This window comes from Athene noctua, chromosome 1 (genome assembly GCF_965140245.1).
Source record: "Athene noctua chromosome 1, bAthNoc1.hap1.1, whole genome shotgun sequence".
NCBI classification, from domain to species: domain Eukaryota; kingdom Metazoa; phylum Chordata; class Aves; order Strigiformes; family Strigidae; genus Athene; species Athene noctua.
In genome coordinates this window covers 40,963,880-41,103,911 of record NC_134037.1, presented here as the reverse complement: position 1 = coordinate 41,103,911, position 140,032 = coordinate 40,963,880, and the positions used below count along the sequence as shown (strand labels likewise).

At 39.9% G+C, this 140,032-nt stretch overlaps 3 protein-coding genes across 9 annotated transcripts in view; 2 read left to right on the top strand and 1 right to left on the bottom strand.

The window, feature by feature from the left end:
* The window catches only part of SYNCRIP (synaptotagmin binding cytoplasmic RNA interacting protein), a 26,367-nt gene extending 23,483 nt beyond the window's left edge, over nucleotides 1–2,884 (top strand). For 2 of the 4 annotated variants that reach the window (XM_074895987.1, XM_074895986.1), the window contains exon 12: nucleotides 151–2,884. In XM_074895987.1, coding sequence (XP_074752088.1) covers nucleotides 151–192 — 42 coding nt within the window. In that variant the 3' untranslated portion in view covers nucleotides 193–2,884. The other 2 variants (XM_074895988.1, XM_074895989.1) reach the window with 2 other exon arrangements.
* Nucleotides 2,885–18,566: 15,682 nt separating this feature from the next.
* SNX14 (sorting nexin 14) lies at nucleotides 18,567–75,532 on the top strand. 4 transcript variants are annotated; one of them, XM_074895983.1, is made up of 29 exons: nucleotides 18,567–18,757; nucleotides 18,870–18,990; nucleotides 19,848–19,921; nucleotides 20,034–20,112; nucleotides 27,111–27,154; nucleotides 32,164–32,251; nucleotides 36,304–36,388; nucleotides 38,669–38,825; nucleotides 39,113–39,188; nucleotides 40,028–40,072; nucleotides 40,165–40,245; nucleotides 40,350–40,464; nucleotides 42,390–42,545; nucleotides 42,814–42,938; nucleotides 43,991–44,049; nucleotides 47,448–47,474; nucleotides 50,825–50,957; nucleotides 56,280–56,481; nucleotides 57,422–57,505; nucleotides 57,631–57,731; nucleotides 57,989–58,100; nucleotides 59,854–59,894; nucleotides 60,050–60,169; nucleotides 67,654–67,777; nucleotides 68,265–68,429; nucleotides 69,493–69,588; nucleotides 70,263–70,354; nucleotides 70,511–70,567; nucleotides 74,688–75,532. In XM_074895983.1, exons 1-29 carry the CDS (start codon nucleotides 18,618–18,620, stop codon nucleotides 74,724–74,726), a joined length of 2,838 nt encoding a protein of 945 aa, XP_074752084.1. In that variant the 5' UTR covers nucleotides 18,567–18,617; the 3' UTR covers nucleotides 74,727–75,532. The 4 variants fall into 4 exon arrangements, with proteins under 4 accessions (XP_074752084.1, XP_074752083.1, XP_074752086.1 ...); XM_074895982.1 differs by having other exon boundaries at nucleotides 19,845–19,921; nucleotides 74,688–75,531; XM_074895985.1 differs by lacking the exon at nucleotides 47,448–47,474 and having other exon boundaries at nucleotides 74,688–75,531.
* Nucleotides 75,533–76,155: 623 nt separating this feature from the next.
* NT5E (5'-nucleotidase ecto) lies at nucleotides 76,156–101,130 on the bottom strand. The gene is made up of 9 exons (XM_074922825.1): nucleotides 100,798–101,130; nucleotides 96,000–96,222; nucleotides 90,468–90,656; nucleotides 86,119–86,316; nucleotides 84,468–84,619; nucleotides 81,821–81,929; nucleotides 80,895–81,044; nucleotides 79,145–79,345; nucleotides 76,156–77,517 (listed from the first exon to the last, which is right to left on the bottom strand). Exons 1-9 carry the CDS (start codon nucleotides 101,128–101,130, stop codon nucleotides 77,360–77,362), a joined length of 1,713 nt encoding a protein of 570 aa, XP_074778926.1. The 3' UTR covers nucleotides 76,156–77,359.
* Nucleotides 101,131–140,032: the final 38,902 nt, after the last annotated feature.

The following is a 140,032-nucleotide window of genomic DNA, read 5'->3' as shown; positions in this document are numbered from 1 at the left end:
CCAAAGTTAGTGGCAATCAGAAGGCAAAACATTCTTGTCTAGTAGTTTTATTTTAAAATAATTCATTTTGCTAAGATTTTATGTTAACAAAATGTACAGACCAGAGTTTAAAATGATTTATCTAATTGATTCCTTTTGTTACCTGGCTAGCAGGGAAAAGGGGTCGAGGCCGGTCCTGACCTGTTACAATGAAGACTGACTTGCTATGTGGGATTACACCAGAAGCTTGCAGTGGAGTAATGGTAAGGATATCAAGCAACCTTAAGTATCTCAGCTGTATAGGAGCATATTCTGTTGCAAAAGACCTTCCTGCGAAGATCATGGATTCAAATATGGGACATTTGAACTAATACTTGGACTTTGAAATGAATTTCTTTAACAGTTTTCTCTGCAGTGCAAGTTATTAAACTAAAGCTACTCTATTTCCCCAATGTGTTCAACAAAATCCTTAACGTCTAGCATGGTATCTTAATAAAGAATAAAGTCGTTCTTTAAAAAATCTGCTTTAAGTAGATTTTTCCCCCAAGTTTTCTTAGTTAAGGATTCCAAAAATGGTATTCACAAATTCTTGCATTTAAATTTTTATTGCAGTGGTATAGATGAATGCCATCATTGGTATCCTTAAATTTTATTTCTGCTCATGAAGGTTAATCATGATTGTCTATATAGTAATCACTTATGAATTGTGTTCAGATACAGCAGTTTCAGGTGTAATCATCAGAGCTGGTTAGTCAGGCATTCCAGATAGTGGTTCTTTTCAGAACCTTTTTTAAAGGGTTGGTTAACTACCTCAGTAGCAGAGGATTGAACTATACCCTGTCTGTACTGTACATAGAAAATCTTTGTAGATAAAAGCAAGGCTTGTTTAATATGATATGAGGGTAAGATTATAATATACCAAATGTAACATTCTTAGTTGCCTTTAGTTCCAGAGGCTTTGTAAGACTTCCTCATGACCATCATAACAGGCCTTGCTTTTGTCGTATTTTGTGGCTGAAAAAGCAGCCTTGCTTCTTCAGATATTGTAGTTATTTGGATGTATAATAGTTTAGCAAGATGTTACTTTTGTAAGACATCAGATGTTCAAAAAAAGTGCATCAGCAACTTGTACTAAATACTGCAGTGTCCCTTTATAAAAGGTCAGACTAAAACTGACAACTGTACAGTGAAGCCTGACATTTGGATATTTTGAAGTTTTTCATAAATCATAGAATAGTATATGGCTGTAGTTTAGCTTTTTAGGTAAAAGGTATGTTTTCATTAGTGCATTTCTTATTGCTGATCACTGTAAAAACACGTGGATCAGCTTTCCATTTCTCTTACGCAGATCATGATAACCTGTAGAGTAGAGTAGAGTACAATCATTTGTGCTATGTTTTTAATTTTCTAAAGCACCTTGATGACAGTGAGTGTTCAGTGGTGAAGCATCCTCTATTGAACCACCCTTAAAAAAGACAAAAACAAAAGAACCTTGCCAAGTCCAACTTCATATAGGTAAAAGATAAAATTATGACTTACTTTGGACTTGGCATAAAGAGCTTCCCTTAACCCCCTGCCCAAAGGGATACTGCAGTTATACTACATACCCATAGGCACCACAATGAAAATTGAAGCTTATACCTAATTAAGGTTTTATACACACCAGTTCCCCCAGTAAATGCAAATTTAAACAAAATTAGACATGTCATATGTTGAAAATGCTCATGGCAAACAATCATTTTGCATTCCTGCAAATAAAATTGTTTTATACTGTAAGCTGGAGGCGAGTGTAACTTATTTTTGTAATAAAGTTTTTATTTTTTTTATGTGTCATTAATATAAATGTGTGTTAGTACAGAGATCTTCTGGTTAAAAACTTAGAATCGCACACATTTCAGTATGTTTACTTGTATTTACATGATTTTTAGAATAGTGGTTGCCAATAGCCTGTATGTTTCACATTAATTGATTTTTTTTTTTTTTGTTATCTTAATAAACCATTTTAGTATGTTGTATGTCAATTACTGGGATAGCTGGGACATGAAGTGTAATTTAAAATTGTCAAGTATTCATTGGAATATGTAAATGTGCCTTGCCAGTTTTGAACTTTTAAGACAAAGTAAGTGAATGATGGTGAAATGCGTAAGAGACATTTGCTACCACAGTTTCATATACTGCCCTTGCTAAAGAAAAGTAACTTTTTCCTCAGATTTGAGCATAAAAGTATGCAGTTGCGTTAGCTTCCGAATTTTCAAATCTAGTGATAGAATATTAGGCTTATGGAAAGTGGGTTTGCTAATTGTAGCCTTAAGTATAATTTTGAATTTCAATGTAATCCTTGGTGCTGGCATCCCCAGTGCCAAGGAGTTTAAATGCTCCCTTCAAAGAGGTTGCCATGCCTACTGGCACTTTTACTGTCATACGGTTTTATAAGGAACACTGTCAAGATGTGGAAACCAATTTTGAACTTGCTATAAAATGAAAACACTGGGGGCTGTAGGAGAGGGGAAGTCCTCAGATTCTTAATCTTGAAATCTCTCCATTGCTGAAAAACTTAAAACACTTGTGGGATCACAAGTGCTAGTGACTAGCTCTTAGTCTGGAAATGTGTTGGGGCGGGGGGGATAATACATTAATGGAATTATAACAGTTGATGGAAGTGCATGAAAACATTGCTATTAAGGCACTACATGTGTTGAAATTGTGGATCATATCCTTAATTTCAGCTCTGATAAAAGCATGGGGGACTATAAAAAAAAAAGACAAAAATGACAGGAAAGTGTTTGTTTTTAATGGAATGCAAGCAATGGTGAGTAAGCAAAATACCGAGATCTTGACAGTGTTCCCTCTAATTATGAACTCAAGCCATTATAACTTTTAAAATTAAATATGATTTGCACTGTTCTGATATTGGTGCAGTTTTTTAGCAAAATGATCAGAAAACTAAATTGCATGTGGTGATTAATATTGTGGAAAAAAAAAAAAAACGAAAATCAAAAAATTGTTATTTTCAAAGCTTTAAATTTGATTGTGTAAAGAAAAAACATTATTAAGTGGAAATACTGGTGAGAATGGGCAAGTGCATATATACAACATCAGTTTGGTTGCACTTGGGTGTTGGTAAACTTGAAATGTTCTACAGCAATAATGCATCTCTTATGGGGTGCTTTGGTGACAAATGGTCACATAACACACAGTTCTTTTTGGCATGTTGAAGGCGAGTGTTGACTTATGTATTATGCTGCCTCTGGGTATTCTCATAGGAGGCTTATTTTACTGAAACACCTGCAAAGGTCTGAGTATAAGCTAGCATAGTTCCTTCCATATTGGTTTGTAATGTGTTTCTAAATTTGAAGTCTAGTTGAATTTAATAAGAAATCAGAAACTACTGCTGCTGCTTAACACTTCTGGTTTATAAACACTCCAATACACAGCTTTTTAAATTATACTCTTGTTTTAATACTTATTTTTGATTGAAGGGATTCATATAGAACATACAACTGTACTTTTTTTCTTTTTGTTTTTAAAGAGGAGATTTGTTATAACCCAGAACTTAAGATTGTGTTTTCAGTGTTGGAGGAAGTCTGTTATTACAGATCCTAAGACCAGTTTCTGAATTTCTGCATTGTACAACTCTTGCCTAAATACTGTCTTAAAATCTAAAATGAGGAATACTCATTCTGTTCTTGTGGGGGCGAGGGATGTGACACAGTCCAAGATAAGATTAGCTTTCTCTGAAGGTAGGATTCCCAACTTAATATTTCAGGATAGAAATGTTATATATGGCTGCAACTTTTTTCCTTGTGCCTTTGGTAATTCTTCAGAGGCTTAACTTTTATGTTCAGCCTAGCAGTTATTTTAATGCTCTCATACATCAGTGAGAGGAGACTTTTTTTTTAAAGACATAAAACTGAAAGGCAACATGGACATAAACACATGTAAGATTTTTCTGAAAAAGAGTGTGTTCAGATTGATACATTCCACAAAATTAAGACTGTTATTCCCTCACTTGAGTTAGTGAAAACTTAGTGGAAAATGTTTAAAATGGAATAGCAAGTTTTGGAAGTAGGCAATAAACTTCACAATGTGTAGCATTCTGAGAACTAGAATTGTTGAAGTTAGAACTTGAATTTGTGTTCATAGCCTGAAGCTTATGAATCCCAACTTTATGACCGGTTATGATGGACTTAAAAGTTTGGCTTTGCTGAGTGTCTTGCTGAACTAACTCCAGCACCAGCACATGACATGTCTTGGCTGGGTCGAGCTAGTTGCATTAGTTGGGCAGACGAAACACGAGATTGTATTTTGTCATTTGCTCTGTCAGATAAAAATGGTATGTGGCAACAGGAGAGGAAGGCGAGCTGAAGATTCCTTGATCCTTAATATGGGTAGTGGTGGGAGAAGGAATAAATTATTGTTACTTTACAGCCATCTAGTGTGAACAAACATAAAGCTTCTGAGAAGCTCTGATGTTAAACTTTTTTGTGGGAGACCGATTTTTTTCACACAGTCATGTGGTCAACTCTTCGCAAGTGTTTAATTATACTTGTGCTATAAAATCCACAGGAGGAAAGAGTGACTTCGGTGCTTCTTTGCTTTGACTGTTACAATAGAGAGATTTCTTGAAAAGCGCCACTAGGACTAGCCTGTTAGTTTCCTTGGAATTTGGAGAGAGGGGTGATTGTGTCATGTAATGATACATTTTTCTTGCCAGTATATAACTGGTTACTAGTTTTTTCCACAAACATACGTATTTTTAAACAGCCAGCTCCTGAGTGGCTGTTACACAGCTGAGCTCATCTGGAAACATTGGGTTACACTGATTAACTTAATGAAAGCTTCTTTAGATGTCAGACTTCCAGGTACCTGGTAAAGGTGGTGGGTTTTTTTTTTTAAAAAGAAAAAGCATCTGTGACAGTCTAGAAAATACAGTCATAGTATGTAGATAATCGGTAATTAAATACAGTTTGAATGTTTAAAGTTTGAATCACAGGATACGTTTCAGTTCCAAGAATTGTGTCATTCCTGAATGTTCATGAAGCTTAGTGTCTGCTCCAAAGCCAACACTTTTTGACAGTCATTTAGGTAAAACTTGCAGTGTCAGAAATCTGGATTCCCTCTAGTCTGAGTGTGTTACATTTGGCTGATTCATGGTGTCAGTTCACTGTCTGTTTGCACAGTTAGTGTGACAGTACAGTTTTACTTGTTTTGGTCGCTAATATGTAGAAAAGACATTGAATCTTACTGCTTACTTTCTTTGCACTAAGGAAGCTATGAAATGAATTCTTAGTTCTGCTACACAGCCAGTAGAATAGCCTATGCAATTTGACTGCACAGAAGATAATGGTAAGTAAAAACAGACATTCTAGTACTTCAATGATTTGTAATTCCCCAGAATCCAACCTCAGTAGACTGTTTAATTGACTCCTTATCTGCAGTTATTAGGGAGGTTGTGGGTTTTAACTCTTTAATTTTAGTGTGTCCACTTCAATGCTAAGTGAATGTAGAGTGTAATCTGATACTGTTTAATGTTAAATACTTTAGATCTAAAAATCTCCAGAATGCTTCATGGGTAATTCAGTATGTATTTTTAAACTGATGGATTAGCAGTCATAGTAGTTCAAGGGATTTTCCATTAACATGGTCAGTCATTGAAAGCCAGGGACTGAATATATCGGGTCCCTGAGTTCCTCGTTCCAAGTGTATCATTTCCAGTATTGTTCTGCTATCTAAAGTAACATTTTTCAGATTTCGTTTTTCTCTTTAGTGGAGTGAAGAATGCACCTAATTCTGTCAGTAGTAGTGGTTATTTGAAAATTGTATTACTAAAGATAGCTAATTTGGGATTAAAAAAAATCTTCCTCTGTGAGAATTCAACAAAGGCAATTTTATAGATATCCCATTAGTAAATTAAGGCTTTTCTTAAGGTGCAGTTTCAGCATACTTAAGAATGAAGCTCTGTATTATAAAGCACTGGTGAGAGCTAGCCTAAAAAAATTATAATTAATCTTTTAATATTGCAGATATATCACAGTTGGAGGATGATTTTAATCTTTAATATAGCAGCATTTGAGATGACAGATAAAATTACCTAGTCCCTGGATCTTGAAAAGCTGAAGTTGCTATTAAAGGACTGTTCCTGTTCAGATTGTGGTCAAAGGCTTCCTTTGGATAGTGCAATGAAACTTTTTTTCTCCCAGTGCAAACAGTTGTTCTAACAAGCTAACCTGTTCCTGATCAGTTTTCAAACAGAATTTTTGACTTCTGTATGTGTATTTAAATTGATATTTTCAGCAGAAGACAAACCTCCAGTGACAAGCACTGGTGTACATGTGAGTAGTACTTTCACCAAGAAGTGACCAATATGTAACTTTGACTTGAACTAATCTAGTGAAACTGTCCTTTATTCTTATTACCTACACTTTTACAAAAGTATGTTTGTTTACACTTGCTTTTGAATTAGTGGGATGCTTAAAAGCTACTTTGAAGAAAACCACAGCATGTATGTTAAAATTTGTCAGAATTAGCAAGTTAAGAAATATGCTGCAGGTTTCATGCTAATGGAAGACTAGACTTGAATATTAAGGGGGGGGGGGGGGGGAAATGTCCTGTCTTTTAGTGGAAGTCCTGAAGGTACAACAAGCTTTAGGTGGCTTTAAGCTTCAGCAGTGAGCACAGTGGAAGCTGGATTCATGTAGCTGAGTAATCTCTGCTTCCTTGCTCCACTGTGTTTTCAAACGCTAACACAACCTCAGAAAATACTTTAAGAAGAGGCCCACTATGGGGTTAACTTCAGTGAGATTGATTTTATAGCTAAAATTAAGAAGGATCTGGAAGGTCTTTAATCCATTGGATTTAAAGTAATTTTGTGTGTGTGTGTTGCTTGCAACGTGGTTTTATACAGAAATGATTGGACAGTGGCAATAGTGTAATAAATGGCACTTTGCATTTTTTAAAAGGGTATACTAATCTGATACAGAGTTTGGTTTATTGATGTTCTGAGCCGTTCAGGTGGTCAAGTTTCTTTCTGACCAAGAAAATGATCTTAATTATTTGTCTCAGACCTAGTAGTTGCTTCATTGAGGTAGTTGGTCTTTTCTTAGGTTAACTGTTGAAATCAATACAGATTTCTAATAGGAAGTAGAGTTTTGTTTTCTTAATAGCAGTATTAAAACTTCCACAGTTTTATTGCCTTCGGTGTAACTGCTTTCATTGAGGAATGAGTGAGGAGGAGTATACAGATCAATGGTGAAAAAGCATTCCAGACTAAGCTTTTGAAAAGTGAAGCCTCCCGGTTTGTAATGCACTTTGAGGTGCATTAAGGTGTACTTGCCACATTGGGTACAAATGGCACTGAGGTGAATCAGGTAGTGGTCACATCTCAGCAAGGTCAACTCAAACTACCTTCAGTGATGGCCTATGCTAAAACAGATTATTTGGTACTGAAGTGTGCCAACATGGTTTTGTAGTTTTACTGTGGAGTTAGTAAAGAACAGCTAGGATAGTAACTCTAGTACAGCTGCAGGTAGATGATGATCCACTCCAATTTTTGAAGTCTTTGGAAGAACAAAAGACAGTCATGCATAATGTGTTCTAAGCATCTTAATTTTCAAAGTCCTTTTGAAGAAAGCTTTTTCTGCTTTAATACACAGAAGATGAAAACATGTAAGATTCAAATTCTGTATGTCGTTTAAAGATAGAAAGACACATTAATTTAGCAATTCTGGTTTTAAGATCAGAGGGCTGGTTGTAGTTAGAGCCCAGTAATCAAGACGTGGTTTAGAATCATGGTCATTTTTGTATTCTGTGAAGAAAGGTCCTGCTATTAAACAGAATCCCTGTATGTAGCAAAAATGCATATATTGGAAAAAAACCCTACGCAACATCCCCCGTTTCTGAAAGGTGTTTAGGAGAGGACTTGAACATACAACACTTTCTAAGGGTATGTAGGCTAAATAGGTGATAGGTGTTGAATTCTTAGATACAGGGCAAGTGAGATGAATGCAGTAATCTTGGAACTTCTGCCTCTCGGTTGCATGTTAAAAATTATGTAGACAGATCTCAGCTTTCACAAATAGACCAGATTGTGTTTAATGTTCAGTTCAAAAAAGAACACACATGTCTTGATTTAGAGATCTTTAAGGTGAAAAAGTGTCCCTGTGAAAATTAAAACTTAAAAGGATCTTCTGTAAATACCTTTGTTTTTTTCTAAAGCAGCGACCAGGGAAGTTCTTCCTCAGAGGAATACAAAGGAGTGTATTTGTCTTGTATTTAAAAGGTTCACCTAGGAGTGATAGAATCACAAACACTCCCCACTTGGGAAAGCTCGTAACAAAGCATATTCTTGTTTGCTCCTTAAGAAAACATAAAGTGTCGAACAGCTGGGAAAAGAAATTGTTTACCTGTTGGGCACAAGATGGTCATTAAATGTGCCTGAACTACACTACTGGCAAGTCTGTAGTCTGGGGTTAAAGACAAAATAGGTAGGAAAACAACCTGGTAAACCACAAGGTAGAACAGCTTCGTTTAGCTGTGTTACAGCTTTGTAGGGTCTTTCCTGCTATTAATCAGTCTATCCTTTTCCTGTGAAAGGTAGGTAACTCTAAGCCAGGCACCATCTATCAGCCACAGCGTGATGTGAAGGGAATGTCAGATCTTGCCCAGATTCAGACATCAGGTCGAAAGCAGACACAGGGTCCTTGGATTATGTGTCAAAAGGTAAGATCCTGTCCTGGCTGTCAAGGGCTGCTTTATCTTGGTAGAAATTTCAGAATAAAATTTTCTGGAAGTACCCCTGTAAGGGAGGAAGTTTTGAACATGGCAAAATATAAAAATGGTGGAAAAAAACCCCATTGCTATGCCTAATGATGATATTTCAGATGTCTTGTTCTGAGATACGAGCGATACCCTAGAGCTGCTGTTTGTAAACCTGCTGTTTTGAAGTGATGAACTAACAGTCAGACCTGGGAAAGCAAGAGCCAGTGTTGAATATCTGATACACATGTTCCAAAGATGGGCCATTTTTCAGTATGGGAGAGGAGTTCTGTCTCTTACTGGTATTAACATTTGCCATTCATTGCCCTTAATCCCTTACAGGATGGACAAAAGTAGGGTAATTGAGAAAACTTTTTAATGGGGCCTGATGATGCCTCCTAACTGAGTGATGTTTGAGGGAATGTAGTGTTCATAGCAAAGCTTGCATGTAGTCTTGAGTCGAATGTCTCTTAATGCAGGGGACAAAGTGAGAATAGGTGTTTGACTTGTAAATGAATCAATGTGAACTCAGCAGCCCCTTCGCAGATTCTAAATTCAGGATGGGCCCAAAGAACTCCCAGGTACACCAGCTTGTATAGAGTTGCATTTCTTCCTGGAAAGCGTGCAAGACAAGCCCAGCATTCTGAGAGTGAAGTGGCTGATCATTTCTTGGGACTAGGCCGGGCTTTTCATTAAAACACCTAGTGGTGCAGGTTGCCTACATAGGTGTATCCCATACTGGAGGTGATCTTCATGTGCTCAGAAATTAAGGTACTTAAAATGACCAGTATGTGCTTGGAAACACATCTGGGACCTCAAGAGAGAAAAAGACTTAAAAGCCAGTATGAAGGTTGCTGAACTTCATCTGAAGATGTTAAGTTTCCTCAAGTCTAGGCTAGAGCTTTTGTGTCTTAGTACAAGATAATACACTTCCTTAATGAACAAAAGGAATCTTCTTCTAAGACTGTTAAAAGCAAAAGCTTGCAGCGCATCTTAAGGTAAAAAGCTGAAGAAGGGAAGTGGTAAGGTAATACACTTGACAAATTTTAGTTTGCCAGGGTGGCCTCTGCTTTCTAAGTTGAAAGAGTATCAAGTGTAAGTAAGGATTTGTGTCTTGTTCATCAGCACTTGGGATATACAGAAGCATTTCTTTTCATAGACAGCTTTCAGTGGGGAAAAGTTGTCATTTTCTCTGCAGGTGAGCATGGTGAACAGCATCTCTGAAGACTCAGTGGGAGATGGGAGCGTTCCTGACCATAGAAGTAATGTGAAGTGAGCATCCAATGGAGATCGGTGCTTGTTCTAAGTTCTTGGTGAAACTCAGGTGAGCAGCTTTGAACTAAGACACCTTGGACTAAATGCACTAACTCCATGTCTTCTCACTGTCAAAAGTGCTCCTCCAGATAACCCATGACTTCAGCTGTGTTCTTTGGCTGGATTTCAGCTTTGCTCTTGGGCTTCAGGGAAGGAGACTCACTACTGTACAGGTAGCTTGGCTTCCTCTCCAGACCTAACAACCAACTGAAGGGGGGAATGGAAGCGGGGGTACAGCTGGGCATTTGTCCCCACCATTGTGGTCCAGGAGAACAGCAGATACCTGGGCTTTTCAGAATTGAGACTGACTGGTATTCCAAGCTTTCTGACCATAACACATCCCAGAAACACACTGGATGTAGACAACAGACCACAGTATGGTGATAGGTTAGTACTCAATCTACAGTTTACTGTATCCAGAAGCTGAAAGGTGATCAGTGGAGAATTTACTACTTGTCCTAGATAAATAATGGGCCACTAGGAGCCTGGATGATATTAGAGAATCCTTTATACATTTTGATACCTTCTGAAGCAAGATCTACTTTCCTTTCACATCTGAACTGCACTGACCCCAACTTGAGGTCTGTCTGGGCCCTCCCTGTCTGTGTGTTGTGTTAATGCGCTATCTTAAGTGCATTGGCTGAAATGCCAGTGACCTCAATCTTCACTTGTAACTTCTGGGCAGAGAGGAAGTAATACTAACAACCTACAGAGAATACCCCAAACTCGAGATTAGACAACTTCTTAAGGGGAAGAAGATGTTATTCCTTAGTTTGATATGAAAGATGGTATGCACGTTTTCATATTAATAAAGGGGCATTTTAATATTTACTTTAAAATACATATGTATATGAGAGGAAAAACTTCATGCCTAGCATTTTAAAACACTTCTTCTGTAGAACAACAAAGATAAGCCAGGTAGCTTACAGAGTAGCAAGTCATTCAGTCATAAATCAAATAGTAATTTAGAAAGTTTTAGAATAATACTGAGTGTTAATAATAGTCCCCCATACAGTATCAGACTTCAGTAGCTCCAGTGCCTTTCCTAGCTAGAACACTAGTTACTTAAAACAGAAAATTTAAAAAAACCCAAAACATTAAGTAATGGAGTCTCACAGAAATTAGTTGTCTACCAAATAGTCCTTACTTCTTGAATTCATGACCTGTGCCTTTTCCAAACAGTTCAAAGTCCTCTTAATGTGCTTAAGCATGCACTCTCCCTCCCCAAAGGAAACTTTAGGGAAAACCACTGTGCAAGTGGCAAGTGTGCTCCATAACAAGGAACTGCATTTGCAGAACATCCGGAAGAATTGCAAGTAACTGTTCTTCACTACTCTGGAAGAGGGACCGTGGCTTTCTGTCCTGCCAAGGTATGTCTGCTGATAGGCCCATGGAGGAATCATCTGCTTCTTCGGAAGCACCATTAATGCCAGTGCTAGAGGTGAAGTGGTATATAATAATATTTTTCTATTAAATATGCCGGCATTTTTTCTGAATAAAGCTTTGCCATACCTTCAGGAAGTTGGGCAGCTATCTAACAAAGATAGCATTGATCAGCTATGAGCTGTAAAGAGCTTGGTACTGAGCCTCACTTCTTAAACTCTCATTAAATTCCTCTTCTAGTGGAGCTTTATCCTGGAGCTGTATGTTCCAGTTATACCACAAAATAAGTAATACAGGCAAGCTGCCCATGTGCTTCAAAAAGTTTTCAAAAAGCCTCAAAATTCATCCTACATAGGAGGAGGAATAGCCCCCTGTTCAGGCTCTCCTAGTATCATCTTGTGCATTCTGCCTGTTAGCATAAATCAGAATTTTTGTGCTTTTGTCATATAGTCAGTATTCTTGCTAGGGAAATATATGGTTATTATTCTTTAACCATTCTGAAAATGCCTCAGTTTTTGCTGTACATCATATAAATGGAGGAAAATATCAAATTGATTCCATACATCCTCAGCCAACAAATGGTAAAGAAAACAATATCCTGGTTATACAACTGGTTCTGTAACAATTCCTGTGAAGTGTCTGATGAAAGACTTAACTGAAGCATAAATAACATTTTGAGGGTGATAATTAGTGTTTGACTCTTACCCTGTACTGCATTTACATACTTCATGTTGTCGGGAGACACTGGTTGCTTGAGCTAAAAATATCTCTATGGAATTTTGACCTGACAAAAACACTCAAGGCATTTACTGCTGTATCCACAGAAGCTAAAGCAATGGGCTTTGAGATACCAGCTTACCAGTCACTAAAACAGATCTTGTCACTTTGGCTGGGTTTATATGATGATTACCAGCACATGCAGTGGACATGTTAGTAGAAAACTTCCTCTGATACAAGCTGGCCTAAAACAGCAGCCTTTAGTTATAATTAGTCTTCTTCCCACTTTTGCTGAGTTCTGCATGTTGAGGATCTGTGTGTTGGTTAGAACTTCCTGAGTATGTATGACTTTGTCGTGCCTTTTTTTCAGTTTTTCTTCCAAGGTGGAAAAAATGAATCCATCAAAAACTAGAGTTGTGTCCAAGTGAAGAAAAAAGCATCATAAATCTTCACATGCTAAAATGTGAAAATACACTGAGATAGGGCAAAAAATAGTTAAGGAACAATTTAAGAAGGCACTAGTTCTACTAATAAAAATAATTTTGAATGCTATTTTGTTGAAAAGTTTTGTTCCCCCTGTTGCAGCCTGTCCCCATCCTAGCACTACAAACCAGAGGATATAATAAAATTGGAAAACAATAGGGATAACATCAAAGGTGATAAAAGGTACAAAAGTGCTCTCATATGAAGAACAATGCACTGGAGCAGGAATCTTCATTTTGGAAAAGGTAGTTTGGTCAGGTGACCAGAGTATTTTGATAAAATAAGCAGCAATTGTGCTGAGTAAGGAGCGTTTTTTCACCATCTCTTATATTAAATGAAACACAGGAATGTTCAGAGGGCTGTATCTTCACTCACACAAGCTTAAATAAGTGTGGAATTCCTTGCTGCATGATTTTTGTTAAAGTTCATGGCTGTTCAAAAAGCAACTTGAAATTTTGGGAAAAAAATTCTTCCTCAGGATATCCCAAGATGGCGAATCAAGAGTAAGAGAGTGTTGTCTTGCTGTGTTTTTACAACTTTTTCCTAGGTCGGTATCCCCTGTTGGCCATCATCACAAACAGGATACTCACCTAGTTGAACCTTTGCTGATCCAATACAGCTGTTCTGCAAATCCATCAAGTATGTATGATGAAAAACTTACACTAGCTTTAAATTCTCCGGATCTCATCATAGTTGAGGCATAGGTGCTGTAACACTTTGCAATCATTTAATAGAAATACATGTCATCTTATACGAGGATTTTCTTGACACTTTTTAATTCAGCTGAAACAAGGGAACATGGCTTAAGTTCCTCCTCAAACTCCCTACTTGAAGATTTCCCCCATTGGCTTGAGAGTTGGTCAGTGGAAATTTCTTTCAGGACCCGACGTAGCTGTTTTCACAAAGTGTGTATCCAGGGCAGGGTTTTCTTTATCCCCATAGTAAGTAAACAGTTTAGTTTTCATTTAGTCTCTTTAAGTATGTGCTATGGCATTAACTGTTCTCACTTTTACAGCTCCTTCTTTCACGAACTTATTCTTACAAATTTGCCACATCTACCTACTTTCCCCCCCCCCCCCCCCCCATTCCTTCCTGATCAGCCTAGATTTTTGGAAGGAATTATGTTTTCCAGATCTTTCCCCTGCACTTACCAACTAATTCAGCTACCTCACTTAAGACTTGATTAAGGTGCATATCCAGAGAGCATATATTTTGCTCAGGTGAACTAATATAAAATTTCAGTCAATTCCTTTGCTAAATGTTGCCGCAAACTTAGTAATTTCTTTAACCATTTTTCCAATGTCTCCTGTATAGGTCTAGTGTCTTTCCTTATGCATATTCCTTAATGGTGTGTTTTGCTGGGTTTTTCTAGTTGTAAATTTTTTTTTTTCAATTTTGCAGGACTGTATTTCTTATTGTCTGTAGTCATCTTCTACACCCACCTCGCAACTTTCTGCTGCATATCCTCCTCTTTTAAAGTCCCATAAACTGTAGTTTACAACAGGACAAATTATTTTCATCTCCAATATCTAAATTCTCTCTAGTATCTAGTCTGTGAAAGAAAAGTCATTTTCATGTAAAAAATGTGAAGAAAAGCTCTGTATATATACTAGTGTTGGTCTGAGCCTTTTTTACTTTCTCCTTGAGAGCTACAAGTTCTTCAAGGCAAAACTTTCTCTAGCACATTGCCTTTATTTTTTATTTTTTTTCCTTCTTCCCAGTGGTACATGTTCCCCAAATGGATTTTGCTTGTCACTGAAATTCTAACACGTTCAGTGCTCCTCAGCAACTCTCTGGTTTGCTCAGCGTTGTTCCTGTTGGGCGCACTAAACTGGAAACTGTCTCACTTGAAGTGGGTTCTTTTTCTTGAATTTTCTTACCAGAACAGTCTCCCTCCTTTTTTTCCCTTGTGTTTTTATTTTGTCCGGTACCAGTCAGTGACTTCATGGCTTCACTCCTAAACACAGCCTGGTAGGTCTTCTAATTGGAATTTCAGGTCTTCTAATGGAAATGTATTTTACAGTGTCTTTAAAAAAAAAAAAAAAGTGATGATGAATTTCGAGGGGCCTGTTTTAATTGAAACCCAGTATCTCCTCCCCTTCAATTGTCTGCTGAATCTGTTTCGAACAAACGTTTTTAGATCTGTGTAATGTCAGTTGGTGATTCATTCCCTTGCAATTGTGGAGACCAGTGACCTTTGGAGAAATATGTTTCCCATCTTTTTTAAAATAATTTCTCCCTTCCACCTGCCATTTTGCTCCTTAGTATTCTGGATGAGCTAAACTTCCCTGGTTTTCTAGAAGACAATTTGTGTGGGATTTTATCCATGAATCCAAAGCCCCTATCGCTGTATCCAGCAGGTACTTTTCGCCCCAGGTTATAATTTTCTCATTCATTCTCATTATAATCTTATAATACTTAGGGTCAACGAATGGTTCATAATGTGGTGGTCCAGGAAGCAAATTCAAGAACCTACACCAACCACTGGCAGCACGCAGTCCTGTACAGCTGACAAGCACGGGTCTGTGTGGGTGGTACAGGAGCTGACTCCCAAATGCTATAAATCTATTAGCAGTTTATTAACTCATTAAGAAATGATTGTGACTGTTTATAACACTAAAGCTAATTTTGTTTACCTAGCATTAATAATTATCCTCCTACCCAAACCAAACCAGAAATATGTATGGTCAGCCTCTACGCTTTTCCCCAAAGCTTCTAGTGTTGCTTTAATACAGAAAGGCCCAAACCCACTAAATTGTCAATTTTCCCATTGTTTTTTGCATACAACTGAATTATTTCACAGACTGAAACCAGTAATGGTTGATGGATGCCCTTTTAAGTTTTGCACTTGTCTAAAGTGTCTGCGAATGCTTCATTTTCTCAGGATCTAAGTCACCAGTTTCAGTTTTTAGCTATTTGCTAAATACTTAAAATGAATGTTCTCCAAGGTTTTCTGCTAAATGGCTGAAGTTAGAAGTTAATATGAAGCTGCCTACTTAAACTTCTGGAAAATGAACAAAAATGAACAGGGACTTGTGGGCAGTAATTTATAAAGGAAAATTAATTCCTTGTTGGGTAATATTGAGGATTACATTATGTAAGTTAGGCTGGACAACAGTATCCTTGAAAAAATATGTAATGCCCTGAAGAGAGCAAAAGCAGACTTGCAGAGTAAATTAAATGCAATGCACTGGTGAGAAATGCTGTATTACAGTTCACTGCCTGGTTTATTAAAACAAGCACTTTTAAGGTAAAAAAAAAAAAAAAGCACTTTAGTAAATACAATCTCAGACTTAAAACTGATATTATTCAGCCAACAACTGTATTATACTTGATGTTGAAAATCTACACTAATATATTTTTGAATGCTAGAATATGCAATTTTCTGTAGCTATTTATAAAGAAATAAAAAATGGAGAACTGACTCCATAAGAAGACTTGGATGATCAGTGAAATCTCCTTTTACATTTTAAATATTAAAATAAAATCTAGCTTTCTAGAATAACCGTGTCCTGGCCACGTTACTTCAGAGCCCATCTCCAGATACTTTTCCCCTTCAGTTCCCCAGTTAACCAGAGAATCATCTTAGGTGAAGAGGGAAAGACTTGCTATTGCTGGGGAATGGCTAAAGTTCTTATTTCTCACATAAAATCAACAGAATTTTGAAAAAGCTTGGTCTTACCAATATTTCACTTTGTTCCATACTTTATTGTGTTGGAAAACAAACCAGCTATGTCTCTCAGTGTAGCAGAACAATCTGAACAGTCACAGAAACAAGAGTTGCAGAGTGTGACAGGCAATGCTAACACTGCTGTCTCCAGCAGAGCAGGATAGGATAAAGCAGGTTGTTATGTCTGTCCAGCAGATGTAAAGTCTGTGAATTGAAGGAAATCACACAGCTTCTTAGATTATAAGGTACAATTCGTGCAAAATGTGAATGTGGCACTCACTAAATAAAGATAACACTGAACAATGAAGTTAGAAATTAAAGCTTTACCCGGAGTAGCAAACACAACTGGAAGTAGAAGTTTGACTTCTGTTCCTGCTGTTTTGCTGCGCAAGTCACTTCCTATGGTACAGATATGTGATGCTGTGACATCTTTTATGAAATATTTTCAGAATTACAGATTTTAAAAGTTATTCCTTATTAAAAACATTGCAAAATAAATGACTAAAAATCACAAGCAGTAGAGCTGAGGATGAAGTAACCAGGTAACAAAAAAATGCATCTTCTGAGGAAAATTAATTTACTCATAGACTGTATGGAGATTTGCTGTGTATATGCACCTTGTTTGGGTTTTTTCCGAAGAGAAAACATGTGGACTGACATGAAATAATACTGTGCAGACGCTCTTAAAGAAATTCAAGCTTACCCTGGTCTTTTGCCAAGCTCTCTGAGAAAGGTCAACATACTGAAGTCAAACTGCAGCATTTCACCTGCTTTAGAGGTCAAGGGAAGTGTTGCATAAAATGACAAAACATCTGAGTAAAGATTCTGAAAGCTATTTCCAGCTTTTGATTTCTAGATACTGACTCACCTTCCAAATACTGACTTTTTCTTAATAGTGCTGTTGTGGGGTTTTCGCTGAAGATTTGTAAACATGACTTGTGAAGAGAAGGATTTCCTGTGTGCTCACATACCCTTTGCCCAAATATGCCTGTGTGGAGCTAGTGCAAATGAATATAAAAGGCAACAACTTCTCAAAACTCAGAAATAAAAGCAGGCATTTCTCCTTGAGCGGGTCTTTTTCATATTTGAAACTCTAAAGCTCCTCTATGAAGATTTCCCAGGAGAAGTTGTTTAAGCACTTTTGTCTACTGAACTGATCTCTCGTAACTAGTGGTGTCTTTAACTTTGAACTTCCTCAGGCTAACTACAGAGTTGCTGAAAGCATTCAGGCAGTTTGAAAGCTTGTGACTTACACTGTACCTGAAGGCAGTTATTCATGTGAAGTTAGCTTTAAATTGTTACTAGTAATGAACAGCTACATTGCATAATCAGTTTATTTTCAGTGTCTTAACCTTGTATAGTCACTGATGTTAAGGGGGAGTGTGTTATATTCCCTACCTTGTTCCTTTTCTTTGCAAGCGATTATGAAGTTTTGAGAAGTGATTATATGGTTTTAGTGTCCCAGTCACTAAATGGTTTAGTTCAGTCATCATCTAAATATAGAGCATTTAGTCAGACGTAGCAGTTTCTGGCTGCTCGGTGCTTGGAGCCCCTGTTGTCCAGAACCCATGTATTTATAACTAGGTAAGCTTTCTGTCATCCCAGATCTTCTATTTACAGGGCTTAGCACAGTATGTTACACAGCAGAGCTCGAAATGCCACCCGAGCGCGTTACCGGAGGGCTGCTGAAAGGCTCTCTCCGGGAGCCGAGTGCTCCCCCAGATCTGACCTAGCTCAACTCAGCTTGGGAGCTCGGCCCTTCTCCGCTCCCCTTCTCCCCTCGAACGAGCCCGAGCCGCAGCCGGCATTGCCGCCGCTTCTCCCCACCAGCGGTGGCCGTGCCCCGGGACGCTGCGACGGGGCCAGCAGCCGCCGGGGCCCGCAGCCGCTGGGCCGGCCCCACCGTCTCCCCGCAGCGAGGCTGAGGCTCCCGCAGGCCTCGGGGCGCTCCCGCGAGGCCGAGGCTCGTCGCGGCCCAGGGCCGCACCCCCGCCCCGCCCCGCTCTGGCCCGGCCGCCTCAGCGACGCCCGCCTTCCCCGAGCTGCGGTGCTGGCGTGCGGCGGCGGGGGGGGGGGGGGGGGGGCAGGCGGGACGGGAGCACCCGGCCCGGCAGCCGCGCCGCGCTCTGTGGCCGGGGCCGCCTCACCCACCTCCCACCGCCGCCGCCACGTCGGGCTGCCCCCCTCCAACAACATGGCGCCGAGGCCGCCGCCATCACGTGGCCGCCGTCACGTGTCCGGCGGGACCGGAAGCGGCGCGGCAGGGCCTCCCCTTGCGCCGGCAGCCGGGCCGGCCCCGCGCGGGGCAGCGGCGGCCATGGGCTGGGTGCGGGCGGCCGGGCAGCGGCTGCGGCAGCGGGCTCGGAGCGCCGAGGTGCTGCGGCAGATCTGCCGGCAGTACCCGCTCTTCTGCTGCCTCCTCCTGGGGCTGGGCGCCGCTACCCTACTCCTCAACCGGTAACCGGGCCCGGGAGGGCTGGCGCGGCGCGGGGGGACCGGGCCCAGCCCGGCCCAGGGTGGCAGTGGCACCTTGTCATGCAGTAAGCTTTCCTTCCTGTTTATTTATAAGGTATCTTCATGTTTTAATGATCTTCTGGTCGTTTGTGGCTGGTGTCGTCACCTTCTACTGTTCACTGGGACCGGACTCCCTCTTGCCCAATATTCTTTTTACAATAAAATATAAACCCAAGGTAAATATATTCGTTAACAGTCTTGTGGTTTGTTTTTTTTTTTTAAACTTGGTAAGAATTTATACTGGGCAGCAATACTTGTGTAATTCTAGCTGCTTTCAGAAATACTACACATCAGTGCAGCTCATATCTGCCAACTGATAGATGTTTTGTAGCAAACATACAGCGATTAAGACTTTAGATTCTTCATATGCTTGTGCATAGTTCTATCAAATTTATGTATGGCTGTAAAGCCACTTATTGGGAGTGTTCACAAATGTTATTTTCAGCTTCACTCTTTCGCTTTTTGCATTTGAGTAACGAGTAGTTGAGAAATTATCTAGCTGTGTTCCCTTGTATTGAGGCTTTTTCTTTTCTAAGGGTGCTCTTCCTTTGGCAAGCCAGTACCGATCTTTTTTGCTGATTGTAGACAAACTTCTTGAAGCAGTACAGCATTTCAAAGAAAAAAACGTTCCCAAAGAAAATTATTTTTTTCTAACTTAAAATTGTTTAATGTAGAATTTCATAGGGCTAAAAATGTTATAGTTAAAATAGTTTGAGGCTATGAGTAAGGCAAGTTTTGTAGAGAAACTTGCTGGTCTGTTATTAGACCAACTGATCTATGGGGAGGTGACTGGAGATGTGAAAGGTTGTTTCCTCAAACTTTGTTTTGGTGGAAGCAATTTTTCTGTTTGGTTTGGTTGTTTCTCATACTATGCCTTGTTATCTTGTTTTCCTGCTGGGAGAACAACTGCTGTATGTTCCCTGTAACTGTATACTCTAAAAGTATATAAAGGTATATATATGAATGTATCAGTATGTTAAGAGAGTCATCATTTTAAAGAGGGTAAACTTGTCAAACTATCTTTTCTTAGCAGTTAGAACTGCCAGAGCTATTTCCCGATGGTCACAGCTGTGCTGTATGTGGAAAGGTCAAATGCAAGAGGCACAGGTAAATTAAATACATGGCACTGGTAAGCTTAGTATTTCTTACATTTTGCACATAGCAGTAGAGGACTTTCAATTAAACATCGTTACATCAACTTTTCTATGCTCTTTTACAGACCTACTTTGCTTCTGGAAAACTATCAGCCCTGGCTGGATCTGAAAGTGCCTTCCAAGGTTGATGCATCGCTCTCGGAGGTAATTGCTGCTTCATTTTTTCACTACCTTGAATTTGAGCAAGTTTTTATTACATATCTCTTAGACCTATTACTTCTGGTTCAGTAGATAGTTCAGATATACTTGCCATGTGTGTTGTTTCTGTAATAGTCAAATCAAAAGGATATATGCCAGGAGCAGAAAGGCGAGATGGCGTACTTGTTAACACAGATGTGACTGTACCTGTAGGAGTGTGCCTAGAACATAGAAGAAACATCTGTGGGATGTTTCTAAATTGGGAAATATGTAGGAAAGAAGAGTTATAATTTAACATGTATGATTCTTGAAGATTTAAGGATTTCAGCCTGCTTAGTTTGTTGAAGTGGAGGTTAAAAAATGATTTGCTCCAGCTACCAAATTTCTGCAATTAAGATGATAATGTGATAGTAGCTATTTAAATCATCAGACAAAGCTGTAACAAAATCTGTCTAAAAAAAAAAATTAGTAGATTTACTCAAAGAAGAATAGCATAAATACCTGTTTTTTAATAAGGCTGTGAATCAGGAATTTTGTTTTGCTCTTTTGTCTTTAAAAAGAGCTATCTGAAGAGTGATTTTTTTTTTTTTCTTTGGATTTGGATTTTTTTTTTGATTGGTAATTGGTGAAATATATTGGCAGCTAAATAGATAACCTTTTGTCCTTTTCTAAAGCTAGCAAATTATGCAAGCACATATGTAACTTAATTTCTATTTATTTAGAATTCCAGCTTTGGAGAAATGAGAAGATTCTTGCATGTCAGCTCTCTCAATTAACAACATAGTGTATGGAGTCAAAGCTGTGTCTCTGTGGTATAAGCTAACACTTTAACTTAGCTGTGCATGATGGTGTTCCAGTCATGGCCTGTAGCAAAAGAATGAAAACCTAAAGGGGAGGGATGGACAGTTGAGGAATGTTTTAAAAAAACCCACAGATAACAACTTGTTGACTTCCTTTGGTTTAATATAGTGACTTCCTCTGCAATTTCAGAAGCAAACATTTATTGTTTGAAAATTATTTAACCTATTAATTTTTTTAAATAAGTTTGGGCTCAAATGTATTAAAATAACAATATTGCTGAATATAATTTCAGTAGGCTTATTTTTTTAAACCTTGTTTTAATAATAGAACATAAACACTTCTATGCATGTAATATTTTTAGAATTTTGGGTAGCAAATAGCTGTGACAGTTTACTGAAGGATGTGGTAAATGCTGAAGAACTGGAAATTTTCCTGTGCAGCTATAATGGGAATTTAATACTGAAAAAGTTCTTTGTAGTATGTTATTCATAAGACATATGAATAGGTACCATAGTTATTTTCTAAGACTGTTCTTTAAAGTGTGTTGCTACACACAGGCATTTTGTACTTGGTTGCTGTTGCTGTAGTTCTGCTTTTACCAAAGTGGTGTGGGCTTCTCTTTGCTGTTTGTTTTTACTTCAGTGGCATGTCCCTGGCCCTGCTTTGTTTAGCAGTGTAGACATGGCTTTTGTATATCTATGCCATGTTTCTCATTCTTTTGTTGCTTAACTAGAGGAAGTGCAAGACCTGAGATCTGTGCCTTCCTGGGGCATTGAACCAGAGTAATCATCTTTGATGGACCCAAACCAGCAGTCTGTCAGGGCCACCATTCTCACCTGTGTAGGATATTATTTGCAATGAGAAATCTCACTGCATTGTTCCCCACTGCAATTCTTCTATACTGGTTAAAAGGGTAACAGGGATTCTGCTTACATTGTATTCCCCTTGACCATCTGCTCTGGGGATGCAGCATGTAATGCATGCCTGGAATTGGATAGCCTGCTTTGGGTTGGAAGGAGAGACTGCTCTTATTTTCTTTTGTGGGTTTGTCATACATTAGAGGGAAGCTGATACAGTGAGAACTGAATTAAGATTAATGAGATTCTAAAGGAGTGCAGACTGCAGTCTGCTTCTGAAAAAGAGATTCTTCAAATACTTGGAATAATTTTGGGATTTTTAAAATTCTGGATTAGTTCTTCTTTGCAGGTTGAAAAATTTTGGCGATGTTCTCATTTCCAAATGTTTCTAATTTGAATCAGTTGTATAGTATTTAAGCTTGTGTTTTAAGTGCTTACGGAATAGTTTAATACACCCTTGAATCAGAAGAAATACAAGTTTTTCTCACAAGTATGGATTTTTCTCTCTTGGGTAGTGATGACAGTTTGTCTCAGTTCACAAATTCTTAATCTTTTGCAGCCTTGTTTTGGTTATCTAGCTGCTGTATGTGGTTTAGAACAATAAGAAAAACCTGTGTTTGGACTTTCCTCCCCCCTTCATTTATGTTTATTATTGTAGTTCAACTCTAAACCACCTCAACCATGCATCTATCAATATTTGATAGTTTGGGCTATATCCTGTGCAAAAATAGTGCAGTGACCTAAGTATAACTTTGTTTCCAGTTTCCAAGCCATTGTGCTTTGTTAGTTTTCCCTGATGTTTTCTTTCTTTTTTGAATTAGGATGTGATATCTGTTGGTCAGTTTTATGTTATATATAACTTCAGGTGTTACAGATTGTATAAAGGAGAACTTAATTCTATTATTCAGTTAATGAACTCGCCTTTTTCCCAACGATCTCATTTTTGCTATGTGAGGGATGGTTGCAAGTCAAATCTGCGAAAAGCTGCTCAGCTACTCTTGATGAGCATCAAGAAAGAAATCATGAAAGAAATGCCTTGGTGGATCAAGGTGCTCTCTGTTAATCTCACAGTTTTTCTTTAATTCTTAAATGCTCAGGTTCTTGACTTAAATATGGGACCAAAATTTTATCTCTTCTTTCTTTTCTAAAAGTAAGAAATGAACAAATCCATGCCAAGAAATCAGTTACTGTCTGAACATGCTTTTTGCCAGTTTTGAACTCTTGTTAGGAGCACAGTGGCCTGCGTGCTTTCTTAATGGGAATTGCTTTTTCTGACCTCAGGAAGTGGTTTCAGCTATCTAGTTGTACCATCTTTTAAGGCTTTTAAAATTGCCTTTTTGGCTTACTTATCAAATCCTTGCTCCTTTCCAATCTAACGTGACCTGGTAGTTCTGGCTCACTACTGAATCATTCATCACTCAGCTCTACAGTCCTCCTCCTGACAACTGGGGTCTGTTCTATGGCAGTCCACAGAAAGCTTGTCTCAGCAGCAAAGACTGACTATCTTGTAGCGTTGCAGTGCATACTGGAAAATAACTTCTCTTCGTTTTTTCTTCAGCTGCTGCTTTTATTGCTACCTGCTGCTTTTGGTTTTACATTTGTAATCTCTTTCCGATTCAAAACTGTTCACACATAGTAGAACCAAGTCATTTTGTAAAAAGCTTGAAAAAATGGGTAGGCTTTAAATGAAGTGACTCATCATTTGTATTTAAAACTGGTGAATAATACCTTACAGACAAGGAAATTGCTTATCATTAGCTGTCATTCTTTGAGATGTCCTATCTACTCTTTTGGCATGTGTGCGTAGTATGAGCAATAGAGCTCTAATAATATTGTTGGTGTTGCTAGAATGGAAGTGTGCACACATTTCCTGCTTTCCTGATGCTTTATGAAAGTGCAGTGGATGATGTGATAGTTTTTTTTCTGACTTAGAGAATCATACTGATACAGTCTAGAAGGCTCACAGGGTTCATGGGAAAACTGTATGGACTGTGTGCTTTGAACTCTAGTTACTGGTAGTCAGTTGCTTGTTATTCCTTGAGTGCTTTTATTTTGCAGTGTGGATGATTTCCCACTCTAGCTCTCCTGTAACTTCAGTATGGCACCTTGGTGCAATGGAGCATCATACATAACTGCCTCTGCCATGGCTATGTCTTTAGTAAATGTGCAAATAGTGACTGCCTTCTGTGTGTCCAGGATCAAGGTATTTTTTATTAAGGCCATATAGGTAGCTTGAGTTCTAGTAGAACGTGTCTTGACCTCCAATATCAGGATATGTTGACTTCAAGTGCGTTTTGAGTTAATTGTCTTGTCTGTGTGCATGCTGCCTCTGGGTCTTTGGCTAGAGGGATTATCTTCATGGCATTGTCCTGTGGAAGCATTACCATAAACCCCTTATGGTGTGACTATGGAAGCGGAACGTAACAAGAGAAACACTGGCAAGTCTGCAAAATGATTCAGCTGGAAGTCAGTTACTACAGACGGGATGAATCTCAAGGAGACCTTACGCAAAGTGCAATGGGTCATCAGGTCTTGCATCCTTCCTGCTTTCCTTGGTGATTAAATAACCACAGGAAGGTGTTTTTCAGAACCCTGTGTGTTTGGCTTAGCTAGCAGTAAGAAGGAGATCTCTCACTGTTGGAAACAATTCTTGTAGTGACTTTAGAATCCTCTGGACTGTAGGCGAAGAGAGTGCCAACATGTTCACATGTTAGCATCTGATGAACTGAAATTGCAGTGACACGTGCACTGACAGGCTTTCAATTCCAGGGTAGTAGTCATGGCTAAAGCTCTTTAAAGAGGAGTGCATTGTACTCCCTTTGAGTATGCTGTCTTGTGCTTGAAGACTGTCCAAGAGCACTTTCCACTCCAAGTGGAAGATGGTTTGCTGTCGTTGCTCTTGCTGGGGACACACATAGCAGAAGTGGAGAAAGAAAGAAAGGAAAGGTATCCTTTAATCGATAGATTCACAGTATGGATTTTTCTGCAGGCCTTTGCCTTTGAAAGGCACTTTTTTCAAAGAGTCTGCCGTTTGAGCCCTGAAAGAGGTTAATTTTGTTAGAAACTCTGCATAAACAAAAATAATGTTGCAATACATGTGAGACTGAGATTTCTATGGAGTAAATTAGTGGTTTATATACTGGCAATGCTATGGAAGGCATCAGGGAAATTGTTTTGAGTAGTCTGATCTATTGCTCTTAAGGCCAGTGGTCTGTGTTTGTGGACTAGAGCTAGATGTGATCTCCCTCCTGTTGTCTGAAGATCAACTTCTGAAGAAGATTCTCTGGAATTTCTTGATCTCTTCTGAGCTGGGAAGTAAAGCAACTGTTCTCATCTTCTCCCACCCTTCCATCCCACTTCTAATGGAAATATGAGCATTTTGAAGGGACAGATGACATTTAGCTTACCCATCCATCATCAACACATGATCATATTACAGTTTCAAGGTCTATTACTGCCTCAACATGTAGGTGTAGGAGAAAAGACATTGATGACTTTGGATGTCTGTGTTGTGGACCATACAAAGTTACCTCAAACTGGAAAGCATCCTATCAGAAAGAGGGTGAAGGAACAAAATTTATCCTTCACCCTTAAAAACAAAGGAAAGGAAATCACTGAAATGGAACAATTGCAAAAGAGAGAGTATCTTACCAAATTTGAGTAGGTGATATTCTTAGTAGTGAAGACAGAAAGAGTATTCATCAGCTGCTCATCTGAAGAATTAAGAGGAATTAAAAAGGCTGTGGTGTGCATTTTACTGTGTGCTTTTATAATCTTGAGTAGAGCAGAGGCATGTAGTGCCCTAAAGATAGTATAAATTTAGTAATCTTAAAGTCTTGTAGTGCATACAGTGTGAATGAGTGCAGCAGCAAGTCTTGTAAGAAGAGTAATACTTATTCTTCTAAATGGCACTTGTACATCAGCTGTTACATTCAGCTTTCCTTTCAAACAGATTTTACATTTTACTTCAAACACAGTGGCTTCTTTTGGAAAACCTTTCCTTTTATAGAATATGGCACAGCAGGCTCACGTAGCAACACACATACTCTGTTTTACTACCCTGATCAGCGTTGATGCTGTTGGGGACAAACTGATCTCTAAAGCAATGATTCAAAGGGATAGGTTGTAACAGGAGAAGGTAGTACAGAGTATATCTTGGGGTTATAGTGAAGGAGGAGAAATCTCAAAAAAACTTCATCCTTCCTTCTCCTTCATTATGCTTTTTTGGTTTGTTTTTTTCCTTGGCACTGTCTGATGTTTCCCCTTCCCTTCAGAAGTTTTATTTTTGATAATCGTGGTGCAAGGACTGTAGCAGTTACTTGAAACTTTTGTGTAGGTGTAAGGAGAGATGTCAGCTGCAGTCTGGCTAGCAGTACACCTTGTGTACATGGTGGTGGCAGCCCGTTGATTGCACAGGGACTGTCACCTCCTCTGCCTCCCTTTCTTCAGTGACATTGAAAGCCAAGCTGAACCAGGGCGTGCCTGTGATGTGGCTGCAACGGCACTTGTTCTTCCTGATTAGCCTGGGGTTTTTGGCATGGAAAAGGCAACCACAGGCTTGATCTGGGAGGAGCAGGTTTGATGGAAAGGATGGAAAAGATTCTCCTACAGAGATCCGTGTGGGTGGGATATACAGGGACGAGGAGTGGGAGGGAGGTAGCTGTAAGGATACATGCAAGACAAGGACTTTGGGAAGGGCTCTGATTGGGACTTCAGGAGATGACTGGACCCATAAGGCAAGCATTGTTGAAAGCTGTGGTGCAGGATCTGGAGAAAGGAGAATGGCTTTCCTAAGAATTGCTTTTTAGGATTCTTTTACTTTGTGCGTGGTAAGCATACAGGATTGACTGTCCCAGTTAGAGGGTGGTGGAGAGCTGGGAAAGGTAGAGGTTTGGGTGAAAAAGAATGGAGATGTCTGTAAGTATAGGATGAGTAGCTGTGCCTGTGGGATGCTCCACACTGTGTCAGAAAAGAGCAGGGACTGATCTGAAAAACTAGGGAAGGACTCTTTGAGATAAGATTACATTTTTCATAGCACTTGCCTAACAGAGTGGCCAGGGCACTGTGCTTCATTCGCGTTGTCAATAGTACTAGTGGCAGTTGTTTTATGTAAGTAGTTGATGAAATTATAACTTTGCTGTTTGCCCAAAGTGCTGATTATTATGCAAAATGATTGATCTCACAATAGGATTGCAACATACACATTTGTATGTTAAAATTTTATGATGTATGAATTATGTTCTATGAGTTCTGGAAGGTTTTTGTGATTTTTAACTCATCTAACAAGGATTTACAATAAACTTTAAACTGTTTATTTTGTAATGTGGTTGTCTTTGTTCTGCGCAGGTGCTTGAGTTGGTGCTGGAAAACTTTATTTATCCATGGTACAGGTATGAGCTTTACCCAAAAGTTATTATTTTTTAATATCATAAATATTTGTGAAGCTGTTTAAGAAATAGTCAACTGAAAATAAACTATTCTGTTTCTTTATAAAATATAAAGCATACTTCTAAGTACTACAGTTTCATAATTTTATTGTCTCTTAGCAGAGTGGAACAGATATTTTAATAATTTAGGCATGGTAGAGGTGGTTCTGAAACTTATATTTCATCCTAAAAACACTTTTAGGTTATTCATTTTTATATGCTTATTTTCTAATAATTCTCACTTGGAAGTACATATGGCTTGATTAAAACCTCTGTAAAAAAATCAAAACCCCCAGAAATTTATTTCCAGATTAGAAGCATACTGATCTTTTACATTGCTTAAAAAACATAAAATAACTTTATAGGTTTTTAAAAACAAATTCCACTTTTAATTAATATAGAAAAGGTATTTTGAATACATATTGTGGCCACCTTCTTGAAGAACGTCTGGTGACTTGCTGAGTTTTAAGGCTGGGTGGTTATGCTGAGCTGAATAGAATACAGTAGTGTATAGACTATGTCTAATTATTTTTTGTGGGTTTTTTGCCTTGTATCTTTATATATATTAATTAGTCCTTCAGAGTACTTTAATGCCAGCATGATCAGTTAAAAATATTTTAAATATCTTCTTAAAGTGATAAAACAACATTTTGCCTTAATTCTGAATTTGACTTTTTCATCATATGGATATGTTTAGTTTTGTGCTAAAATAAATTTATACTTTTTTTTGGTTTACTCTACGCTGGTTTTTGTTCTGATTCTTGGCGATCTAAAGTTTTCTTTTGAAACAGACTTCTTTGCCTGATTGGTTTTTAATTGAGACCGATACCTGCATGTCTCACATCTATCTTTGATGAATACGCTGAAGTGTAAAATTTAACTGCTTTATGCAAACAGCAGAGGGAGCTTTAGCACCATGTATTGTGAATAATCAAGTTGGAAAACTCAAGGTTTTTAACTTTCAAATACAGAAAACTAGAGCATGGAGTTTGATAAAGTAACAAATGTAAGGGAACCATCTTATGTATTTCATAGTGTGAAATTAGAAAGGATTTTTTTGGCTGGTGGAAGGTGTCTTCAATGTCTTTGCTTTGGACTGACAGGGAAACTTGGATTTCACTTACTACTTACATCCCTGATACCCAAGACAGTGGAAGTCTGGAATACATTGTATGGTGGGGATTGTAATATGCAAAGTTACAAGTGCAGTGCAAAATACGCTTGGTATGGAGTCTACCGGCCTTTGGTGACTTGTCCTTTGGTGAGCTGTGTAGATGTTTCTGCACTGTTTTTAGTTTTACATGGCTGCACCTCTGGATTTTGAACTAGGTCCGTAAATTCACACCATGCAGATCAGAGTTAATAAACTTTCCGTGAACCTGAAGTACTGGGAATTCAGTGAGCTGTAGTGCAGTGATAACTGTGTAATTCTGCATGGAACAACTTGGTCCCGAAAGTCTTGCTTGTTTCAGTTTAACAGTAGCAATGTCAGATCTGGTGTCACTCCCTCTAGACATTCAGGTGTTTTCTGTGCTTTCTTTATTTCCAGCAACAGTTGTGCAGGGAGACCTGAACTGTGTGTCTGTGTGCAACCATCTGTCTTGTAGAGCATATTAGTTATGACTTTTCCGTCTTAGGTGTATCTACACTGTTTGCATAGCTCAGCTTACTCTGGAGAAAGTACTCTTGCATTCATGAAATGCTTTTTCTGAGCTAACAAACTTCACTGTCTTTGGATAATTCTTCAGAGTCAGATCAGAAGCCTTTGCATGCAGACTATACTTACTTAGCAGAGTGGGTAACCACCAGCAGGTAATTCAGACTTGCCAGACTAGATTGGTAAAACAGTTTGCTGCTTTCCCTTGCAGAAAAGTCTGCACATAATTCCTTATGCTAGCTGTCCCTCTTTCAAGTGAATTGAATTTGTGCAGAAGTGTTCTCTTTTGCTCTTTTCATTTTTTTTTTTTTTTTTACTTTGTGCCCTGCCAGCTGATACTCTTTTGCAGCACCTTACACACTCTGGACATTAAAGAGGGAACGTGATGTATCCCACTCAGAAGCCTGGGAAGTGTCACTCTTAACCAGCAATGTATGTTGCAAGATAAAATCATCGTTTTATTGCTCAGGAAATAAAGTGCTCTAAGCAGGGAAGAGCTGTGCTTGATGTTTGTTTCATTAACAAACTGTAAGAATTTTTAATATTTTATTAGCATGTTAAAATTTAGAGGCAAACATCTCTAAATTTGGATCAGTTTAGGGGAATGAAGATTAGTACTTAAAAATACAGTGAACTCTACTGAAATAGGTAGTTATACCTATGTGCACTTCTTGTTTGGTATTTTTCAGAGTATTTATAGTGGTTATATTTAAATATTTGTGTGTTAAGACTTTTTTCAACTATGTGAGAAGAATAGAACAGAGTTGTAAGTAATCCAGGTTTGTAGAGCTACAAAACGCTGGTCTGAGTCTATTGCTTATGCTTTGCGCTGTACAGTAAAACCATGTATCTTGCTTATACCAATCTCACTTTAAATAGAAGAGTTTAAAGTTTGAATGAGTCACTCTATGCTTACTGAATTTTTTTTAGTCATTGATGCTACTGTAACTCCAGTTCTCTCAGATTAGAATTCAGTAATTACCACATTTTTGTAATACATTACTATGAAAACATTTTTCTTTGATAGTGACTACAACTAGTGTTTTCACTTATGGAGCTGCTTTTATTTTGAATATAAGTCATGCAAGAAAAATTCAGGATTTTTGTTGAGTTACAAACCATAGCTTTACAGTTTTATCAGCTTGCAACTTATTTTCTTCATCTTTTTGATAGGAGTTGACCAAATTTCATAACAATAATTGACACACAGAGGAAAAAAAAGTGTTTGTTATTTGTATATGGTTTTCATTTATCAGTAGATCCCATAAGACTTTGCTCACAACAGCAATTTGGGTGTATCTCTTTTGAGACACTGGACTCAGTAACTGTTTACAATTAACAGATTGAGCCTTTTTCTCTTAGCAAATCTCTCCATTACACTGGAGAAAGTTGTGGTTTTAGGTTTTTCATCAAATTCTGGGAAAATGCAGCCAATTTTTAAAATGTTTTCGAGCGAGTTATTTGGACCTTCCACCGTGTCACTAGAGTTTTGAGATTTTGCAGGTTTTTGTTGGTTTTTTTCACCAGTCTTGAGTCTGCTGGTGATTAATAGAATGTCTCTGCAAACCTACGCGGCGCATTGTGAAAGTACGTGGCATAAAGTCATGTCCAAGTAGAATTAGCCAAGATACTGGTTATCCAAGTGTCAATAAAATAACAACTTCTTGGTCCAAATTACTTCATGTATCTTGTTGGCTGTCAAATACTGGTAATATAGTTATTCAGTTTGTTTGCTAATCCCTTGGCTTCCTTTGACAGTGTGGGTATTTGCTAACCATATTGCTTCCAAAATGTCAGCTGCTGATCTTAAAACAAACCAAACATTCCCCTACAGTATTCTTATCTGCGTGTGATTAGCTGTTGGAGGATGGTTGTATTCCTTATGCCAGGCTGCTTGCTTTGAGGTGCTTTTTCATACAATTGGCTGCATACTTTTGACTGTTACTTCACCAATATCTGTACCTAGCAGTTCAACATGTGTTTGAATGCTATATAACCCAGGCTAACATTGCTTTAAAAAATTGGATGCTGAATAATGTAAAATGATGTTACAGGCATGAAATTTTTATTTTTCAAATGTATTGTTGTTGCTTGTACTGTTGGTTTTTTTTAATGCAAATAACATTTGCATTTACTACATATACAGACTCATTTATTACTGGAAAATGTGGTGGCTTTTACATATGGTCATTAGCTAAAGTAGGAGGTAACTTTCTTTGTTGTGTCATTACTCAGTTATTAGAATGCAGTTTTACCAATATCTTTAGTCATACTCTAATGTCCATATATGCTTAAATGCTGGTAGATTTTTATTCTTTCTGTTGCATTTTGTGGAATGCTGTTATCATGGTCTTTTTTCTGCTTAGTTGCTGTTTCTGCATCTAAGACTGTGTATTTCCCATTTTTATTCAGTTTCCTGAGACATGGAGTTAGACATTTTTCTTCCTGTATCAACTTTTAAGTATTTTAACCATGATTTTTCAGTGAACAAATTTTATTGCAGCAGATGGAAACTGGAAAGCCACATAAAAAGTTTAGATATTTTAACATAGTGATTTGGGAATCTGTTTAAATTCTTCTTTATTTCTTTGTTTCCAAGCAGAAACCATGTTATTTCAGTTCTGTTCCCTGTAGCTATAGGTTGAGGTTGTTCTTTTGTTTTCTTTGTAATTGATGGTTTCACATTTCATGCTACATCAAAATGAAATCAACTTTTTTAAAAGTATTTCATTAAAAGGTAGATGAGAAACTACCAAGTTGATAATAAAACTTAAACAGAAGAAGTTAACAAAGCCAGATTTGTAATAAACCAGAAGAAAATGATTTGAAATCTTGGAGTGTAGAAGGCCTTGTAGTATGCACTATGAAAAATCCAGTTTTGACTTGCTTTACTGGGGTATGTGCTTGCAGTACTCTTGTTCCAAAGGTTTTGCTGGTATTAATTTAGTTTTATTTCATGCCACTGAACTAGGAAGCATTCACATATGTGGAAATTTAAGTTAGATTTTGCTTGGTCAAAATCATACAGACAGTATATTAGAGCAGGAATTGCTATATAATTCTAATTTACTGACATATTTATTAAGCTGTTGCTGAGTACACAAACATAGTGGGAATGCTGTGTATTTTACTTGCCTAGAAGACCGCTTACTCTCTGCCCATGCTTGGTAGCTTTCATTTCACTTAATACCAGTTGAAGTATCACTTGTTGTATGTTCTTATTCCAGCTTTTAGTAGTGCCATATGTATTGTGGTTGGATTAATATAAATGCATTTTACTCTGTTTTCTTTCATGACATGCTTTACAACACTACAGAAATATTACTGATGATGAATCCTCTGTGGATGAACTGAGAGGCACTCTGCGTTTTTTTGCGTCTGTATTAGTTCGGAGAATTCACAAGGTAAGGTGACTTAAAGGTATTAACATTGGTTTTCCATCAGAAGTAACTGATCTCCATCTGCAGCAAGTTCTTTAATTTTTTAAAAAATGATGATTCCAAAATCAGTCTTACAGAGAGTATAGGCAGTTTCCATCTAAGTTTCTTCTTTGCATTATCTGTTTCCTCCTTCTGGAGCTCATCCCGTTCCTGGTTATAAACCATCTTTGATGATTCATCATTGGAAGTGTTCAACATCAGGTGGGATATGTCTTTGAGCAACCTGATCCTAGTGAAAGATGTCCCTGCCCACAGCACGGGGTTGGACTTAGGTGATCTTTGAAGGTCCCTTGCAACCCAAACCACTCCATTATACTTGCAAACAGATATATTTTTTACACTAGTGCAAGGCATTATTAAAACCTTGGGATGATCTTCTAGCTGTGTTTTAGTGACTTAATCCAAGTGGAAACAATTTTCAGAATTATTGAAAAAGGACTATTAGAAAATGGTGAACAGCGTACCTGTCTCAGCTTCTTGCTTGATTTCTTTAAATGCAGGCAAGGTCCTTAACAGTTGTCTATAAAGAATGGACTTCATTAAGTGAATAGCTTACTATAAGAACTAAAGCAGGTATGGTTCTTATATTAATGTAGTTCTTAAGAAATGTTCTGAAGACTAAAGATTCAAATTTTAATTTGCTGTGTTTAATATATTAGCACACATACTCTTTTTCCTGGTAAAGTGCTTCAAACTTCTACAGGAACTGCTTCTAACTTTCTGGCTGTATTAAGCAGGAAGAGTTGCTAACTCAGTTTCCAAATTTATTCAGTGCTGGCCCCCCTTTTGGAGCAACTACGAGAAATGTGTGTCTTTTTTTCCCCTCCTTAGTAACAGCAATATTTCCTGAACTAGAAGTTGTTCATGTACTCTGTCATGACTGATTAACAGCCTGATTTTGTCCTTGTTATATATCAAATCCAGATGACTTTGTTGTTTATTCTAACTCAAGCATGTTGCTTTTTAAAGTGAACATGGAGGAAGATTAGGAAATGTCTGTGTAGTGCAGACATTATATGGAGGGGTGAAAGTAGAGTAAATCTTTTGAAGTGCGAATCTAGAGCAAGATCTCAAAATTTAATTTGGAGTTGTAATACGTGCAGGTGTTAGCTGCATTGTTCACAGATCCGTGGTTGATTCAGAAAATGTCGTCTCCTCTGTTGATTGTGTAATAAGGTATTGACTGTTTTATCTCAGATCAACTATAGCATCTTTAAGTAGAGTGTTAATTTACCATGTCTGCCTGTACTAATGTAGTAAATGTAGCATCTTCAGTTCTGTGTATCTGGGTAGACAGTATGTGCAACAAAAACTCAAGACATTTACAAGTATTAAGCACTGTCAGGGGAACTACAAAATAAAGGTTATCCCAGAAATGCATTCCTCTTTACAAATGTTTAGATTTATTTGTATCCATCCTACAGTTTGTGTGAAGTGGTACAGGTATCTGAAGAAAAAAGATACTTGTAGTAACTTTGCATTTTGGAACAAAGTTGAAACTTGGCATGCTCAGCCATACATGGAAGCATGGTGTTTCATGCTATCCTATATTTTTCAGCTCCTACTTTTTTTTTCTGCTGAACAAGTGTTTCTGTGTGCACACACCTACATACAGATTCAGACAGCCTCAGTAGCTGTGATGCACATACTACTGAAAATGTGCGCAGAAATTGGAGTTGATGTGCAAGTTGCAAATAAAATACCAACTTTTTGTCATTTTAGGACTCCTTGTTTAAAGCTTCAGTAGTTAGCTGAAAAGGGTTATGACAGTGTTTTATAGCCTTTATAACCTCATTTGAGGATAAATTAATCACTGATTGCAAAATAAAATAGTCTTATACCTTTGCCAAACAGCTGTACTTCAATATTTGGATTTATTATTAAACACTTGAACGCAATAGTTCTAGCTAATAGTGATAAAATTTTTAAATTCAGGAACTACTATTATATGAAAACTGACTTTTTTTTTTCTTTTTTTTAGGTTATATCTTTATACTTTTTTTGCTAAAGATTGTCTACTTTTGAATTAAGATTTATAAATTCCTTCAGTGAAAGGAATTCCTTTGTTTTCTGTTCAAGGCTGCCTAAGTGGATTTTTGGAGGCATGGTTCTTGAACAAAGTAACAGGCACTTCAGGCCAGTCAGCTCTTAAGTATGTGCTGAAATACCTATCTCTATTTTTTTTTAGATCTGGATTTTCCTTATTGTGGCCGTTTCTGGGTTAGTTATGGGTTTTGAAGGGAAAGTGAAGGGTTTCCCTTTGTATGGCTTGGTGTAGGTAGTCCTGAGTCTCACTGAAATTTTTGTTACTAGTGTCTACTACAGTGTTAATAACAATTTCCTTGCTGTGCTATTTGACTAAACCTCTGCAGGAATAAACACTCCCCTATCCCCGTTCTGTAGGAAACTCTTGATTTATTGCAAATACTGTTGAAATGTGAGTCACAAAGGTTCTCCTACTTTCTTGCTTGTAAATAGGAGTTGTCCTTAATTTAGCTACTTTTAGGCAGTTCTAGTAAATTGTACTAGCTTGTCTGGGCTGGCCAGGTCAGGTCATATCTGTGCACCTCAAATATTACAGGGGACTGTGCAGGAATGCAGGCTTTTCTCTTTGTATGAATGAATAAACCCCCAACTTTTCTCTTGGCTCTGGTGGTCTTTGCAATTACACTGTCTCTTTCCTTGTCTGGCAAGAGGCACTTTTATGCTTCTGTTTCACTACTTAAGGTCTTTGACTTAGTATTGAGGAGGGACAAACTCCATTAGGAAAGAAACTTGTTCAGAAATCTTAAGTTTTGAATATTTGCAACTATGCTTTTGCTTCTCTGAGACTTCTTTTGCTCTTGCTTAAAGTAAAGGGCTTCCAAAGTGTAAACCTGTTTCTAGATTAGTTTCTGTGGAAAGTGCTGCAGCTTGTAAAGAAGAATCCCTTGAAACTGTACAGGCTGGGGACTGACTGTCTGTGGAGGCTCTGCTGCAAAGGACCTAGCCCTGTGACAGTAAGCTGACTATGAGCCAGCAGTGTGTGTTGGCAGCGAAGAAGGCCAAGAGCACCTTGGGCTGTATTAACAGGAGCAGAGCCAGTCGATTGAGGAAAGTGATTATCTGCCTTTACTTGGTGCTCTTTAGATGACATCTAGGGTACTGCATCCAGTTCTGGGTTCTCCATTACAAAAGAGACATTGATAGAGTAGAGCAAGTTCAACCAAGGGGGCCACCAAGATGGTTGGAACCAGACCATTTGACCTGTGAGGCCATGACTCTCAGTGTGTTCAACACCAGGATGGATACAACCCTGAGCACCCTAAGCTGAGCCTGCTTTGAGCAGTAGGTGGATTTAAGACATCCTGAGGGCCATTTGTGCCTGAATTGTTCTGTAATTCTCCTTTCATTTTCATAACTATCAAGGAGGGTATAAATGCAAGACTAATACAATCTTTGATTAAATCATAAGTGCTTTTTGTTTGGCTTACGTGCAGGATCCCATGATAACTGTTGCTGACACTAATGGTTATCTTGACTCAGTAACTCCGATTTTCTTTTGGTTCTGCCATCACCTGAGCTGTGACATTTTTTTCTGCATATACATAGAGGGGGGTTTTGCTTTGCTTTTTGTCCTTGTGGACATGATTGCAGAGGGTTAAGGTATGCAAGTACTAGAAGCAGAGCACAGTTAACTTGCAAATCTTCACGTAGAACTAGGCTTCATATACCATGACTTGGAAATAAAGCTGTGTTACTGTAGTTATTATTGCAGTGGAAGAATCATAATCGAAATGAGTTGAAAACAAATGTGTTAACAGTATTGTTTATGACATTTAGTTCTACATGATGTTGTATGCTTTGCCCAGAAGAATGAGCATACTGTCAGTTCATCTGCAGAATTCATGGGTTGTTTAAGGGTTCATTTTATGGTTAGAATGGGGACATACAAGCACATTAATATGTTTAATATTTGTCTGTAATAAATTTGAGGAAAAAAACTAGAACAATTTTATTTTAAAACTATTCTTTAGGTGGATATTCCAACTGTTGTAACAAAGAAAATGCTCAAGGCAGCAATGAAGCACATTGAAGTGATAGCCAAGGCCAGGCAGAAAGGTAATGTAAAGACTTAATATGTTGTCAGTTTCAAAGGGTAAGTATAAATGGTTTTTTATGCATGTTTGTTATTATAGTTGCTTCATCCTCACTTCCTTCTCTTAAAAAAACCCCAACAAACTAATCCTTTTGCATTTTTCTTTTTGAGGTTGCAAAGACAAGTAGGGAGAAAGTTGCAGTACAAATAATCTCTCGATTTTGGTTTTCATTTCCCCACATTGAAAATACTAAATTACTTTTTTGGTATGGTAAACAGGAATGTGTTTTTTGTCTATTCAGGGCAAAAAAGATAATTTAGCAATGCTTCTTGAAGTCTTTCCTCTGTATTCCAGATGAGCAGTTATAAATGAAAGGATTTGCATGTCTGTGCACTGTACTGTAACTGTAACTCTTATAACTATAATCTTCTAGAAAGATTTCACATCTGCATGCTAACATGAGCAGTTAGTGGAGTTGTTCAATATGTTGAAAAGTTAGATTTGTGTTTATAACCCATGGAGAGACTTTGAGCAGTAGTGTATTTAGTTATTATCCAAATGAAAATATCTTCACAAACCTAATGTAAAAATTATATTAAAACTACACATTGAAGGAATATTTGGAAAATAGAGCACTTGTTGGAAAAGAACTTTTTTTCACTGGCTGTGTTCCCCAATATCTACTAAATGTGGTTTCATTCAGCTTTTAAGCATAGACATTTACTTTCACTGGAGTCACGAACTTTCCTCCCTTCTCTCAAAACATCTGCTTGGTATCTAGAAATAGATGCCATTGGTCCTCTGAGTAGTGGGTATGAGTAACATGAATAATGAAATATAGCGTGAACACATTAGATGTTTTTCATGGCACAACAACAATTTCAAGATACTAGATTATCTTGTGCTGTTTATGCCAAATTTCATATTTCCTTTAATTTCTACTAAGGAGTTAGAAACACTTTCCTTTAGCAGCAAAGAACTGGTATTTAAATGTCTGACATGGAAAACATAGCCCTTTTCTTCAGTGTTTCAAAGGAAAAGACTTTTTTGCTGATGGTAGATATGTGAAGTAGGAGCTGAAAATGACTTAGTAGCACTTTTTAGTAAATGTTGCTGAACCAGGTACCTGTAATAATGATTCAGAGGCAGCTTTCAGGCCTTGCTTTGATTGCTGGTTGAGCATAGTCTTTTCTGTGTGTTTAGTTTCTATTCCTTTTTCAAATGATTGCTTTAAGGAGCATTTCCTTTTTTCCTTCTCACCCTTATGTCTCTTAGTAATTCCTCACTATTTGCACAGACACCTCAGTGATTCATGTTCTTGCCAGAGAGCACATTCCTCCTTTCTGCTTTTAGTGACACCAGCTAGGCAGATTTATCAGACAGTATACATTCCTGCATTCCCCGTATCATCTGATACCACTTCTGGTTCTTGGTTGTGAAGGACAAGTTAGCAGGCTTCTCTACTGAATTCAATATGCTGGAAACAAGCTTTAACCTTCTAGATAATAGGTATGTATTAGGTACCTGACCTGTGCCTGCTGTAGTTCTTGGGATGAGGCTGTGCTGCATTGCTAGTGCAGCTAGGTGTTATTTATTATAGCTCAATTCTTGCCTTTAAAGTGACTTGAATAAATATAACATTATTTATTCTAATTAATGTGCATGGCTTTTAATCTGATAAGGCAGGTATTCTTTCAACTTCATACAGGTGCTTGTAAGAGTCAGCACTCTTACAGATCCCCATGCTGGTTTTGGTTTGATTTGCGCTGTTTAAAATATGTATTCCTTCATGTTTGCTTCTAAATATTCTAAGCCTGAAACAGTTGTAACAGGATTGAATAAAAGTTGATCTCGAATTGTGCTGTAGGCAGGTCAGTAGGTAGAAGCCTGATAAATGAGAGACTGTGAAGGAGACTATGAAAAAAACAAGTAGAGGCAGGAGGCTGTGAAGGAGATTTTGGGAAAAAAAAACAAGTAGAGGCAAACTTTGGGCAATGCAGTTTTTTAGACGAATCAAGATGTGGAGTTCTTCAGTATTTAAAAATGAGAAAACATTCTGGAAACCATGCAAACTGCAATTGTTTGGTGAAGGAATTCTTATTTCAATGTGAGGTTTTATTTTTACATAGCCAGGCTTCAAAGTCTAAGCCAACGTTCTTCTGTAAGGTTTCAACAGTGTATCCCTTTGGAGTTGTATATGTACTAAAAGTATTTACGTTTTAGTTCAAATGACAAGCAGTCACCTCTTACTTTACAATAAGAAAAAGCTGAAACAACTCATAATCCTGTTTTTTACTTGCAGTAAAAAATGCGGAATTTTTACAGCAAGCTGCTCTAGAGGAATATGGACCAGAACTCCATGTTGCTTTGAGAAGCCGAAGAGATGAACTTCACTACCTAAGAAAACTTACTGAACTTCTTTTTCCTTATATTTTGCCCCCAAAGTCAACAGAGTGCAGGTATAGAAATTATTTAGAATTGTATTCTTTAAAGTGTTTTTTGTGTACTGTATTTGTGGAGTGAAAGAATGAATTCTGAAGTCATCAACCTCATCCCTCTTCCTTATCCCTTCGCTTATGAATTTTTTGATTGGTCTTAAAAATAATTCTAGCACCCTTAAGGTATTACTAAATACTAAAATATTTCCCAGTAAAATATAATGGCATTGCAAACTTCACTTAGAGAATTATGTATTGGTTCTGTTTGTTTTCGTTCCCCTTTTTTTTTTTTTTTTTTCCTTTTTCAGATCCCTGGCTCTTCTGATAAGAGAGATTCTGCCTGGTTCTGTTTTCCTTCCCTCAATGGATTTCTTAGCTGATCCTGTAAGACTTTGGAGCATTTATCCAGTATTACTGTTTTTCTACTAGAGTGTGTTGTGGTAAAGCAAGTGATGCACCATGACTTACTTGCTGTGCATTTTGACTGGGTAAAAGAAAAAGAAATCTTGTGGCCAGTGTTTTTGTTTGTTCATTATAACTGGTTTGAGTGCTTGAGTGACTGAACTGACTAAAATACAGTATTGGCATGATATCTTAAGAATGTATTTTCAATGAAGGACCACAATTCCTGTCAAATAGGAGAATACTGTGCTAGTATAAGCACCTTCAAGTTGCTATAACTACATTTAAACAAGGGCTCCTTTACTTGAACTCTAGCTGTGTGCATCTTAATAGCAGTGTAAGTAAATCAGCCTTTTTTGCAGCTGGATGGAAACAAATTCTTTTGTCCTTAATTTTTCAAACAAGAGGGCATTTATTTCTAAAGATGTAACACTGGCATCTTTGTTTTTATTTATGCATGTATTTTGATAGGCAAAATTGCAATATTTATAAAGGTATCACCTAGCCACAAGCAGAAAGTACTGTAGCTGTGGAAGTATTAGTAGTTCATTAGATCTGCACTAACAGTAAAAATACTTTGTACAACTTTCCTGTCCTGGGTAAAGAATGTTTCTGTGCAGATATCTTCAGAAATTCCCTGACTTGTAAATACTTCAAGAGAGTGTTGAAGATTAATTCTCAAACGTGTTGCCAGGCTTTGTTGCTTTTAAAGTAGTACTGTATTCACAGGTTTAAACTTGGGCATAACATAGTAGTGAAATGATTTTCGTCTAATTTGTTGAGCTGCTTTAGTAGTACTTTTGTATTGTGTTTTTCTGCAGGACACTGTCAACCATTTGCTGCTGATCTTCATTGATGATAGTCCAGTGAGTACTGATAAGTTTGAAACAGTAGTAATTTATGGACCCATTAAGGAAGCTTCCTTACCCAGTTGTCTCTTGTTATTTTTTTTTTACAGCCTGAGAAGGCAACTGAACCTACTTCTTCATTGGTTCCATTCCTTCAGAAATTTGCAGAACCAAGAAATAAAAAACCATCTGTAAGCAAAGGCAACATTCCTGTTTTAAATAAGTATTTTACTTTACCTGCTGTTAATTATGTACTCATTGGAAGTTTGGCTGACTGCATTTTTAACCTACTAAGGTCCTGAAACTGGAGCTAAAGGAGATCAGAGATCAGCAAGACCTTTTATTTCGGTTTATGAACTTCCTGAAACAGGAAGGGGCAGTCCATGTGCTGCAGTTCTGCCTAACTGTAGGTAAGATTGCATACGTGTGCTGAGGTGTATTTGATGATCTTTAAAAGCTTTAAGCATTTGCATGTTGAAGTGAATATTCAGTCTCAGAACATTGTTAAGCAAGAGATTACCTTTCAGGATCTGTGTTCACTTACTTTAGTATGTCCTGATTCTTGAATGCTAATCTTGGCAACATTAATGTTGGCATGGACTGTAGGTGTTTGTATTTCTGTTTCTTGATAAAGGTTGGACATTGTAAAATAGAATATTCTCGTAAGAAAATGTTCTGGCCACTGATAAAAAGTATAGCTGCCTTTTTAAAATATGTGGTTACTATAAGTATTACTAAAATGAGCTGTTCATCATGAAAAGCTTCTCATGTTCTTTTAGCTTTAAAATTCTGATTTCTCCAAAGAACAGAAACATAACAGGAACATTAAAGATGTTGAAACCTGTTCAGTAACCTGAACCTTGGTTATGAAGTGTGCATTTGGGTTTGCCATTACACAAGTGTTGTTTGAAAAGCTCTGTAATTTTGAACAATAAGGTCTTCTGTGAAGTTCCTGTAAGTTAAAGTGGTTTATTTCAAGTTTTTTGGTGAACTAGTAGTTAATCGTTGGCTTACCAAAATAATAGGGTTTTTTGATTTTTCTTTCTAGTAAACAAGTATTTCCATGTTGCATAGGAAATAATGGGTGTGTCTTCATATCCCAAGCCCGTACATACATTGGGAAATGTGAACTTACATTAGACAGATCTTATCTCAAAAAATACCACAGAAATCATTGAACATTACATAAGAGAAATATAAATAATCTCTCTGCACATACAGCTTCTTATGTGCTCATGATACTTCCAAACATGTTGGCTTTTTGTCAGAAAAACTCTCCTAACCAAAAAACTTACAAAGCAATTACCTTTTCAGTGCTCATGGTGCCCGTGGGGGGCATTCTAAGCTGACCTTTCTGGAGTTCTCTAGAGCCACTTCCTTTAGCAGAAAGGTTTATTCAAACTGGTTATTGCCCATGATCAGTCTTTTTTTTCCGAGCATTTTTTTCTCGATATTCTCTTCCTTCTAAACTTCTCTTGCATTCTCATAGGTGGCAAATCTATATATTAGCGCATAAAACAAAGAATGAGATTTCAGTCTCTCAAGTTATGCTGTCCCAAACTGTTTGCTGTAGGTGGTTCTTCACTTGATAAAAATATTTTAGATAAGAAGCACTTACTGGGAAAGATAAACAAAAAAACCCTAACCCAACCCTGGAAGGGTCTTGGTATACTACTTCTCTGAAGAAGTTTGTTTCTGTCTATTAATTGAAAAATGAATCAAACACTACTTTATTTCCTCTTCTTTCTGGCCAATACTCATGCTGTTAACAGAATGGGCCTGTAAATCAAGTAGGATTGCACAGTAATTGTTCTGAATAGAATTTTTATCTTGTCAGTGGAAGTTCATTCTGAAGATAGTCTAATATTAAAGATATTATTGAAAATACTGTGGTTGGGTCTCAGGAATGAAATAGCAGCAGAATAGGCAGATGACTGTTATAAAGGGCTGTTGGGGCTCTGCATGTGTTTAGCGTGAATTGGAAATCATGCTAAAAGAAAACTAAAGTTTGCAATGGGGTAATTTAGAAAAAAGTCATTCTTCTGATTCATTCTTCTGCCAGGAACAACATCGTGGATTTATTCTTACAGTGCTAGGGAATTATTAGTTTTAATTGCAATACATTTTTAGTAATAATTTTATGAACAAATTGAATTATAGTTAATAAGAAAGCAACTACCTTATTACCTGAGATTTTTAGATGTCTTCTGTTTCTATTAAAGTTTTATAAATTACTCTATCTTCTGGAAAATGAGTTGATGTTACAGGTTGCTTCAAGATGCTGTTTGTTTGCCAAGTTGATCAAAAAATGCATTTTCTTTCCCTCACATCTCAGAGGAATTCAATGACCGAATTTTGCGACCAGAACTAACAGATACGGAAAAGATGTCTCTTCATGAGGAAGTACAGAAAATTTACAAAACTTATTGTTTGGATGAAAGCATCGACAAAATTAGATTTGACCCTTTTATTGTGGAAGAGATTCAAAGAAGTAAGTTTGAATTTGAAAGGAATAAATTATACTGGAATTTAAACAGTGTTCTGTAATAAAGTGAAGACTAGTTCCTCTGAATATGATCAATCTTTTGTTAGTTTTACAAATTGTTAACATCCTTGCTATATTGTGCGTAAGCCTTGTTTTGTCAGTTTATTTCTATTTTTTGTCAGACTCGTAGTTTGCAAAGCAATCACAAACTCGAACCAGAAAAACCCAAACTTTATATACCCATATACATTTATATTTATAATTTTTTTTGTAGTTGCTGAAGGTCCATATATGGATGTTGTGAAACTTCAAACTATGAGGTGTCTTTTTGAAGCTTATGAGCATGTACTTTATCTACTTGAGAATGTTTTTACTCCTATGTTCTGTCATAGTGATGAGGTAAGCGTGAAAGATTTGAAGGGGTCTTAAAGCAAGATTGTATTGTTTAAGGATACCCTATCTACAAGAGTCATGTGCATGTTTTCCACTTAGTTAGCATGCCAGAGCTGGGACCAATCTCAGTAAGAAAACTGAATTTATTCTAGTTCAACACATCAACAGAATAAAAAAAGCCCTCTCCGTTTTTTGTTGTGACAATTTGTGTATGTCACTGTTACTGCAAAATCCTCTCCACCCCTTCTTTTATGATTGCAAATTTGGTGCAAAAGTAAGCTGTGTGATAGACACAGAACATTATCAAGAATCTCTTTGTTTACTTCTAAAATATAATGGTGCTTAAAGAAATTTACAAAGGTTGTATTTAGGTACCTTCACCATTTTGCATTCCAGCAGTTGTCAGGTGTTTGTTTTCAGGAAGGTCATTCAAAAGCAATTTACTAGGCATTTAAGATTGTTCTATGATTGGGTTCTAAAGGCAAGTTAAAAAAAATAAAATAAAATCTCCACACTGGGCTGACAGCTGCGTAAAGCCTTTTAATATGAAAGATTTTAAATGCAGGGCTGAGTCTGAATTCTTGTCTCTTTTGGAGTTCGTATGTGTAAATCAGGCTGCTGGTTAAGCTTCTTACGTTTATTTGAGGCAGAATACATTGACTTGTCCTGGGAAGGGGTACTTACCTTACTTGGTGTTATTCTTAATGAAGTGTATTTCTCAAAAATGATATTGATGGTCATCTTTCCCATCATAGATGTAACATTTAAAATACTTGAGTTTTTAACAAGGAAGACATGTATTTTGGTGCTTAATTCTAGTTTTATTTCTGTTTCTTTTTTTTAATCCCAAGACCATATAAAGTAAAATAAGTAGTCCTGGGAGTGTGTATTGCAAATTTGGTCTGTCCTTTTCCAGATGAATAATTCTAGCTGTTGGATTATGGTCAGCTTGCCTTTTACTTCTGTTCTTGTTTTCTTAATTCTGCAATGTCGTTGTATAGTAGCCCTTACCTCAGTTACTCTGGTGTCATCTTTGATACCTTATTTATCTGTTGTAGTACTTCAGACACCTTTTAAGAGGAGCAGAGTCACCAACACGCAATTCAAAGTTCAACAGGTAGGTATGGTAGAATCTTTAAGTGGTTTTCTTTGTTTTATAGCTAAAAGTGTTAAAAAATAAACCACGGGAATTTTGCTACTGCCTGATACTAGTAAAGGGAAAAATAAATATACAGTGAGAATAACAATGTGGAAATAAAATGGTGATTTAATTGACTGTGTATATATATATATATATATATAAAATACAATTTTGTTGCTGTAAAGCTGGGTGGCCTTAGATTTAGGGTCTTACAGGGATAGGTACAGTGTACCCTGCATCTAACCAACCTGGTCATGTAATGGGAATCTCCTGTTGCGTGAAGGAGGTTTTGCCATTTCTCCCAGGTCAAATGTGGTTTTCTGTCCCCCAGCTCTCCCCATTCGTTGCAGAAATGTAGCATCAGAAGCCTTGTTTCTGGGTTTGGAACATATATTTACAGACCACCTTCAGGCTGCTTAGGGCCTATGGAGAAGAAGAGCATCTCCTGTGTTACGGATGGGTGATCTTCTGTTGTGGGGTTGGGCTGAGGAAGCTTGAGGTCTCTCATTTCTTGTCTTTAATTTTATGCTGGGTGGCTTAGCTGTAGACTAGCCCAACTGAATTGCTCATGTGGTAAGGAAAATTTCAGTGAGACAGTCTGTAATTGAGATAAGCTTTGTTTCTTGGTATGAAATGAGATCCAGAATACTGTAGAAAATGTTAGTGTTTATCATCATCATCTTTGATTACTCTTACAGAGGAGCAACACCAATTATTTTTCTTCTGTTTTCATTAGAGATATATCTAGCAGCAGCCCTCTTGATTTGCAGCCTACTTTGAGGTGTATTATCATGAGATCCCTTTCTTCCCTGCTAATGTTCCTCAAAAACTACATGATTGTTCTCTTTAATATATCTCCACTGGTGACACCTATTATGTAGTCTTTATAGTTCTGGTAGATCCAGGACTCAAGCTTTGGTGTAGTACTTTCTCAGATTGGTGCTGACAAGCTTCTGTTTCTTAACAAAGGGGCATAGAAGGCAGCTAAATCAAACTGCATTTCTCCCCTATGTGATATTCTACTAGGAACAGTGACTTTAAAACAGCCCCCAGCTTCTGTCAAAGGTTGCTACAGGGTTTTATCCAGACCTTTAAATCTACCATCTAGTATCCTTCCCAAAATTATTCAAGGGTTGAAAGTATCCTGTCATACACTTCTTAAACCTAGTTAAAGTATGAAAACATTTAGGTCACGTCCTTGATGCTTTGCTTTCCAAAACAGAGAGGTTGAGATTACAGGCAGTCTCAGCCTGGAGTTTTTGAAATACATTTCTGGCTACAAAATAAGCAAATTTTGTTTGGGGACTGTTACAACATATTCCCCTGGAGTTCGGACAGCATCCATAGCATTACAGAAAATGTATCTGGTTTACATTTCAGAACAATTTGAATGCTCTGAGTATATGTACTGGTTTATGATACAAGATACATTGTGTTCCTGAAGTGGTGCCTCAGTGATTGTTTCCATGAAACAGAGGTCCTATCTGCAAGCAGTTTGCCTATTGCTTTGGAGTTTCCCTCTGCAGACTGTGGTGCAGACAGTCACTGCCAAGGGAAAGAAAAAGCTTACTTATGAAATTGCTCCAGATATTATCCATGTGCACATACCTTATCCTGCTTTGTCTTCCCTATTGTAGTATTAGTTCCAGTTGAGAAATTACATGCAAATATATATTGAGAGAAATTACATGCAAAGAGATGAGTTTTGTTTTCCATATCTTTGATGCTTTTTTAGGGGTACTGTGTGTGTATTCCATAGATACTGCTGGTTAAAAGGTCAGATCAAGTAGTAGATATGAAATCCCAGTGGAATGTACATGTAGGTAATGTGTTGAAAGATTTCACTTATTGTAAGATGAGGAAATTATAGAGCGGTTTCTAGAAAATACAAGTGGGAAAGTAGAAAGAAGTGACTGTCAGTGTGTAATTTCTGGTTTGAATCACTTCTTTTAACTATACAAAATAATCAAAGCTTTTTGTGTACAGATAGGACAAATTACGTCCTATGAAAACTGCTAAGGTAATAGATAAAAAGTCCCAAGTGTTTCTGGAGTGTAAAGAAGTCACACTGAGGATATTCTGATAACTTCATATAACTAGTTGTGGTTGTCAGCAGTTTAACTCATTTTCCATCTAATGTTTAATGTGTGTGGCCAAAGAAAACTGGTGTTTTAAGTTTCAATTCTGGCAACTTAATTTTGGATGTGTGGAAGAGAGGACAAGAATTCCCTTTCCTTCTCTCATATTTATGTATTTGTAACACAGTACTACATTACTTAAATGTATTCTGTGTTGGAAGTCTAAAAAGAAAAAAAAAGCCATTATGTGGTATAAACTCCCAGATTTCTGGATAGTTGTATATCTGCCTTGATCTTGCATACCATGACCACATCCTGATTTCTCATTGTTGGGGTAGCAATAAAATGAAAACATTTTTCAAGTAAAGGATCAAGTAGAAAATAGATCAACAATTTTGTGGAGTGGCTAGGAGTAAAACCCACAGAATTAAGTCTGTGAACAGTTGTGTGCAATGTGATTGTTTGTCACCATCAGTTACAACTTGGTGGGATATGTTTCCAGTTTCACAGTTCACGTAACTAAAGATGGTATAAGATGCCTTAGAATCAGTTCCTTTTGTAAAATGAAATCTAAAATCTTAATTTTGAATATTTTAGTCCCGTATCAGTTTGTCCAGAATTCTGTAGCTCCAGTGAGTTAAAATAATGTGTGTGGTGACTGTGTTTATTGTTAATCCATTTAAACATCTCTGTTGGAATTACTGAGTTGATGGCTGAGGCATTGGTTCCATGTACCAGGTTATGTAGAATATAAAAAATGCATGACAGTTCTTAAAATCTGTGAAATAATAATTTAAAAGATATATTAATAGTGGTTTTTACAATCTCTAATATGGGGTGGTAGGGGGGTGGTGTTATTGCATAAAATAAGTCCACAGCCTTTTCTTTGTATTAGCCAAATGAACTAGATTCCTGCATGACCTCTGAACGTAGGTTATAGAAAAAGTTAGCTGCCTTTTTTGGCATTACAGGTAACTTTGAGAATGAAAGTTGTTCTCTAAATTGGTAGCCACTTGTGCTGAATGTCTACGAAGACCTGAAAGTTTCAATAACTGAGGCTTTAAATTCAAACGCGAAGACTGTGATGATAAAAAAGTGTGGGTACTGTTCACATTTCACTTCTTTAGGATTTTAGGTCAGGAACTCCTACCACATTTTTTATTAATCTGTAGTGATGGTCAAAGCCTATTCAGTTTTGTTGAGATAGCTCTGTCAAATTAGTATGCTTTTTTTTTTTTTTCTTTTAACATTATTTTCTCCTGGGCTCTGAGGTAATTTATGTGCCTGTTGTTGCAGAAGTAGCCTGAGTTTGGATGACTTCCGGTAAGTCCGTCTAACAATAAACGTTGTGTGTTTGTTACACCGCATCTATCGTGACTGCATCACACAGCCTTTATAACAGCAATTAACTTTGTTTTAGTTGTAAAAATGTGAATGTCTTCTCTGGACTAAACTGCATTTCTCCCCACAGTGACCTTTACTTCCTCTTCAGAAGCATTTAGAAATTGCTTAATTACTAATTTCATAAGTTTGAAATATATTAATATATTTTTGCTGTTAACAATTTGTCTGTTACTAGTTTTGAAATATATTTTCATAACTTGAAGCTTTTTTTTTGCCTGTGACTGCTAGCTGCTCACATTTCCTTTACTCCATGTCACATTTCCAGATCCTGTTTGAGGTTTTACCCACTTAACTGCTTGTTTATCTTGCACAGCTGTGTCCAGGATGATCATTGCCTAACTGCATGCAAATATAACCATTTTATGAATATTGTCAAGCACTCAAAACCAGCAGTTCCCTAAATCAGTTCTCTTTGCAGCTTTACTTGTGACTGTTATAGATTTGATTACAACATATGCTGTTTTTCATAATTTGTTCTAGGTAGTCTGTGATCACTCATTAATGCCTTAACAGCTGTTCAGTGGCTTGTTTCTCATTATTCGTGCCTCTTTAAATACATGCTATCCAAACTCAGAAAACAATTTTTTCATCACGGGCTTTTCCTTAGAATTTGTCAGAGCATCAGTATTTCATATATTACTCATACCATTCTTGAGTCTTGAGGGAACAGTATCAACTTAATTTTACAGGTTAGGAATCAAGGTATACATAGACCCTTTTTATTTTTCATGTGCCAGTTCAGTGTATTAAGTTATAATTTGCTTGAGTGTTGAGCAGTAAGAAGTACTTGAGATATAAGTGCAGTTCATTGATTATTAAGTGCAGCTCTATGCACTCAGCATTTCTCCTAACTGGGTGTAGGGGTTTTAGGCAAAAGAAAATGGTACTCTGACTTCACGTGCATGTGGATATGCAGCTTGTCTGATACATACAACTTCTCTGGTACATCTTGACCTGAATAGATTCACAGCAGCATTCTTCAGCTGCATAGCCCTGTCTGATCACTTGCGAAGGTCTGTTCAGTGCACTGCATGAGGCAGGGATCCTGCAGGAAGATTAGTTTGCTATCATCCACGATTAAAGAATGCCACAGTGCACGGGTACTAATGTAATCTTTGATCTGTAGTTCCCAGCTTTAGAGTAAACAACAATTGTAATTTTTTAATGTTACATATGTGTGACTTCTGGAGCTTTTTTTTTAAAAAAAAAAAATTCTTCCAACCTCTTGTTATCACATCATTCACCAGGCATGTTGAACCTGTAGACTCCCCACTCAGGGCCCTGCCAAGAAAGAAACTATAGAATGATGGTCTAATAATGCTGTTACCTGGATCAGCACTAGAGGGAGTGGGATACTTTTCCCAAAGAGTTTTGTGTATGTATTTGTTGACAGTACTCAAATTGACAGGTCTTGAAAGACTTAGTCTCTATTCTAAACTGGCCACCTCCTTCGCTCTTTCTTCCCTCATGTCTTGAACCTGACCATATCCTAGTCCCATCTCTTTGCTTCTACATAGCCTCAAGTTCTTTCTCGTATTTCTACTTTGCAGTGAATCTGTTCCTAGCTATCAGGGTGAGTCCTGACCCCATACAGCTCAGTACTGCAGTTACAGGCAAAGCTATATTCTGTGTTCAGCTGGAGGATGATCAGTGCGGGAAAGAACTGATCTGAGCCTGGAGTACTCTTATCAAATCTCTGAGTTTGTGCAAAGTAATGTTTTTGCTCAAAATTGTGAGAACTGCACAGCCTTTCACAGGAATGATGAAAACTTCCAGAGTCAAGCCAGAGGTCTGAAGTATTAACCTTCTAGAAAAGCTGTCCAGTTTTGTCTGAATAACGTCTTTTGGTAACCCGGTGTTTAAGCTCTTGAACAGCATTCAGGTAGGTCCTCAATGTGAAAAAGTTCAGTTCAGCACGATAACATGTAGAAGAATTTGTTTAAAAATTGAGTAAAATTGTTCAAACATGGGTTTAGACTACAAACAGCCAAGAAACCTTATCTTTGGTTAGCAGAGATAAGTAAGATAGATGGTGCCTGTCTGCTTTGAGGCTGACAATATGAGACAGAAGAAGCAAAAGATTTGGAAAAACAGTGGATTATTTATGCATTTTTAGTCATGTACACAGTCTGGGTAAAATAAACAGGAAGATCATTAGTAACACATGCACATTTTGAGTAGGTGGTTGATGATGTCAGCACAGTTTTATGGATGGTGAAGATGCGTTACCTGATCATCTCTGCTGTTCTGTTGGTACTGCTGTTCAGTAGTTAATAATTTTTTGTTTTAAAGGAAAAACACTTAGGATATTTTCCGGTCCTCTAAAGTACTAATTGTGCTTTTAATCTCAGTAATCCATAAAACTCTTTTGAGTCTTTGATGCTGCAGTTCACTGTAGTGTTTTTTAACTCGTCTATCAACTATTTATTAGATCAACATAAGTAACCTCAGGCTGATTCTGTATTCAACAAAAACATTTTTCTTTCCAGAATTACTAGCATTTCTATATAAGAAATAATCTTTGGTGTCAGGTCTTGTGTAAGGGCACAGGAATGCTATAAAATCTGTTCTAAGGACTGCGCTTTCTGCCCAATTACCTTTCTTTTTCCATACCTTGTTGCTTTTTGGATGCTCTGTCATAAGTGGCAAGACTTTAAAAGTCTTCATCTTTCGGTCAGGCTCTTCAAGCCAAGATTCTTCAGTTGCATCTGTTTTCTCTCATGCTCAGTCTTGTTCCTTGCACATTCCTTTTGTCTGTCCCTGATGCTTAAAAGTCGAGATCTATCTAGAATCATACGTGCTTGTAAAATTCTGGGATGTTTATATAAAAAAATGCATCTAATTACACCATTTATAGTACTTGGCAAGAGTGGACAAATATTTAAATATGAGTACATGGAAAAGGACAGAAATAGTGACTTTCTTGGTGTACATGCCTGTAGCAATACCACAGTTTCTGCTGTCAAAACAAAATTGTTTTGCATAGTTAATTGTTTATTTTATGTCCTGCATTACTGGGATACTATTATAAGAGTGTTAATGTTTGCTCCTGGTTAAGCATATGGGAATCCCATATATCTTAAAACTGTAATCAAGAAATTTTGCTGATCGATCAGAGAACAAATTTGCCACAAATCAATCTCAATTCAAGTGGAATTGTAAATACATTGGCTAGTTGTTTTTCTTATCTGCAAAAGATGTGCACGGCCTACTGAGCTGCTGTGTAATAATATGCTTTGTGTTGTGAACTCTGGCTTCTGTAATCCTAGGACCACACAGAAGAGAGGAGAATCGTTTGGAATCAGCAGAATAGGCAACAAAATAAAAGGTGTATTCAAAAGTTCTGCGATGGAAGGAGCTATGTTGCCTAACTATAACTTAAATGAAGGAGAAGATGACTTTGTGAGTAGAAGCCTTAATTTTGTCTTCTGTTGTTGATGAGTTTTTCTGTTTCCTTATTTGAAAATATTAAGTTTCTGCCTTCACTGCAGGCTTTCCATATGCTGGCTTCTGATTAAGTTGCCTTGTTTTCCCTGCACTCATTCACAAGCCAAGGCCACAATCCCAGTTAGTGTGCCACTGAGCTTATTGCTTTAGTATGGAGAAGTACTAAAAGTAGCAGTGTCGGACATTTTTGTAAGCAATTATTTTTTTCTCTAAAAATTTACCATGCCATTTTATAATTCTGGTATGCATAGGACTGCATGCATGGCTCTTCATCTGAAACTTGCCACAAGACCTTAAAATCACAAAACAGTGGAAAAAAATTGCTGTCACGTTGGTCTGTGATGCACCATTTTCTTTAAAGATCGTGAGCCGATAGTCCTTTTTCATTTGGGTGTCTCCCTGAACTGATGTTTTTGTTTCATGCTAAATAGCAAAGAATAGAGCCAATGGTAGAATTCTTGCATGGGACATTGGTATCTGAAGCACAGTTGGTGGACAAATGGGAAATTTTAAAAAGGGAAAGGAGGGAATTGGTCAGAAGCTATTGGTAGCCATGTATTTTTTACAGTGTATCTGCCAATTCAACCTCTTGTACCTGTTCCTAACAAATAAAACATTTAAGGATTTATCACCTTGATAAACTGCTAGATCATTTTCCATACCCTAAAGATAAAAGTAAAAACATGAGTTTATATTATTCACCTTGTTCGGAATTGTTTTCAGAAGAGGGTGGGAAGGACTCAGCAACTTAGAACTCCAGACAGGTTGGGTGGGTTTTTTTGTTTTTTGTTTTTTTCTCTAAGAGGAGAACAAAAGGGAAATCTTCTGTACAGGCCAAATCTTCGTGTAAGTCATGCCTTTAAGGGGGCAGGACTATTGCAATTTATTTATTTGGACAGTTAAATTCTTGTTTCTGTTACTTCTCTCTTTTTGAAGAGAGATTCCAATGAAAATGGGTTAATTTTGCAGCATTGCTGTTGTAGATTCTGCTGGCCAAAAGGCACTGAAGTGTAATTCCCCTATAGTAGAGGTATTAGTAAAAGTATAATCGAAGCAGTGGAGCTCAGAGAAGGATCATGGTTTTGTGCCAGAGCACAAGAAGTTATTTATGGGAAGTTGCTGAAGTCATTGAGAGACAGACAATATCGAGTCTAATCCTTACTAAGGAACATTTTCAAATGGACAAAATTATTTTAGCTTAGGCAAGAATGGAAAGTTTTAAGTGCAGTGCTGTCTCATATATCTTCATTAAATGAAGGAAGGATAGTACATCTTTAGTAAAAGCACCTTAGACAAATTTTGGGGAGTAGTAAGTCCCTTCAGTTGGTAAGTGTGCATGGGAAGAAGAAATGTGAAAACATTAAACTGTAAAACAGTAAACTAACTGTAAGGTTACTGTGTATCCGAACAGCTGGACAGAGCCATGGCTTCACTTCATGAGTGAGTACTGAATATACAGAATTCAGTGCTGATACTGTCACAGTGACTGCTGAGGTGTAGTTTCCTAGCAGGCATAACAGGGCCAGATGAAGAGCTCGCTGGGGCAAATAAAAATGTGATCTGGGAAATGACAGTATAATTGTAAGATGGTGGCAGTAAAATATACAGAGTTAGAAACTTTTTGATTAGCTTATTTACTGAAGATATGAGAGTTATTTCCTCCTACACAGATCCTAGGTATTTTAAGTAGTTGGTGTTAATGTAAACTTGGTGGATTTAAGGTAAATAGAAGGTAAAGAAGGGCAGTGAAATGGAGTTCTTTGTGCATTGTGACAGAAACTGAACTTTTGCTTTTTTTTTTTTTTTGGACAGTCATGTTGGTTGCAGTTAAAACCTTAGACTAAATGGATGTTTCCTATAGAAAATCACATAGAGATAGAAATACGTGTTAGCAGCTTTCTGTGGCTCTGGGTAGCAACTTTGTAAGCTGCTAACACGATAATATTAATTCCATGAAACCACACTCAATTTTTTCAGCTGACTTTTAAATACAGCAAAAGGGATTCTGCATATTAAAACACAGGTGTTGTTCTCAAGGCAGCCACATGACCTGTAGACTTGAATTTGTGCCTTTGTTGGATGAAACAAATGGAAAGAGACTGAGACAACCTAAAACTATTACAGGTCAGTGATCTGTTTAGGAAGAGTATTAAAAACTGCAGAAATTTATGCTTTCTGGCTTACAGTTATTGTAGGTTCTGTGGTTGTCATAGTGGAAAAGCCCGCATATTTACATAGGGTTATTACAAAAAAACAGGCTAGAAGTCAGGTGAGGGATCTTGTGAAAAGAGGTTATGAACATGTGAAACTTTGCTGATGATCCCATATGACCTCAGAAGGGCTGAGTGAAGAGGTTATGGCCCCTTTATGAGCAGTTTAGGAAGTGACTGTCCCATACCTACTCTAAGCTGTGTGCTACCTCTGCAGTGTATGAAACTAAATAAACAGTAGGAGATGAGAGCTGCAAGCAATGGTAAATTAAGAAAAGAAGTAATCAGAAAATGTAGACAAGAGTTGAGTTTTGATCAAGTCTATGCCTATGCCTTTAGTTTAGTTAAAAGCTACAGAATCAAATAAGCCTGAGTGTTTCTAGAAGGCCTTGCATTTTGGCAGGAAGGTCCTAGTGGAGATTGTATATTTAGTGCTAATGCAAATATACACGTTTAGTCAGGATAGATAATCAAGTGTTAATTTTGGCAGCCAGTAGTTCAGCCCTCACAGAGTGAGGGTGTGAGTGCAAATTGCACCCAGTTCATGCCGCCCCATCTGCAGAAACTCAACTAGCTGGTTTTGCCTCAGAGTTGCTATCCTGGAACATTGCTCTGCTGTTTCTATGCAGTGGTGACAACCATGTAAAGCCTGTGAAAGGGGGAGAAATGAGGGTAAGGCCTCGTACAGAAGACTTTGTAGATGTAAAGCTACCTGACAACCCTGTTGTTGTGGTTCAGAGCAGATCTGTCCTATTTTTTCCTTCTTTGCTGCAAGTTTGTCCTGCAGTTTGTGAGCCCAAATTGTTCATTCCAGGCTGAGGGTATTTTTGTTAGTTTTGTGAAAGAGCATAGCCTGTAATTTAGCTCTCAAATTGTGAACCACCTGAGCTGAGTGTGGTCTCTGTACAATGGCAACGGAGACTACTCTTTTGCCTGTCACGGTTTCTCTTTGCATTGAATAAACTGGGTAAGTGGAAGCAAAAAGGTATTTTGAAGCGATTCAGTCAGTGAATCTACAGAGAACTGCTTTGGAAGACAGTGTCCACACTGCAAACAGTTTGAAGATCATTTCAGTATTACACTAGGGCAAAACAAAACTGGACACATTGCTCACGTGTCTTGAACCTTTATGTTTCTGCTGCAGTTGAGTCTTGACCATGTGAATATTGTAGCACAGACACAGCCAGAATTATTTCAGGGATGCAGTATTGCCTTACTCTGTTAGATTATCCCAGTACAGGCAAAACTTGTTAAATTACCTAGGCTTGGCCTTTGAGGGGAATTTGGCTTTAAATTATGGAGGGAAAAGAACTTGGAAGTGGGATTTGTGCTTTCCAGTTTGCTGTAGTTTGACATGTTGTAAATTCATATGTTAAAAGTCTCTTATTTTAATTTTAAAAAGTGGCAGTACTCTCAAGTCTCTGTGAGACTTACTAAACCAACGTACTTTTGAAGTTACTTGATTCTAACCTATCTTGACATAATTAATAGTTCTGTAAATTGTGGTGGGAAGAGCGAGGGGCTGGCCACTGCTGTGGCAGGCGCAGGCTGGAAGCAGGACAATGGGCTTGGGCATTGCTCCTTGCCAGGCAGCGCATTACCACCCTGGAGGGTTGCAGTGTTTTAGAAGCCCTTGCAGCACGGCAGCAGGCTGAATTAGATTCAAACAATTTCAGTTTTTTAGGGAAATAGGACTATTCTTTTTTATCTGCTTCCCTACACTTGTGAAAAGACAAGAACTTTTTTCTTCAGCACCTGTTCGGTGAGGGCTAATCTCCCCACAAATTCTCCATTCTGCTTTATTTTTGAGTCCTATTTGAGTCTAAGGCCAGCCCTACCCTTCCTTCTCACAGATGCTGTCTCCTCATTTGTCCAAATAATTTTCTTTGCGTCATTTTCTTCTTATTCTTTTTTCTGTGTGCTGAAGATGAGAATTGATACAAGCAGTATTTGGAGAAATAAGTAGCTTTAAACAAGTGGCTGTTGAAGCTTGAATTTTTCAGTTTAAATATTTAAGATGATCTTTCTGTTTATGGTCCTAAAAGATTTGTGGCACTTCTTTTGTCATTGCTGGGGACTTGAGAATTGGGTGTGCTGTGTGGTACTTGGGTGATTGATCACCTGTGGGCAGCTCAGCATGTCTGTGATGAGCGGTGTCAGGAGCATAAACTGAATGTCGATGTGGTGCTGGGACTGCAGTTGAAGTTCAGAGGGATTTCTTCAGCGTTCACGTGGCACACTTCTAAGGTCAGCTTGCATATGGAAAAATCAGTGTTATGTTTTATAATGTGGAGTCTGAGTTTATGAACTCCAGGCACCCAAGCTGCCCTACACACAGCCAGGAAGGATTGGGTCCATGCTGCTCTCTGGTGCATCTATTCCTGGGAGTGTGATGCTGAAACTGGAGCTGATGGGGAATGCAATAATACTCACGATGGCTTTGCTTAAAATAGCTATGGGCTGCGGGAATAATTCAATCCCAATCGTGGTTGTGTTACACCTTGCAGAGCAAATGAGACTCGTGTGTCCACAACATACTCCATTGCACTTGGCTGTGGGGGTGGGAGACCTGCTAGTTTGGTGCACTTTGTTGGCTTCTGCCTCTTACTGTGTTTCAGATGGCTTCTTGGCCTGACCTAGTCTTCAATTTGGGTCCTAGTGTGCTAGTAAATGCAGTGCAGCTAAATCTGCTGGACCCAAGATGTTTCCTGTAGTATTCAGTCTGTGTCTAAGGCATTCTTCCAGCTGTCTCCTTTAGTATTTCTGTTCCGCCTCCCTCTTTTTTTTTTTTTTTCCCTGAACTATCAGGTGTGGAACTTGGAAGTGCTATAAAAACTTTCAGATATCACTAACAGTTGCTAACCTCACATTAATTTGCAGTGGCTCTAAAAATCAAAATTAATCTGCAAGAAAGCTCCATTAGTGAAATGGGTTTTTTGTTCTTCTGTTACTTAATGACACATGCTTAAAGACTCAATTTATGTTTCATTATCATATGTAAGTTTTGCAAAGGTAGACTGAACCAATTAAAATAGAACTGTAGATCTTGATGTTTGAATCTTTACAGATTGAAGAAGGCGTTATGGTGATGGAAGATGATTCTCCTGAGGAGGCTGTTAGCACCCCAAATACACCCCGCAACCTTGCCGCATGGAAAATTAGCATTCCATATGTAGATTTTTTTGATGATCCCTCCTTGGAAAGAAAAGACAGAAAGGAGAGAATTCCTGTGTTCTGCATTGATGTAGAGAGAAATGATAGAAGGGCAGGTATGCAGTGTTGTGGATAAATAAAGGATAATTTTAAAATGAACTCAGAATATTCTAGTGTGCTGTGTTCTGATAGCTGTTGCAGGTTTTTTTGCATCATGTTCTTCTGATTTTAAAATAATGACTTGAAAATTCTGAGGAAATGTGTTTGAGAGCTAATTCCTTGCACAAATCAGTTCCATTTAGACTTCATGCCAAAATTTGAGATTTTATCTTTCCAAAAATACTGATCCTATGAATCGTATTAATAAACACTTGGCATATTTTTCTTTCACTCAGTCTGAACTTTGGAATAATGAACAATAAATAACTTTTTGTGTAACCTGAAAATACTGTTCTTAAGAAATGAAAATGTTTTGCTTCTTAGGAACCATGCTTGTTTGCAGATAGTTGTTTAATGTCTAGATAGCAATACATCCATACTGAGTGGGGAAAATAGCATCATCCTGGGGCTACACAGGTTTGTGCTAGTCAAACTAATAGTTCCACAATAAGCAGGAAGTGTTTAAGTTATTTAGTGATATCTTCCAGAATAAAGAATGATCAGGATGCAAGCTGATGGTGTGGATGACTGTATTCAACAAGTAGTATTTCTGTAAATCATTTGGTTAAAAGTTTGAAGAGAGATCTAACATGGTTAGCCTTAATAAATTTTGAAGTTATGCAGCACTCCATTGTTTAGATCTTAGGCATCCCCTAAATGAGGTGATAATTTCCTTGCTAGTACCATATCTGTCTACCAGATATGCATTTTAATTTAACACTTTTAATTACCTGGCTGGGATTTTATTTTACTGCAGTATGGAGGACTAATATCATTGAAGTTTTTCCCATAATTATCTACATACATTTGCTGTTGCTTAATTTGTCTCTCAAGTGGCATAAAACTTTTTGTACTATTTTTAACGGTTTGGGGTTTGTTTTTTTTTTTTTTCCCCAGTTGGGCACGAACCTGAGCACTGGTCTGTCTACAGGAGGTATCTTGAATTTTATGTGCTTGAGTCGAAGCTAACGGAATTTCATGGTATGTTCTCCATCATCTGGAATGCTGCTGTGATTATCATTCAGTACTGAGCTGAAATTTAAAATAATTAAACCAATGTTTGCTGCATTACAAGAATAATTTAATCTCCTTGATATCTTAATTAGGTACGTTTCCTGATGCTCAGCTTCCCTCGAAGAGAATTATTGGCCCCAAGAACTATGAGTTCTTAAAATCCAAGAGAGAGGAGTTTCAGGAATATCTGCAGGTATAAAACTTTTGGAGCAAAGAATATTCTAAAAGCAATAATATAAACCTAGTAAAAGAATATTTGCTCTTTTTCTTGTTGTTTCTAAGTAACTTGAGTTATAGAGAGGATTCAAGGGGGCAAATAAAACTTGTTAAAGATTCATGTGACTGAAAACCAACATCTTTTGCAAATGGCAATATCTATGGTAATATAATGCTCTTTGAATATCTTTTTGCTATAGAGAAACTGATTTTTTCTTTCCTTCTGTCACAAAGAAACTTCTGCAACATCCAGAATTAAGTAACAGCCAGCTTTTAGCTGACTTCCTGTCCCCTAATGGAGGAGAGACTCAGTTTCTTGATAAAATGTTGCCTGATGTGAATCTTGGTATGTAGTATGCTAGATGTTTATCTGACAAATAGTAATACTGTAGATACTGTGATTGAATGATAGTAGTAATGAATAGCTAACTCTTTTTTAAGGATATGAATGTGAGAAGTAAGAACCCAGCTCCTTCACAGCCCTTAAAATTATAGCTCAGCAAGCGACATATACTGATACTTTATCGTTGAAGAAAAAAGACATTTTGAGATTATGGGAGAAAGTGTTTAAATGGTTGCTTTTGAATTTTTGTGTCAGCAGGTGATAAATTTTATCTAACAAATTTCATAGTTCAACAAGGCTTATAATATTGTCATGAATGAAACCTGCAAAAGTCAGTCAGTGTTTACAGGTGCGATGGTATAAACGATTTCTTAATGTAAACTACCTTTGGGTGTTAGTTCATTAAAATCTGTTTATTTTAATCTGAAAACTGTAATATTTAATACTTCTAGTATTACCTAGTGTTAACAGTCTTAACGTGAGCTACTTAATAGAATTTGAGGCAGTGGTGTGTGTGATATAGCCAGGCCAAATGGAAATTAAAAGGTTGAGAAATTCTTGATGCCTAAGGTAACAGTTGATAATAAATCCAAAAGGTAAACTTCAGTGTGACTTTACACTTGGCTGCAATGTAATTGGCTCAGGATAGTGGACCTGAGCTGTTATGGTCAACCTAATGACCATTCTGTCTTAGTGTATTGCAGCACTTGTGGTTCTGGCACCAGCGTGGTCCAGGAAAGCCATGTCTGAACTGTGCCACTGCATTCCTACTTCTCCCAGTCATGGTGTGAACCTGCTGGGGTGGCCGTTCCCTTAGTGTGCTTACCAAATTGTTGAATGAGATTTTGTGATCATCCTCCAGTTAAAAGGTTTTATTTTGTTTCAGACCTTCCCTCTAGATCCATCTGTAATTATTAAAAAAAGCTTATCATTATGGTGTTTACTGTCATGCATCTCAAGTCTGAGACTATGCTTCACTTCCATAAACATCATTTTAACAAGTCTTGGCATTTCAGTAAGGCTTTTTGTGGGGATGAGCAATTTTATTATTGTTTGATCATTGTACATACTCTCTGGTGTAAGTTCCAAATTTAATAACAAATAGATAAGAAAAGTATTGCTGTAAAGGTAGTGCTTAAAATAAAACTAACTCTAGACACTTTACTTTTTCAGCATTCAGAGTTACTGTTCTGTATCCTGATAGCCTTAACAGGACAAAGAGCTTATTTTTAAGACCACGGCTGTAGTCAGTCCAATTTGTAAAACTTTTCAAGACTGGGTGATTCCAGAATCTCTCCAGATTAGCTGACCTTTTCAGAGAAAGAGGAGAATCTCAGTATTTGTGATTTCTTTTATTTATGAGGGATGAAGAACATAAATACAGAAAATTTTGCCAATACTGGTATCATAAACTACTGCTGTTACGGTGCTATATAGCTATTTATGTTTGAGCTGCTAGGAAAATTACAAAGGCAGGTCTAGAGGGTTTTTTTTTTAACGTTCAAATAATCATCTGTATTTTTCATATTTTAAGTATCTTTTCTTGAAGAGTACTAAGCACTAAGTTTTAAGCTGAATATGTGGAAGACTTTATTCTTGTAGTTTTTTTGTGCCATATTAAAAAAAATAGAGATTTTAAAAACTGTTGTATCTTTAAATTAAGTACTAGACAATGAGTATATAAAATGTAGCAGAGCAAAATGTCCTTAAGATCAGGCAGTGATAACAGAAAGTTTTCATTTGTTTCTAATTATAGGTAAAATTATAAAATCTGTTCCAGGAAAGCTGATGAAAGAGGTAAGTTTTCCAGGTTGCTAACATTTTAACTTCAGTAACTAATTATATGTGCTTACTAACTTATAGGCTAGTCAAAAATTTGGAAACTCAGTTTTTGTTTTTGTTTTTTTTTCCTGTAATTATGCAAGTGATGGGTCACTCGTGTCTTATTTCAGAAAGGCCAGCATTTGGAGCCATTCATCATGAATTTCATCAACTCCTGTGAATCTCCGAAGCCTAAACCAAGCAGGCCTGAACTTACCATTTTGAGTCCCACTTCCGAAAACAACAAGAAGGTACAGTAAATCATCTTTCTTCCCCACTTTACAGGAGTGGGGAAAATTGACCATACTCTGAAAACACAAAGAATAGCCAGAAAAAACCATAAATATAACAACTTACCTATTCTGTGTTGTCTTTTCACAGAAGAGAGAATAGTAGTGCAGAGAGCTTTGTGGTCTTCTGTCTTGTAAACATCTTAGTCTGAATGATTTTTGAAGGTTTTGTTTTGGTTTGGTTTTTGTTAATTCTTAACTGTGTTTGGAGATGAGTATACACAGTAGAGAGCCTGGAAAGCACAGAGAGAAGAAGGAGGAAAGCAAAGGTATAAAATGGATAATGTTTTTGTGGCATAAGGCAGCTTCCTTTTTGAAGGGAAGAGCTTGAGTGTTTGATGAAAGTGTGACTTGTCAAAGTGCTACAAGCCAAAATCGTTGAGGTGCTGATACCTCTTTATCTACTTTTAAAATGTTAGTATGCAGTTCATTGATGTCTGGCATATGTAATAGGTTAACTGTATAACTTATGTATACTTTCTAATATTGCCACAGTTAAAGTGCAGTGCTTTCAATCTTAACCTTTTACTTGACTGTAGGAAAAGATAGTTACTTTCTTAATCTTCCTTTATTTGTGGTTAGAGCATGATAAAACTTACTGTTAGCTTCAGGGGCTTTAAAAAGGTGCTGGTCTTCATATTTCTGTGTTAGACTGCTTTAAAGTGTTAATGTACTTGTGGAATTTACAGAAGAATACTGTTTCTGGACTAGGATTTCAGAGACCCAAGCTCAGTGTTAACAGAGTTGATGTTATTTGACACAAAATACTTAATGTGCATACACTTTGCCATGTGAGAGGTTCTAAAAGAAAGCTCAGTGCTATATGTTTTTCTGCTATCTTGTTTGCTTTGGGAAGAGGAGTTAAAACTGGGCTACATATGAAAATGGACTCTGTGGGTGTCAGTCTCTTTTCCCAAGTAAGGAGTGATGGAACAAGAGGAGATGGCCTCAAGTTGCTCCAGGGAAGGTTTAGACTGGATATCAGGAAAAATTTCTTTGCTGAAAGAGTTGTCAGGTACTGGAACAGGCTGCCCAGGGAAGTGGTGGAGTCACCATCCCTGGAGATGTTTAAAAGCTGTGTAGATGCAGCACTTAGGGACATGGTTTAGTGGTGGACTTGACAGTGTTAGGTTAACAGTTGGACTCTTAAAGGACTTTTTTAGCCTAAATGATTCTATGATTTTCTGTAAGCCAGGACACTTACTTTTGCAAAGTGATAAATTAGAGATATATAATAGTCTAAAGAATAATGCATAGCATGAGGGGGCAGGGGACAAAGACTGGGGTGGTTTTTCCTCTCTCCTCTAGTGCAAAAACTGAGGCATCAGATGAAGGTGGTAGGATCCAGGTTCACAATAAAAAGTGGTAGCTCTTGCAGTGGTTAGTAGATTTGTGGCGTTCCTTGCCAAAATACGTTATGAATACTAGAAGTTTACCCAACTATAAGGTGAGACTGGACAAATTCACAAAAAGGAAATACATTCAGGGTGAATACCTGCGGAGAAACTGCATCCAGCTCTTGAACTTTTTTTTTTAGTTTAAAACAATTAGAGGCTGGAAGAGTATTGGTGAAAAGTACTGTTCATGCTCCTTCTCCTCTTGCAAGAGTTAGAAGCCCAGGATCCATTTATGATTCTTGTTGGTGATGGGCTGTTGGAAAAATGGGCCCTTTGTTTTCCTTCACTGTGGATGTTTTGTAGTGTTATGACACTTACAGAACTTGCAGCTACAAAACTTTTATACTGATTAAGTACAATGGCAGTTAAATCTATTAATTTGTTTAGAATTCATCTTCTAAACTTGAAGTCTGAATTACTACAGGAAATATTGTGTTAGCTTGCATGCGCACACACATAATTACTATCCTTCATTTCAAGTCCTTTCTTACTTTAGATGCTATTTCCAAGGTTGACATTTTTCTGTTGCTGTCTGTTCAGAGGAGGGGTGTAAATGTATCAACAGTTTTAAAAATCAGATTTTGACTTGTGATAGAAACAGTACATAATACTCCCAATGTTTTTTATAAAACCGCTGACAGCATACTACAACATAGTATGAACAATGTTAATTTTTTTACTGTGATCTGTCAAGAACTACTTGAAGTTAGTAGTTTTAATAGTTAACATACTTAAAACATTTGAGCAACAAGCTTTGCACTCTGAAGCGTTCCTATGAAGACAGGGTTCTTTCTGTAGTTTGCTTGGAAAACTTTTTTAAAGGATCAAAATTAATTCTTTAAAATGGTGTTCAAAACCATTTTGGCTTGTAAAAGGTTAAAAAAACCATAGTATTGCTCAATTAAAAAGCAAACTCATTCTCTGAAGTGTCAGTATGTTATTCTTGTAAAAGAACGTGTACAGAAATTCAGGCTCTGAAGTGAAGTTTTCCCAATTCTTTTTACCCATGGTGATCCCAGGAAAGCAAAGAAGCTGCCTGCAGTTTGGCTTTCCTTTTGGAATACTGAAGTTTCCTTAAACAAAACATAGACTGCCTTCTGTTTTCTAATGTCATTTTTAGAAACAGTATTGTGGGGGAAACCTCCTTATCACTGCTAATTAGCTGTCCACATATGCACTCCATTGGAGACACGGGTTTGTAAAGTCTGAGTCAAAGTTGTTTGCTTGTACCACTGCTTACCCTGTAGGAGGTGCTTTTGTCATGAGATACAAGTTTCTCTGCAGAGAGTAAAAAAGATGAGGCTAGCCCCAGCTCTCCATTACTTCTCACTGTCTATTGTGAGAGAGTTCACTTGTTTTTCCAAGCAACTTTATTTGTTAGCTGTTTTATAATAAGTAATTAGTTCTATGTATATTTTAGATTTTATTTTTCTTCCCCAGAAGAAATCTGTTTTATTTTGGGGAGTCATTTGCTGTAAATGGATTAAAAGTTTCAGATTTCAGTATATCTCCTGCTGAGCTATGGTTATTATTTAATGATGGGCACTCAGGACACTTGCCTTGGGGGATGCTGCAAGACAAGTTCTATGATCAGATACTCAGTATCTGTTTGTGCTCAAATTATACTACCAGTTTTGACCAGCAGAGGCATGTATGCATGAGGAATTCATGTGTTGACTGCTTTCTCACTAATTTCCCATCTATCAGTTAAGCCAGAGCTCACACACTTGCACGTTAACTATAATTATTAGAGATCTGATATCCAGTGTTGTGCTGTGTTATGATATCTGCAGAGTCTTCCCATGCACATTGTGAAATTCATCCCTCTTGCTGATTTGTTGGGATGCTTGTGCCTTCTTTGGAAGACAGTTTTCTCTTTCTCAAGTCAGCCCACGCTTAGGAAAAGCTTTGTGCTAGGTGCCAGGACACTGCACCATTTACATCTTGTCACTTCTTGAATTTGATCTGTCAGCCACACCTGTTTCATCTGCCAGACTGTTTTAGTTCAGATCATTGATGCTCTTTGGAAGCGTGTTTCCTGGACATATCTGCTTGTCGCATTTTCTCTCATTCTAGGGAGTTGTCTTAGAACTCATTAACTGAGTTTATTTCAGATGAAACTAAGCTGGAAATTCTGTCTAGGAATGCAGGCACAAAGGGTGTTCAGTCCAAAGGCCAGAGCAAAGGTAAACTGAGGTAACACCCCTCCCTACCCCTCCAAATACACATGGCATAGATGTCAGTTGTTCAGTTCTGCAGTTTCACTTCTGTTGTGCCACATGACGTTTTCATGAAGATAAAAGCATTGTGCAATAGTCTGGCACCCTTACCTCCTGATGATGGAGACGAATGCTAAATGCCTGTACCAGGATTGGGTGACCTGCCTGTATGGAGTCAATGAGGAGATCTGCCAGCAGCCAAAGCAGTGGAAGGTTGGCACATTCTGAGTGCCCATCTGTGAGAAGAGCATGTTCTTTTATAGCAAGGAAGTTCTTAAACACAGAATTTTGTGGTAGATGCTAGAGTAGATTTCCAGTTAATGCTTGTATTGCCACAGTGTTCCCATATACCTTGTCTGACACAGATCTGTTTATTCTAGTATCAACATGTTGGAATTTGTTCAGAGTACAGTACATTCCCTGGTGCTTCTGCTGCCAACTCGTTTGCCGTGAATAGGGTACACCCAGGCTACCTGTTCATCAACAGGATGAATAAGAAATGTGTGAAAGTCTGTCAGGGCAAGTGAAAGCTGGAGTTCAACCAGAAATGTGTCTACTTCTCTGAATGCATGCCACTTCCTTTTGAATATTCCTGGTGCATGTGTATGTTTGTATGTTTTAAATATTGGTGGAAAGACTTCTAGTTAAAAGTGCATCATAAACATGTGTAGTCAACCTTAGTACAGACAATAGCAATTGGATTTTATCCTGTATCAGATCCACTAGATCAAAAGAGTTAGCAACCTCCCTGGTTAAAAGAAACAAGTAACTAAAAAACTCTGCTCCCCACTCCTAGGGGCACCAACAAGATCTCTGGCTTTCCCAGCTCTATTTCTATTCTGAAGGTCTGTAAGTGCCTTGATCATCTTCTGAACATACTTTTTCAGACTTGCTAGAATAGGTCAGGAATTCTCAGCTGATGCAAAATTTGCAAAATACGCCTACAAAGGCATTGTTCTACTAGCTTGTGATGACCTGCTAACAGGAATGAAAACTGCTTTTGGAACAGCGACAGTATAATGTATGTTTATGGATAGTTATTTGGAGGAAGACACGGTTGCTTTTCAATACACTAACTGATGTGGTTCAGATGCTGCATACATTCTTTCTTCTTAGCATTTTAGTATAGTCACCTGTACTTGGCAAATGAGCAGGAAAAACGGTGGAGTGGTTCATACCTCTGGCTGTAGATATAGTTCATAATCTTGGTAAACTTCACGCCTGTGCTGGCATGTATGGGTGTATATTTGCATGTGCGCTCACTAAACCTTGAGTAGCTTTCTTTTTTCTGTTAGGTACTTTAAGCATTCATAGCTATTTTGCTAGCTTTTCCCATCAAGGTATAATAGATAGCCTGTTGTACAAGGGATTAATTTGGTCTTTTTCTTAATACAGGCGTTTTATCTTTCACTTACTTCAGGAGCTTGGCTTCCATTATTAACCAGTACTAATCCGCGGAATTTCCTCATTGAAAGCCTTTTAAGAATATTTTGTGGTCTCAATCACAGTTACTGTTTAATCTTAAAGATATGAATGATAGCATTGGAGTTTGTCTTGCTTGTCTTTCTTTTAGCCTAATTACAACAGTGAGCATTATATCACATCTCAAATATTAACATGTTCAGAAACACTTAAAAGCAAAATCCTGTGATTATCCAAATTGTGACTATAATCTCAAATTTTGTATTAGATATCCAGTTGTATGTTTTCACTTGGCTTTCCTCTGAGGCGAAAATTGTGGGAGGTGCAAAACACCTAAGCAGGGATGTAGTGCCACTTTGTGTTACGGTTGCTGCATCCTTCAGACATGCATTGCTGATGACTCTAGAATACACACTTGTACTGGAATAATGCAAAGGATATACTTTATAAAAACTGCTCATTGGCTCAGTAATTTTGGCATGCATTGATCTGCTGTTGCTTTCTGAAGTGCTGTGTGCAAGAGCCTAAGCTTTCAAAGCTTGTCAGTGATCAAGGAACTATTATACTTAAGGTATAAGACACATTATCTGAGTGCGGAGGTACGTACAACTTTCAGAAGATACTGCTCCTGGTTTGGGGTGAAAGTTTAAATAACTTTTGGAGGTCAAAAGCTTCGCCCTAAGATGGCCTTCACGTTTGAGTTTTTTTGTAGATCACTTACCGGACTGCTGTTAATGTTTTAGTTTGGCCTGTACACACTTCTCTGAACCTCTGTCTCTGCAGCACACTGGGCTCCTTTGAGTTGGCCTAGTATGTATTGCCCCTGTCAGGTTGTGGGGTGTATCTAAAAAATAAATGAGGCTCTTGTTTAAGTTACAATAATTCAGCTAAGGTTTTCTCAGCGTCCTAGTTTTGGTATTGAGGAGGATATAGACTTCAGTTTATACAGGATTATTTAAACAACATACCAGGGATGCTTTCATACAGTAGGCGTGAATAATTATGTGTTCTTTTGTTACTTTTCTGGATACCAGTCATCCACCAGTGCATTAACCATATTTGCTCTTTCATGTAATTTATGTAATAACTTGGTGGTGTTTAGTTTGAGTGAACTTTGTGAAGATAATGCCAGCAGTTCAGCACTTAATAAAAGAGAGTGCCTAAAGAAGTACAAGTCAAAACCTGAGTCTTACCACGTTTCCTGATGTAATTTTTCCTGTGAGTGCAGAGCATTCTGTACTTGCATGAATTCAGAATTTATGAATTCTTGTACTTGCATGATTCAGAATGTGATTTGGGTGGTTTATGGCCTGATTTATTTCAGGGAGAATTGCTTGACAGAAAGTGAACCACGTATAAGCAAATTGCTTCCCGTTCCTTGGAACTATTTTTAATTTGGGAGTGATACAGAAAAATCTGTGTCAGTAGCAATCATCTCAACCTAGGCAGCACTGTAATCACATTGCATTTGTTTCTAGTTCTGGGATATTTTTTTAGAGGATTGACATAAACTTTTGACCTATACAGAGTATTTTGTATAAATTCTTTTTTATCTTTAGATCAACAGTTTTGGGGATAAGCTGCTTTAAAATAAACTGTTAGTGGTGATTGTCAGATACTGTTAAATGTGGAGACTCTCAAGATTTAGAGGATTCTTCCCTCCCAGCTGTGGGAGCCCACAGACTTGGCGAGGGGTAGGGTAGGTGAACAAGGAGTACTGCCTAGGTGGTGTGGGACTCCTTATGGTATGCAGGGAAGAGCCTCTTGGGATTTTGCAAGTATTATAATGATATCTTTTGGGGAAGAGCCAATGGTAAGGAAATGGAGGAATTGTGGTGGTGAAAACATGGGAAAATAGAAAAATAAAGGAATAAAATGAGGAATTGTATGAATGGAAAAAACACAAACTTCAGTAACTTAATTCATGAAGTTTTTGCTATCGGTAATCAAGCTGGCAGGGAAAAAAAGGGGATTTCTCCGTGTAAAAAAAGTTGGATATTTTGTCTAGAAACAATTGTATTGATTTCAAAATGAGAGCAAACAACAGAATGGGGTGCATCAGGAATCAAAGCCTGTGAAAAAAGTCTAGAAGGTATCAGGAGCAAAAGGGCTCATGAATTAATGTTGCCCTGCTGATTTGTTCTGAATCCAGGTATTTTTGTTGGTGGGTATCTTGGCAACATGTGACAACATGCTCTTTATTGCCCCCCCCCCCCGCCCCCTTTGGAAAATGAAAGGGGAGGGGGGTGGGAAGGAGGGAGGAAAACTAATTAATTATTTGAAAGCTCTGGAGAAAAGCTACTTCTTATTAACCGCCACCCCCCAAAAAAAAAACCAAATAAAGAACTGATGGCTATCCTTTTGCCTTTGAATGCAGTGTTTTCAGTCTTAACGTTTCTATTTTTAGCTTTTCAATGATTTGTTCAAGAATAATGCAAACCGGTCTGAGAACACAGAAAGACGACAAAATCAGAACTACTTCATGGAAATGATGACTGTAGAAGGAGTCTATGACTACTTAATGTATGTTGGTAAGAAGTGATTTTCATGCCAAATATGAGGTTCAAGTTCTTTGGTAAGAAATAAAATTCTGTTGTAGTACTTGTATATAATTCAGCACTTGCAAGCTTAATGTTACACAATTTAGGAGCACAGTTATTCTTTAAAAGACTTTATTGCTGTGCTAAAATATCATAATTTAGCATTCATTATTGCTCAGTTGTTTTGTTATATCTCTTTCTTACCATGTCTCAGACTACGAGCTTATGGGAGAAGGTCTCTTCCCTTTTCTCAGGTGTGCCTAAGCTGCTTGTATGCTCTGGGAACTAACTGATAAAAATAGTTAAGGGAAGTAACTGATAAGCAATCTGTAGAGCACTGATTTTTTTCAGTGTTACACTAACAAAACAAAAATATTATTTACTTATTTGCAATCTTTTTTTTTAAAAAAAAAAAAGTGATTCATTTATCATTAGTATTAGGAGAACCTTATAAACGTGTGTTACTGTAAATTTGCAGGTAGGGTAGTTTTCCGCATTCCTGACTGGCTGCATCATCTCTTGATGGGAGGAAGAATTCTCTTCAAAAACACATTGGAACTGTACACAGACTATTATTTGCATTATAAGTTAGAACAGCTATTTCAGGAGCACCGGTTGGTTTCTCTGATAACACTGCTGAGAGGTTGGTAAAAGTTACATCTTTGAAGTTAAAATACTGCTTTACTTTAATGTTTGAAATTCCTTCTGTTAAGTTTCCAAGTACTAAACATTGGAGCGCTTAACTAAAGCTAATGGAGTTTTAAAAATCAAGTGGGTCTATAAAAGTTTGCAAAAGCTCCTTGCAGAAAGATGCTGAGTCAGCCATGTTGTCTGTCAGTGGTGATTACAGATAAAGTATTGTGAATAATAACTTGCTAAGGTGTGCAAAGAACAATAAAGCAGAATAAAGGTGGTTTAGTATATCAGAGTGCAAGTATTTCATTCAATCTTTAAATTACTTCTCACTTGGGTGCTACATCACAGAACTTTATTGTTAATTTCTTTGTTCCCTTTGTTGTGGTGGGTTTTTGAGAGGGTTAAGTGTTCTTGACCCTCAAATAAGGGAAGGGGTGAGAGGTTAAATAAAAAATTTAAAAATTACTTCACAGCTATAGAGAAGCAGCATCTGACTACAGTCTGATCTAAACACATCTGGCCAGAGTTCTGGAATCAAGACAGCTCTGTCCTTATCAAGCCAAAAAGAAAGCTTGTGAAAGATAAAAAAGGAAAGGAGTAAGTTTTTCAGAGCCTAAACCCAAAACTGAGTGCCTAATATTTCTGATGAACAGCAATTCTTGTTTTTTCATTCATAGGTATATCTGAATTTTTTGACAGTTTCAGACAATGTTTTAGCACAAGGTATAAACACTGCTTATAGTTTTGAAAGTATAAGGGAAATTATAAGTAAGGAGATCATAACTAACCTAAAGCAGAATTGATCCAGACCTAGAAGGTAATGCTTTAAAAATTTGAAAAGAATGGAAACAAATTAGCAAAAGATGGTTGTCCTCCACACAGGTGGGGTATTCTGGATTTGATCAGGCTAATGTAAGCATAAAACTATTGTCTGGCAAGGCTGCAGTACCCTTTCAGTCAAGATCATACAGAAAAGACTCAACTTCAAAGCCATAATCCAAAATACTACTTCTATCTCCAGTGAGGTAAAGCTGCCTAAAGACTTTTTTTTCAATGTGTCTTTGCTGCAGATGCCATCTTCTGTGAGAATACTGAACCTCGCTCTCTCCAGGATAAACAGAAGCGAGCAAAGCAGACTTTTGAAGAAATGATGAGATACATTCCAGGTTCTGTATTTTGTGACTCTATGAGTATGGTTAATAGTTCAAGCAGATGCCTAACCCAAATACAGTCACATTAGCTTTCCAAATCAAGTAATACTTACGCTGCTGAGATTTGGGTTGACTAGAACACTAGGTATAAGAATCCAGGAGTTCAGTTTCATCACTTCAGTGTTGCTGACTAAGGTTTGTAGCATAGTGATGAATAAAGACATGATAGAAATCAAGAGCTTTACGGATGTACTTTAGTACCATAATTTCTTCATCTTTAGAATGCTTGTATGGTTTGTATTTTATCCAGATGAAAACTGGGTTAAAAAAGGCACAGTGTGAAGCCAGAAGATAAATCTTCTAACTCTGTAAATTAGGGAAGAGGGGCCCATTTGCGAGGTTATTCAGAAAGCAATTAAAGAATTTCAGCTTGTGGTTTATTAAACAATGCATTAGGACAATACATTGATATTATAAAAAGTGTAATAATTAGGCATGCAGCCCTGAAGGAAAGGGAGGAAAAAAGGAGGAACCAAAGGCATGCTTGTTTTTCCATTCACCGCTTTAGACGGATAAAATTTGTACTCTAATTTAAACTGTTTTTTAATTACTGGAGTTCTGTAACTTCATTGTATAGCTGTTCTGCAGTGCTTCCTAATGACTTGTGTATTTATTGGTATCTGGTCTAGATTTAATAGGCAAGTGCATTGGGGAAGAGGCTAAATATGAAGGCATCAGGCTTCTGTTTGATGGAATGCAGCAACCAGTGCTCAACAAACAGGTAACTTGTGACACGTGAGAAACTTGCCTTTTGGCATAGAATTTCCTGAAGTGAATGTTTAGATATAGCAGAGGAGTGAGCTCTAATTCAGAGTTTAAAATAAAAAAACCAGAGTGTTGCCTTGGAGTGTTCTTACTTTTCTTTATTTTCTTTTAGTTAACTTATGTTCTGCTGGACATTGGGATTCAAGAACTCTTTCCAGAGCTGAGTAAGGTATGTGTTAACTCCCTTCAAGAGCTGCAGAATTCCTCAAGCTGCTAGTGAGTCTGGTCGTTGGTGCATTTTTGGGGTTGTTCCCTTGTAATATTGATTTTAAATTTTCGGGAAAATCTGTATTTTACTAATGTGTTGAAATCGTCGAAATCTGGATTATTTACGTTTTTGTTAATTAGTTCTTTCCAAATCAGTTTAGGCTCATTTGTCTCTCAGCAATTCTGAGCTGCCTTTCAGTAGAATTGGACAGAGTAATAAGCAGTTGGGATCTCAGTGCCTTTCTTTTTGATTGATTGTCTCCATTCTGTTTTATGCATTTCCTGATTTAGGAAATGAATTCTGCATGCAGAGCTCAGATTGAGCTTCTGCATTTTTCTTGATAATATTTGGCAGGAGGGTTTCTTACCTCTAGTTTGGTCACTGCAATGTTAACTCCCAACTATCCAGATAAAGGAGAAAGAATTCGCATAACACAAGATGCTGTGTAAATGCATATTGTTAAGGTTATGATCCATCTGATATTTGTAGTTCTATATATAAAACCTTAACAGAGTTTTACATAGTTATTTTACAGTTTGGTCTTCCTGATAAGCAGGAGATAGCTGGTTAACTAGATATAAAACAAACAAACAAACCCCTCACTCACAATAGATGTTCGTTGCATGAGCCCGGTGTCTGAGAGCTGCGGAGTTTCAGCAGTGACTTGTTTTGCATGATAAACAGAAACAAACGTTAGATGTCAGAACAAGCTGACTGTTTTCACTGAAATAAGGCCATCTAAGCAAGTCTAACCTGCTCTGCACATCAGCTCTATAGCTGCCCTCCTCACATCAGTGTTCACAGTTAAAAACTGACCAAGGGAATGAGGAAGTAGCCTGGAGACTTGTGTGCTGTAAAAAGACCTGTCTTAGCCCTGCTGTTTCACTCTGCTGAACTATTTTTGTATCTCAGCAGCTAATAACATATATATATATATATATAGGAGCACTGGTCTTTCTTCAGTTGATGCTGAAAAAACCTGAAGGCTTTGTGTGTTTTAAGTATTTAAATAGTCTTTAAAGCACCAGTCAGGCCCAGAGGGTGGTGATCAGTAGAATGAAATCTAGTTGGAGGCCAGTAACTAGGGAGGTATCCCAGGGGTCAGTTCTGGGTCCAGTCCTGTTTAACATCTTCATTAATGATCTGGATGGTTGGGCAGAGTGCAAGGCTGGTGATGACACCGAGCTGGGAGGAGTGGCTGGTACAGCAGGGGGTTGTGCTGCCATCCAGGGGGACCTCGACAGGCTGGAGAGGTGGGCTGACAGGGACCTCATGAAGTTCAACAAAGGGAAATGCAAAGCAGCTTGGCAGAAAAGGACCTGGGGGTCTGGTGAGCACCACATTGACCATGGGCCAGCAGTGTGCCCTTGCTCAAAGGCAGAAAATGGTGTCCTGGGCTGCATTAGGAGGAGTGGTGCCAGCAGGTCAAGGAAGGCGATGCTGCCCCTCTACTCGGCACTGGTAAGGCCACACCTAGAGGGCTGTGTCCAGGTCTGGGCTCCCCAGTGCAAGAGACAGATGGACATACTGGAGAGTCCAGTGAAGGGCCATGAAGATGATGATTGGAGCACTTCACATATAGAGAAAGGTTGAGAGATTGAGATTGCTGAGACTGTTCATTCTGGAGAAGAGAGAGTGCAAAGAGGACAGAGCCAGGATCTTTTCAGTGGTGCACAGTGACAGGACCAGAGGCAGTGGGCACAAAAACACAGGAGGTTCTTTCTGAACATCAGGAAACACTTTTTCACTGTGAGGGTGACTGAGCACTGGCACAGGTTGCCCAGGAGCTGGTGGAGTCTCCATCCTTGGAGTTATTCAGAAGCCATCTGGGCATGGTCCTGGGCAACCATCTCTGGGTGGCCCTGCCCGAGGTTTGGACTAGATAACCTCCAGGGGCACCTTCCAACCCCAACCATGCTGTGATTCCATAACAGTGTGTGTATTTGGTGGTGTGAAATATTCTTTCTTCAAAAACAAATCAAGCAAAGATTATTTATTAATTTGTCAAGATTATGGTTTGTACAACTTCTTAATCTGTCCTTTTATTCCATGTAACTGTGACACTGCCTGACTGCTCTGAAGTGTTTCAGAAAGCCACCTGCTGAGGAGGGACCTCTAATGCTACCTTTGGTCCCAGTGAAACAGCAGAGTTGAGGGCTGGGCTCCCCCAGTCCTCTGTGACTGATGCTGATGGGGATGGAGTGAGGGCATTCACTGGTGAAGATTTCAGTAGAGGAAAGGAAGAGAACCTAGAACTTCAGCTGTTTTCCTATTTTGGATGTACTGAGAGTAATACAGAACAAAGTACTGCTTCTGTGATGTTTCACAGTGGGACCTGGTTGTGAATGAACTAAGACTCTGATGGACTGAGAGGCAGCTGAGGAGGGATCACTATGAGAAGAGAAATGCAGGGTAGACAGGGTATATGGGCAGAGGGCAGTGGTTTTCATCTGAAGCTGTAAAAAAAAAAAAAAAAGATATTTCCCAAAGTCACAGCAAATTGACTGTGAAACCACTTGGTAAGAGAATTGTTTCCTCCAAACAGTTGTAATCTGGAAGTTAAAAAAGTAGTGGCTGATCTCACTTAGCTATCAGTTGTATTGATAGTGGGATTGAGGGCACCCTCAGCAAGTTTGCTGGTGACACCAAGCTGTGTGGTGAGGTCAACAGGCTGGAGGGAAGGGATGTCACCCAGAAGGGCCTTCACAGGCTGGAGAGGTGGGCCCGTGCAAACCTCATGAAGTTCAACAAGGCCAAGTGCAAGGTCCTGCACATGGGTCAGGGCAATCCCAAGCACAAATACAGGCTGGGGGATGAGTGCATTGAGAGCAGCCCTGAGGAAAAGGACTTGGGGGTATTAGTGGATGAAAAACTGACTATGAGCCAGCGGTGTGCACTTGCAGCCCCGAAAGCCAACTGTATCCTGGGCTGCATCAAGATAAGGGTGGCCTTTCAGTACTTAGAGGGTCTACAGGAAAGATGGGGAGAGTCTTTTTACAAAGGCATGTAGTGGTAAGACAAGGGGTAATGGCTTTAAACTGAAAGAGCGTAGATTCACATTAGATGTAAGGAAGAAATTCTTTACTGTGTAGTTGGTGAGGCACTGGCACAGGTTGCCCAGAGAAGCTGTGGCTGCCCCCTCCCTGTCAGTGTTCAAGGCCAGGCTGGACGGGGCTTTGAGCAACCTGGTCTAGAGGAAGGTGTCCCTGCCCATGGCAGGGGGGTGGAACTAGATGATCTTTAAGGTCCCTTCCAACCAAAACTATTATATGATGTGGGGAGAGGGAAGTCACTTCAATGACTTTTAATTGAGCAGAGACTGGTCATTTATTTTTGAGTTGCTTGATACCAAAATGCACTTGTAGTTACAGTGAAGAACAGAAAAATATTTCATGTTGGTAAGGATTTAAAGGGAAAACTGAGTGTCCTGGATGTGTTGTTTTGAGCATTAATCCTTCAGTGGGGAAAACAGTGATGGGAGACAGGAAAATTTTCATTAGTGATGATGTGAGTCTGCTTCTCACTCTTGAGATCTGATATCTTGAAGGTATATCGTGCTACAGGTACCAGTGTGGATATATACTAGATCACGTGATACATCCTGTGTTTAATGGCAGCATGCACATGTGAACAAGCTCTAGGGATAAGAGCTGAAAAGCGTGGTATTAGGAGTTTTGCCTTTTATACAAGGTACAGCCAGTCCCTTGCAAGTCTGTCAGGATACAAGGAAAAGGGGCAGCTGAGAGAGGAGAAGCATTCCTAGCAGGGGAAGGAAAGAAGTCCAGATGAAAAAATACCATGTCAGAGCCATTGCCAGAGCAGAAAACTGCTGTGTTAAGAAAACTGTATTTAGCGGTTCAGAATGGGGGAGGTGAGAACTTCCAGAGAAAGCAGAAAATACCTATTTTGAGAAATCTTATTAAAAACCTGAAAGCTGTAGCCTTCCTTTCTTTTAACTCAGGTTTCAAGTGAATGGTATCAAATACCATTAATCACTGCAGCTCATTTCAGTCATTTATATGTAAATATGCATTTCCAAATTTAGTAAGTAATTTTTTTTTTCTCCATTACTGTTTAACAGGGTCCAAAGGAAGCTAGCTCCGTATCTTGTTGGATGTGAATGCAGGATGCATGGACCTTGCTGGACACCCAGTGGAAACATCTGCTGTGCATTATTGTAATGGACATGTGACATTTTAACTTTGCATTGTATATTTTCTTGTAAATAACATAAAATTTAAGTTCTAAAAGATCCCTTTATGCAATAAAGACATTAAAATTTAATACCAACTACAAGTAAGTAATATCTCTACTTTTTATTTTAAATTTATTTTAGCTGTCATCAGTAAAAGTCAAATTAATTTCCCCAAAATTGCTGCCTGTGCAATTACAGGGTGCCATAAAATAAGACAGCTGGAGATCAGCCATCGTATGTTTTGCTAAAAGAGCAATTACTGTTGTCTTCTTTAAAGGATATGTGGAAAAATTGTTTGGAAGAAGTTGTAGAATGCTTCCATTAAGTTATGTTTAACTGTCTTTAACGAATCTTACTGATTTTTTAAAAAACTAAATTACATGATTGAATCTGTTGCATACAAATCATCTTAGAACTATCTTTGGGCTTCTGCTTTCCATAAGCATGGAAAATCATGTGTGTAATTTATTTAATATCTGACCTTCAGCTCTAAAGCACTCTTAAAATAATAATGGGCGTGAAAAGTGGTTTTGACTTTTACCTTAGCCTTTATTTTCCTGCAGTTTTCTTATCTGGGTTTGGGTTTCTTCGGATATCCTCTTTACAGGCTTAGAAAAGAGGATGTGAGTCCGTTCATAACATTTTCTAAAAATTTATTAGTGTATAAAAATGTGTGGAAGATTTTTCCTGTAAATCTTCATTTGTTGGTCCAGCCTTCATAAAAAAGACTTTGAAAAGGACTTTTCTTGTGTGGATTTTCAACAAGTTCTACTCACAGAAAAATACAGAGATATTTTAATAGTCATTCCTCAATTTTTCTTTTCAGACAACACCCCTTTTCTTCTTTTTTTACAAACAAGCCAACTTAATGCACTATCAGTGTTCTCTGTCAATAGAGTTTGCATTATCTAGCTGTATTATTTTTGCACATCTTTTCCTTCTGTTTGTCAAAAGGAAGGTAAAACTGTTATCTCTCTGGATGTGCCAAAAGAGTTGTTACAACTCTGTAAAAACTGGCTTGCAGGTACACCTTGGACTGTAAGTGCACTCTGTTACTGGCTTTATCTTGATTTGGGGATGACCATTCTGTAAATTAGTAATTTTAGGGACTGGTCTTGACAAAGCAGCAATAGTGTTATAAGTAAGAGTGTGTCAAGGTCAGTAGTTTGTCTCCCTGTTCTAACACAACTTACCTGATGCAGCTCTGTAGTCCAGATCTTTTCATGCACAACCCTTGAATTTATGTGGAAACTGATGGAATATTGAAATTTAAGCATACTGAATACTCAATGTATCTCCTTCAAGTGTGCAGGTGTAGTGAATTTAAGAAGTGAGTGCATAGTGCGCTTTCCAGAAAAACAAAGCAGGTTTATTCAAAACACTGATCAGTTTAATACAGCAATAAACATGGAAACATGTTGATGTCAGAATTTCAGATGTGAGTGATCTTAGAAAAATAATCAACATTTGCACTCATTTACGAGCAATCATTTTTTGATAAAGTGTCAGAAATGTAACTTGGCATTTAAGCTGATTTCTGATTTTATACTCATTAGCCTATGTCTTATAACTGCAGTTTTTTTAAACACAGCCTCCCCATAGAAGAGACAAGACTTTTGAGTTAGGACCACAGTTAAGATAAAGCCAGGTTATGCTGTAAAAAGCCCCATTACTGAGCAACTCCCAAATGCTGCCACAGTGCTGCAGGAGTCAATGTGTGTATCTGACCTTCTCTCTGAACGTTGCCGATACAGAGTAGTGGTCATGAGTCCTGTGCTTTGGTCTTGGAAGAAGGTGTAAAACTTAGCATATTTGTATGAAACATAATCAGATTGTGTTCTCACTCTAGATACAGTCCCCAAGCTGGTCATATTAAATAGTGAAGTAGATACACTCAATCTGTTAAAATTAATCAAAATTGAATCGAGCTTTCATTGCATCCTTTATTAATGGAAAACATAAGTGAGATGCTGCATCTTCAAAACTAAAATGGAGAAACTTTTTTTTTAATTTATATGTAAATGGATCTCATGCTTTTAGTGACACAGAGTTTAATCCAGCTCCTTGAGACACTGCTGTAGGTATGATAAATTTGACCGGAAGGAAAATAGAATTATTAGATTGAAAGCTTTAACCCTGAGTGGAGATCAAAGAAAGGTATATACACCTATAATAAACTCATTTCTAGAAGCTTGTTTACGTTACTGGAATCATAATCAACTATATCTAAAGCAGGTAAAAGAATGCGACAAGTTAAAAGTATCCCTGTTTCAATCAGCGGTTGTTTTATGATGGAGCATTAATATTCACTGAAACTTTGCTTCTTAAAACCTCAAACTGAACTGCGGGTACCTGCTGATCCAGACTAAAAGAAGTCATGAATTCTGTCCACTCACTCTGCGCAGTGCCAGGTTAAAGACAATTGCTTGTGCTATTTACTGTTGACATGCAGAAACCTAAACGCTCAATTTAAGGTGTAAGAGAACTGTGATCTTTTTCCTTCATTATTATTATCTCTCCTCTTGCCTTCCTCCAAACAAAACCACTGTGAGCAAAAATCAAGTATGCAAGAACGTGACAGTGAACAATACAAAAATCAGGGTGAGACTTGCTTCAGTAAGAGTTCCAGAGGAAAACTTTATTCGACCTTCAACTGCTGGGTAAACTCTCTTCATTCTCTGGAGGTAACGGGAAACAACCTCAATATCAGGTTCACCTAAACAAACAAATAAAAACATTAGCAGCCTAGCTCTTAACCAAAATTTAAAAACCTGTCTAAAAATTGCAGTTTTAGCTCAAATCTTAAAGCAAAATGTTTTCTACAGTTTGCCATGCTGAATCGGTACACAGCAGCACAGTGTAGGGGTGTGGAGAGTTGTTTCTTGTGCACAGATAAAACATCCGTGCCCCAGAATTTTTGGTATCAACTCATATTTTAACCAAAACCAAGAATTCTCTTTGGACCGTCTGGCACTTGTTTTGTTTTGCATCTGTTACCAGTGTAACTTCCAGTCAGATTTAGGTAGATGGTCTTCTACCTGTTTGGGGTAGAGTGCCATAGATCTGGCAATTTCAAATCTAACTTTTTTTAGGAAGAATTTCTAGTCTGTGTGCTGCTTGCGTGCACACAAAGTATGATGTGGATTTTCTGCAGTGGAAGATCCTCTTCAGTCACTGTTACCAACCATGTCATGAGCCCCTTCTGATCCAAGCTCTTACAATCCTAAAGTGCAACACCTCCATCTTAAAAGTAATCATAGTTTTGCTCCTCTGCTATACTGGAAAACTACCAGAACCTGTCAAGTTGTTCCCTTTCAATTATTCCTAACAATTCCTCTCTTACATGAATTTATTTCTGCATACACAGATACTTACTGAAAACTACAGCCTCCCCAAATTTGCAACCTGCACACTGAACTTAATTAAAACATCAATCCTACCTGTGAGAATCAATTTTAAATTGAAACACCCTGTAGAACCAAAAAAATAGTCTGTAAGGTCCAAAAAGGAAAAGGTTTTTGGTAAAAGTGTGCTTTTACCATCCAGAAGCTGAACATAGAAAATTAAAGTTCTGCAAAATGTAGATGCTACTAGAAGATACTTTATTTTATTTTTTTTTTTAAATACAGCAATACATCCTCTTTGTTTTTTTCAGAAATAATGAATTTTAATCTCAACTTTTTTTCATGTTTCCCTTTGTCCTAAAAGCTGTACATGTCAGTTGTATGAATGCAGCATTTCTAACAGTTTGCATGCAACTTTAGAGGATCTTCGGAGAGCTTTGTAAAACACCTCCTTTCTACCTCTCCAGCGTGGTGTCTGTCAGCACCCTGCGTGCTGCTGCCTGCAGAACTTGCAAGAGTCCCACCTGCTTTTGGAGGGGTAGAATAGTTCCTGCAGAGCAAGTCAGCATCTTTCCCCTCACCCTCTTGCACATCCTTAGTGGTAGAGGTGACAATTCTGTCTTTGCAAATAACTTCTGTACAGTGAAAATTTAAAGTCTAAAATAACGCTTTTGATGTACTGTTTAGTAATGAGTCCAAGTGCAAGGCAGTACACGTAATATGTACTCTAATGTGGTTTTTGCTTTTTTTCTGGTTTATCATGATCTCAGAACTGCTCTCTTAACAGTGCTGAATTGGTAAGACTCAATTTCTCTTTGAAACTCTTGTGATTTAACTGAAAAAGAATATAGTTGCTGGCTACAATCAAAACTAGCAATCCAGAGTAGAAGCAAATTTAATCTATCCAGTAAAAGCAAAAAGTTCAAGACTTGTACTACAGAAAGATCTTTTAAGTTTTGGGAAATGTTTGTCTGCTACCCTGTCGGTGCCCATACTTACCTTTACTGTATCCCAGATTTTTGTCCTTCAGCATGTGATAGCCGTCCCCTCCAAATAACATATAGGATGGAAGAGTCACATTGTATATTTCGTCCATCTGGAGCGGGACATAGGCCGGGACGCGGCAGGCTGTGCAAAGCACTTCTAAGCTAACAACTCTGCTTCCTGGGGCTCTGGAGAGATCATAGACCACGTGGATGCCTACAAAAATACACATTTGAGTGCCACTTTATGTGGTGCCTATTGAACTGAACACAGAGGGTTAGAAGCAGTGTCCTCCATCATCTTCAGCCGACTCTTTATATTAGCTTCTTTGACTGAGAGGTGATATTCTGAATTCTACCAGTTAATGCCCTGTTTTCATTGCATACTACGCAATTTTTATGCAAGAAAATTTCATGAAATTAGAGAATTGCTGAAGCACTGTCCCACCTCAGTTACTTATCTGATCATCTGTTCTCATCACTACTCCACAGAAGGAACTTAACAGTCATAGGATCAGGATACTGCAAGATAAAAATACCCTCCCTTATTTCTGTAGTCATATGTTTTCTCATTCCCCTGGCTTGTTGGCTGAAATGACTTATTTTCAAGCCAGCCAGCCACCCTAACTTAGCAGCTATTATGGGTAATAGGTACTGTCCTGAAAAAGAAAGGCAGGCCAGGGCTGAAACTTGTGGTTTCTACTTAGTAGAAGTAACATTTCTAGTTGTGAGCCTTCCTCGGTCAAAGCCTGAGGAGAGTTAGGCCCCCAGAACAGCACTGCCAAGAATTTGCTGATCAGGAAGCTACTAAAGCTCGTCCAAAGCACAGACGCTCTTCCAACCCTGGCGCTTTTCCTGCTCTGGATCTTCTGTCCCGAATCCTTTCCAGAGCTACTAGTTATCTTCTTTTTCTGTAAGGAGGCAACAAGCAGAGAGACTGCTGCTGCTTTACCTTAGTGGTAGCTAAGAATGTGGTAACCTACTGGTGAAAGTGCAGGACATGGGTTGTGTCCTTGACCTGTGGGGGTTTGAGATCACATGGAGGGGTAGGGCCCCCATCACCAGCCTACGTGGGGGCAGAGGCATGGAGGGGGGGAAATCCATCAGCCCCTGCCCTTGAAGTTTAGCTTTTCTGCTAAATAAACAATAAAATCTGTGCTGCATCACAGAGAGACCAGGAATAAACATGACTGTAGCCTAGTACACATCTGGATAAATATATGGGAAACTGCAATTCAAGAAATGCCTATGTTTTTAATAATAAACTGTTCATCCCTAAAATATTTAGAAATTCACTGAAGCAATTCCATAGCCCACTTGGATTAACTCTAAAACTGTCAGCAATTATTATGCAATGGCACAAAATTATTTTGATAAACTGAACTTTGCAGTAACTGACAGAGATCCAGTCTGGGGTTTCAGGTAGGCTCCCAGTGAAGAACTGAAAACTGGACTTTGTCGTAGCTATTACTGTGTTACAGCTATGCGCAATTATATCTTCCTGTAGTTAACTGGAGTGTTAAACTGATGCCATTATGGGTTACTGGACCAACTGGAAAACCTGGCTCTGCTGAAGGGAACAGCGATGGCATGTGGGCTGCAGCAGCTCAATTAAACATACGCAGGATAAACAGTGTTACTTAGCTGGCACGTGTGAGGAGCAGGGCTAGGATGTATGCCCAATTTCCATTCTTAAAAGAGGCTTCCAGACCAACAGAAGGAACGGCTGGTTTGGAAAACTGAGAAGAGGAAGGAAGAAAACATACCTCCAACCTGCAGCAGCTCTCCGCTTCCTCTTCCGTATCTGTGCACGCTGTGCTCAAAAGCTTCTTTCAGAGTGGAGCCTTTTACCCTTACCAAATCAAAACGACCTCCAAATGGCAAAACAGACAGTAAATCTTCCACAGTAATGCTACCTGGGGGAATGAGACTTTATTTAACTTTTTTTTTTTTAATTTACAGAATTATTTTAAGATCATTTAACAGTATGTTTTTGATAATGAACATGGCAAATATAATTTAAGAAAATGAGGGCCAGTGGAGGTGACAATCATATATTATCCCAGTCAAAGAACCTGCATCTTTATCATCCCGCAAGTATCAAGACCAATAAATCTGAGTTGGATGTAACTGCATTTATTGCTATTCAAATAATTCTACTAAAAGAGATTACAAACCACCAAGATGAAGAAACACAGCTATTCTTCCTAAGGCAGTTTTTCCAGTTGCTTAAAATTTACTCACATAGTCCTACAGAAAGATCTAACTAAGCTGAAAAAGGTATTTGTTTTCAGGTTTCATTTATCAGGAAAATAAAAACTGTAAAGCCTCAGCACTCAGAAAAATTGAGAATTTACTTATTCTGCAGCAGACTACAGAAGGCTCCCAGAGACCATACTGGATGACCCTCTACAGTAGGAGGTGAAGAATATCCACTCTTTCTTTGTTCAAGGCAGCAAGGAGAGAGGAAAATTATAAAAAGTATTGTGTACAAACAATGCTAGAGACTTTTGTTAATGTCAGCCTGAGTGCAGTTGTGCTCTAATGATAGATAACCATTTGAGAAAGTTTGAAATCACTTCCAAACACTGTGCAAATTCCCATCAAAACAAGCCCATTGTGTTCAGGCTTACATGATAACTTCATTCTTCCTTCTTGATAAAGTTGTCATTCAGCTTGTAATTTTACATACCATTAGTGCTCTGTTCATCAATGGGTGACCGTATCCCACCTCCATTCAGGATGCACATTGAAACATGGTTCCATGACTTTTTATCCGGGCGTCTGACATTCTCATAAAGCTACCAAAGGACAATGTTTAAACTGATTTTTAATCTTCACTTAGTCTAGGCTCTGGAAATTTACACCCAATACAATCTGAGACTGAAAAGAGACAAAGGTTTTATATCTTCTTTGACATTACCTTCAGCCCCACTGTAAAATACTTAATTATTAAAAAAACACAAGGCAAAACACATTAAGGTAAGTATTTTGCTTTTTTAAACTTTGAACAAGAAAAATATTTCCCTTTTTCTGTAATGAACTTTCTCATAGTCTGGGTATATGACACAACCAGGGCAGGTCAGCTAAGCAAAGGAAGGATGATTTTTTTTATTCCGATGACTGTGATAAAGACAAATGATTTCAGCATATTTGGAAAATTGGGAAGTGAAGAGTACCTTAAATTTGGTTGTACATTAAAAGCGTGTAGGGGAATGTATAAATTAATCTAGCTCTTGTTGTAAATTGCTGGAAATTAAGATTTTTCAGCTTCTCCAAGATTTGGAGAAGTATTTGGAATGGTCTTGGCAAACTAGAAGGATGTAGAAGAGTAGAGGAACAGGGAACAGGTAGACTAGATCAGACCCCAAAGTCTACTCTGCACAGCATCAGGTCTCCAACAGCAGCAAGACTGACAAAATACAAGGACAAGATAGTATTTGCTTGCAGCATCTTTAGTAAAGAACATGGAGACCGGGTATTTACTCACTTGCATAACATTGATAAGCCTACAGTGTCTACCCTCAGAAATAACTGAGAAAAACAGAAAGAAGCTGAGAAAAGAAACAAGGATAATGGCAGGGATGGACAAGTTTTTGTAGAGGAATGACTATGGTTATGACTTCAGTCTCACAGAGAAATACAAGAAGGACATGACAGAAGTCTATAAAATCAAGAAGGGCATGTGGAGGCTGGGTATGAATCAGTGTCTTTTCTCATTTCAAGAATGATTAAAAAAATTGGGATTCAGAGAGGGGTGATAAGGATGGCCAAAGACACAGAAAAGCTTCTGAACATAGAATGATGATGTATGCTTGGACTGTCTGACCTGGTAGAGACAATGGGAGGAATGTATTTGAGAAGCCTGTAAAATCATTAGTGGTGTGAAGAGTGTTGGAGAGGGACCAAGTGTTCCAGTGCAAGGACTACTCCTTGGCCTCCAGCAGGCATCCAGCCAGTGGGGAGCAGGCTGCATGCAGACAAAAGACCAAGGTCTTTGAAGGATGTGCAGGTCAGTGGTGGAACACCCTGTCACTGGCTGTTGTGAAGGCTGAGAACAGCCAAAGGGAGATGTGGCAAGTTCAGGGAAGAGAACTTCCAGTGGGAACTAGCAAATAATAAGACACCACTTATGGGTTGAGAAGTCCCTGAGCTGCAAGCTGGTGGGAGCCAGGGACAGCCATCTCCACGGGCTTGTCCAGGAGTACCTCTTTCCTCACCATTCCCCCTTGGTCACTCTTGGAGACGAGATGTTGGGATGGTTGGTCCTGTCCTCTGTTCCAGTTTGGACAGCTCTCTGCTGCACCTCTATGCTAAGTGTTTGCAGCCTCAGACTTGCAGGTGTGTAAATGCTTTGTGGCTCCAGCTTAGTGATCAAAAGTTATTGCCTATGGCCAGATCCATGAGATATTCTTAAGTTTGTAACTCATAATCAATGAATGTATTGCAACTCCCCAGTCCTGAGAAGAGGCAGTTTAAAACAAGAACTCACACAGTACTGTTAGCAATTTCACAGCCTGACTTTGTGGCAATGCTGCCAGACATTTATGGCAATGCTCATTTTCTGGAAAGAGTCAAATTTGTGAATGTTTTTCCCTGGAGCGCCCAAAGGAAATGGTGCCGCTGAGGGAGAGTAAAACAATCAAAACCAGCTAGATTAAAAAAAGGAATCAACTTTTTATAAAGAGACCTTCTGATGTTATGTGACTGTTAAACCCAGCACTATGTGTCAGGATGTAGCAGGGGCTAGTGGCTCCCTCCGAACTGGGGTGCTGGAGGCTTTTACCTCTTCTGCACCTGGCTGTGTGTATGGCCTTTCCCCCTCCTTTGCTTCAGCTGGCATATTTTGGGCTCTTCAGGGGGACAATTCATACCTGTAATTCTGAAAAAAACTACCCAGAAGGTTTTTTTCTGGGATAGTGCATTAAAAAAGGGTGACAACAGAGCTCAGTGAGTAATGATGGGGCAGAAGGTAAGTGTTGCGAGCAGGGGACCAGTAGCAGGGCAGGAGAGCTGAGTTCTCCTCTATGCTTGAGGAACAGGCTGGGATCTTAAAGCAGATGTCTGTGTCTCTTAAAACTACAGCTTCGGAGACAGCTGTGAACAAGCCGTTCTCTATATGAGGATATATGCAAAGAATAAACTGCTCCTTACTCTGTACAGCAAGATTCATTATAGCCTTGCTTCTGCCAGATCATTCTAGGGATGCACTAGAAGTTGTGGTGTTGGAAAGCTGCACAGACCCTGTGTGCTGATAGTTTGGAGCCTGGGAGCATTTCATCTGATAGCTCTGGAGTAACATTTAGATGTGATTGTCACCTATGGTGGCCATGTCTTACCACAGCATCACAAAGCAAATTTCCCATGTTACACTCTTGAAAACGGCATGCTTGGTTTGTACCATTCAGGTAAACACTAGTTTTTCCAATCTCTTTAGAATAATTCCCCAGGTTTTTCCTCCATTTTTCCACTTCTTCTTTAATGTGCTCATCTATAAAGTAGTATAAAAGCGTAAAATTAGCATTGCATGTATCTCATATTAATGACATTTCAGTGAATACAAAGCTTAGGAAAAAAACCCCTGATCTTCACGATTCTGAAATGTTACACTTTCCCTAAAGGCTCTTCAAGCAATGTGACATCTACACTCACTTCAAACAAAGACTGTAAAGGAAGCAGGCAAGACAGGACAATCAAGTGAACAACCTATTCCTGTGCCACAGCAAGGTTATCTCTGCTGTAACACCTAAAAATATTTCTGCCCAGTCCTGTTCTAATCTTTGACCAATGGGGTTTCTAGCACCTCTCTTGACAGATGAGAGATTCTATAGAAGAATTTTTAATAGACAAGTGAGCTTGGTCTTAAATATTTGACATCTTATCCTTTTTTTTTCCTAATTATAGCTTCTTTCCCTTTAACACAGTGCTAAAAGGAGTATTAGCTCAAATATCAATGTCAAGGAATAAACCCTTGATAGAAATTAATTCTCTATGCACATATGTCTCCCAAGTGCAAATCTAATTCTTTCAAAAAAGAAACAAAGATACTTGTATATACAGACAGATGTCACAACTGGTTTATATCAGCTATTAATTTTAAGCAATTTGTCATGTAACTGTCAGCAACAGCAACATTTATAAAATGGGAATGCCTGTGTATCTGAATTTTTACTTTTACTGATATCAGAGAGAGAATGTAAAGCCTCTTTACATCATCTCATTACATTAATAGAACACTGAGAATAACATAGTAAATAAGAATATCAATGAACACATCATTTTTAAAGGATTTTTGAAATAAATACTCTGGTAGAACCTAGAAAGTCTGATAAAAGTTCAGAGCTTCATACAGCAAGCACTGGACGAGAAACAAAGGCTAGAGAATCAGCCCTGGATAATTACAGAAGTAGGTAAGAGAGCTTGGACAGAGTTACGAACAGAAAGCAACAGAGAGACTCTCCCCAGTTCTTTAAATGTTTCAGAGCTGAAACACTGAACACAATTCAGCATTGAAAACAAGAAGCTGTGGAGTTTGTATATTATATTTGCACATTGCCAGAGTACTCCAATTATTTTCTGGAACATTTCCACTTTCTTCTATTGCCCTAAACTCTGTTCTGAAGAACCCAGCCACTGGCAAATCAGTGTAAATTAGTCCTCATAATATTTTAAATCATAATTACAAGGCTAGCTAAAATGGGCTCTGATAAATGGTCAAGTAGTGTATCACCTGATTTCCTACAAAAGAACTTGCAGTGATTTTAAATAGACAAAAACTTACACTGAGTTTCTGTATATTAAAAGGCCACTGTTCAGAAAGAAAAGTAGATGCAAATGGATACACCTGTAGCACAGCCTGAACCCTATACAAAAGTGATCTGCAAGCTCAGGAAGAAAGCTCAGTTCTGCTTTGACATCGTACTGTGTATTTAACACAGCAACACTTGTAGTAAAGTGCTGCAGGCAAGTGCAAATGTCTAGTCCACATACCTTCAGGAACACTGCTGTCCAGCAGAATGGGGTTTCCAACTGCTTCAACTACATTTCCTTTCTTGTCAAATGTAACATTTAAGTAACCAAGATATTTTCCATATGCATAAGCTTGTACAACTGGCACCTTTCTCCCATCATCTGAGTCAACCATGAATGGATACGGGCCAGCTGGCTCTTCAGTAGAGGGTGGGGTGCCTGCATGAAACAAGCATGTAAAGCTGGTCTTCAGCTCATGTGACCTTCAAGGAATTATTAGAATGACACTTCATATGTTTCTCAGCCTTTAAAAAAACCAAATAGGATATTAAGCAGAAACAACAATGAAAGTACTGGATGACAAGCACACATCTGATTGTTCAGTTATGCTATTTCATAAGAGACAATGTTGTTTTCAGGACATGAGCTCTAATAACTGCCACAGTGTTTTTTAAAATGTGACAGCACTCTCCTCCATGACATCATGTCACAATAGCAACAAAGGAACTTTTCATTCCAATTATTTCAATCTAAACCTCTCAGTAATGCACACATACCAGCCTCTGGCTGAAAAGTTTATTGTTAAACCTTCAGACTACATTATTCTGCATCAGATAGAAAATGAGACTGTTAGTAAAACATACATAGGACTTCTTGATATGAAAAAGTCTGAACTATTTTTATTGATAAAATGATGTCTGAATACCTACAAAACGTTCTGTGAATCTGTGCATACACCCAACTGATTTTTTTTACTACACCAAACTTAGCCTCCAAAATTTTAGAGAGGCTGCAAACTCTCTGCAAAAGCAAAATTCATTAGCATTAGTTATGTGGTCATGTATTTAAAAGTCCTATCAACCTGCAAAGTTTGAAGGTTGATTAGATGTAGGACTTGGAAACAGACAGATTAAAGGAAGACATTTACAGAAAAAAGAGAGCTCAATTGACATAGGTTACCACAGCATTTAGAAAACACGCAAGGGATGAAAGTGGCAAAGAAAACTACGCAGCACAGCTCTTGTTTCAAGGGTACCGGCCTTGTCCCTGTCTCCTTGACAGTATTATCTGAGTAGTATCACTCCCCACTGATATTCCCATCAGTATTTCTACCCCCCATCAGCAAAGACCAAGGCCGGGCAGCTCTGGGAGGCATTGTGTGCTGTGTTGCAGGTCCCACTGCAGAGCCCCGCAAACGCCTGCTGCTTGCTCCTGTCCCAAAGCTGATGGCATTTCCCATCCATGTGTTGGCGAGAGCTGGGGTGCCAGTGGGGCAGGGGCATGGGGGAGCAGGCACAGAGGACATGGATCCAGAGGAAAGCAGGCTCTTCACTGCTTATAGAACAACCAGTTTCCCTCCATTTACAGTTGTTCACGTAATATGAAATCCTGGAATAAGCAGCATGACAAATGTTCCACACTAGAACTCCAATATGATTCACATTTACCTCTAATCCCTCTTCTCTAGGGACTATGGCTGTAACGAACTACAAGCAGAACTGAATTTACCAGAGAACTGCTTTTTTCTAATTTTAGCCTGGCTGACAGAGTTGGTTTCATGTTGGTACCTCTTCACCATTCGATATTTATTTTGGGAAGAATTTAAGAATTCCTGTAGCTAATGAGAACCCTGCATACAAAAGTGGCTTTGGGTTTTTTGGAACTAAAATGAATCGGTTTTGATCTCTTGCCTTGTGTTAGTCCTTGAATAAACAGAGCATTAGCAAGAGAAAGCTACGCTTTCTAGTCATCATTTTAGTTTACATCAGCTGTGCATGATTAAGTGCTTGTCCAGAGCCTTACTCATTTCTTGCTTTCTGAAGCAATACTTATCATTACAACATTATTCCATTGTAAGATAGATGTGTTCCTTCTGAAATGAAAAGACTTTTCAGTGCATCTTCTCCCCAAAGAAACCAGGACTAGAATTCATGCTCACATCTCAGTCAAAGTGTGAGATGCTGTTTCATTACAAATGCACAAATTCATACTGGGTAGCTGAAGAACCTGTAACGCTTGTCTATTTCCTTACCTTGTTTTAGCCAACACACTACGTTCTCAGAACATCCTTTCTGATGTAAACCATAAATTAAAACGCCCTAACCTAAAAATACTGTTACTGTTTGAATCAGTTCTACAAACCCAAGACATAGACACACACACAGAGACACTTAAAATTAGATGTTTTACTCTGCAGTCAAATCACCCACACAGATGTGGCTATTTCATTGTGAATGTTGGCTGATGGCTTTGACTCAGAAGGGAATGGTTCACACATGCATTCATGGTGCTCCTGGATTGATCAGCAAGTGCTTCTCAGCACTTGGAATAAAAATTATATGCTCAGATCACATTCTGTCAAAAAATGTATCTTGGCTAAATAAGTGGATACATATTTTTTGGTGTATCTCTCCCAGATATTTCTTTGCACTTTTTACTTTTCTCACCTCTCCAGTGTTAATAAAACAGTAAGACAGACTTGTTTTATCAAAGCAGTACACCCCTTGGAAAAGGGACCAGAACCCACCCCCAGCTGAGGTCTTTAATGTGAAGGCTGCAGAGTCCCATCCCATGTGCTATCTGGCCTTGTGAATCCTGAACAGCTTCAAATAGGGAGAGATGGAACAGCTTGACCTAGTCTAGTCTGACAGTGGGGTAGTCTCTGGGATGACAAGAGATGTGCATGTGAACTTCTATAGATATGAACTCAGATACCTCAACTCCTGGAGCACTTCAGATCACAATCCCAAATTGTGAACAGTGGCACCTCACTGGACCACACCCAATAATGCATTCTGACTACTACGGCTGCCATTTAGAGGTACAAACTCTCTACAGGCACTGAACAACAAGCCTGTGCAAAAGAATCTGGATTCCACTGTGTAAACCCACAATGAATGCACACTCTGAATACTGTGTGCATCCTTGGCTTTCCCATCTTAAAATACTACAATAAAACTGCTGATAAAATGCAGCCAACGGGGAAAGGGCTGCACACAGATAAAAACCCAAGGTCCCTGCAGGATGTGCAGGTCAGTGGTAGAACACTCTGCCACCAGTTGTTGTGAAGGCAAAAGGCTTAAGGGGCTCAAGGGGTGATGGGGGGAAGTTCAGGGAAGAGAAGTTCTGGGGGTAACTTGTAATTACCAAGAGACTACTTCTGGCTTGGGAAGTCCCTGAGCTGCAAGCTGATGGGAGAAGGGACAGATCTGACTACAGTATCTCTACAGGCTTATCCGCTCTTCCCTCACCATTCTGCCTCAGTCACTCTTGGAGAAAAGACATTGGGATGGATGATCCTGTCATCTGTTCCAGTTTGGTCACTCTCTGCTGCACCCCTAAGTGTTTGCAGCCCCTGACTTGCAGGTGTGTAAATGCTTTGCATAATAAATTGTCCCTGAGGCCAACTTCAAGAGATATTCTGAACTGTTTGATGTATAACTGTAGCATGCTATTTTTTCTGTTTAACAAGTGGGATAGTAAAAGGTGAAACAAAAACAGGTATGAGAAAGTGAGAGGAGAAGAGTAGGAAGAGGAGAGGTCAGTGTCAAACCTTTAAGTGGTTAAGATCCTAGGGTACCTAATTCTACCCCTGTGGCTGGGACACAAGGGAAATTTTCCTGAAAATTACAGAGAGTTCCTGTTATACTCTCAACCAGTTAATGAAATTTCAGCTAAATTTAATGAGCTACCTTTGATGGTTTTAAAATAAACAGCCTTTCTTTTGCTTGTGTCCTTACACACTGGCACAGGAAAGGCAGCAGCACTGGAGAAGCTGCTGATGGCAGGTTCTACCTAAAGCAGCATTGCTGTGGAAGAAAGCAGATCAACAATGTTTATCTCTGGAATGATGTCTACCTCTAGCGGAAAGAAGAATAAAGTCAGAGGTTAAAAGAGGAACTAAAAAAGACAGAGGAAACTTGGGAAAAGTTTTTTAATGACAGGGCTAATGGAGACTTATGAATACAGAACCAGATTCTACGGAAAGTAAACATTGGTATGACTTTTGAAGTCTTAAACGATTGATTGTTTTTAAGTCACATACAAGGTTAAATGTAAACACCTTGTTTACATGTGTGAGCTTGAAACAGATACAGTATGTTTGGCAGTAATTCACCAGAATTTCCTCTGTCCCGCTTTGTATACGTCACCTCGAACATCCACAGCATTAAGGAACCGTTCAGTGAGTTAGGACACTTCTAGCTCACAGACCGTTTTAAATTGTTCCATGGAAGTTACAGACAGGCACCAGCTATGAATCCAGCCCAGTACAGCCAGCAGTAAACTACATTTGTTAAAGTTCTCCCACTTTAAAGAGAAACAGTTTCAACTTTGATTTAGAAGCAACATTTTAATAGGAAATAAAATACCTGTATAGAGAAATGTGTTTGTATGTCCTCCAATTACAACATCCACTCCTTTCACTTTTCGGGCAATATTTTTGTCCACAGCAAAACCAGAATGTCCTAGTGCGATTATTTTGTTTACTCCCATAGCAGTAAGCTCATTCACTTGTACCTGCAATGCTTCAATTTCATCTTCAAAATCTATATTATCCCCTTAAAAAAAAAAAAGAACAAACATGAACGTATTTACAAAGTACCTTAATTACTAGGGTTTTTCAAAAAAATAGTTGATACCAGATACTATTTTGTAAAACTAATGGAACTTTGAATGTCAGTGGCGCTCAAATGCCTTTAGTTGATTCAAGCTCCTGATCTTCTCCAGTCTCTCAGAAGCACCTGTGTGCTTAGATGAATACAGCATTCCTGCACTGAGCTGTATGTACCTGCCTATAGTAAACAAGTTGTAACTCCATAAAAAAATTCCAGTGACACCAATTGTGAGATCAAAAATTGAATGGCTTTTGTTATTTAACTAGAGAAAGGAAACTAAATATGTCAGTAAGTGTTTGAGTCTAAAATTTGTACTATAAAGCTTTTTTCTTCCCAAATTATATTTCTTTGAGATCTTCTATCTTCTCACAAGTTAAATCTCTCTTTTTAATTCATACTCATCTCATTCTTTCCCCCTCTCTCCCACTGAGGATTTAAGCAGCAGCTTCTTCAAAGTCTGCACTAAACTCTGAATTGTCTTTTTACACAAATTATCTCACCTAATGTGAACCACTCTCAGTAACAGCAATACAGCACAGCCCACAACTGATCTACCATCCAGAAACAAGAACGTAAAGAACAGAAAGTTGGATAGGAGAAACCTTTTCCGGACCACAATGTTGGGAAACTCACAATCATTCTGCAAGGTTTCTGTGCCCGCTGCAATTATTCTAACATGACAAACAGTTATGAAAGCACTAGAAAAACATGCACTTTTATCTTGGACACAGTGTTTTGCATTGCGCAAAAGGACTTCCTATGTAAGAGTCTAATTTCTTCCACAAAGTCTAAAGAATAGAGTTTAAGAAAAGTCAACAAGCTGCAATCCTAAACTTTCCAGTGAAGACAACCAAGTAACATTTCTACCAATTCCCCATCTACCTAATTCCTCTCCTTCCTGAAGAGTTTTTTGATCAAACCATTTTGAAATACTCCTTTAAAGTCAAAAGATTTACATTATTTCATAACAAAGGGAGGAGTGAAACGAATTCACAATCCAGTGCAAAATGTCTCAGGAAATGAAAAGGAAGCTGCTACAATGGAAGAGATAAAAGAGGGTTACATAAATTGGTTCACCACCACACCCATTGAATAGTTCTGTTACTGCCAGAGGGAATCTCTGTACTGCACATTGCAGAGTGAATTGTGCAGTGCATCCCCACATTTTCTTCCAGTGGACCTCTTCTTAGAATCAGAGAGTCATAAGCTAATTGAGGTTGGAAGGAACCTCAGGGGGCCATCTAGTCCAAAACGCACTCAAAGCAGGAACTCAAAGCCAGATGAGGATGCTCAGGGTTCTTGTCTGAGCAAGCTGAAATTCTACAATGTCTCTGGGCAACCTGTTTCATGGCTTAACTCCTCTTACTGTAACAAATTTTTTCCTTACATCCCACCATAATTTCCTGGGGTACTACTTCAGCCCATTGTTTCTTGACCTTTCTCTGTGCCCCTCTGGGAAGAGTCTGTCTCCATCTTCTCTAAAAACCCCCTTAAGACAGCGGAAGAGTGCACTTAGTTCCCCTTAGCCTTCCTTCTCCAGACTGAAGTAAGCCACCACCTTCAGCCCCTCTTTGTACATCCTTGTGCTTGACAGAAGCTTGGCCTGATGCAGAGCTACTGGCAAAAGGGGAAGTGCAAGAAACATTCCTTGAGCGTAAGCCCCTCAGGTGCTCATCTCGCACCCATGGACCAGCTACAACAGCCATGCACATCACGGTGTGGAGACCAGTTCTGTAAAGAGCACTGAGCTCTCTAAACAAATAGCAAGAGTGAGCCACTGACTAGCTGTGCTAGCATGCAGTGGCCTGCAGGCTAACTTCTCCCATTGGTACACAGCCAGGTGGCCCATGATAAACAAGCTCTCCCACCATCAACAGCTCTGTTACCTCTCTACGCCACTGCAGTCTACAATGCATCATATACTGAAGACATATTATTATTAATCTTCAATCCATATTAAAACAAACCAACCTACCTACATAGGGGAAAAAGAAGGCATGTCCCATACCAGTAAGTCCGTCTCTCTCCCAGGACTGTGACAGCAGGGCACAGGCAGCCACTGGTGCTGGGGCAGGCAGCAGCACTGCCAACCCACCTGCCCAGCAACTGCTGCTGCCCACCTCACCCTCGGAAAGGGATTCCTGCCTGGGGGCTTCAGGGGCTTCTTGCACCCCCTCTCCATCACCTAGCTGTGGCATCTCACACAGCTTTGTATCCTAGTCATCTCAGCACCTGATCGAACTGAGCTGAAATGGGCCAGCAGGATCAAAAGTTATACAGCAGGGGACTGCAAAAGCAATTGCACAGCGCCCATTTCTCTAAGACACCAGGCAAAAAGCAATATATTGCTTAGCACTCAACTGCGCATTTTTCAAAACAATATAAATTGAAATAAAGTGCTGATTTAAAAGTTTGTTATTGCTCGTGTCAGTATTTCACTTCTCTTTCAAGCCATTAAACTGATGTGACATCCTCTTCTCTTTTTAGATGGGGTAGAGTTTCAGATAAAACATCCAAACTGTGCTATAAATGAATAAGGAAAAAGAACTGGCTGCATGTTAAAAATATCACACAAGCTAGCGTGAATAAAGTGGAATAAATGGAATTTAAAATTTCATTTTAGAAAACTCTGCCAAGTTGATAGGTTCAGTAAATATTTCACTGCCTGTAGGGTTACAGAGTAAGCAGCTTTGGGTTTTCATCTTATACAAAAAGACAGTGGACAATATAAGATACATTATTTCACAGCACTGAAAGTGTATGTAGCATCTCTTGAGACAGATAAAGACATTGACTATTTTGTGGGGTTTACATCAGTGCAGAACTAAAGCAAGTGAGCTGGTACCATCAAATACTAGAAAAATGGGTTTGGGATTATCAGTGCAAAGCAAATACATAGACAACTCTTGTCTATGTGCCAAGTTATAAACAACTCCTGCAGGATGTGCCAAAACTGGCCTGGCATCAGCTGAGACAGCTGTATACAGCAAAATGGAGGAGAACTTTAGAAAAACTGCCAATTGGCTGTAATCTATAAATTGTGCTAAGAGTTCCCCATCCCTATGGTTTTCAAACAGTAACATTAACAGTACCTTCAGCAGAGATTAATTGTTCCTTCACAATGGAAACACTGAGATTTAAGGACTTTATACTGTGTTCAAGTATGCTGATAGCTGTTTTAAGAAGACTATGAAAAGTACAAGTTGTAATTTCATAATTATGTGGAAATTATTGAGATTTAACAATGGAAAAAAATCACACTTACAAAAGATTTCCACAGAAAGCAGTCATGTAGGAACTCACGTTTCAGCATTTTCAAGCTTCCTTTTTGCCTTAAGAATTCTCTAAGAGTGTACAGCATGCCAAAGAAATTGCTGCAGAGCCTGAGTAAACTGAATCATCTGGAGGAAGCGTGCGGAGATAAGCAAGGTGCTGAATTTAAAACTCACAGCCTATCTTATTCATTGAACTAAGGAGTTAGGTTGATAATTATTTTGCCACCGACCGACCTCTACATGATTTTATCAGTCTGAAGTATTGCTAGGTCACGAGTAATATATAGTCACTGAGTTATACTAACATAGCCTGAATTCACATTTCCAAAGCTTCCAAATGCTCCTCCACACACTGAGAAGGCAGAGCAGAAAATTATAAAAACTCTGATCACTATAAACGTTGCTGTTAGAATTTGCCTTGCTTGTTGTTCAGTTACACTGTGGGACACACTTAGCTTAGGGCTGCTTCAGCTCCAGCTATGGAGCTAACAAGCTTTCCCTTTTAACACTGATTTTTCTAGTTGCAGTCTCTGTTGTAATGACTCAGCATATCGAGGCATTCAATATGATGTCTAGATGTTATTGGAAATGTATTTAAATGCTTCACAGAATCATTCCAACACTACCTGGATTTTCCTCTAGTATATTTTTGCAAGAAAGTTCATTTCATGACCTCACTGCACCAACGCAGTTGTTTGGGAGCTCACTGCACCAACACAGTTGTTTGGAAGATGAGCTGAGATCTATTTTATTAATCCTTAATGAAGAACAATATTGGCCGTCTGTCCATTTTTCAAATTTATCATGATGTCAGATGATACCTACCCTCATGCCCTCAAGCACAGGTGAAATTCTATTGCTTACACAAAATACAGATTGATTTTCTTTTTCATTGGGGGGAAAAAAAAGAAAAGACTTCAAAAACACATCACTGTAAAATAGAAGTGAGATGCAGAAGTCTATTCTGACCTCAGACGTCCACTCTCTGATAGTTTAAACATACAGCATAGGAATTAAAAAGCACAGATGGACCAGTTTTACATTCTAATACTTTCTCAAAGTACTGAATATTTCTCTTCCCAAGCAAGCTATGCATTACTTCTTTATTACTAAGCAATGGAAAGAGAAGTAATAATATGAAGTCCTTTTTCAATGTGGATAAAGTTTTAAAACTGGTGCTTAGCACATCCCTATTGCAAAAAACAGGGAAGAAACTCTGATTCTGTCAGAGGGGGGCTGAGCTTTGAGCAGGCAGTGACTCAGATCTCCTACAGCTGATTTAAATGTGTTTCTCATTCCAGCAGACCATTTTATTTTGCTAAAAAAAAAAACAATTCAACAAACCAAGACCCCTTAAATGTTGGAAAAAATAGTCAGAAATTGAGAAGTCTTTTTCCTCATCAATTCTAATTTTACCCATGAATGAAGCAATTGTGGTAAAAGCTGAATGGGTGTTCCTTCTGTAGACTAATTTCTGGAAATATTTGAGAGGCTAAAAACATCTTGGGCAACTTCTGCTTCAAAAACACATATGAAGCTCTGCTTGCTTTTACTAGGGCTTGAGCATGGAGGCATCCAAGAGCAAAATTTCAACACACAGAGAAATGTCTTGAACCCATTTCACTCTAGAGACAAACTGTATTCATGTTTTAACATTTGTTTAAATGAATAAATAACAATAAAATATAAAAGAATATAAATCTAAAAACCCAAACAATAATAAAAACCCCAAAGGCCCCCCAGCTCTCCTGCAATCTCAGTGACCTTCTTATATTCTTAGATAATTCAGTGATTCTAAATAATTCAGGTCTGTACGAAAATGGTTTTAAGGTTAACAAGCCTTCTCCAGTTTAAAAATCAGGCAGTTACAAAGCTGAACGATACAAGTAAATACTGATAAAACAACAAACTTCTCACTTTTCAGCTGAAAACATTCATCTTTGGATTCAAACAAGTGGGCAAGTAATAAAATAATAAGAGGATATAAACTTATAGACAAAAGAAAACATACCTGGCTGTGACAGAAAAGAGGTTTCCTTTGTAGTGTAGCCAACAATTCCTACTGATTCTGAGTTAAAATGTACTATTTTAAAAGGATTAACATATTTCATCATTTCGTTTGCTAATGGGGTTTTCCCCTTTATGTTTGCACTCAGGATTGTAAAATTAGCATTTTTAAGAAGAGGATCCAATAATCCGCTCACACCTTCATCAAACTCATGGTTCCCCAACGCCTGTGAAAAGCAAGAAGAGAATATAAAACCCTACCTCCAATATTCAGTCTAAATACTCTCATAAATGATATACAAGGTATGTTTGAGAAAACAATGTCTATGTTCTAGGGAAGAAAACCCTATCTTGTCTAAACCAGTACATTCTTGTTTCTCATGAACACAGAAATGTTAATTTTTTTAGGTTTAGGTTTTTGCTTTTCGGACTCTCTTATATTAAGATAGATGTGAAAGTTGAAATCCAAACACTATCTAAATAAGTGTTTGTAATCAAATACCAGATTAAAACCCATTGGGGTTTTCTCCTATAACTGCAAGAAAGAGGATTAACAATAACCACAAAGGAAAACAGGTATTTTGTGTACGGAAAATACATTGTTTAAAAAAACACCAAAGAAAATGTTAAATGCCAATGGCAAAATTTGCTATCTTTAAATAAAGCACACATTTTAAAAGCTTGTGCTTAGACTACAGCTTTAAAAAATATATTTAGTTCACACTTAAGAGTTTTTGTGTAACAAGAAAGTGTCTTTTTCTAGCCATCATCAATACCTAGTGGAAGCTCCTATGTTTATCAGCCAGTGAGAATCTCCACAGACTATCAACAGTAGGTGTGTGCGCACACATAACGCTGTGAAGTGCAAAGACTGTCACACAGACTGAGCAGGCCGGTGCATTCATTAGCAAGGTAATACCAACAAGATGAGAGTGTTTAGTTGTTCTAGGTTGCTTAAGCAAACAAAAACTGACTTACCTTAAAGGACCATGGAACTTTCTTCTACCCGCCCCTTTTTCATGCTCAGCCTAAGTTGCCACACACGCCTGTGCCCACAAGTTTGGCAACATCCAGCAAAACCTTCGCAGATGACAACTTTGCAGAAGCACAGAACATATGCAAGAACCTTGTAGCATATTTAGGTGTTAGTGAAGGAAAAGATATGTCGATAGAAATGTGGTAATAGTGTAACTTGGTACAAGTTTTCAGGTGGCAACTGAAGCAAAGCATGAAAGGGGTGTTTAAGTCACCAGGCCAACTCTTCCGGACAAAAGCGTGCTCATAATTTCATTATGAAGATTAAGTGGGGAAAGCCATGGTCATCATCTAAAAAGACTTATATACATCTCTGCTCTACTTAGATAAACAACCCCTATGTGTTTGTTCCAACTTTTATTCCCCAAACAGTTTATATTAACCCTGATCGCATTCCAACTCAAGCAGGACCCTGAAGCCACTACAGGCATGGAAGCTCAGTACTTCAATCATCTGCTTGGCAGTATCTTTCTTTTGTGGGAGACAAAGACCTCTGACTCCTCTGATTCCCACAGACAGGTATTCAGTGGCCCTGTGGAAAAATCAGGATATCAGCAGTAACTTGCGTTTGCAACCAACTGCTCCTGCTGACACTAGTGAAAACACTACTCACACCCCAGGGAAGGAGCCAAATTGTCTCCATGCTGCTGCAGGACTTTTCCAAAAGAACTGAGAACTATCTTTTAAGAAAATCCTGGCTTGGGAAGACACAATTGTACTCCAACTATATTCCATTTCTAACCATTTTCTAAGTGCAATCTAATTTGCTGTAAAAAAATTTAAAACTTTAAAAAATAGTAACACTCTAAGGAAACTCATTTTGATGCTGACTGATGTTCTAAAGAGACATCCACAGACGGGTAGAGCATCTCAAAATGGTAACAAGCTATTTCCTTTTGGCTGATACATATGCCTTCTGTTCCTCCTAAATATGCAATTAACATATCCCACCCCCTCCACCCCTCCCCAAAAAAAGGTTGCAATTCAATTAAGAATTTGAATTGGATGTAACTGCCATTAGCTTGTTGTGAAACCCTCCCAACCAACTACTTATAAAACCTTGTTTCTCTTGGCTTTGTATCTTGCATTTGGATTACTCCACGTCCATTAGGATATAAGCTTTGATCAAAACTTTTCCCATGGTGTGAGTGGTTATAAAGTTTCTTTTTCATGAGAAATCACTGGTGGCTAATACTACAGTTTTATTTTTGATGCAGCTCCTCCTCTGGGGAGGAGGATGTGGACCGTTCAGCGTTCCTGTAGCTACCTAGCTAACTACCTTTACATCCCGAGTTTCCAGGACTTTCTACCTGTGCAATATCCCTTCACCAAATCTGAATTCATTGGACAACATACATTTAAGTCACAAGGAGGAATAAACAGAAATATTCTGGCACACAGCATGTGACCATATAATCCTCCTTTTCACAAGAAACCAGGCTGAAAGTATTTCAAAATCAGGATACAAACTAACAGAGGGATGCAACTTAAAAGTAAAACCAGAAGACTTCTATCACCCCTCCAACTGCTGCCTCTGTGGTACTTGATTTGGATTTTGGTGTTAATTATACCAAAAAGCAAGGCTAGTGCCAAGAAAATTTGGAGGGCAATACCTAGTGAGAAGACAGGCTTGAGGTGATAACAGGCATAAATGACAGAAGAGCAAACCTAAAAAAGGAAATTTGCCCCACTCGTGGAACAAACCTCTAATGCTGAATGCTGCAAGGCTGCCCTAAGTCCTCATAAGGCTCCTGCCCCTATTCTGTAACAACTTCTATGACTCATGTTCCCTCCTTCATCCTGTTTGTAACCCTACTCTGGTATCTCACTTCTAACCATTTCAGTAACCCCCACCTCTTCTGTCAGGGATGTGAGTTACCAAATTTTGCTCAAAGAAACAGTAGTTCACCCTTCTGCAGTGTGGCTCTTACCTTGCTCCCTGTTCCCCCCCCCAACCTCCGCCATCCCCACTGCATGGTCCCCATGGTCCACGGACAGAAGAATTGAAAAACATGCTGCAGCGCTGCCCAACACTCGGCATCTGTCCTCAGGCTCTTTAGTAGCAGAGAAAGGGTCCTGAAGCCTCTGTAGTTTCTCAGTCTATCCTGTCCCCTTCTATCCACCGACAATATTCAAATTAATTATGCAGCACCTCCACAGAGAGCAAGTGGCTGACTACTTCACCTAGGGCATTAGCATCCAATACAAGCCTCTGGCTCTGGTATGGAATTATTTCTTGATCTTATTCTGATGAACAAGATCATGAGATCTCCTAAACAGTCTGCAGTTGCTTCCTACATAATGTGTTTCTAAAACTGAGCACTAGTTCAATACTGCTGATTTTGCCTGAAAGAATTTCTTCTTGTGATATGATCAGGAACTGTACAAGCTCCCATCCGGCCCATGAACCAGTCAAACCAGCAAACGCAAGGCTGAGAAACAACAGCCAGCTTTGGGAAGAAAGGTAGGAAAACCCACCTCAAGCTAATTCTGCACTGCAGAACGTCAAAGTGCTCCCCAGCTCTCAGTGGGGATGAGTCCTGAATGCACACACTCCTACCCGTCACCAATAGGAGGAAAAACGCCGTTAATGTTAGTTTTGTGATTAGGAAACCGTTCATTAGGCCATGTGAACAGGGAGTTGTGTCCTTCACAGAGCTGTCTGTCTGGTATGAAGCGTGTTTAGCCTAGGAGAGTGCACTTGGGCATCACTTTCCCCTCTGTGCTGTTCTGAGGCAGAGGGAAGAAACGGATGAAGCAATTTTTACCTGGGAAAGGAAAGTGCAGTCCTTTCCAGAGAAGGCAAAAAAGATGAAGACAGAGGATGCGATATGCACAGAAGATTTTCCCCTCAAGCTGTCAACTGGGATGAAATAAATATGCCGTCACTCTCAAACATAACTTTAATCTCTCTCCTTTCTGCGGTTGTATGCAAGCAAAATAAGCCATGACAATTCTTTATACATTAATAGGCTATTGTCCTGACACAAAAGATTTAAGGACATAGAGTGACATCCTCCAATCTGAGTCTCAAATTCTCAGCATACCCTTCTCTCAGCACTTGGACAACCAAAAGAGACAGAGTAAAGGTGCAGGACTGGCACCATCACAGCTGCACAGTTACAGTCCCTGGGCCACTTGCACACAGCCACTTACACCACGTCATGACCACAGCTCTGGTGGGACTGGACACGACCAGGGTGGGACTGACGAAAACTAAAAATCCACACCCTTCAAAGCAGCACTGCCAACATGTGCCACCCGTCCCTTCCCGCAGGGCAGAAGCTGGCAGGGCAGGCTGTGAGCCTCGGCCAGGGTTAACCCCTCCGTCGCATGCCAGGCTCCTCGCCCGGCTTTTGCTGGGCTCGCTTCCATACCTCTGCCGACCCCTCTCCAGCAGACTCCGTCCAGCCCGCCCCAAGCCCCTGCGTCTCCCAAGGGGAGCTCTGCCGCTGCCTGTCTTTTTGTCTGTGTGGCCTTGGCATCAGCTCCCGGTTTCGGGCTGCCCGTGGGGCTGCCAAGCTCTTGACTTCATTCGGCCGGGTGCCCGTCACCCAGCACAGGGCTTCTCTTCTCCTCGCTTACCTCCCGGCCGGCTTTGACCCCGATTTTAGCGTGGTCGACAGCCTCCTCCGATGCAACGCTACGCGCTCAAGGAGGTGGCAATGCCAAAACCGGCAGCAGGGGAGGAAAGGGAGGCACAGCCCCAGCACCCAAGGGGGGGAAGCCCCCCACCGCGCTGCACGCCGCCCCCCGGCCCGCTTTACCATGGCGTCGTAGCGCAGGAGGTTCATGAAGTGGACCGCCTCCCAGCCCTTGAAGCGGGAGAACCACACCGTGCCCTGGTACTGGTCCCCGGCGTCCAGCAGCAGCACGTTGCGGTGCGCGGCCCGCTCCGCCGCCACCCGCGCCGCCCGCCGCGCCACGCCGCCGAAGCAGCCCGCCGCCCGCTCCGCGCCCGCGCAGCTCCGCGTCCCCGCGCCCTGCGCCTCCACCCGCCCGTGCACGTCGTTGGTGTGCAGCAGGGTCAGCCGCAGCTCCGCCGCCGCGCCCAGCACCGCCGCCGCGCAGAGCCACAGCGCGCCCGCCCGCCCCGCCATGCCGCGGGGGCTCCGCGCCGCTCCGCGGGACCAGGGAGAATGGGGTTGAGGGGGGGTGGGGGTGGTGGCGGCGGGAGCGGGAGGAGGGACGCGGGGAGCGGCGCGGCGGGGCGGGGAGCGGGCGAGCCGCCCCGAGGAGCCTCCGGCCGCGGCCCGCGAGCAGCAAAGGCGCTCGCTTGCCCGCGGGGCGCGGGAGCCGCAGGTGCTCCGCGTGTGCGGGGCGCCTGCGAGGCCGCGGGGCGGCCGCCGGGGACCCTCCGCGCCGGGTGCGCCGGGCGGCCGGCACCGCTGCGCCGCTCCCCGGGGCTCTGTGAGCCGCAGGCACCGTCCCGCGTACCTCCCCCCACTCCCCGGGGTCCTTCACCGCAGCGCAGCTGCTGCCGGGCCGGAGCCGGGCTTTCAGCCGGGGGTCAAACGAGATTAAATTTGAGCCAGCAGCCAAAGGACAAACTCCAGTGCCTACTGGAAGCCTTGGTGAATGTTTAGTACGCTCAGAGAAGTTTCCAAACCTTCCCATGAAAATGTTTGTTTTAGGGGTGCCACTCAACCTCTCTCCTCCTCTTTCTCTAACGACACTTAAAATAAAGAGTGCTATTTCAGCCCTAAAAAGAGCTATACTATTTAAGAGTTGATTTAATTATAGCTCTAGTGTTTTCAGCGTAGATTTGTGAACTGCTTTCAAGACTTTCCTTCTGTGGTTAAATGCTAAGCTTTTAGCTGTGGTTTGGCATATGCACACTGAAGGGAAAACCCGCCAACGCCTTAAATAAACAGCTCTTTAGGGGTACGGCGTGGGGTGAGTGCCACTTTGGGAAATCCAACTGACTGGTGGCTCCACATGCTTCTTCAAGTCATGCGACCACCACATAGGTCCACATCATCTACCGCTATTAAGTGATGAAATTATCTGGAGAAAGAAATTGTTCACAGTTCGCTTCTGAAGTGCTGTAACTTCCGTATACTTTCTTGCAACTTTTGGACAATTGCACAGCGTAAGGAGCAACTGACTGGCCGATTTTCTTCTTAAAAACAGAAGCTTCCCCGCTGTGTAGAGAAGTGATGTTTCTCACAGCATTACAGAGGCTCTCCTAGTTGCTGCCTCCTTTCCTCCGGATGACGTCATGCCCTGGTTTCCTGGGGCACCTGAAGTCTGCGGGATGGAATCTGAACTCATTTTGTCTGTTTGTTTCCTCAGATGGCTGGAAAGTGAATGAACCTGTATTTTCTTCCGTGATGGCTATGCTCCACTATCCCCGTGCTCCCATATGTGACTTGAATTAAAACAGCTGTGTGGTATCATTCTGATTCCCTTGGACGACTGCTCTCTGCACTGCCTACCCCATCCCCGGGGAATCCCTAGTGGCATCTGGAGTTTTGCCTCCACTCCTCCTTTCATATCCCCTTAGCTATGCTTCCCCCCTCCGCTAGCCTGTGCCAACAGCCTGGCTGGGTTTCAGTTCGAAGCCAAGACAGATTTAGGCATCTGCAAGTAGATGCCCATGTGTGCTCAAGCTTGCTTAAATTTTCATTGTGGCCAATGGAAATCTTGTCTGGACAGTCACTGGCACTTAGGGAGTGATCCGGTCACCCTAAAGTAGACACACGGGCTGGGATTCACCACCTAAACAAAGGTGCCCATGCTGCTCGGTGGTCTCTGGGTCTCCCTCTGGAAAGGACAATCTTGTGTATGTCTTGTGTTGTATCTGCCAGCCTCACGTGGCTGTCTTGGATGTCTCTTTTTGGGCAACTGAGTGTCATGAGCCATGGCTGGTCTGCTGGATGACTAGATCTTCACTGACTTTAGGAGTTTAAACAGTTCATCACAAGTAGAAAGTAAACACCAGTCCTGAGTTCAGTCACACCCACTCCATCCTGATCCTGTGGTCCTCTTCTGAACCTGCTATACAAACAGCAATGCCAGCATTACCAAGCAGCCCATATCTGCTAGGAAGTCAGCTGTGTTAGAAACAAAGACAACTGTGGCTTTGGGATGGCCAAACTTGCACGCATGTGTGCGCGAAACACCATTTATCTCGTTGGCATCTGTCTGGCCTTGTCTTCTTTCCTCATCAGTCACTGTCCCCAGACACACCATTTCTAAACAGATGCTGGTTCTGCCCACCGCAGCTCTGTGCAAACACAGAGACACAGCGAAAACCCAAAGGAAGCAGAATGTACTTGAATACACAATATTGTCTTTGGCTTGTACAGCACAGCCCTACCCTGAACTCCACAGAGCTCTTCAGGCCTGGAACGGGCAGACTTCAGTCTGATACAACACAGTGTACCAGAAACAGCCTGGGCTGTCCTGAAAAGACACTGCACCCTCATGTATCAGGGGTGGGCAATGGAGTACTCATGGGGGGCCACCACTCTTGTGCCTGCTGGCCTTGGCCATTCACAAGATGCCCCTTATCAAGTTTCTCATTCTGATTCTTCAAAGATCTCATCTTATGCAATATTCACTTACAAGGTGATCAGACACATAAATAGGCACCCTCTGGCTGTGGGAAGGACTCTTTGACAACAGTGCCTTTATTCTGGGAAGCAGCTTCCTAGATATTAATGAAGGCAAGAAGAGGGACAGTAAGTGGGACCAGCCTTGTGCTAAAAAGGCCTAGTCCAGAACCATGCTGGGATGGCCAGAGCAGGGCTATCTGAGACAAGGGACATGCTACTAAAACAAGATGTCCACTAGATATCCATCTGCTCCTATCACAGCCTCTCCAACCTACCGCTAGTGTTTTAAGGAAAAGCATAACATTGTGAAAATGCACAGAAATACACCTGAAGCTGCTGGAACTGCAGCTAGAGAAGTCAAGAGAGCACCAGAAAGCGCGTGTCTAGCAAGTCTTATGAGAGAGTGCTAAAGAGAGAAAAAAAGTGCTTCATGCCTGTTAGTTGACTCCTTCCTTTCTTCCCTTCTGCTCCTCTGAAAGAAGCAATTAAAGATGTGCTCCAGGATGTCAGTGGCACATCTCATGACTGCGGAGATAGGTCTCTGTATTCAGCACTGGTATGTCTCAGGAAAGCTCTTCCAGAGCTTCTTTAATCGTTTTCAAAGCTGTCACACAGGACTGGTTCTGACATGGGCTAAAGTGTTGCAAACCTTGGTTGGGCAAGGGTGAATTCCACAGCCAGGCAGCAATACCTTGAGAGAGCATGGTATTACCTTTCCTTCATTGTGGTTTCCCTCTAGGAAGCGGGTTGCTCTGTATTGTTCCTCTAGGTCACTCAGCAGAGCTGTGTGGGCAATGAGCTCTTGGTCTTCCTCTGGAAGTCAGCATGGAACAAAGGATAACGATTATGCCTTTGACTTTTTGGGTCAAATGTTACTAGAAGTAACTGCTGGAGCTTCTGCAGAGGGCTTTCAATAACAGACTTCTTTGGTCACTGTATTTCTTCCTGGAATCTCTGTCACAGGGCCCAGCAGCTCACACCACACATTAACAACATAAATGGTTTCAAAATATTCTGGAATGGGCCACTGAGCTGCACTGGATGGCTTCTAGAGGAACTCAGGGCACTGAGACCAAGGGAGCCCACTCTTCAGGGGCTGGCTCTGAGATGAGTCACAGACTCCTGCAACCAGCTGGGTAAACATCCCACATGGGTGGAATTTCTTATGCTCTACCACAAGCATTCCAGGGTTGTCTGGCACAGCAATCAACTGAACTGCTAGGAATGGTGGTTCCCAGCATTTCTCTGCTTGGAGGTGTTAACAGGAATAATCAGGCTTCCCTCTTTGGCCTTTACATAGGAAGCAGCTTTCTCTGCTATCATTTTAGCTCTATGATTGAGTCAAAAGTGAGATCAGCTACTTCTTACACAAGAGAACCCAGAAACAATGAACTGTCTCAGTGGACTACAGAAGACTGTCAGTGTCATAACTGACACCACTGGCTTCATCACCTCCATGCATGGCTTCATTTTGCCCTAGCTCACATAATCTTTGAGACATACTGTCATTGCTTTTCCAGGCCTGAAGAAGGCACACTTCCTCCTTGGGGATGCTCCACCATTGTGGAAGTGGGCTCCCAGCTATGTCTTAGAAGACAGAACAATCCCCTACACTCTTCACTCCCTCAGTTAATCCTTTGGGCATCATTCCCACTTCCATCCTGGTGGAATGGGGATCTTCATCCCTTTATCTCCCTCCTGTATCTTGCAAGTATGAATTTTCATTGTGATGCTTAGTCCAAACATAGAATCATAGAATGTTTTGGCTTGGAAGGGACCTTAAAGATTTTCTAGTTCCACCCCTGCTGCCATGAGCATGAGTGGACACCTTCCACTAGACCAGGTTGCTCAAAGCTCCATCCAGCCTGGCCTTGAACACTTCCAGGGAGGAGGCATCCACAGCTTCTCTGGGAAACCTGTTCCAGTGTCTTACCATCCTCACAGCAAATAATTTCTTCCTTGTATCTAATCTAAGTCTACCCTCTTTCAGTTTAAAACTGTTACTACTTGTCCTATCACTACACTCCCTGATAACAAGTCCCTCCCCATATTTCCTGTACCCCTATTCTAAGTACTGGAAGGCCACTATAAGGTCTCACCAGAACCTTCTCTTCTCCAGACTGAACAATCCCAACTTTCCCAGCCTGTCCTTACAGTAGAGGTGCTCCAGCTCCCTGATCATCTTCATGGCCTCCTCTGGACCCACTCCAACAGGTCCATATCCTTCTTATGCTGGGGGCCTCAGAGCTGCTGAACTGACTCCAGGTAGGGTCTCATGAGAGCAGAGTAGAGGGGGAGAATCATCTCCCTCAACCTGTGAAATGCTGGGGTTTCAACCCCAAGCCCAAAATGAAGGTTGACATATGGGTGATTCCCACAGCCCTTCACAAAGGGGGGGTGAGTTTGCCTTTAGGCTTCCCTCCAGGGTGGGGCCGGCCTGGCAGGGAGAGCCATTGGGTAAAAGAGCCCCAGGTGTCGGCATTAAGTAAGCAAAGGTCAGGTGTCCCACTTGGGGATAAAAGCTGGGACCACTTGCAGGTAGGGGCAGTGTCTGTCTGTGAGGTGGATGCACTTTGCAGGGTTTCCTGTTGTGGAAGGACCTCCCAGCTTCCTGGGACTGGGCTCCAGTCAGGTCTGGCTCTTGTAAAGGCAGGCTCTGTAGGGATTAATTATGTGGTTTCCTTAGTCTTATGTATTTGGCTGGTTGACCTGGTTGTCTCCTATCCTTTCTATGAGAGACTGTATTTCACTGTTTATTCCACCCATTGTTGGTTGTGTGGTGTTATTGTTAGGATCTGTGGGATTGATATCAATTATGTATAACCTGATTGACTTTTTTGTACCTACAGTAATCACTCATGTACTGACCCTTCTGTATCAAATACAGTCTGGTTATTGGTTCATCTTTATGCTGGCTGTGTCCTTTATGCTAGGCATGATAACTGGCAAAACAATCTGCTGGCCACACCTCTCCTGATGCAGCCTAGGATACAGTTGGCTTTCTCAGCTGTAAGTGCACACTGCTGGTTCATATTCAGTTTTCCATCTACCAATACCCCCAGGTCCTTCTCCTCAGAGCTGCTCTCAATGCCCTCATCCCCCAGCCTGTATTTGTGCTTGGGATTGCCCTGACCCATGTGCAGGACCTTGCACTTGGCCTTGTTGAACTTCATGAGGTTTGCACGGGCCCACCTCTCCAGCCTGTGAAGGCCCCTCTGGATGACATCCCTTCCCTCCAGCCTGTTTACCTCACCACACAGCTTGGTATCACCAGCAAACTTGCTGAGGGTGCACTTGAAACCACTGTCCATGTCACCAACAAAGATGTGAAACAGCTCCAGTCCCAGTGCTGACCTCTGAGGAATGGCACTTATCACTGCTCTCCACTTGGACATTGAGCTGTTGACCACAACACTTCGGCTGTGAGCATCCAGCCAATTCCTTATCCACTGAGTGGTCCATCCATCAAATCCATGTATCACCAATTTAAAAACAAGGCAGTTGTGCAGGACAGTGCACAATTTCAGGTAGATGACAACAGTTACTCTTCCCTTGTTCACCAATGCTGTAACCCTATTGTAGAAAGCCACCAGATTTGCCCTTAGTGAAGCCATGTTGGTGACAACCAATCACCTTAGTTTCCATGTGTCCTAGCACAGTTTTCAGAAGGATCTTGTGCCATGATCCTATTGGGCACGGGTGAGACTGACTAGCCTGCAGTTCCCCGGGTCCTCCTTTTTAAAAATGGGGGTTATGTTTCCCCTTTTTCAGTCAGTGGGAACTTCACTGGACTGCCATGATTTCTCAAATATGATGGATAGTGGCTTAGCCACTTCATCTGCCAGTGCCCTCAGGACAAGCAGTGTTACTGATGTTAGGTGTTACCAAGACAGGACATAAGAAAGAGCCCTTAAACCAGAGTTTACAGTCCAGATTAAATGTACATGGAGCAGGCTGTTAAGCAAATAACTGGGTAGGGAAAAATATCAGATGGAAAAAAAAGTCTGGGAAAAATAATGTAGGAATCTAAAATAAAACAAGTTTTGAGATCAGAGTTGGATTTTACTTGTGCCTTTATAGCTCGGTCGGAAAATACAGTTTGGAAATCAAACCCACAGATTAGCTGGGTCTATTCTTGGCTGACCTGTTAAATTGGGTGGTTGTATATTTTGCACCTGCCACTAATAAAGTATGTTGGTTGTCACTAACAATGAGAAGTATCATAGTATTTTTTAAGCCCCAATGCAAAATATCTAGTTCTTAAATACATTTCCTTTAAGGAAACAGCTATCAGGTAGTTCACATGGAGAACCAGGCATCCTAACTGTCACGGGCACCTACTTTAGAATAACATCTCCTTTGACTGGAGCAAGTCTAGATAACTGGAGTTAGGTCAGACGAATCCCATGTGCATACAGGATGTAAACATACCTGTCAACATACGTATGCAATGTTATACACACATAACATGAATCGTAGTGGTATATAAAATCAAGATGAAGATGTAAAATAAAAGACAGGAAATCTCAAAACCAGTGTTGGCCATACAATCTCAATTTGACTTCACTGTGCATATGTATTGTGATTGGGTTTTAATTACAGGATCATAAAATAGGCTTTTCAACTGGACTTCTGATTCTTGTACTGTGTGGGATGGACTATGGAACCCCTCACTGCTGTACCTCAGTGTTACCAGGATGTTACTTAATTTCTAGACCACCCTTCCGGGGTAACATAGTGATCTCATCACCATTTTAGACACCAGGGATTTATGATGCACAGAATTAAGGTAAGAAGTGTCACCTTTCTCAGCCTCAGTCTCCTAAGACATGGCTTTTCTGAGTACTCAGGTAGGTGCAGTCCTTTTCTCAAGCACAGTACAACTTCAGTTGTAGCCTTTGGTAGTCCTACATACTGCAGACGACTGATCCTCAAGTCAAGCCCTGGAAGACATGATCACCATTTAGAAAACAGAAGTGAGCAGTGACTAGCAAAAGTTTCACTAAATGAATTCCCAAATATCATGGCAAGCCTACAAAAGTGCAAAGGTGCTGAAGTGCTATTCTTCAGAGTTTGTCCAGTGACTCCAACCACAACACCATCCTATAAACCCCTGTCTCATGTCTTTTTGTACTTCAAGTCCTTTGTACTTCTGTGAGAAATGAGGTATGAAGGGAAGGAAAGCCCACTCCTTCACTGTACAAACCCTATGACCTCCAAAACAAGCTTTTTCCACACAGGGAACAAAACAGAATTCCAGTGGAGAAATAGAAGGCCATATACTTCAAGATCTCATCATAACGCCTATTCACAGAGGACTGGATAAAAAGAATTTTAATGCTGGCATTGCCTGATTGTTCTAGATTTGACTCTGCAACCTTAACAAGGTTTTTAATAATCACTTTGTCTGCAGTGTCCTAGGGTTTTTTAAAAAGCAAATGAGTACAAAAACAAAACCAGAAGTTCTATCATGTGGCAGCATTTTATTATCTCCATGGTACCACAGTTGCCTTGGAACCTCTAAATCCAGAATATAGACCTCTTCCTGATGACTCCTGCCAAAATGACAGACAGTGATAGCATGTCTTCATCCTTCATGGTGCAATATTACGCTACATCTGACATGGGGTTTCACAGAGACTTGCAGGAATAGTGTCACATACACATCCCAAGGCCTCTGTAGAGAGATAGGCTTTACTGGTTAACAGAACACCCTTCCTTCATTTTCCTTCCCTCTTTGATCTCTCCTGTCTCATCTCTTCCAACATGGCTTTTTTTCCCTGCCTCTGGCTCTAGGTACTAATCTAATTCTCTTGGACTGCACTACCTCTTATTTCATTCTCTGCTCTGTCAATGCTGTGAGTTCATTTGATTTCAATGTCATGCCCTACCACCAGGCTACCAGTCAACTCATTATTTCTTTGGCTAACCCTCCACTGCTCCCCATGTGTCCAACCTGGATCTTCCTGGCTCCCACTTCTAATTTCAGTCCCACATTCTTTCTCCTGCTTTCCATCCCCAAAACATTTATGTTGAAAAACAGTCAATCAGTTAAGTGAGTTAAGAGCATCTAAGTATTATTCAAAATGCATAAATGGAAAGGTATCATTCTTTTTCTGGGAGATTTGCTTATCTGTGACTGATACCTAATATTTAATCATACAGTTCACAAATGGTTCACAGCCACCATGCTCATGCACTGTTCGTCTTGGATGATGCTGCACTCTGCTGGATGCAGTTAGTTTCATCACTTGCACTTTTTAGTCTCCCCTGCCCTATTTTCCTGCAATTAGTTTGTATTCAGCACTTTTCAGTGTAAGTTTCAGTTTTAGCACAAATCATTTCTACTCTGCAGCATTCATTTTCATGAAAGCTGACTGACATCCCTCTTTCTGATTTGGCTTCCATTATACTCAAATCCTAAAATATAGGAAAATTAGAGGAAGAAAAAAAGATGGAGTGGAAATACATCTGACCATCCAGGTGTTTCCTTTGTGTTTGCCAGACCTCAGTTCTCCAAGTGCCATCTCTTGTGAGAGAGGTCTCCACAGTCCATGCCCCTTTGACCAAACATCCCAACTATGATAGGCTCCAGGCATCTTTCCGTAGCTCCTTCTCCTTAGAAACTCCGCTAAGGAAAAGTCTGCATGAAATTTGCAAACAATCAAGGACTCAGACAAACTGGTATAATTAAAACAGAATGTACTAAGAATGTATAGGAAAAACGGAGTGGACTGAAAGGACTTGTCTGAGTAACTAACTCAGTTTACTCAGCAAATGTCAGGCTAGGGAGGTACATCTTGGATTCATTACAAAGGAAGCAATATCTTACTTGTTCTCCGCTCCTATCCTCGGGCAGCTGTCAGCAAGACAATCTCTTCCTTCCTCTCCTTTCTGATCCTCTTGACTACAGCGTCTCAGAGACACAGCCTCTTAGTGTCCAACGTTTCTTGTCCCTACTGCTCCCACAAACACCGTTCCTTTATAGTCTGTGACCACTTTTGATGTTCAAGTTGTGACAGATTTCATTACCTTATAACATGGGCTGGTCACAGTTATATTTCAACAATGAAATGTCTGCACCATCTGGGATAAGAGTCTCTCTTCTCTCTACAGTGGTTAACACCTTCTAACATGACCCTCATCCCTGCCCCCTCCAGCTAACTCTGGAGTTATATTTCCCAATTTCCTTTCTCAGAACTTGGCATTTCAAAAGCCTCTTTGATCTTGCCATCACCTCGGTATGCCTGAAGGGTAAAGATGTGTAGACCATGGTTTGCATGTCAGTCTCCCCTCATTCAAGGTGTTGGACTGGCTAGGTCAATTTGCCCATAAAGCAACAAGACTGGTATTTTCATACCATTTTATTCTCATAACACCAATGAATTACTGACAAATTAAAGTCCATCCATCCCAGTGGCTATGGACTTTACTACCTTTTGGTCCATGGAGTTCTGTTTCTGGAGTGTGTTTAATTCTGTATTTCTCATATCTAATGCATTTGACTCATTTGATCTGAATTGTCAGCAAAGCAAAAGAAGATTCCATCAGTGGAATGACAAGCAAAACAAAAGTACAATACTGCACTTCGGACTCCTTATTTATGTCTGAGATGGGGATGCAGGATCTGAAAAGTCTCACCTAAGAAAAGGAAGTCCAGACAAACCTTGGATTAAAAAATTAAACCATGTGCTCACACAGGAACAGTGTCATACTACTTAGCTGGGAATACCCTGGTCCCTTAAAAGTTTAAATGGCATTAATTTTGCTCCTCCAGTGCTATGCAGCAACAAAAGGCCGTATTTTATTCTACAGAAGCCCAGGACAATTTAAAGCAATAAAGATTTCACTACAGACAACCTCAAAAATCTGTAACTCACTTTCCCTGGCTCCAGCTCTGGTACTTTCCTTCTGACACTGTCCATAACATAAGCACTTCCTGATCCCCAAAGGCCACGAACACGGGGAGGACCCAGTAGGCCTCTTCTTTTGCCATATTATTTTGCATACTCATAAACCAGATGCTGTTTCTGAGCTATTGCCATACAGCTTAGCATGACTGCCAGGAGGCTCCCCTTAGAAAATTTTAAGTATTTCCCCTTAGCTCATCCCTTTCACCATCCATCTCACATTTTGGAAAGAGTTTTTATTAAGCAGCTATGTGCTTATTCTGCCTGTTGAGATGTTACCACCATAGCTAAACACTAAGTGTAGATACCAGAAACACTGGGATTTCAGAAGAAAGATGGGATATCTTGGTACTTGTGATGCCAAATAGTGTTGGTGACATTATTATTATTATTATTATTATTATTATTATTATTATTATTATTATTATTTCACTAGACAATGCTGACTTTCAGAACAAAATGTGATGCTGAAAGGATCAGTTCCCATTAATCTTGACTGAAAAGTATGTTGAAAGATGCTGAGAGTTACCAGCCAGCATAACTTGTTTCACATTTTAAACTGAAACTTTTTTTAATTTGGAAATGCGCATTCACTTGGAATTTAGCTAATTTATGCTGAAACGGTGGAAAAGCATTAAGGTCAAAATAAAACAGCCTTTACATTTCTCAGTGCACCTGATTTATTTTCTGTTCAGATTATTGGTTCGCAAAAATGTTTAAAGCGTTGCTTTTTAGACTACATTTAGAGCAGGAGTTCCAGTTTGTGCTACAAACCTTTCTTACGCAGCTATAAAACCACTCGCCAGGGGTGGTTACTGACCAGGCCCACAGACAACGGCAGGCCAGCGGGTGACAACAACCCTGCCTGGGACGAATAGAAGAGAGCACAAAATAAACGTGGGGAAGCGTCTCGGCCACGAAGCAGGATCTGGACTCACACGGACTTGGATCAAGTCCCGGGAGGTGCCAAGGACACAGACAAGCCCCGAGGCTTGGCAGAGGACGGCGGCTTCTTCAACATGGCGGCGCCGGTGGCAGTTCCCTCCCAGACCGTTTTCCCGCCTTTTCTAACTGTTCTGAGGGTACCGAGCGTCCCAGGCCAGGCCGGGCACCACGGCTCCAGCTCCCCTTGCCCTGCGCGCTCTCGAGGAACACTTAAGCGCATGTGAGCTGCTGCTACGGCTCGCTGCAAGCGCCCACCCTGCCACCGCTGCCCTCCGCGCCCGCGCAACTCCCCGCCGCCCCCTCACACCTGCGCCCCACCCGCGCCTCCCCGCCACTCCACAGCGATCGCGGGTGCGGGGCCCCCGGACTCACCCTCCCCGGCGCTGAGCCCCCAGCCCCAGCTGGCAACGGCGAGGCGGAGCCCCGTGCAGCGGCTGGCAAAGGCGATCGCTCTGCGGGACACGGCGCACGGCCGGGAGCCCGGCGGCGGGAGAGCCTGCTCCTCGGAGCGCCTTTCCCCCGGCCTCCGTGAGAGGGAGCTCCGGCTCTTCTCTTGGCTCGGTCTTCCCACCGCTGCCTCCTTCCTGCAGCCCGGGGTGACAGAGCGTCCGCGGCGGAGGCTGAAGCCTTGGGACGGGACGACAGGCGGGAGCGTTAGCGTAAAACTTCATTAGGCGCCATTTGGCTAATTGGGGGACGTGGGCAGCGGAGAGGAAACAGCGGGTTTCCCCTTCCCCATCGCTAGCGGGGGAATTGCTGCTCCCTCCTTGCGGAGCTGGTGCCGGGGCAGGAGCGGCCGCTGGGCAGAGCCGGAGCCGGAGCCGGAGCCGGGCGGGCAGTGGCGGGACCTCCTCGCCCGCCTCTGCTCCCGCACGGCCCGAGCAGGGCCCCTGCCTCCTCCCGCCCTTGCGCCGGAGCACCCCCTCGGCCCCCTCTGGGATGGAGAAACCCCTCAGGGGTTGAGCAGATTTTCCTTCAGGAGGAGGCAAAACTAGCGGCAGGGATCCTCTGCACGGGAGCCGCCGTGAGGCGCGAAGGACGCGGCGGGCGCTTGCCCTCGGTGGCGGCGGCAGGAGGGCCGGGTGGCCGGGCCTGCCGCGGGCGCGGGGCTGGTCAGGGAGAGCCCTCAGGCTCCGGGGGGGGCTCCCGGCTGCTTGCCCTCTCATGTGGGGGCTAGCCAGCTTCTGGGCTGCACACAGGAGGGCCAGAGATCTCTCGAAATAGATCTTGCTGAGGAGATGCCTCATACTCTGGGTCAGTGTTGGACTAATCCCAGTCTGAGTCTCAGCCGACTGTAACCCCAGGTGAAAAGGGACACTCCAATCATAATTCCCAAGTATTGCCCTACATCAAAATATTTAGGGTTCCGCAGCAGATGTAAAAGCTGGCATGGAAAAAACTTGCTGCTAGTCTCTTACATCCAAAGCTGTTATCTTCTCCTCGGCTTTCATCGTCAGAGAGAAAATCTGAAAATGACATTTGGTTTAGATTACAAAAATAACAACAAGATAAAGTAGCCATGCGAGCAGTGCTTGTGTGTCTCTGCTAACAGTGGAGCAGACCTCGGAACGAAATGGCTGCTGCCTTTGCCCATCAGCAGCGGTAATGGAAAAGTAGGGAAAGTGACACACAGCTCTCTGCTCCCTAGCTTGATGCCATCCATCCTCCATTTCAAGCCTAAGGAATTAGATTTTGCACTAAAACTTGTGGGTGTTTGCATTTGTAACTTACTAAACAATGTGTACAATTCTTCGTATTTTGACTGACTGTATTTTAAGGGTCTTCAGGCAGTCAGACTAGTATTAACCCGAAAATGCAGTTTATGAACATTCTAAGAGTTTTGATATTGCAAACGTGAATTTCTTTTTCCAGTGTATAATATGGAAAGCGTGTGGTTGATACCAGTTTAGGGGGATTTACCAAATGTGTTAGCTCCAGTCCTGCTGCTCCTTCAGGTGAAGGGAGAGATGTGAATCTATTATGTTGTGGTTGTCTTCACAGAAAGCTCCAAGTCTGTGGCTCTTTTCCAGCTACCAACTCTGTTTTGAGAGGACAGTTGTTATTATAGGCGATAAAATTTAAAGTTATAAGTAACCCTGAGATACTGAATATCTGTCAGACAGGTAAAGTCACAGGTGAGGGGAAAAAATAAATTGATTCCCTGTTTTCTTACAGTTCTGTTGTTTATGTGATGTTCTAAGGATATAAGGGAGGCAAGGTTTGTGGAGAGAGTAGAGATGCTTTATTGGGTTAGCTTACATAGCTGGAAAAATACATACAAGCTCTTGGGCACATAAGCACTTCTTCAGAGAGCTTGCCTGTTTTTTCCAGTTATATGCTGTTTTCTGACATTCAGCTGAATATCTGAATTTCCAGGTGTCTGAATTTGTCAGAGCCTTTCAAGGCCTTTCTCAGAGCCCGTTATAGAAATCCTTTAATTTATGTTTGAAATTTCTTTCAACTTATTTCTTTTAAAACTAGGTGTATGCATAAGCAGTTCTCTGATTGCATCCCTAATATGGGTGTGTGCACCCCCTTAAATATCATTATAAATAACTGAAATGGAAAAAAAAAATCCAACAAAACAAGGTTGGTTATCGAAATATTTAAGCATACAGAAGACCGTGAACGTATAATGCAGGAAGTGAGAACATTTTGTATTGCGTAGACAGTTCAGGATGTGCCACTTTCCAGTCAACTTCTTACTTCCAGTAAAAGATACGAACCAGCAGAGGGCACTCCTGATCCTACAAAGAAATAATGTGGTTTCCTAGAACAATGGTGAGCAGTCAGACTTTCCTAATCTGGAAACATGCTTTACATGATTTATATCCCATTGGCATCTGGATTATGAGTCAACAGATGATAAAGTCAGATATTTATGACACCTCCATTTACCACCCTTTACAGCACAGTGCTAAATACTGTATAACTGATGCACTTGATTTAAAAGTCACTTGCAGCATGGTAGTTCTAGTGGTTTCTTCACAATTTAATATAGTGCTTAGCTCAGGCTGTGAAGGAAGTTTGCTAAAAGAGATGATTAACAATAGGGTCTGTGTTTCTTTAGCAATGTCCTTAGCGTCCATATAAGAGTGTTAGTCCGGGTCAAGATGCTGTGTCTGGTGTAGTATGTTCTTACTAACATCACCTAGGAGCAGCTTATTTGGCTGTATGTGAGAGGAGAGGCAGTCAGATGGTTAGGTGTGTGCTTAGCAGAGAAGTGTGCTAAGCTTTGATATTTCCTTTCATATGGTCTTACACCCCTGCGAATTTTGCCTTATATGTCCTTTTGTAGGAGAGTCCTTTTCCTGTGAGAAACATTCCTAAAGTATGCATTTCGGGGTTGTTTGGTTTTTTTTTTTCAATGCACTTTTATTCTCTGTTTGAAAGGGAGCACTTTTGTCTCCTTGCAAAAGCAGAAACTTGAAAACAGCACAATTTCTGAGTTTATAACAGAATGTTCGCAAAACCAACAAATCAACTACCAAAACATTTTAATTCTTTTTTTTTTTTCTTTTTTTTTTTTTCTTTTTTTTTTTTTCTCCTTGAGAGGCTTTGCATGTTGTTTACTAATGTTTTACAAGCCCTGATGGCAACCCCTGACTCTAAGACAGACATGGAAAGTGGAGGGAACCTGTCATACCTTTTTTTCCCCCAGCCTCAGCCCCACAGCATATTGGCATGTTTATTCCTTAAGAACAGACAAATTGATGCAATTCCTTATACACATTCTCTTTGTAACAATGTCAAGGCTGCATAGAGGGATATGCCAGAAACAGGAATGTATCCAGGCCGAGGGAACAGCAGGCACTGCTTACATGTGTGATCCAAGACCTCAGGGGTAGGGTTCTTGTTCGGTCTCTGGTCTGGGTTCTGTATTCCCAGTGTTCCCATCTGTGTTTTATCTGACACTGATGCTGGTACTTGAACCCAGCAAAAGATTTGCATTTTAATGAGTAGATCCTGTTGCGTTTTTGTGGGGGAGACAGGTTTGGACTCCGTGTTCAGAGATCTGTTGTGCCATTCATTTTAGCTCCAGTGCTCTGCTGTTGAAATTGCTTCATGCTGTTGTGACAGGACAGACTGGGTTGACATCTAGTTTGACCCAAAATCCCAAATCCCAGCCCAAGTCAATGGCTCTCCAGAAGAGTTCTGTAGAGAATTTGCTGGCTTTTGCCACTGCTGTCCTGTGCCAGCTGATGGCTGAAAAGCTAACATACATAGGCAGTTTCAGAGATAGTTTTTAACCTGCCTGGTGTGGAACAGGGAAAGTTGTCTCCTTTGTAGGGTCATAATAGGCTTGTTAAATTAGATTATACTTTTCTACAATTCATCTGCATGTTAAGGCAATGGGCAAATAACACAAAAGAGGTCTGATTACTTATTACTGTGTCTCATATAGATGACAAACACCCAGTATGAGAGTAGAGTTGGGTTTTTTTATGACTAAAACCATCTTGTTTCCTGGATGTAACTTAACTGTTGATTACTCGGGATTTTAGGAAGTATTGCTGTTGAGTCAGCTCTCTGTTTACAGTGTAGATTCAGAAATCCTTTAACTAAGCAAATTCACCCAGAACTTTCCTGTGGCTTGTTAAAATGTCTTCACTGATAGCAAAGAATATGAAAACAAAGTGTGTGTTGGGAGGACTGAAGGGAGGTCATGCCAAAGGTTGATTTCTCTTCAGCAGGTCAAATGTTTCCAAGGTAAGAAAAGATACATTTTTAATGGCGTGGCACACTCACGGGGAGCTGTCTGAGGAGTGTGTGTGTGTATGCTGCGCTCCCAAAGGTTTCCTGGACACTCACAGGCACAGAGAGCCCCTGGATCCAGGTGCTTGACAGCTAAGGTGAACAGAGCTGCGCAATTGTCATCTGTTGGCAGGATACTTGGACTCTTTTCTTCAGGCCATGGTCAGGTATCTAAATCCCATCTCAGGCCCTCTGCCTAGCCTATGGGGAGCTGGGCAGCTCTGATGGCTTGTGGAGAGCAACCCAGGGAGTCTAAACAAGACACTGAGCAGAGATACACCTAAAGGAATAGGGAAGAGCAGTTGATTTTGGTCAATAGGAAACATGGACTGAATGTCCCTACATACAGAGAACTGAGATTTGAGTGGAATCGAGGCTATTAAAGTATGGTCCTTCTGTTCAGTAGTTGTTTCTCCCAAGGAGCAAAACACACAGCTGAACTGTTGATGAAGAAGCCAAAACCAGTCGTGCTACTCTTGAGAGAATTAATACCCCACATGTCTCAAGATCCATGTGGTCAGGGGCCAAGAACTGATGTGGACCATTAAGCTTTGTGTGATTAGAAAAGCACAGCCCTCCTCTTTTGACATGACTTCTAACCTTCCCTGAGAAGGACAGTTCAACAGGTTTTCTGTGGTTCAGACTTGCTGATTACTATGTATTTGGTTTTGACTTTTTTTCTCACCCATGGGAAATTATGACAGAGAGCAATTGTAATTAATTGGCTAGAAAATGACTTTAAAGTTCTGGTGTTGAGTGTCCATTTCAAAAGTATTTCTCTTATCAGTGCCTCTTTTTTTTTTTCCTACTTTTCCTCACACTTTCACAAGATTTATGAAATGCCCGCCTGCTGGAAGGAGTTCTGCAGGGATTTCTGCTCCTCTTAAATCAAGGGCAGCAGTCACAGGATTACACTACATCTGATCATAGGACTGCTATTTATATTTCCTTGAAATGATCCATTTGTGGGAAAAAACATTCCAGGAATAATGAGATTGTTTGAAATTCAGAGATAAAGTCCATCTGAAAATGGACTTCAAGATGTGGTGATGGCAGCCATTATAGCTCCCACGATCTGCCAGGCTCTGCTGCCCCCAGAGAAGAGATGACAGAAGAGTCGTGTGGGGGGCACACCGTTTTCTGCCATCTTTGTGCTAGGGCTGATCACCTCTGGGATTGGGGAAGGGTACATCATGGGGTGTTGGTGTCTTTGTCTCAGCTGGGCCAAGCAGAGCTGATCCATAGAGCCCATGTGGAGTAAAGGGGTTGTTCAGTGACAGTCTTTCGAGCAACCCTGGTAAAGTAGAGATCATCCTGTTCTTCAGTACTGTAGAAGTGATGCCTGAGGTTGGTTGAAACTTCAGGAGCGTAGAGATGTGAAGAGGGCCTAGTGGAGGGCTACCAAGGTGGCCAGAGGCCTGGAGGACATGCCCTTTACAGAAAGGTAAAGGGAGCTGTGCTTGTAGACCCTGATGAGGAGGCAGCTATGGGGCAGTCTAGTAGCCTGCAACTGCTTGAAGGCAAGCTACGGAGATGATGAAGCCAAACCCTTCTTGATAGTTTCAAGTGGCAAAAAAGGGGCCACAGCATCCACTTGTGGATTTGGAGGTTAGAATGGAAGTTAGTAAAAACTTTCACCTTTGGATGCTAGTGCAGGATTGGAGGAGACTACCTGGAGAGGAGGTAGAATATCTATCCCTGAAGGTTTTCAGGACTTGACTAAACAAAACCATGGCTGACTTGGTCCAGTGCCGGTGATAGTCCTGAAGGCAGGCAGGCAGGCAATTGGATGATATGACCTCCAGAAGACCCCCCCAACATCAGCATTTCAGTGATTATGTGGAAAATATAAAGATTTTGCTCAAGTTTGACTTTAAAATAACATTGTTTTCAAGCAACTTAGAAGAGCTGATTTTCTTTATTAAAAATGATAGGCAGAAGTATTCACAGAAAAGTCACAACACTGCTTCTCAGTTTTTTAAACAATGCTAGTGCAGCTGTAGGCTTTGCTTAAAAATTATTTTCTTTTTGAATAATCTTTTAAAACAAAGTTTTATCACTTAATTTGCACAAAATAAAGAACTCTCTTACTTTACATACCACTGCATAAGCACTGTAGTTGATTAGGTACATCTCCTTATTCAGTATGAATAGCTGCTGCACATGTATGCGTGTGTATATATAGGTATCTCTGAAAAGAATAAACGCAAACATTTTTTCACTCAGCAGACTGCTAGCTCTCAGTTGTCACCTCATAACTATAAATAATAGCTTTGGCGCTAGGTATATTTCAGACAGAGGCACAGAAAGAGCGAGCAAATAGAGTTATTTTTTTCCGTATCATTGGCACACCATTGTTCCGCTGTGGTCAGTGGTAGGATGTACAAACAGTATTTCAGATTCCATAGGAACCTGTTTTGTATTTATGCTAGGCCAGCGTCATGTGTTACTCGACCGACCAGAGGGATGGGAATGATAACCAGCAGCTTGCCTGGGCAAGAAGGAAGAGGTGCTCTTCCATAGTTAATAAAGAGGCAGGAACTTGAAACAGAATTGGACTAAGATATATGTTTTTAGAACTTGAATTTGCCTACGTCAGCTAAGTTTTGTCATGGCAAAAGTGGAAAGAGGAATGTGGGAATGCTTTCACCAGGTTGTCTTCATCTGAAAAAACAAAGCAAGAAAGTGAGCACATCTTGACCAGAAATTGAACGTTAGCCACTTCTGTGAGTCTTTAAATGTTAACATCTATGGAAGAAATACTATATTGCTGTGGCTTTCCTCAGTGCATTTGCAGGAAATGCCAAACAGTAATGGTCTCCAGTTTAAAACATGAGAGTCATGTGACAAAAGAAAAACGCACGTGTAAAGCTGATTACTGGGCTTTTACAGTCAGTTTTCTCCCTGCTTTAATAAATTTTTATGAAGAAGTTGGCTTTTTTGTGTTTGTTGAAGTCAGTTTTTTGCTATAATTTCTGTGGGGTGGTAACTGCTACTGTGGCATCACTTGGAGAAAAGCGGCACAGTGGTTGCACATGGCAGTACTCTGGCAATGTCCTGGTGCTCAGATGCACCCCCATTTGCTCTTGTCTCATTAAGGGTGTTTTAAAGTGAGCCATCATTTACAGATTCCACCTAAAGGAGTTTTCAGCTGGCCCTGCAGCACGTCTTTGTGACCATTTCTTCCGCCACATATTTGTCCTCAGAGAATTATGAAATGCAGAGACCAAGTGGTTGTTCAGGTTCACTGAAATGCACAAGAAGGGTTTTTACTGATAATTTCAAATCCTGTATTAACTGCATGGAAAAAATATTTCATATCATTAGTAATCTGACCGTATATTTCCCCTTGCCACTTTATGGTATATTTTCTGTAGTTTTAAGGAGAAAGAAGAAGTCATACTTGAATCTGATGTAACTTACCTAAAAATTTTGAAGATTCTTTGATAATGTTAACCTGCCACCTCAGATTCAGTGAATAATTGTTGTGGATTTCTAAATGTATATCAATGCAAATTAATGCTTTGCAATTTGCCTACATGAAGCTAGGTTGTCAAAGAAAGTGGCTTTCCTGTTCTTACAGTGATGCCCAGTCAGCTATGCAGTTGATAAGTTGATAAGCTCAGGCACAGAAGGTCACCAGGAAATACACATCCATTGGTTGCACGAAAAGTAAGAGCACCGTGTGCTCTTTCAAAATAAGTTAATTTAGGTCAGGTTCCACTTAAGATACAGTTTTCTCTTTAAATTCATTCCTGTGGAAGTTTTCTTATATCGGTAATGGAAATGCTAAATGACTTGCTCAAAAGTTGCATTTCTGCTTATTGTATGCTTTCATTGTTACCATTAAGAGAATTCTTTGGGCAAATTACAGTAGAAATTACTGATGTTTCATAAATGTTTTGGTACTTTCCTATTTATTTCAGTACCAATGGGCCAATGGCAGTTATGTACAGTAATGCAAGTTCTTACACACTTAAATCTGGTCCTGTGTGTATAATAAATGAGATCTACTCTGAAGAATTTGGAAAGCCGGGAGGTTGCAGGGTTAGCCTGCTATGAAATACCAGGGGACTGAGGCCCTGATCCCCAGTCCATTCTTATTTGTAAAAGCACTTCAGCACATATGTATCTCTAGGCATGTGTTTAAGACCCATTGACATCAATGAGACTTTAGCTGATGCTTAACCTCTGAGCATATGCTTAAGTTTCCTGCCGAATAAGGAGGGCCTTGAGCTTATGCTTAAAAATACCCTGCTGAATTGTTGATCTCTCTCAGGCCTCTAGCCTGCCCCAAATACAAACCTTTACTTGCTTCTCTAGGTCACTTGTTTTGGCTTGGACTTCAGATTTTTTTCTTCTTTAGCATTTCCTTTTCACTCAGCTGGCCAGATCTATTTTCTGCAACCCCCATTATCACACACACATGGTGTTCATTATCACTCCACATTGCTCCACATTACAAAGTCGAGTACCCAGTTGGCTAATTTAATGTTTTCAGTGAAAGTGCTATCTATTTATAGTTTCTGCAAATTTAAAATCATGTATGGAAGAAGCTGTTGTCAGTTAAACAAACATATTGTTTATATTCAGGTGCTGTTGGGATATAAGTCTTTCACTATAATCCTTTCACGGTCTTCCACTGTGTGACATTATTACTGCATTAGGTGGGATATTAAAAATGTTCCAAAAATCCATTGTAGCTTTTCAACAATGACTTTTGGAGACTTTTGGACAAGTTGTAATTACTGTTGGCCACAGGATTTAGTGCAGAACATTTTCTTACCAAAAATACTATTTTGTTTAAGCTGAATTTTTATAGTGTTACTTTATTTCCACTGGAAATTTTCAATTTCCCTGCAGAAGAAACATCCAAACGTGTTTTTCATTTTGAATCAATGTTGCAGCATGAGATATTTTAAAATTATTTTAATTTAGCATGTTGGGTTTTTTGGTAAAAAAGTAATTATATTCTCAGTCAAAGTGAAACTAAAACACTCCTTTAAAATTGTCCAAAATTTCCCCTGATGAAAACCTACAATTTCAAAGGAAAAAGTTCAAATACAGATTTTTTTCATAAAGCATTTCCCACATGAAAAAGAGTTTTTACATTAACTCCTAGTTAACAATGTAGAATTTACCTGGTGTCTTTTATTACTAACGAGAGAAGCCTGTGAAACAGTGCCCTCAATATGGGCTTGCTATTTTGAATTTTTATGCAGTAGTCGCTGTTAAACCAACTGCTGATCCAAGTTATGGATTTGAAAACCCCCAAAATTCATGGGCCTCAAGGTAAATGTTTCTTAGGTCTATTAAAAGCAAATGAGAGTTCCTAAATGTGCCTGCAGCTCATGGATTTCTGTTAGAACAGAAGATAATCTTAGCAGATAAACAGGCAAGGATACAAGGATAAATGTCTCCCATTGCCAAAAATTGTCTTTGGCAATTATAACTACTTAACTGTTGTTTCTGTTGTTTTTATTACCTGATGTCCACTTTCAGATGTTTACCATTGAACATTCATGGCTAAAAATGGTTTCCGCTGCACATACTGTTTAAATACATTTCTTGGACGAATCCAGAAAACCACCAATCAGTGAACTGAAACTCAAGCTTATACTCAAGTTGTCAAGAGATTCTAGATCCTCATGTTACACCAAAACATAACAAACTGTTAAGACCATTTCATGCTTCATTGGCTTCAAATAAACCAGAAGAACCCAGAAAAAGTTTCCTCCAACTTTCATTTGCCTGCATCTGAATTTGCCAAAATTCAGATGTTCTGCACGCTTTGCTCTTGGCTTCAGTCACTGCATCTTACTAGGAGATTTTTTTTTCCTTGCAAGTAAGGAACAGAAGAAACATTTTTTCACCAAAGCATTGTGGTTCAGGCGTAAGGGGGCATTTATATTTTGCTGCCCACACAGGTCTGTGTTGTTAGCTCACAAGACGTTGCTCCTGGTCGATGGAGTCCAAAGCCTCCTCGCGATGGGGAAGTGTGCTGTATCGGCGCAGGCCCATGCGTCCCATGCGAGTGCTGGTAGCTGGCATGATCACAGTGGAGATCTTCCAGGACAGATAGATCCAACACATATTTTGTAAGATTTTAGGACAGACCAGATTCTTTAATTCAGTGAAAAATTCCTTGTGCGTCCTTTTTTTTTTGCTGACTCAGCCTATTGTTTGCAGCTGGACCAGAGTGGGAATGCCTGTGTGGAAGAGTTATATGACTTTCTGGCAAAACTAACTAGTATGGAACTAATTGCAGCCCACCCAAACCTAGCAGGAGGGAGGGTTTTCCTTTCAATTAAAAGCATTCTGCTAGAAGACAGCACACAAGATCTAATGTGTGTGTTCAGATGAATGCTTAATAATAGCTTTCGTGGACTTTAAAAAAAAAAAAAAAAAGGTCTTCAGGAATGAAGGTAAACAGGCCATGGAATTTAAAGAAAAATATTAACTAAAGGGTCCAACTCCAAACAAAAAGCTGGGAATATCTTTCCTGAAAATAATTTTTCATCCACCAAAGGGTTAGATTTTAAAGAAAAATTATAAAGGCCATTATTAATTGTACTGATCTCATTTATTAAAATTCCTATAGCAGGCTGGCACTGCTCACCTTTGCAACCCCTCTTGTTTGCAAACTTTGAACCCTTTGGTTCTTGCCATCTCTCATATATTTGGCAGATGTAAGACAGTGAGTCTGTCCTGGTTGTAAGGTGGGGGGAGTTGGGAGGGCAATTACCTCCTAAAACAGGGAGCTATGATTTTGGACAGGAATTTTAGTGAGAAAAGCTCAGGAACAGCTTGACTCAGTTGACAGTTGTGTTTGTGCTCTTATTATTAAAATTACCCATAAAACCAATTCATCCCCTGAAAGGCTAAAGGATTTAGATTAAATACGGTGGAGAAAAACTCTTCAAAGCATGCTATTTTGTCTGCCGGGGATAAAAATGAGGTTTCAAGCTGCCTGCTGTACTAAAGAATCATAGAATTGTACAATCATAGAATGGTTTGGCTTGGAAGGGACCTTAAAGTTGATCTGTCTCCAGCCCCCCTGCCATGGGCAGGGACACCTTCCTCTAGACCAGGTTGCTCAAAGCCCTGTCCCACCCGGCCTTGAACACTTCCAGGGAGGGGGCAGCCACAGCTTCTCTGGGCAACCTGTGGAGTGTCTCACCACCCTCAGTGAAGAATTTCTTCCTTACCTCTAATCTCAATCTACCCTCTTTCAGTTCAAAATTCTTACCCCTTATCCTATCCCTACATTCCCTGATAAAGAGTCCCTCCCCATCTTTCCTGTTGCCCCCTTTAAGTACTGGAAGGCCGCTATACGGTCTCCCTGAAGCCTTTTCTTCTCCAGGCTGCACAACCCCAACTCTCTCAGCCTGACCTCATAGGGGAGGTGCTCCAGCCCCCTGATCAACTTCAATAAGAAGGAATTGTGAGCAGGGAAGATGGGAATGGAAATGAAGCTGTGGAAGAGCAGGGGAAGGTGATCTGATCTCTACTGAAGGACAGGCTAGAAATGAATGGTTTACTCTCATCAAGTGGGATAGGGATCTTTCACAAAGGGCCAGAAGACAGGAAAGGGTAAGAAAGTCCTGTAGAGCTGGTCTCCAGTGGGAAAGGGGCTAAGAAGGCCCACAGTACCCTGAAGCGCTACCAGGGAAGAGCATGGGGTGCATGTGAAGGGTACTGGTCAGACTGAAAACTAACATAAGAGAAGTCCCTGTGCCAGGAGACTGAAGGGAGGAGGTGGGAGCCTGTATTCAGGGAAAAGAGAGCAGGAACCTGGTGATGGGTTAAAGGTAAGGACCACATGTCTGTGGGGAGGGGGAAGCAGGGAAAGACTTCGGATCGACTGGGATTTTTGTTGTCCCTCTGGAAGGAGCTGGACTATTCTGCCGTCATAAACAGCACTCTTCCACCTCCTGTGTCACTCATTATTTGGGGCATCGTATGGAGAACATCTCTGCCTCCTCTTTCAGAAATGTACATAGTATTTTTAATTTTTTTTTTCATTTTTTAGGCCCTGCTATCTGCTGTGGACCTTTGTCTGCTTCTCTTTGAAGACTGGTATTTGAATAAGGATATTTTCCATCCAGCAATAACAGAGAAGGATGTGTTCTTGGTATTGTGGTGCAAGTCGCAAAAATAATTTCTGCTTGCTTGGTAACTCCATCCTTTGAAGTATCCAGATTCTCTCAGGGGTGTATGTGACCTCACCTTCTAGTTACCAAACTTTTCCAAATGTCGGATTACACTCAACACCAGATTAGGAATGTGCTTGACATTTCTTTATAAGGTGCAGGAAAATATCTGGGTAGAGATGAAAGCAGATACAAGTGTAACCGGGATATTGGAATAAATTATATATTGCTACTATTACACTTCTCTTCCTGTGCTTCAGCCTACCTTTGTGCTGGAGCTTTGGCTGACATTCAATTGTCTGCATTCTTTCTGAGAACTCATAAGAAATCTGTTCATTACAAGTCCAAATCACCTCAGAAAATGGACTGCAGTCATTTGCTCTGTAGCATTAACGTTCAGAAACAAACTGACAAGACTACTTTTACACCCTTGATTATTTACATTCACATCTTAAATTACAGGTGGCATTGCTGGTGCAATAGAGTTGGCAGTTTGATGACTATTGACTACTGCAAATGCTAGTACAAATGTTACTGTAAAAGCCAGCAGAGGAACTCTGAGATTCATTTTGGAGTTTTAGAAAGCAGGCATTCTCTACTGCAGTGCTGGGCGCTGCACAGTGTTCGATTTTGTTGCTATTTGCATCCAAAATTTATGTGTGGAAAACTGTAGACCAGCACCTGAAAATTCTCCAAATTTTATTATAAAAACATAAATATGATGAATATTTTACAGAAGAGTGAATGACTGATCATATACCTCAGAAAGGTGTATCATCTGCCCTTCACAGATAAAAATTTTTTAAAAAGTGAAACAAAACTTCACAATTTGGAATAGGAAAAACCCAGAAGTTTGCTGGGAGGTATTCAGGGCTACTCTATAGGAATGTTCAGCTCTGGTCATGACATGAATAATAGAAGCATCATCAAGATAATAATCTCTGAGCATTCAGTATTATTCATTCTTATTCAATAGCATTCCTATGGAGCATTCAGTATTCTTTTGGCATGGCTTATGTTAATACATTGTTTGTTTTCTTAGGCAGAATGGGTCTTAGTATTTATCATAATTTTAACTTGTTTAAATAAGTTCAGTTCAATAAGCAGAAAAAAAACCTAGGTGTGTCTGTTGAATGACATATGCTGGTCTGTTTACTTTTCTTAGTATGTTTTGTACCTATTTGCTGCCCTCACTTTTTTCCTGAGTGGTGTCCCATTTTCAGCTGGGGGGGTAAAATGACCATGTCATTAATCTCTTGCATCTTGACCTCTTTTCCTTGTTTGCCCCTTAGTTCTGGCATTTATAAAAATGGCCATTGCCTATACCTTCTCCTCACCAAGTGCTGCTCCATTTTCTCGCTTAGCAAGTGCCTTCTCTCTGGCTGCTGTTGCATTGCTTGCAGCAAACCATCACTCCTGTCTTTCATTCTCTTTACACAGAGGAATGCATGTGTTCTCTCTGCCATTTTCAGGCTCTTTTTTCTTTTCCTTATGGTATGCTAGGGTTGTTTTGTGTTCTTATATGACTGAGTTTGTAGCTGCTCACTCTCTGCTCCTTTCACAGTTCTTCCCTTCACTCTTCTCTGAGTCCCTCTGCGAAGCCTCAAGTCTCTCCCGACAGCATCACTTCAGTCCAGTGGTCTGCCTTGGTTTGATACTGCTTAGTATCTCCCAAGGAAGAACTCGTGACCTGTGGACCTCTTTGATCACTCAGACATCTTTTTTGCTTCCTTCTATATCGTTACAGCCCCACTAGTATATTCAGAACTCTTCTTTTCCAGCAGACTAGTGGGAATGTAATGTCAAATTAACTGGATTCAGTACTGGGCCTATTTGGTCTGTGTCAATAGGAGTTTATGGCCTTGTCTTATCACTTCATCTGCTGCCACTCACCTAGGGACTCCCAGCATGATAGTTTATAAGACAGAGGCAAATGATAGAGAGGACCTTAAGCTGAAAAACACTGGAGTTAGCAGACTGATATTAAATGTTAACTCTTCTAATAATTTTGTCACCTGCATGTTTCTTTGGATCACTGTGTACTATGCTTTATCTCATGAGGCTTTAGATATCATCTTGATTTCTAAACTGAGGGTTGTTTGGTCAAGGGGTTCCCAAGAGCTTCTTAACAAGTAAAAGCAATTTATGAAATGACCAGGTGGTCACAGTGGGTTTTTACCTTGTTTCTAGAAGTGATGGGGGTTGCTCATGCACATCTGAGACTCACGCAGTGCCTTTGGCCTCACCCTGAATGATCCCTGTCATTGTCAGCTAGTCTGCACATGCATAGAGAGGGAAGCACATGATAGAACTAGGCAAAACGCTTTGCAGCCAGCCTTCTCTTAGGAAAATGGGTGGCTCAAGGGCATGTTCTGTGGTCACTGAACCTACAAGAAACCCATACAGGGAAAGCTGAAGCCTATCACTGGCAGAAACCTGAGAGTGGCTGTGGGCCTGTTGTTATTGTTGACCTCTGTCTGTCAGGGATTATGTTTTTGTTTCATTTTTACTATTGGGCAATGTGCCCTACTAATCTATAGTTAATTTAGAAGAGGCTCTGAAGTTTTTTTGGAAGGCAAAGAGACCACATGTTTTCTTGTGCAAGTATTTAAGAATGACTGCTGCCTTGTGGCTACTTTTCAAACCTGAGGGAATATTATGGAGAGCACCAGTATCTGCCAATCAGTTATCATTGACTATAGAGATTGGAGGTGAAGGACACTTGTGATACTGTAATTGCACTTCCTGAATAATGGACCTGGCTGTAATTAAGACCATGGCATTCCTCATACAGACCCCTGGCAGTCTGAGATGTTTTGTAAAAATTCTCACTAAGTTGTGCTAGTTCAAAAGTAGGAAATAAGGGCTAGGGATAACAATGAGAAGGAATGTGAATCTGTATGGGATTCACAGGCTGAGGTCTAGCATTTAAAGAGATCAGGAAGGGGAGATCATAAGTGGATTGAAAGGGGCACAAAGCTATTTGTGGCAGTAGTGGAGGGAGAGGATCAGGATGGGTGTACTCAGCTTTGGGGAACTATTGGAGCTATTCATGTTAGTTAGACCAGCAAGGATAGTCCTGTTCTGAATCGACATCAAAAGAAGCTGTTCTCTACTGACTATGGAGAGAGTCAAGGGGAATTAGCATCTCTAGGCTAAAATTAGCCTTCCTGAGTCCTGGAGTAATAGTCTACTATAGGAAATGACTGTGAGAGCTCATCTGCTCCACCACTTACTCCACGGTAATTATCTACAACATTTATTGCAGGCACTGATGAAAGTTGTTCTTAAAACTCTTTATTAATAGATTGGGACTGTTGAATTTTAACCGCACCACCTCACTAGTCTTGCCAGAGAAAGAAATCTCCACTGTTTAAACTAAGGCTCTTTTGCTGTGAGTTCAGAGCATTATTGGCCAATTCAGAATGAACCATGTTCATGCTAACTGGTCAATCCTGGTAACTTTACACTACCTTATCTTTAAAGTACTGTCGTCATTTTGCAAATCAGTCTGGATTTTTGGGGACCTAAATAGCTTGAGGTCCTTCAATAATTCCTAGTTTTCCTCATATTTCTAGACATCTTCTTCAGACTCCCTACAGGAGGCTCACATCTTTTTGTGAGGTGCTGTACTACCATCTGACAATGAGACATGGACTGGAAGAATTACTGCTTTTTAACAGTGCCCTCATCATCGCTTCTTTAAAGAACTGCCAGTTCTCCTGGACTCTTTTTTCCTTCTAATCTGTTAAAACAGCATTTCTTGATGGCTGTTTTCCTGAAGTCCATCATCCTTTTTGCTCTTTGCCTCTTTCTCTTGTAAAGATCCACAGTCACAATTACACTCCCACCTTTCTTACCCCATCCCTCCTTGCTCCTTGGAGTGGAGTCTAGAAAAGTCTTCTCCTTTTTGCCCCAGGATGGACACATTCCAAGAACTTTCTGGGAAGAAGTTGGCTCACATATGATAGACATGTAGACATTATGTACCCAGGCCAGTCGTCCAGTCACTGTTTACTTAGGGGCACATCCAGGAGTGATTGACTCCATTCTACGAAATAAGCCTAGGATTAATAACTCATGTCAAGTACTTACCTCCCTTCACTGACTGTAAAAGTATTTGAGTATTTGACCAACTTGGATGACACAGGCCTTGCAATATTTCTTTTTCAACTAAAGTTTGGGAAATTAAAATCTTAACAGTTTTACCAAACACCAAATTATACAGTTGAGGTTATTTTGATTATGATCATCACAAGCTCTGCCATGTGGATTTCCCAATATGACATTATGCTCTGCTCTAATCCAAGACAGTTCCAATTGTCCTCTACCCCTTCTAACATTGTCCAAAGACCTTAAAGCAGCATGTCTTTGTTTGGACCTCAGAGAAAGTGTATATGGGTGTAATATGTAAGACTTTTTCTGTCCCTCCTACCTGAATGAACTGTAACCTCGTATAAATGTGCCAATTCTATATATTGTCAAACTAATTCTGCCATGTCAATGAAGTCACCATTCTGCTTTTTGGTTAAGACTTTGGGATCAATGCTCTTTTTCCCCTTACTTTGTTAATGGAAAAGATACAGTTCATTGACCACTATCTTCCTTTGGCCTTCTATAACCTTAGTGTAACTATCTTTTATGATTTTAAGCCCCTCCTTCAGGCTGCCCTCGTTTAACCCTTCCTTGAGAATTTCAAATTCTAGTCTCCACCAGTTCTGATTTAAAACTCCACTCATTATGTTAGCAAGTTAATGTGCAAAGATATTCTTTGTTATTAGGAATCTTAGGATCTGAGGGAGGATATTGGAATGGTAGGCCACTGGGGAGAAAGCATGCAGAAGAGGTCAAAACACAAGCCAAAAACTGTTTGACTTTGAAAGTATTTCTCACCAGAAATTTGAAGGACAAAATTAGCAATCAAGTTTCTGTCCAAAATTTTGCAGCTCTGGCAAAACTCTTCACTAAAGTAAAATAAAATTCTAAGTTTTTTGAATGTTAATCAGCTCACAGGAAAAAATAATTCAGCTTTATTTTGTAAAACTGGGGTCTTTTTTCTTTTTTTTTTGTGGTTTGTTCCCAGTCTCTTTTGCAGTGTGCTGATGCTTAGAGAACGTGATGGTGTAGTAGTGAGGAACTTGAAAGTGTATATGTCATATTAAAGAAGAGAGTAGAAGTTTCTCACTGGAAGTTTTGTACCGCACTGTAGTTTGAAGCAGGATTTTTCTTCCTTCTAAAATTAGTTTGAGCCTGAGAGATCTTATAAGAACAAACCCCGCATGCTTGGCAGTGATCTGCGTGATTTCCATCCTGCTTCAGCGTGAAATGTCGCGTTCTAGGCAGGCAATGAAATTCCCTAATGCTCTCGATTTTTCCACTGGCCTCAGAAAAATGGCAAACCTCATTGTGATTGTACTTCATTAAATAAAATAGCTGCTAAACAGTGTTTCAATATATTTCAGTTAATATCCAGTTACTAGAGAACTGGCCCCACCTAATGCATCTCATCAGTCTTAAACAGTTTAACAGGTTTAAAGTTCTGCATCAATTTCAGGATTTCAGGTAATTGTTCAAATACCATATTTGCAAATAAGATATGGACTATATTGGCCCCTTCTTGTGAAGAGGCAAAGTTGTTTGCAGTCTCAACCTACATGTCATATCAAGCTCTTTCTAACTTTTTCTGTTGCATTCTGAGTGCTCCTAGAGATGATCCATCATACCACCTAAATCAAGGCTAAACTTGTCTATGAGTCCTTCTGTTCAAAACTCCTGGTGGTTTCACTGCCAGTCTCTTTTGACAGCAGAGAAGTCTGCTGTACCTTCTCTTCTGTACCAGTGGTGGCTGTGGGGATCTAGACCCTCTCTGTGCTTGAAAAGTTGCTGGATCTGCACAGAAATCCAGCCAGTGGTTTAGTTGACTGACAAGAATGAGATGTGTTTATATGTGTCAATGAAGGAGAGGTTACAGTTATGCGAGTGATGGAGCTGTTTGTTTAACAAATGAGCTCATAAGAACTTGATTTCATGTGTGCAAAGTAATAGTGCTACGGAAAGTAATGTAAAATTTCACACATTGGTTGCCTTGCTTTAGGTGTTAATGTTGCTTCTTTGTCATTTATGGATATCAGATTTGTAGGTATTCAAGCCTGAAGCCTAGTTGTAGATGCGGGAAAAATTACTTTTATAGGATATCTCCTACAGAACTTGGTCTCTAATTTTGGGGAACAAGAAAGTTTAAATATTTAGATATTTATAAATACAAATAGTCTGTAGGTCTATTCTTTAATCACAGACTAGAAAAAAGCGAATATTTTTGTGACTTAAGGAAGGTTGAACTTCTGAAGAACAGGCTTTTATTTATAAATAGGTGTCAGAATAAAGCTCCTTAAGCTAGTTTACTGTGAGACCATGAAAACCAGTTCCTCAGCAAATGTGAAAGGTAAATTAACATGGCTTCACTGAAGTCAGAGAAGCTGCTTCCATTTATACCAGTTGAGGATCACAGTTTTCCAAGGTCCGTATTAATGAGAGGACTGAAGTGGGTGGAGGCATGAAATTACTTCAGTATTACTACTTCAGCAAGGCCTTCTTCACATGTTCCTACATGGGACCACCACAGAGCATTTGTCTGAGGAGCAGTTTTGCCACATCAAACTAAATGAGTTTCTGTTGCTGCTCTCAGCACTCAGCCCCATCAAGGGCCCTCACATGGCTGCTCCAGCACACAAGAATGCATTCAGGATGGAGCTGTGATCAAAGCTTCCTGGATCTACAGAAAATGGGAGTCTGGACACAGGACCAAGGCACTTCTGCAGAGCAGCACACCCAGCGTGTGTGCTCACAGGGGAAGGCAGAGGTGAGCTGAGTACAGATGATGAGCATGGATTTCAGTTCTGCTCCAAGTTACATGTCTTTGCTTACATTTCCTTCAATGTGAAACTATGTTTAAATGTATTTACTCTAATTTCACTTTCTTCATTAAGCTTCATAGAAAAAATCTATATCAAAGAAAAAGCCAAGCCAACTGAACTAGGTTACTTGATGTTTTCCAAGAGCCAGTGATTGACATTAGCTGTAGCCTTGGCATTTTCCAGATTTTGCTGTGGCTAGAGGTAGATCCTGCATAGTTTTCTGTTTACAGGTTGCAGCAGATGTCTCAGCTGGAGCGAGCTTCTCTCTCCCCAGAAATGGATCTGGCAGCTGATCAACCAATTTCATGAGACAAAAATGCTACCAAAGTGGTCCCACTCCCACTCCCTGTCTATGTGCTGCAACCTTGGGCTGGCTGTGGGCTGGAGCTGGGAGCTGGTTCAACTCACTAAAGTGGCAGAAAACACCCAGCAAAGAGGTGTATGGTTTTTTGCTGTGTAGGGAGTTAAATTGCCACAGGAAGGGTTCCATGAGCGTCACAGCTAGCACATCATAAAGGATGGCATTGTATGTCTGGGAGTAAGAGAGGAAAGAGGAATGAGACACCCTCTCTAACTCCTTTTGGGAGTGCGCTCAGTTGGCTCTGCTGAACTTGTAATTGTAAATTAGTTGCCTGGGGAGTTTTCAGGCGGAGAAGGGAAGTGCCTGGTGAATTCAGGCTCCTAAAAGGTTAGGCAGTTCTGGAAAGCAGGCAGAGTGGATCACTGTTGGTGTACGTGGGTTTTAGATGCTGAAGTTCCATCTTCGGGGGGATTTGAGCAAGCCGGATCCCACCCTGAAAGATCTGCTTATAAAACAAACAAACAAAAGAGTTGTTCTGTGTTTTTCACTGGAATGCCACTAACTGTGTTAATGACAATGGGGACCACCAATAGTGTGAACTCCCTGTTCTAATGCAATACTTCCAGGCTTCTTTAAACTGCATTTTATAAGAGGCATCAAAGGCGAAAAAAATCTGCATTAGCTCTATGAGAGCTGCGTGCATACATGAGAGGGCAAATTTGGCCCCCAGTGTTCTTCCTGCAGTGAATTTGAGTCTCTGATAGCATCAGTGCAAGAAGAATAGAGCAGTAGCTTAGGAGGCCTGTGGCATTTCCTGGCTGGGTGCAATGGATTCCCCAGCTGAAACCAATAAAAATCAGTTCAGGAAGAATTTTTCAGAAAATCAGTGGTGAAATTGACAGTCTTGAAATGCTCACACAATTCTTGCAGCTGTGGAGTCCTTAAAGTCAATGAGTTCCAGGAAAAATGACAATAGTTCTGGAAACTTTCCCATGACTGCCTCTGGGCAAGCATTCAGAATAGCTCGTTTACTCAACGATGCTAATTCATTAATCATTAGAGATACTTTTGTTCAGTTCCCTTTGAAGTTGGCCACAACTTTTCTTTTCTCCTAAGATGAAATGTGGTCAATTATATCCATACATAGATATAACACGGGGCAGGTTCTTCTCTTTGACAAATTATTTACTAGCTTTGTCAACCCAGACTTCTCACTCTCTGATGTTTCTCAATTGTATATACTGACCAGAAAATGTTGCAAGTCATCCAGTTTTACTGTATTAGATTGGCTTTTCTTTCAGCTCAGTCCTTAATGTCCTCAGTCACTGTGGTAAACTTTCATGTGATTGTTCCTTAATTTTCTTATTATAGGACACATCATTTTTTGTGCTCACAGCCAACTGTAGCATTCTCCTTTCAAAGACACAACTAGACAAGCAGTACCCCTTCTCCAGGAACTGATAGGTTTTGACAACCTCCCTTGCCTTTCCTGCCTTTTCTTCCATTTCTGAGGTGATGACTGACCAAATTTGAATCCAGATGGGGTCACAGCACTCCTCTAAGAAGACTTAGTCTTACCTAGCCCTGCTTTTCTAGCAGCTTGGGCCCTTCAGCACTATGGCTGGACTGGAAAGAGCTCTATCTCTCCTAGTCCTCTTTAGTGTCTGGCCTCTCCAACAGGCTTTCTCCTCTCCTGTGGGTGAGGTTTCATGAGGCATCTGAGTCAGCTTACGAACTTGCTGGTGGTGAAAGGGGCAGGCCCATTCCTGGGCACATGCTCCATTTGTCTCCCTTCTGTCATCTCTGGGATGTGTCTGATCCATTAGCTCACTAAAGTGGTGAAAACTATTCACTTTTTCTTGATTTGTTTTGTTTTGTTGGGTTAGATTTCTGCCAGTTTAGTGAGCTAAATTCACTTTCTGAGAGGTCAAATGAATGCCAGAGCTGGTGAAAGGGAAGGGTAGGTCTCCATAGCCAGCAGCAAGAGAAGGAGCGGAAACGATCTTGGTTAAACTGAGCTGTTTTGAAAAAGGATGGCAGCTGCTGCTGTATTTTGAGTGTTTTTGAGAGCACTTGCTGCACTGAGTGTCTCAGGAGGGATTGACAGAGAATGCTTGGTTTGTGGATCTTAACAAGGTTCAGGCCTCAGGTAGGTGTTCTGCTGCTCAGGCAGTTCACCCTGGGGTGTTCCCCCAGTGGTTGTCCAGAAATGAAGTTTGAAGGGCAGAGTGAACTGTGGATTTTAGGCATGTGGCTTTAGGGGAGATGTAAGCATATTTGGGACTGACAAGAGGCACTACATGCTGCTGTTTTGGATGTTAGTGTCTGAATTCTACCTAAGGTCTCTTTTGGTTGTGGGCATTTTTTTCCTTCTCTTTAGCCAAGAAAGTTGTGGTGGTAAGGACAGCTGTTACCGTAGGGTATCATACTTATGCTCAGAGGCTGTATTTGGGCTTGCAGTTTTAGCGTGTAGTGCTGAAAATGATCCACAAGAGATGCTCAACAAATTCTGCAGTAGGCAAGGGAGGTCTTCACTGATGCTCTGAGATATGGCAGAGCAGAGGAACAAGCTTCCACCTCACTGTAATGTTAGGGACCTCAGTGTGGGTTCTGTTACCCATTGTTTTGGGGAGGACAGGACTGACACTGAAAAATAAATGCAAGCTTCAAGGAAATCTCCCACTGGCTATGATCCCAAGCCCTGAAGGTGTCTACATCTAATTTTTAGGTTGTTCTAGATTTCTGCATCTCAACTAATCACTCAAGGTCAAAAGAAGTACACAACTAAGGTCACACAAATCATTCCCTATTTCAGATGGTTATTCTACAAGATAGATATTGCCCAAGAAATACTAATTTTTCTCCATTGTGTACAAAACCTACCTTGGACAAGTTTCCATATAGATGTCTGCATCTAACCAGATGAATCTGGGTTTGGTAACCACACTGAACTGCCATCATCAGCAGGGGCAATATAGTCATCGGTTTCTGGGTGATTAATGCTGGGGCAGGAGAAAAAGGGAAATTCACCAACACTATTTTCTTCTATATAGGAGTGCTATATGTGTTCCTGATGACTGTGTTCAGCTGATTTATGGGTAACTTTGTGGCTCTAGGAAGGCTGTATTTACCTTCACCTGAGTGGAAGGAATGAGAGTCTAGACAGAGCTACAGGCAACTGAAGCGATGCCAGAATTCCAGGTTTGAATGGGATGTTTTCCTGGGGAGGAAACACCAAGATCTGAAATTCCCATAGTAGAGTAAAAAAACCAACCAAACAAACAAAAAAAAACCCAAAACCAAAACAAAAACAAACAAACAAACAAACAAACCAAACAAGAAAAAGGAGAAACTGATCTTATTTTCAGTAATCTTCTCTAGAAGAAGTCAGACAAATTAATTTACTCTCACTAAATCATAGGATCATAGAACAGTTTTGGTTGGAAGGCACCTTAAAGATCATGTAGTTCCAACCCCCTGCCATGGGCAGGGACACCTTCCACTAGACCAGGTTGCTCAAAGCCCCGTCCAACCTGGCCTTGAACACTTCCAGGGAGGGGGCAGCCACAGCTTCTCTGGGCAACCTGTGGAGTGTCTCAACACCCTCACAAATGAAGAATTTCTTCCTTACATCTAACCTAAATCTACCCTCTTTCAGTGGGTATCCTTCCCTGACAACGAGTCCTTCCCCATCTTTCCTGTAGCCCCCTTTAAGTACTGGAAGGCTGCTGTAAGGTCTCCCTAGAACCTTCTCTTCTCCAGGCTGCACAACCCCGACTTTCTCAGCCTGGCCTCATAGGGGAGGTGCTCCAGCCCCCTGATCATCTTCATGGCCTCCTCTGGACCTGCTCAAACAGGTTCATGTCCTTTTATGTTGGAGTGGGGTCTCATGAGAGTGGAGTAGAGGGGGGAGAATCACCTCCCTAAACCTGCATGGCCACACTTGATACAGCCCAGGATACAGTTGGCTTTCTGGGCTGTTAGTGCACATTGCTGGGTCATATTTAGTTTTCCACCCAATAATACACGCAAGTCTTTCTCTGCAGGGCTTCTCTCTAAATGCTTTAGTTGAACTGTTGAAATGCTGAAGCTTAGTCTTCTGAAACAACATCTGAAACAAGAAGGGCTACTTAATTCTGACTGATTTGTACATGTGAAGTTTTGGGGCTGAATAGTTTTTGCAAGGTATTTACAGACACAGGATTTAGCTATACAAATAGACAAGTCCAGTAAGTCTTTAAAGCTTTTTCTTAATTGTGTTTTACCAATTAAATTGAGCTCCTGACTTGCTTAATTGATCCTGACTGTCTTAATTGTGTTTCATCAGTTAAATTATGCTCCTGACTTGCATCTGTGGAAGCTTTGACATTTCTTGTTAGGTTAATCAGGTATACTTTTTTGTTTGCATCCTTTTTTCTTTATGAGAAGTGAGATTAGTTCATAATATAAACTGAGGTAAATTGCTTATATGTTAAGTGAACCTGAATTCCTTTTTATTCCTGAACTCCTGGGCTGTTCTTTTCCAGCATGTTGAAGGTTTTTTTTTCAGTTCTCTTTTTTTCTTAGTGTCTTAATACAGCAGGAACTGCTGAACAAACTGAATTGGTAGCCACATTGTCTTCTGGACACACGACTGTTAATTGTCAGAATACATAGATCTGTCAGAATGAAAGATGTATAAAAATAACAGTGCAAATGTTTCTCCTCCTTCATATAATTCAGACACCTAAGAACATCTCACTTGTCCTGGTGTTAAGTGACCCCTGTGAAGATGTTGACTAAATGCAGTGGAGCAAATGCATATCTGCTAAATATCTTTCATGTTGAGATAGCACATCAGATGTTGTGAGCTTGTATTGGAAGGATAAGCAGCCCTGTTGGACATTTTAACATGAAAAATAGGTGACTTACACATTTGGTAGAGGGTAGAGAGGGAGAGGAGGTAAGCAAGAAGTACCAGGCAGAAAATAACAGAGAAAGCAGACCTCCCATTTATTTAGTTTGATGTCATGGGATACTTAGGCCTCTTGTGGACCATATTCATGCACCTGATGCAATCAGCCACTCCTACCAATGACTTCAAGCCCGAGTGTTACACCCATCTACATCAGGGGATGGAAATGTTCCTCAAAGAATACTTAGCTCTTTGGGGCTTTGACCTTTAAGCTACTCTGTCATTTGTTTTCTGACCAGTCCCATTTCTGTGATTTAATTCTAACTGCTGCAAAACTTGGCTTATAATGTACAGAACCATGCAGACAAAGCAGAGGTAACTTTGTGAAACTAATTATTTAAGGAAGAAACTATTTTAGTTACAAAATAGAGCTGATTTTGCTCCAAATCTTAATTCTGAACCTTCTCTGTTATTTGTTTTTATTAGACTAACTGATAAAATAACACAGACAAGCTTTCAGGCATACAAGACCTCTTTCAGATATGAAGCAGAAATAGCAAATGTCAAGTTAAGGGGGTAATTCATTGCATGTGTCCATACCCCATTCCATGAACGCTTGTACTTTGTGCCAGTCTCTGTCTGCTGACTCCTGTGTTATGCTGACAGAACCGTTTGCAATGACTCCTACTGAATTAGATCAGGAAACCAATGTGGGCAAGGAATGGCTGTGTTTGCTTCCTGCTTTTCAGCTAGGTGAGCTCTTTGGTGCATTGCTGCCTGAATAGTTTATTGGCACAAGGTAGAAAAAAACTGAGCATAGAGTAAAATAGGTTAACACCAACCAAGGGCAGGGTCTGGGCAAGCCATGTCTAGCAGTATGCTATGCTCAACATAAAGTTAGAATTTATCAATATGATGCAGAGCTTGCACTTGGGAGTAGTGATTTCAGCTTATATTGCAAAGAAACATATCCTTTGAATCTATTATCTGTCTCCCCTCTCTCTTTTCCACTGAACCTAGTTATCCTGACAATTTTAGATGTTGGTGTTATGACCTATCCCATGTATCTCTGCTGTCCTTTCCCCTGCCCTTCTATTCTGTCCTGTGTGGTTTTACTTGGTATCATACTGAGAACTAGGAAATGCAGGTATCTCACCATTCTTTCCTTTCTCTCGCTGTAGAACATTTCTTGTTGCCTTTGCACAATATCCTCTTTTCCACACATACCTCTTAAAACTCTTCTCCATTCCCTGCACAAATTTCTCCTTGAGTTATTCTGCAGATTTCTTTTGTGATAGTCACCTGTGTCTCCCACTGATTTTAGGAGGATCAGAACCTCTGAAAACTCCAGGGTGTTATACCTTAAAATGGATTTTGTGAGGTGGAGATGAGAAAAACCTACTGAAACTCATGGCTAACTCATCACAACTGATCCAGTGGGACACAGTGGTTGCCATCTCCACTTTCGTGTCATGTCACAGATTCACGGGGCTATTACATAAAGGATGATAACTGTGTTGCAATGGATTTTTATCTGTTTGTAGTAATTCTCAATTTAATTGTGTCCCTACTTCTGAAACTAGGAACAGTACATTCCCAGGAATTACGTTTCTGAGAAACAATGGCAGCACAAAATGGCATGCTGCACTGCTGGGAGTGACCCTTTGAAATAAAATGAATGTTCTCTGACATTCTTTCTCTCTTCATTGTAGCTTAACTGGCATCAATACAAAGGTTTACATCTGTATTAAAGATGTTGGTGATTGCTGAATGCATGATACATGGATGGCCATTATCATCTGCAGAGAGTTAGTGTACTATGCATATAATCAATCAGATTCTGTTCATGTCAGGAGCTGGCCAGCTCATTACAGCCCGTTTCACATTAACCCTTGCAGTAGAGTGATAAAAGACAGAAATATTCTGGAACAGGCCAAGCAGTGATCCAATCTAACTACTTTTTACCGGAGAACCCCATAGGCACGTAGATTTGTTAGACGGCAACCCAGACAACCTGAATACTTACATTTAGCCACTCATGTCTAGTCTTGAGTCTATTTCTCACTCAAGAGAGGAGTCCCTTTCTTGCTTAGCACTGTCCTGATACTCAAATTCTAGAACTGAATCTGGTCAGGAAAGCAACTGTCATCATCTGACATGCTGTCATCTACCTTTTGCATGATTGGCTAGTAGTAAAAGCACTTACCTGGGAAGTGAGAGGTGGAGTCAGGAGGGAGCCTGACTCTAGTCCTGCACTGTGGGCTGTGCCTGGACCAAGGGCAGAACTGGGATTCCAGACCATGCTCCCAGGGCTCTGCTGTATTAATCCAATGGCAAATATTTGAATTAAAGTAAAAACAGAGTTGAGAGCATGGCCTGGAAGACCAACTTCATAATGTGCACACACTCCAGTGATCAGCAAAATGAGCCAGTAAAAGAATAGAGGAAATAATGCATTTTCTAGAAGACTTGAATAACACTGATAAAGCTACTTTAGCTGTGAGATATATAGATTTGAGGACTTTTATTGACTCTATTATAAAGGAAATCAGATAATCTATCTGGCCTCA

Bases quoted from the DNA above. Each gene is read 5' to 3' on its own strand.
- NT5E (XM_074922825.1), bottom strand. From the start codon at position 101,130: ATGGCGGGGCGGGCGGGCGCGCTGTGGCTCTGCGCGGCGGCGGTGCTG. The intron at 84,620-86,118 runs GTATGTGGACTA...ACTACTTTATAG, and splicing joins GGACAGCAGTGTTCCTGAAG to ATGAGCACATTAAAGAAGAA. The intron at 81,930-84,467 runs GTAAGACATGGC...GTCCTTTGGTAG, and splicing joins ATTTGCTTTGTGATGCTGTG to CTTTATGAGAATGTCAGACG.
- SNX14 (XM_074895982.1), top strand. From the start codon at position 18,618: ATGGGCTGGGTGCGGGCGGCCGGGCAGCGGCTGCGGCAGCGGGCTCGG. The intron at 20,113-27,110 runs GTAATTGCTGCT...TGTTCTGCGCAG, and splicing joins TTGATGCATCGCTCTCGGAG to GTGCTTGAGTTGGTGCTGGA. The intron at 57,732-57,988 runs GTATAAAACTTT...TCTGTCACAAAG, and splicing joins AGTTTCAGGAATATCTGCAG to AAACTTCTGCAACATCCAGA.